At 39.3% G+C, this 144,179-nt stretch overlaps 2 protein-coding genes and 1 non-coding gene across 4 annotated transcripts; 1 reads left to right on the top strand and 2 right to left on the bottom strand.

Moving 5' to 3' along the window:
- Positions 1-36,699: 36,699 nt before the first annotated feature.
- Positions 36,700-107,468, top strand: LOC126416330 (transmembrane protein 87A). Its single transcript, XM_050083994.1, has 16 exons — positions 36,700-36,948; positions 43,458-43,524; positions 48,855-48,952; positions 49,044-49,136; positions 57,687-57,908; positions 58,185-58,346; positions 58,464-58,598; positions 67,417-67,565; positions 73,989-74,207; positions 76,222-76,342; positions 78,961-79,064; positions 88,313-88,389; positions 88,479-88,537; positions 102,638-102,690; positions 102,833-102,860; positions 106,043-107,468. Exons 1-16 carry the CDS (start codon positions 36,841-36,843, stop codon positions 106,082-106,084), a joined length of 1,737 nt encoding a protein of 578 aa, XP_049939951.1. The 5' UTR covers positions 36,700-36,840; the 3' UTR covers positions 106,085-107,468.
- LOC126416331 (uncharacterized) lies at positions 46,978-115,331 on the bottom strand. Of its 2 annotated transcripts, none has more exons than XM_050083996.1 (4): positions 115,296-115,331; positions 111,658-111,952; positions 98,670-98,806; positions 46,978-47,271 (listed from the first exon to the last, which is right to left on the bottom strand). In XM_050083996.1, the coding sequence occupies exons 2-4, from the start codon at positions 111,774-111,776 to the stop codon at positions 47,051-47,053; spliced, it is 477 nt and encodes a 158-aa protein (XP_049939953.1). In that variant the 5' UTR covers positions 111,777-111,952; positions 115,296-115,331; the 3' UTR covers positions 46,978-47,050. The 2 variants fall into 2 exon arrangements, with proteins under 2 accessions (XP_049939953.1, XP_049939952.1); XM_050083995.1 differs by lacking the exon at positions 115,296-115,331 and adding an exon at positions 115,000-115,104.
- On the bottom strand, positions 115,029-115,158 carry LOC126417690 (U11 spliceosomal RNA). Its single transcript, XR_007575761.1, has one exon. It is a non-coding gene; the product is annotated as a U11 spliceosomal RNA (small nuclear RNA).
- Positions 115,332-144,179: the final 28,848 nt, after the last annotated feature.

Raw genomic sequence — 144,179 nt, 5'->3', positions numbered from 1 at the left:
TGTATCACGGAAAACTTTCTTTGTAATTAAAAAATCTTTAAAAATAAATGTTTTAAGTACAAAATTTATCACTGAAATGCGTGTCCTGTAGCGCTAAATGTGCGTCTTGTTGTAAGATAATCTCTGTGGAAGTGTCGTAGTTATTTTCCTCCGAAAGCTAAGTTCTGCAGAAGCCAATGTACTTACCTCATGATAAACAAAAGTGAAATGCTTTGTGTAGAGATATCTTAGTTATTACGCTTATTGTTGTGATGATGAAAGTACTGTGCTGTAACGTATTGTTGTGCTATGGAAAAGGCTGTCTCCTTGTAGCTATACCACAAAAGTTACTACTAAAACATGTTTTACTTTCCAGAAGAATTCAGAAAAACTGTGCAGATATAAAACAGATACACCGCAAAAGCAACATTGTAAATTGTCACTCATTAGTAGCGTCGTGATAAAACCGTGTAGTTGTCACTTAAACTAACCACTGTGTCGTCTGGTATCTCACAGAAAGTACATTAAACCCAGAATGTATTTTCAAGTAAACCAAAATGTTGCATTAAAATTTCATTAGCAGTACCAGTATGTGTCCTAAGTATGTAAGCCTGATAGTCGTTACGTAATCGTGCAACTAACAAGCAAGAATGTACAAATACAACACTTTGTCGTCTGTTCACTATAACAATGCATTCGTAATTTCTGTTTAAAAATGTTCCTTAGGTTCTAGACTGGATATTTAACTTCAAACATTGTTGCATGTTAACAGTTTCTTAAGTCTGACAAAGCATACTAGAAGTGTGAAGTGAAAAGTTTTATGGCAATGACAAAGTTAAAAAGCAGATGAACTTTCAATAAACGGTTTTACATGTGAAATGTGGTGTAAACCTTTACTCTTTCTAGTACGCAGAGTTTCAACTGAAAAGCAATTGTCATGTTTTATATGTCGGTAAGGAATGTTAAATCTTTTCTCAAGGTTAGCGTCTGTGTTATTTTTCTCTGAGCCAGCCGGCGCAGGTGGCTGCCTGCGGTGCGAGTCATTGTCTGTTCCCTTGTTGGCGCGCGTCGTTATTGGGATTAGGAGACCTAACTTCTACAAATTCACCGTGACGAGAGGGCCCTGCTCTGTTTGAATCCCGCCAGTTCTGATGCAATTCAGGTCTGTCGTTACGATCATATCGTCTGTCGTCATGTCGGTAGATTCCATAGTTTCTTTCTTGTCGGTCACATGGTGGAGAATTTCTCCTTGAATCGTAACTGCGCGCTGGTCCGTTGCGTCTAAAGTTATTCTGTCTCCCTTGATAGTATTTATTTTGGTTCCCATATTGTCTGTTTCTCTTATTGTCTCTGTGATAGTCATTACCACGGAGAGGTGATCTTTCCCTGTAGTTATTACTACTCTGCCAACGGTTGTCATACGGGTGGTGTCTGTTTTGGTCACGATTTGTGTTGTGAGAATAGCCTTGTCGTGTCCAGTTATTACTTCTTTAATCGCGGATTTGCGACGGATGTGACCTGTAGTGATTGTTTCCCTGTTTTCGCATCCCGCGACTGTCTGAGTCAATTTCTAATTCTTGTAACAGTCCCTGAAAAGCTTCAATGTCGTCTTTGCAACGTCCTGCTAAAATAATATGTCGTAAATGTTCAGGTAATTTGAGTAAGCAAATGCGGATGAGTTCTGAGGGGCTGTATGGGTTTGAAAGATATTGATTCTTATGCAACATGTCTTCAAAATATTTGACAAGACTGGAAAATTCAGATTGTTCAAAGTGTTTCATCATCATGATGCTATGTTTTACACGGTCTTGTGTAGCTTGAGACCAATATGCTGAGAGGAAGGCATGGTAAAACTCTCCTTCACTGTGGCAATCGTGAATTACCGATCGCATTCTTACAGCTGGTTCATTCTCCAAGTAGCCACACATAAATTCTAATCTGTGTTCTAACGACCAGTTGGGAGGAAAACAATGCGATAATTGATGGAGCCATGCTTGTGGATGAATGTCGTTGCCAGAATTCTTAAATGTTTTGAATTTTCGTGTAGTAATGAACAGCTTATAGTCAAAATCATCATGTCGCCGAGTCGCACATCGGTCATTGTTAGGTCGTGTCGGCCGTTCCATCTCAAAATTCGGTGCACATTGCCAATTTCTTTCATAACTTCCGAAATGCCCTGTGTTATTATTTTGTGGCTGTTCCGTATTTCTGTGTCCCTCTTCCCGTATTGGGGCGCGAGTATCCTCTGAAATACGTAATTCTTGTATTACCTGTGTCAGCTGATCTTGTACCTCCCGGATTTCTCTTTTGTACTGTGTATTGATTTGATTTTGATTCTGTTTGAATTTTCTAATTTGTTCATACTCTTCTGTGTCAGTGAAGGCTACAGGTGTTGTGTCATTCAGATCATCATCTACCTTTGTAGATAAGTTAGTGAACTGATCTGAAAGTTCGGCTACTTTATCCGATAGTGTACTTATTTCCTCAGTGTGTTTTTCTGAACCAAGTTTCAGAGTATCTACTGTGTCCTTTAAGTTTTCCTGAGTTTTTGCAAGTTGCGTAACCGAATCGGTAGATGCAACTGAGTCAAATTTAGCTTGCAAGGTCTCATGATTTTCATGAACAATAGTTTGCAGTTCTTTTATGGCTGCTTCGTGATTCCGTAATGCATTTTCATGCCGCGAAAAAATAGGTTGAAAATGCTCACAAATTTGAGTTTTTGCGTCATTACAGACTTTTTGACATTTCGATTCAATGTTATGTAACTCAGTAGTTAAATCTTCACGTGTTTGTTCAAGAGTTTGTTCCAATGAGTCTAACTTTTTAAGATTTTGTTCCACTGTGTCTAACTTTTGCTGTGTTTGTCTCTGATTTTGTTCCATTGTGTCTAACTTTAGAAGATTTTGTCCCATTTGTTTCTGATTTTGTTCAAGTGTTGTGTCTAACTTTTGTAGCTTTTGTCCCATTTGTTGCATTAACTGTAATAACAATGCACTGGTGTCTGAAACATGTTCCTCAGTGCTTTTCGGCAGTGAATTTGCACCGGCATCATTCACATTTTGACAAGCGGAAAATGTGTCTTGACTCATTTGAGAAAACGGTGAGGACGCAAAACCTGAATCTACAGTATTTGCAAAATTGTGTCCTGTCATTTCGGATTCCTGAGGAGAGCTGTTGCCGACCGATCGATCGATAATGCTTCCCTGTTCACTATCTGTTTCAATGTCTACACCATTGTTTGCAGCCCGCCCCATTTCCCTATGCACAATTACCAAATTACTACTTTGAACATCAGTTAATTCATTACTCGGTGGCGCTAACACACTGCTTTCATTTTCACTGTCATTTCTCAGTTTACTTTGGAGCCTAGTATTACGTTTTTCACACGCCATTATTGTCACAGTATTTCACACGATAACACAGAAAAGCGCAATTTGAAGAGCAAAATAAAATAACATAGCAATGGAAATAATGTCTACTTAATTGCCAGCGCAGCTGCGAAATACTTGGTGCAAATCTACATGCATGCCACAACTGTTTTACTGTACAACAATGAAAAACTACAACTACAAAGGAAATTCTCTCTATAATTGCGCGCTAGCAATAAACAAAATCTACACTAATTACACAAACTACAAGAAAAAATCAGAAGATCCCAGTGAGGTATCCTCGGCTAAGGGTCGACACATGAAACGTTTCCTTTGAACAACTATACAGGACTGTGCTTAACCTGACACACAATATTTTGTTAGCGCAACACAATCTGACTTTCAAAATTCCCTACAAAAGAATGGCCCTGACTAACATTAAACTATACCTTTCACAAATCACTTACCTCACAAAAATCTTCGCTGCTCAAGCTACTGCAATACAGCGAGCGCCACTACTGCCAGCTAAATAAAAGATTCAAACTATGGAAGGCACTAACTACTGATAGGGATAGTTAGCAAATGAAAGATATTAATAGAGAACAAACAATGTATTTACCTTGATATCATCATATATAAATATAGCAGTTCATGACAAATTTCAAAACTCCGCCATCTCTCTCCCCACATCCACCCCTGCTGGCGGCTCACCTCCAACTGCGCAACGCTACACGCTGTTCACAGCCAGCTGCCTAACACTACAATGGCGAGTATTACAACAATGCAAAGCAGCCACAGACTGCACACAGCATAGCCAGTGATTTTCATACAGAGGTGGCGTTACCAATAAACAAACCTAAACAGCCTACTTACAAGAGTTTCAGGGAGAGCATAAGGGAACAATTGACAGGAATGGGGGAAAGAAGTACAGTAGAAGAAGAATGGGTAGCTCTGAAGGATGAAGTAGTGAAGGCAGCAGAGGATCTATTAAGTAAAAAGACGAGGGCTAGTAGAAATAACTGGGTAATAGAAGAAATACTGAACTTAATTGACGAAAGTAGAAAATATAAAAATGCACTAAATGAAGCAAGCAAAAAGGAATACAGACGTCTCAAAAATGAGACGGACAGGAAGTGCAAAATGGCTAAGCAGGGATGGCTAGAGGACAAATGTAAGGATGAAGAGGCTTATCTCACTAGGGGTAAGACAGATACTGCCTACAGGAAAATTAAAGAGACCTTTGGAGAAAAGAGATCCACTTATATGAATATCAAGAGCTCAGATGGAGACCCAGTTCTAAGCAAAGAAGGGAAAGCAGAATGGTGGAAGGAGTATATAGAGGGTCTACACAAGGGCGATGTACTCGAGGACAATATTATGGAAATGGAAGAGGATGTAGATGAAGATGAAATGGGAGATACGATACTGCGTGAAGAGTTTGACAGAGCATTGAAAGACCTGAGGCGAAACAAGGCCCCGGGAGTAGACTACATTCCATTAGAACTACTGATGGCCTTGGGAGAACCAGTCCTGACAAAACTCTACCATCTGGTGAGCAAGATGTATGAGACAGGCGAAATACCCTCAGACTTCAAGAAGAATATAATAATTCCAATCCCAAAGAAAGCAGGTGTTGACAGATGTGAAAATTACCGAACTATCAGTTTAATAAGTCACAGCTGCAAAATACTAACACGAATTCTTTACAGACGAATGGAGGAACTAGAAGAAGCCGACCTCGGAGAAGATCAGTTTGGATTCCGTAGTAATATTGCAACACGTGAGGCAATACTGACCTTACGACTTATCTTAGAAGAAAGATTAAGGAAAGGCAAACCTACGTTTCTAGCATTTGTAGACTTAGAGAAAACTTTTGACAATGTTGACTGGAATACTCTATTTCAAATTCTAAAGGTGGCAGGGGTAAAACACAGAGAGCGAAAGGCTATTTACAATTTGTACAGAAACCAGATGGCAGCTATAAGAGTCGAGGGGCATGAAAGAGAAGCAGTGGTTGGGAAGGGTGTGAAACAGGGCTGTAGCCTCTCCCCGATGTTATTCAATCTGTATACTGAGCAAGCAGTAAAGGAAACAAAAGAAAAATTTGGAGTAGGTATTAAAATGAACATCAACAAAAGCAAAACGAGGATAATGGAATGTAGTCGAATTAAGTTGGGTGATGCTGAGGGAATTAGATTAGGAAATGAGGCACTTAAAGTAGTAAAGGAGTTTTGCTATTTGGGGAGCAAAATAACTGATGATGGTCGAAGTAGAGAAGATATAAAATGTAGACTGGCAATGGCAAGGAAAGCGTTTCTGAAGAAAAAAATTGTTACCATCGAGTATAGATTTAAGTGTCAGGAAGTCGCTTCTGAAAGAATTTTTATGGAGTGTAGCCACGTATGGAAGTGAAACATGGATGATAAATAGTTTGGACAAGAAGAGAATAGAAACTTTCGAAATGTGGTGCTACAGAAGAATGCTAAAGATTAGATGGGAAGACCACATAACTAATGATGAAGTATTGAATAGAATTGGGGAGAAGAGGAGTATGTGGCACAACTTGAAAAAAAAGAAGGGACCGGTTAGTAGAACATGTTCTGAGGCATCAAGGGATCACAAATTTAGCATTGGAGGGCAGCGTGGAGGGTAAAAATCGTAGAGGGAGACCAAGAGATCAATACTCTAAGCAGATTCAGAAGAATGTGGGTTGCAGTAAGTACTGGGAGATGAAGAAGCTTGCACAGGATAGGGTAGCATGGAGAGCTGCATCAAACCAGTCTCAGGACTGAAGACCACAGCAACAACAAATTCATATTATTTGTATATTTAACTGTGACCTTCAGCTGAAATAATCAAGGTACACATACGTTTACATTGTAAAGGTTGTGCATAAAATTTTGATATGTAGTTTAGTGTCCTAGAATTTTCTGCCCATTTTTCTTTCTTATTAAACACATTGTCTGGTAATGACTTGGTAATCAGTCAGAACTAGTAATGATACCATTTGTGTGACATGAGGGTGAAATGTGCAGATGGTCAGAAACAGTCTGAATCACATGTCAGAATGTTGCAGGGTACGTTGTGTTGAACAATAACAGTTCAGAAAAAAATTCTATACATTGTGTCATTTTCAAGTTAAATATTGTTGAAGTTAGCCAATAAGGTCATTGCACACACAAATGCAAGTGGCCCACCAGATAAAATTAGTGTCAGTTGTTTCTAAGGTTTAGATGACAGAGCATGAGACTGTTCAGCCATGACTCGGCGTGGATCCTTATTAATGCTCCATGTTCAATTTTTGTGTGACTGTCTTGTTCAGTTTTAGGAAACCAAATGAAGAACATGTTTGGCCACTCGAATTTGCATGTGCAATTGCCTGATTGGCTAATTCTGAAACACCACAACATAACGAATTTTTTTCTTAGCAATTATTTCTCAACACAACTTACCATTCAACAATTTTACATGCTTTTCAGACTGTTTCTGACCACCCTGTGTAATAATTTTTTATGTGTAGAAAAGAGTTACCTTGCCCTCAAGCCATTGCCCAGAACCAGAAGCATAGAGAGGACCATGACCCTGTTCCTTGTGTAGTGGTACATGTTTCTATAAAACATAGCAACATGTCTCACTTTCCATTTACTACACTGATGGAAGGTGTTTGTGTGAAAAACGTGATTTTAGTTAGTAGTAGCGTGAAGACCATCTGTTGTGCCTGGGACTGTTGGAATTTATGTGCATGTATGAGAAAGAAACATATGGGCACAGTGCAGAAAGTGACCATGGGTTGTGATTTGGAGTTGCCAGTGAGAGGTCACTTGTACTTGCAGTTGTGCCTGGGTGCTTTGAACTCCAAAGGAAATAGCGACTAGATGACAATGGTTGAGCACTAAAGAAAAATTAATTTTTTCATGTAGGCTCTATGCCATGCTTTCTCGAGTTAAGTATGAACTTATGGTTTCTGTCAAGCACTGAAGCATCATGTATGAACATATTGTCTGAAAAGCTTCGTTAATTATCAGTTTTTGTGGGTTGAGAACTTATCTGAATACAGAATATTTACAGAAACCGAGTTTTGTGATTTCGTAGTGAGTTGTTTAAATGCTGAAGCCCTCTTATTGCCCTCGCCCCTCTGCAATCAGAAAAGAAGTCAGCAGTCAAACATGTGGCACTGCATAGCAGGACCACAACATCTGGACAAAACAAGACAACGACTGGGAAATTCGGAAAATAAGGTAACGTTTATTGCAGGGAACGAGTAAAAATATATCATCTTGAATATATCGATGACTTAAAATCAATCCACATCAATAAAAACACCTCACTTGATGGAAAACCTCATTGCCTGGCAACAAAATGTGATTAGGACCGAAAAGATATCCAAGTCCAACTACAGATATGTGTGGATGCGTGTAGCTAAAATCCACAAGAAATTTGAACTCACCAAAAACAAGAAAAATCCTTCTCTCATTGTAATAATCAGCGCTAGTGAGAGCAGGCATAGCCTGGAGGGGAAACAGCACCTGATGAAATTTAGTTTGTAGGACAGCCACAATTCGCAACCAGTACTTTTTTATTGACTAATTTAGCCCAGCTTAACAAAAGCACCGCCGAAAACTGTTTAATTTATAAAGTGTTACGATAGAAATTTTAAATTCACATAAAAGATCATATCCAGTCCAGTTTATAATATGATAATTTGTGATCAGAGAAGTTGGGTGATTATACTGCTGGTGTCTGAGGTTAAGCTGACTGTATAAAAACTTTATCTCTGAGACTGACAATAAAATCAGCCATCTACTTTGAATGTATATGATATTGCAATGCCTGTGTTATTACGATCCATTCATGCATGTATGAAGGCACAGGCAACTACAGCAGTTTGAAATCCATTAAATGTATTCGCATTTGCAAATATGGACAACAATCAGCTGTATTATTGAATGATGACCGTGAAAATTTGTGCTGGACCAGGACTCGGACCCGAATTTCCCTCTTTTTTGCAAACGATCTGTTTACCATTACACTATCCGAGCATGACTAGCAGCCAGACCAAAACTGCCAGTGTCATCAACCATGTGTTAACAATCTATACTCATATTTCTGTTATGTATATTCCTATACAGGAGAGACATATTACTGAAAGTCGTTTGCCCTGCATCGGCAGATGAATACGATATTGCCGTCCCTGTGTTGTTAAGGAATTAAAATTTAATGTTCCTTCAGACATGCGTGCATGTGTAACCTGAAGTTGTACCCAATGACTCACAACACGATGACCTTTAGGAGTAATAACACAGCGTGTCTCCAAAACTTGGAAAAATGGGACCTATCACCAAATCACCACCATACTCAACTGGGCGGAGAATACAGTCGCAGTGTGCCGAAAGACGTCTGCTTGTCTCTATGCTCTCGAAAAGTTTCGGAACATATTTCCACAGGACTTGAAACGCCAGCTCGTGCAAGCACTCGTTCTACCGAACCTCCACTATTGTGATGTGATTCAACAAGGCACGAGTAGTGTAAACAAAAGACGGCTAGAGCTAACCATGAATGCCTGTGTGCGTTACACGTGCAACATTCGCCGATATGATCATGTTAGTGCTTCATACTCCGAGCTAAAGTGGCTGCGGCCGGACAAATTGCGTGACTACCACACTCTATGTCTACTTCACAGACTCCTCGTCGCGCAAGCACCCCAGTACCTTGCTTCAGAGATTAAAAACCTGTCATGCCATCATAATAGAAACACGAGGTCACTCTTATTTGGTATCCTAACTGTGCCCACTCACAAAACAAAAACTTTTGCAAACTCCTTCTCAGTTGCCGCTGTCCGCCTCTGGAACAAACTGCCCCTTACCTTGCGCAAAATTCAATCTCCTGCTGCTTTTAAGAAGAAGTTGAAGCATTTCCTACTATCATCCTCATGAAGTTCTCCACAAAATTAATGTACCAGGCCAATCCTCTCATCTGTCAAATAGCAAAGCTAGCGTCTCCTATCTTGCTCCTGAGATACCTTCCCCTTCATCTACCTCTATTAGCCAGGGAATCTTCTTTTCCTTTATATTTCCTTAATTATGTTTCATCATGTCTATTCTTCTCCTCCCTTCACCATGAGTCTCCCTCATACTCCCTGCTGCCAGCACTCCTATCTAAAATTTGTCTCTTCAATAATGTCTAATTATAACAGTACTTATGGTCTACGAATATAAACTCTATATGTATGTATTTTTCCAGGTGTACCTTTCTAATTGTTTATTTCACTTTTTGTACTAGATGTAGTTTAACATGCCCACTAAAACGTATGAATGTAAAATAAGTAGAATGCCTGGTTAAATGTAAGAGAGGGCCTGATGGCCCTAATCTTGCCAGGTGAAATAAATAAATAAATAAATACTCACTGGTGATAGTCATGTAGGGTGGCGCACAACTGTGATTCATCGCTGAACACAATGCAACGCCATTTGTGTCCAGTTCGTGCTTTCCAGTAGTGGCACCACTCCAAACACAGTTGTTCTTGTTTGGGTGTTAATCACAGTCTACATGTGTAATGATAATTACTAGTCAGACTACTGCTAGTCTCGAACTAATGGCATGGGATAACACAGAATGTTGCATGGAGTCCATTACTTGTTCTCGGATGACAGATGCTAATGGGGAGGAGTTATAATGTGCTTGGTGCACAATATGGCGGTTACACTTGTTGTTGTTGTGGTCTTCTGTCCTGAGACTGGTTTGATGCAGCTCTTCATGCTACTCTATCCTGTGCAAGCTTCTTCACCTCCCAGTACCTACCGCAACCTACATTCTTCTGAATCTGCTTAGTGTATTCATCTCTTGGTCTCCCTCTACGATTTTTACCCTCAACGCTGCCCTCCAATACTAAATTGGTGATCCCTCGATGTCTCAAGACATGTCTACCAACCGATCCCTTCTTCCAGTCAAGTTGTGCCACAAGCTCCAATTCTCCCCAATTCTATTCAATACCTCCTCATTAGTTATGTGATCTACCCATCTAATCTTCAGCATTCTTCCGTAGCACCACATTTCAAAAGCTTCTATTCTCTTCTTGTCTAAGCTATTTATCGTCCACATTTCACTTCCATACATGGCTACACTCCATACAAATACTTTCAGAAACGACTTCCTGACATTTAAATCTATACTCGATGTTAACAAATTTTTCAAAAGCTTCTGTTCTCTTCTTGTCTAAGCTATTTATCGTCCACATTTCACTTCCATACATGGCTACACTCCATACAAATACTTTCAGAAACGACTTCCTGACATTTAAATCTATACTCGATGTTAACAAATTTTTCTTCTTCAGAAACGCTTTCCTTGCCATTGCCATTCTACATTTTATATCCTCTCTACTTCGAACATCGTTAGTTATTTGGCTCCCTAAATAGCAAAACTCCTTTACTACTTTAAGTGTCTCATTTCCTAATCTAATTCCCTCAGCATCACCCGACTTAATTCGATTACATTCCATTATCCTCGTTTGGCTTTTGTTGATGTTCATCTTATACCCTCCTTTCAAGACACTGTCCATTCCGTTCAGCTGCTCTTCCAAGTCCTTTGCTGTCTCTGATAGAATTACAATGTCATCGGCGAACCTCAAAATTTCTATTTCTTCTTCATGGATTTTAATACCTACTCTGAACTTTTCTTTTGTTTCCTTTATTGCTTGCTCAATATATAGATTGAATAACATCGGGGATAGGCTACAACCCTGCCTCACACCCTTCCCAACCACTGCTTCCCTTTCATGCCCCTCGACTCTTATAACTGCCACCTGCTTTCTGTACAAATTGTAAATAGCCTTTAGCTCTCTGTATTTTACCCCTGCCACCTTCAGAATTTGAAACAGTGTATTCCAATCAACATTGTCAAAAGCTTTCTCTAAGTCTACAAACGCTAGAAACGTAGGTTTGCCTTTCCTTAATCTTTCTTCTAAGATAAGTCGTAGAGTCAGTATTGCCTCACGTGTTCCAACATTTCTACGGAATCCAAACTGATTTTCCCTGAGGTCGGCTTCTATTAGTTTTTCCATTCGTCTGTAAAGAATTCGCATTAGTATTTTGCAGCTGTGACTTATTAAACTGTTAGTTTGGTAATTTTCACAATTATCAACACCTGTTTTCTTTGGGATTGGAATTATTATATTCTTCTTGAAGTCTGAGGGTATTTCGCCTGTCTCATACATCTTGCTCACCAGATGGTAGATTTTTGTCAGGACTGGCTCTCCCAAGGCCGTCAGTAGTTCTAATGGAATGTTGTTTACTCCGGGGGCTTTGTTTCGACTCAGGTCTTTTAGTGCTCTGTCAGACTCTTCACGCAGTATCTTATCTCCCATTTCATCTTCATCTACATCCTCTTCCATTTCCATAATATTGTCCTCAAGTACATCGCCCTTGTATAGGCCCTCTATATACTCCTTCCACCTTTCTGCTTTCCTTTCTTTGCTTAGAACTGGGTTTTCATCAGAGCTCTTGATATTCATGCACGTGGTTCTCCTTTCTCCAAAGGTCTCTTTAATTTTCCTGTAGGCTGTATCTATCTTCCCCCTAGTGAAGTAAGCCTCTACATCCTTACATTTGTCCTCTAGCCATCCCTGCTTAGCCTTTTGCACTTCCTGTCGATCTCATTTTTGAGACATTTGTATTCCTTTTTGCCTGCTTCATTTAGTGCATTTTTATATTTTCTCCTTTCATCAATTAAATTCAATATTTCTTCTGTTATCCAAGGGTTTCTACTAGCTCTCATCTTTTTACCTATTAGATCCTCTGCTGCCTTCACTACTTCATCCCTCAGAGCTACTCATTCTTCTTCTACTGTACTTCTTTCCCCCATTCCTGTCAATTGAGCCATTATGCTCTCCCTGAAACAGAGCACAACCTCTGGTTTAGTCAGTTTATCCAGGTCCCATCTCCTTAAATTCCCACCTTTTTACAGTTTCTTCAGTTTTATTCTTATGGTGATCAAACGTGGTCGACTCGAACCTTGCTGACTATTATCCCTGCTCTCAGGTTCCCATACAGTCCAACATCAAGCCACTGCCACATCTGAATGCCCCACAAATCTTGGTATTGCACCATTCGACCAACCGCCCAAATGTAGATAATAAGGCCCATTTGAAACTCTGATAAAAATGTCTGACACGAGTATGCAGCATCTCCATGTCCTTCAACAGCTGACACCGTTAACGTTTCTTATATGTCCTACCATGCATATCACTAATGCACTCCAGTGGCTGTTCTACCTGACACAGATACTTGCAGCTCTAATCATTTACATACCTGCCAGTGTTGTGTAGGTGTACAAAGTTGCCTTCAGATCCAACCATTTCTTCTACCTGCTTCACTTTTTACATCAAGTGTTACATGCTTACTTCCCTTCTGCTAGTCAGAATATCACATACAAGTTGTTGTATCCTGTCTCATTCAGTGTCATTAATTTTTTTCTAAGAACATGTTATGTTAGGACTATGGCATACCACGACCAAATATTCATTTCTAATTTTCAGTTTCTATTTTAGGAATGATTTTGCTAGTTTCATCAGCAGATGTATTTCCTGACAGATCCCTGTTATATTCTCGTTTTTGTTTTCGTTCTGGCCCTCTGAGGACCATGTTAACCCGTGCCAGCTTCGTTTCTTCTGGTCTTTCTAATTGTTCAGTTTTCTTTCATTCCCACACTTTGCAATCTTCTGCTCTCTTGGGTCCATCATGGCTTTTTTCTAGGTCTAGTTTTGTGCTCGAAATCTGTGAAAGCCTGAATTTGTGATTAAAAAATACTTTTTTTGTTATACAAGAAAATAATGAACCTGATAGACAAACATCTCGTAATCATATGGTACTCTATATACACAGAAGTACGTCAGTAGCCCTTAATAACGATTCAGTGGAAAGTGGCCAGTTAGGTGCCTAATACATGTTGCTGTTCAATAACTTGTCAAAGTTTGGCCAGAAAATGTCTGTTGCTTGCTTTCTATTTCAAACATCTAGACAATGTACATCTCCATGCAGAAATAGTAATTATGCGTTTTTTGTCACTTTTGCAACTAACTCAATCAGGTTCACAGCTCTGTCGCCACATATCCCTAACCATTATCTTCCTCATGCCGTCAAGAAATTACACAAACCAGTGATTCAGTTTCCACCATCGAACTAGTTAGCCTCAACACAACGTAAGACAGAAAATGATTTCTACACTACCAAAATCTTATGTGCCTTGTACAGTGATATGACCTCTTTTTTTCCTTTCTCTTCTGTCTTATTTGTTGTATGGATTGCTTTTCAGCTTGAGAGCACAAACTGTGGGCAGTGAAACTGAGATGACCAGCACTTGTTTTTGATGAGATTGTGCTCTCTTCCACATGCAATAATCTTCAAATACATCTGAAGTATGAGAGTGGTGTTGGTACTGATGCTATCAGCACAGTCTGATGAATACAGTCGCAACACTCTCTGGTGCAAAAGTTGTTACTGTAAGACAAATGGAGCGTTACTATCACTCCAAGTGGTGAGAAAGCGGATTGTTGCCTGTGTCGTAATGAAAACGTTTGTTCTTAATTATTTTTCTACTTAATTAAAGAAATAGTTGTTATGTTTCACATTCCATGCATTATTATAGTGAAGTAAAGGTAAAAGCAGTGAAATCTCATTCATTTAATGACATAAACCATAACTTATTCATGAGGAAATGCTTTCGAATATCTGTATAATTGCCGCTTATACTACTGAGTGCAAGAGGGTATAAACACATATTTCATGCTTGAGAAGCGTATATTTCTGTTGTTTTCTGTTCTTATTATGATGTGGACTTTCCTTGACATGTACAAACTTTTTATGGAGTCTAATGATTCGCCCATTTTTTCACTTTACTCGATTTCATAATTCATGAATATTCTTGTAAAAATAATTGCTTTTCCTTTGAAAGCGAATATGTTGAAGATTCTTGCCTATTGTGGTTCAGTTGTAGCAACTACTATGGAACTGGTTTTTTCGGTGTTGAGAAACAGTTTTATTTCCTTTGACTTGTTATTATCATGTCTGTGTGGCTTTTCTTTCAGCTACAGGTGTGGCGGCTTATTTTGTATGTTAAATAATGTAGGTATTACATTCCAGGCTGGTTTTCTATGTTTCACATTCACTGATTTGGTTGAAAGTGCTGCAAACAAAACTTCATGGTGTTGGGTGAATATACGATGCCTTTCTGCAGAAGGTCACGTTTTTTAGTATCGATCAGCAGCTTTTTGTTATTAAAAGGGTATGACATCCTTCAGTAAATATTTGTACGTTACAAGAGAATAAGAAATAAACTGTCATGTATAGTGCTGTTTCCAACATCCCAGGATCCTTAGGAAACTAAAGAATGAAAAATGTGCTGCCATTTTTAGGTATGTCGATTTTTATTGCACTACATAGGTCCCTATTGTATAAACTATGTTAAAAATCAATATGAATGACAGTATGCGCACTCGTACAATATTGCACTCTGAAGTGTCACTTGCTGGCCGCTTGGCGCTCTGCTATCCCTGTGGGTAAGAAGAAACAGATGGAGTGTAGCCACTATTATGTTAGACTGTGCTATCAGTTTCATTGCTCAGTTGGAAGCCACTATGGAAGTTAAATTCTCAATGGGACTGCAAAAAATTAAGTGTTAACCTAATTCATTTATTATAAGAAAACCAAAGAAAGCATCTCTTAGTTTTTGACGATTAATCATTTTCAACTCTTTCCTATGGGATAACGTAGAAATTACATGTGAGTCTGTATGCAGCTAACGTGTATACTTGGCTCTGCAGGCTAGAGAGTCTTTTCTCCTCCACACATGCAATTTGTGTTATGCTCAGGAGCTGTTGACAAGCTGCAGCCCAGTGAACTAACCCTGCAGAGTGAAGCCCAGGATGCTGCCAGCCCAGATAGAGCAGAACATGGAGACACCAAAACCAGAGTTAGCTTAGCACACTACGCAAGCTAACTTCACTGAGACGAGTTAGAAGAGGCTGTTAGCGTCTGATGCATGTCTCTGGGTGTGGGGTAGGTGTGTCCTAATTCGCCACCGCCACAGCAAGTGTCAGTGTTGACAGGACCTCAACCATCCTACAGAGAGCTACATACCTCATTCCAAAATGCAGCTGCTGTGAATGCACATATACCCTAGGCACTGCACACTGGATGAAAACAGGAAACTAAATTATGTCTAGTGCAGAGTTTCCCACTCTGCTATATCGTACAAATGTTCAAAACGACGTTAAAGAGGCGGAACATACTGACCACTAGCTGAAAGCGTTGACGTTCGCGCTTGGAAACTTTCTCCAATATCGAAGATGCGGCGTCTGAGAATGTTTCAAATTCGTCACACTATCACAAACATTAGGCCCAGCTACTACACAGTGCTAGGAACCTAACGATCTTTACACATCACAGTTATCCAAACCAGTAGAAACCATGGAGCGTAGTTACAGAGCAAAATAACTAACCTCCTACTCGTCAGTGCTGCTGGATGGCGACTTCTACATCTACACTGTGCAAGCTATTTTATGGTTAATAGAGGAGTTCTTTATATAACACTGCCATTTCTCCATCTCTCCTCCCCCTTATTCCCCAGTCCAATTCAAGCCGAGAATGTGTTGGTAAACCCCCATATGACCTCGATCTCCCTACACAAAGACAAAATGACTCCTATACAAAACAGGGACAACACAGCAGAGAAGGTGTAGCCCTTTTTATGACAGTTGAGGACTACACCAAAACGCTCGCTGATGGGAGTCCTCAATACATGACATGACCTTGTGGGCGACACTGCGACAAACAAACAAATGACTACTACACCACTTCCCGAAAACAAAGAAAATAAGCGGACTGCCACGTACGATATAAACTTTCATCACCTATGGGGGCAACACTCTACCTGATCTTGTGTCATTGAGTTCATGCTTAACAGATTATGTGACCAAGGTAGTGTTAGGTCATAGCATTACAAGCGACCAACTCCTCACCATATTGAAGGACAGCTACTGTCTATGCAAACTAAGTTGACACTCAGTGCACTGTCTGGTGGCAGCGATAGTAAATGGGAAATGCCTTTATGGTCGCTACAAACAGCCACCAGACCTAGTGTCAGTTTATTTTGTGCGAACAGTATTCGAGCTCCTTCACCAAATCAGACTCCCAGAACCATAAATCACTAGTCTGCAGCTGACTGGACGAAATATCAGACAATAATTGACAACAAATTCATTGCTCCCCTGACTACAGTTGACCATAAAGACATAAATCTCATAAATGACGTAACAGGAGAGATGCATAGAACCGCTACTGATGTAGACATATAATGATGATCCAACGTTATCATCACTGGTCACTGAGTGACAGAAAGCCACCTGGTGGTCTTCTGGGAGTGTGAGGCGGTAAGGAAAATACGTAAGCAAAGCAGAAAAGAATGGGGTATCATTCTGGAGACAAGAGAGCCTCGAAATGGAGAGATACATTGACATAACTGATTTTGACAGAAGGGCAGACTCTGGGAACGAGAGAACATAAACAGCAAAGTTTGGTGGTTACAGGCGATCATCACCAGTGTGCTGCAAACATGCTTCGTGAACTCAGATAGGGATACTTGAAGGGAATGGGCCGTTCTTTCTGCGGAATACTGTGAAAATTTAGAGAACCGGAATTTGAAGCTGATTCCAGACTGATTTTTCTGCTGCCAGTTACATGTTGAGTAAGGACCACAAAGATCAGATAAAAGAAACTCGGGGTGTATGAGGCATATAGACAGGCGTTTTGCCCTCTCTCTATTTGCGAGTGGAGCAGGAAAGGCAGACAATGATTAGTCATGCACAATGCGGTAGCTTGCAGATTATGTATGTAGATGTAGATGAAGATGTAAATGTTGGACATCCATGTGTCACCAAAGAATATGTTGATCAGAGGCTTACCCCCTCCGTAAAGCAGTTTAGGTGGCGATCTGCAGCAAGTCTAACGTCAGAGTAAAATCGAGGTACAGGCACAAGTGTTTCAGAGCGAACCATGCAGACCACATTTTTGAACTTGAGGCTCCACAGCGGTCAACCATCATCAGTTCACTTGTTCACTCAAAGACATCTTTACTTAGGCCTGCAGTGTGCACAAGGTCAACTAGGTCGCTGCACTGATCAGATGAAACGTGTCGCCCGGTCGGCTGATCCACGTTTCTTGTTAGACCAGATCAATGGTTGTATCCAGATACGCCATTACTCAGGTGAAAAAGCTGCTCTGGTATCCCTCGATGTTCAAACTTGATGTCTTTCCCGATGACGGTGACATCTTCCAACAGAATAAATATCCATATTGCAAGTTGAGAATCGTGCTACAGTGTAGTTTGAGGAGTATGACAGCGAACGCACCTTCATATCTTGGCCACCACATTCGAGAGATCTGAATCCAATTGAAGATATCTGGGACGCTATCGGGCGCCAGCCCCACGTCCACAAACGATCAGACCGTAATTTACGGGAATTTACTTGACCTATGCGTCGTCATCTGTTGTCACATATCTTCAGAAGCCTTCCAACGACTTCTCGATTGCATGTCATGTAGAATCCTTTGTATATAGCGTTCTAACAGGACCCAAAACCTCATTAAGCAAGTGATTATAATGATTTGGCTCCTCAAAGACCATTAAAAACTGGAAACTCTGTCTTCTTCCGTCCCCCTCCCCCCTCTGATGCACTGCTAGTTACAATCTAAACATGCCTCTTGTTGGTAATAAGTGAATGCTATGGTTGCATTGTCTGCACGATTCCACTTAGTTTGTCAAACACAGTTTGAACACAGTCTGTAAGGATATGTGCTATTGCTCACCAAGGGTTTAGACTTCAGAAGTATAGCTGCCATGAATGTTCCAAAAATATTCCAGTGAGGTAGGAAGGGAACCTCTATCTTAGAACAGGCAACAACTATTCCCTGTAATGGTATTTATTGGAATCACTTTTGCACATGTTGGGTCATTACAAAGCACAAGCCTAATCTCAGCTATCGCCTATTCAAACAAGGAGAACCTGGTATTAAATTCCTCAAATAACATAAAATATAAAAGATCAATGCCGGCGTCTGTGGCCGAGCGGTTCTAGGCGCTTCAGTCCAGAACCACGCTGCTGCTACATTCGCAGGTTCGAATCCTGGCTCGGGCAGGGATGTGTGTGATGTCCTTAGGTTAGTTAGGTTTAAGTAGTTCTACGTCTAGGGAACTGATGACCTCAGATGTTAAGTCCCATAGTGCTTAGAGCCATTTGAACCATTTAAAAGCTCAATAATATCACAAAATTCAGGACAGTTAATTATTTTTACTGAGAGAGAGGGACTCTCTGGCGGAAGACTATCCTAATGTCGAGCTGAATACTGTTACAGGCTCTAACAAATTTTATTCTTTCCCCACTAATGTTAACCAAACGTGGCCATCGAGCACATGAAGGAAACACGTTAATTTCAGGGAATAATACAAGGGGGACAAGTCTTCCTACTTTGAGCTTCGTATCACTGGAGCAAAAACTGGCTTCTGACATGACATTTACATTTCATGGCATGCAGCGATCTTTACCTTGTGTTGCACAGCATTGCTGGCTTAGCTGCTGCTGTGTGTCCTCGGATCTGTAAATCTCTCCTAGTCAGCTTTTGGTGGCTAAAGATACGCGCAAAGCTGGTGCGCCGTGTGTAACTCTGTCGTCGCTATTCTTGCAAGTATTTAATGTATTGACTCTCTTCGTTCTCCACTCAGGAGATTTACGAAAAGAATTCAGCCAGCTCTTGACTGAATTTTGAAACAGGGTGAACAAAGTGTTCACACCAATACATCTCCTTTCCCTGTCGTCACGTCAGAGAGGGAAGCCCTCCGACCACACTTGATGACATTTCAAGGGAAAGTGCCTGTCCTGCTGGGCAATTTTGTGTCTCCTCAGCCTAGCTTCCCTTCCTTCTACAGTGGGGTTGGACACTGGATGAAACAGCCAATGGCAGTCGCTCTTTCATTTCTAGTAGCCATGGCTGCCCAATTAGTAAATGGCTTAATAAGTACAGTGTTGTATAATTGGCTGGCTTTCAAGTGAACAGCCTGGTCTCTTAACCCATATTTAACACTCCAGCATCCACAAGAGAGGTTAGTTACGTCCTCACGTGCTGCTCACGTGATATAGTGCTCTTCCCCCAGTTCTCTGCCATGACCGTCACCTGTGCTTCACCTTGACTAGGCTGCGGGTCTGCAGGCCATTGTGTCGTGTCGTGGCTAACTCAAACTGGCTTCCCCTCCAGTGATGCTTCCACCCTGCTTTTACCTAACTTAAACATGCAAATTTACATAAGGGAGTTATTCTCATAACTCTCGATGTCACGTGTATTAAATCTCAAACAAGTGAAACATACACACACAAAAACCATCCTATGTTGCAAAACCAGTGCCTCGCAACACTATAAATGACATGTAAAACTGAGGCACTCGACATGTAAGGTGTCCAAAATCCCAATGTCTTACAACAAGAGAAACAAAAAGACTTCACACCAAAATTCAACACACTAACAACCGATACACCAACAAGCCTGTATGGAATAGACTGAACTTTAAGATAAGCGTGGAAGTCTCAAAGAATCGCCAAACCTGGAGGTTAGATGACTGAAGAAATATTAACTGCAGACAGGAATGCAACTTCTGGACCAAGTTGTGACAGAACATCATTCAAGAATATAAACTGTAAGCCATTTTCCAGTTACAAATGACACAGAAACAGCTGAAGCATTTCGACACATGCTAGTGTAGACCACTAGGTTCTAATAAGAGAGCATATTTGAAAACCAATTATGACAGTCCCTTGAAGAGCTCAGGTAAGTATGCTGAGACCCATGCAGCTCATTTTGTATGTTAATGACCTAGCAGTCAGTATTATAAGAGGCATTCAATAAACAATGTAACACATTTTTTCTGAAAGCAGGTTGGTTTTATTCAGAATTCCAGTACACCATATTGTTTTCCAATCTTTTGGCTACAAATCCCATTTTTCAATGTCTCTGTTCAGTGTGATGGCCTTACACCACCTCACTGGGAGGACATGTATGCCCACATGGCACCACTCTAATTGTCGACGTCAGAGGCAATGTCTTGCTGTGTCAGTAACCTCCCTATCACTCACATACTGGTTCCCATGGAGCGCAGCCTCCATTTGGTCAAATAGGTGGTCCTTGATTGCTGTCTATCGTCTTCTGTTAGTCGGCGAGGAAACCAGTGCGCACACACCTTTGAGCACATCAACCTGTGGACAAGTGTGTAAGTACTACCAATAGAGAGGTCCAGTTGTGCAGCCTTGTGTTTGAATGTGATCCATCAATCACTTTGAATGACAGTATGCACGCATTCCAACATTTTAGGGGTCACAGTTGTGTGAAGCCAGCCATCATGCTGAAGATCAAACAGGTTCACATGACCTTGTGATGGTGATAGACCACTCGCCCAACAACTCACTATGTTTTTGTTCACTGTCAGGTCTCTGTAGACATTTGCAAGAGCCTGTGAGTATCTGTAATGATCTTGTTTTCCGCCAGATGAAACTCAATAACAGTTCACTGCTAGAAACACAACTCCGTTACAGAAGCCATTTCGAAGGCTACATATAGCTCTGCCGCCTATTGGATCGTTATGAAACTATAGGGACTGAAGCGGGAAGTTTCCATAATGTCTTGCAACAAATTACACATTTTTTCAACCGAAATTGGCCGAGAAAAAATATATGTTGCATTACTTATTAAACACCCCTCGTAACAGCAAACTCGTACTTTCTGCGTATGATACTGTTACATATAATGAAGTACTGCCTGAAAAAAGCAACGCAACTGTCCTCTCTTGCAGAAGTGATAATCCTGCAAGGTATGCAGGAGAATTTCTGTGAAGTTTGTGGGGTAGAAGATAGGTGTTGGCGGAAAGCAGGAAGGGCGTGTCATCAGTCGTGCTTGTACAGCTTGGACACTTTCAACAGTCATAAATGTAAAATTGTGTGCTTCACAAAAGCTATGGTTATAATTTCAACAGGGCACTGTTGGAGTCAGACAACTCGTAGAAAGAGCGGAATGTAGAAGTTTATGGAGATATCAAATGAAATTATCACATAGGCTCAATTTTAGGTAAAGCATACTTTGGTTTGTTGGTAGGATGTTGGTAAATTGCAGTCAGTGTACAAAGAAAATTGCTTATAAAACACTTCTGTGACCAATCCCAGAATATTGGTCACTCAAACCAGATGTAACTAATACGGGATACTGAATGTACTGTAAATGACTGATGCATGAATACAATTCCCAAAGTTTGTGTCATGCCCACCAGCTGACATTACAAGTGCTGTGATTTGACAAAATGGCAATAGAACAAGAAAGAGGAGATTTCACCTCCAAGCTGATATTCAATGACTCAACAACCTTCCATTTATGTGCAAATGTTAATCGTCACAATATGAGGGAGTGAGGCACAGAAAATCCTCTTTGTCAGCGACTTACGCGTCTTTGTGATGGTGATGAGGAAATTATTGGGAGAAAACAAACATCTAGTGCTCAAGCGAAGAAAACATCTGACACAGCCAGGAATCGAACTTTTTTGTAACTAATACATATTTTATTTAGAATTAATAACGAGAATACATTTTATAAAGTTACAAACTATATGCTATTTTTCATTATTCTTTCAACATTTCCCTCACTTAATGTCTTTTGTTCTCTTTTCCACTTGTAAACCAGTGAAATAGATTATGTTTGAGTTCCGATTTTAATAGTCATTTTTCCATATATTGTAGACCCAGTCAAGACTTGACTGACAATCAGACAACCTGTGGACAAGCATTTAGTACGAATAGGTAGATAAATATATGTAGGTAACTAATGTTTCATGCTTTGCATTAAACTACATGATGGATTTATACTGTTCACTATAAGCTAAATTATACAAGTATTTTAATCGTCATATGCTATGCAGTTAAAGAAGAAGGTAGACACATAATACGTGAAATGCACATAATAAACAAAAACAGAAGAACAAAACAGAGGACTCAGTTGTATGCAGTATGGTGTGATAAGTATGAAGACATATTTGGTTTATAGGTAAGATCTAAACAAACAGATTTCAAATGCAGCAAGGAGACGCCTACAAATGAGAAACAAAAAAGCTAACACAATAGTTAGACTTTGTGTATGTTGCAGGCACAATAATGGTGTATGGATGCACAAGAGTAAATGGGAAATGATTTTATTGCAGCACTTTTCACTTTTCTTACACCAAAACAATCACTTTTACTGTGTATGTAACGAAAATGGTGGCGAGATAGAGAGAGCAGGTCATAAAGAGACAGGAAACACTTTCTCACTTAATCACTTGATTCACTGCACTTTTCTTTTCTTCTTGCCTTTGACAAGAAGATGTACATATACATGTGTGTGTAGATGGGGAGTGATATTACTGCTGGACGCATATGGCAGGGAGAGTTGTCTGCAGGTTGTAGAAGTTTTCTTGGTATGTTCTGTGGTGCCTGGCTTTCTTGTGTTCTTCCCAGAGGTCCATCAGGAAGTCCAGTAGGTCCATTTGTTTTTTTACTGTGATGGCTAGATTTGTCATTGTGAGGATGAATAATGTTGTCAATCGTTTTGGACATGGAAATGGTTTAGTACCTGGGACGGCAAGGGTGCAACTCTGTGTTCTGTTTATTTGCACTAGCAGTTGCTTACGTGTTCCCCATATTTTGCATCTATTTTTGCACATGAAGTGATGTTCCAAGGTGTCCTTGCTACTGCATGTTTCGTATTAGTCTGTTGCTATGAGGATCATTTGGCCAGCGTTTAGTTTGTTGGTCCATTCTGTTAATAATTTGGTATCAAGTCTGTTTGACGTCCTTTGGCAGAGCGGTTTTGGAAACGTGTGTCCTTTTACGACCAATTATAGATAGGAAATGTGGTTCCGGTTTCGTTCCTTGCTAGCGTCATGTTTACAGCCCTATATATTTGCTGTAATGTCCTTTGTTTGGGATTAGCCACGATGGTAAATGTGTAATTTTTGTCGAGGTAGTGGTGCCTGATGAGTCGCAGTCTGCATGGGATTTGTTTGGCTTAAATTGGCACTTTCTCCAACAGAGGTCTGAATTTTTTCAGCACTGTGGCCGTGAGGCTTCCTGTGTGTCGTCTTGAACGGCGAGAGGCCGTCATAACAGCAGTGATGCACATTTTGTTTTTATGTCAACGAGTCTACTCCCACTTCTCCCAGCAGTGAGGACGTTTCTTGCACTACCTTGACGATTTCCCTTCACTGTTTCCGCTGTGATGCTGAGGATTTGCGCCACTTACCAGGCTTCGTTTTTTTTATGAACTCTATTTCCTGGTAAAGATTTAATTTTCTTCGATAATAATAGAAGCTGAACGAATGTTGGCGTGTATCCTAGTGAGATCCCGTAGGGTGTGTAATACATCTCTCCAGATGTATGTAGCCAATTTTAGAGAACAATGCTGTATGAAAATGCCGACTATATTTGCGCAACCCATCAGCTGGTTCTAGGTTTATGTTCGTAATCTTCATTAGCACAGTTTTTGTATTATTTATTTTGTTGTTTTTGTGCCTGACGCTTCTTTGAACGTTTTCAGTATCGCTTCTGTCTTCTTTATGTCTTGTTGGTCTTCAATGAAAATTCCCATTTCAGAAGTGTATGCTGTACAGCCCCCCCCCCCCCTCATGAACCATGGACCTTGCCGTGGGTGGGGAGGCTTGCGTGCCTCAGCGATACAGATAGCCGTACCAGAGGTGCAGCCACAACGGAGGGGTATCTGTCAAGAGGCCGGACAAACGTGTGGTTCCTGAAGAGGGGCAGAAGCCTTTTCAGTAGTTGCAAGGGCAACAGTCTGGATGATTGACTGATCTGGCCCTGTAACACTACCCAAAATGGCCTTGCTGTGCTGGTACTGCGAACAGCTGAAAGCAAGGGAAAACTATGGCCGTAATTTTTCCTGAGGGCATGCAGCTTTACTGTGTGGTTAAATGATGATGGCGTCCTCTTGGGTAAAATATTCCGGAGGTAAAATAGTACCCCATTCGGATCTCCGGGCAGGGACTACTCAAGAGGATGTCGTTATCAGGAGAAAGAAAACTGGCGTTCTACGGATCGGAGTGTGGAATGTCAGATCCCTTAATCGAGCAGGTAGGTTAGAAAATTTAAAAAGGGAAATGGATAGGTTAAAGTTAGATATTGTGGAAATTAGTGAAGTTCGGTGGCAGGAGGAACAAGACTTCTGGTCAGGTGACTACAGGGTTATAAACACAAAATCAAATAGGGGTAATGCAGGAGTAGGTTTAATAATGAATAGGAAAATAGGAATGCGGGTAAGCTACTTCAAACAGCATAGTGAACGCATTATTGTGGCCAAGATAGATACGAAGCCCACGCCTACTACAGTAGTACAAGTTTATATGCCAACTAGCTCTGCAGATGACGAAGAAATTAAAGAAATGTATGATGAAATACAAGAAATTATTCAGATAGTGAAGGGTGACGAAAATTTAATAGTCATGGGTAACTGGAATTCGAGAGTAGGAAAAGGGCGAGAAGGAAACGTAGTAGGTGAATATGGATTGGGGCTAAGAAATGAAAGGGGAAGCTGCCTGGTACAATTTTGCACAGAGCACAACTTAATCATAGCTAACACTTGGTTCAAGAATCATAAAAGAGGGCTGTATACATGGAAGAAGCCTGGAGATACTGATTGGTTTCAGATAGATTATCTAATGGTAAGACAGAGATTAGAAACCAGGTTTTAAATTGTAAGACATTTCCAGGGGCAGATGTGGACTCTGACCACAATGTATTGGTTATGACCTGTAGATTAAAACTGAAGACACTGCAAAAAGGTGGGCATTTAAGGAGATGGGACCTGGATAAACTGAAAGAATCAGAGGTTGTACAGAGTTTCAGGGAGAGCATAAGGGAACAATTGACAGGAATAGGGGAAAGAAATACAGTAGAAGAAGAATGGGTAGCTTTGAGAGATGAAGTAGTGAAGGCAGCAGAGGATCAAGTAGGTAAAAAGACAAGGCCTAGCAGAAATCCTTGGATAACAGAAGATACATTGAATTTAACTGATGAAAGGAGAAAATATAAAAATGCAGTAAATGAAGCAGGCAAAAAGGAATACAAACGTCTCAAAAATGAGATCGACAGAAAGTGCAAAATGGCTAAGCAGGGATGGCTAGAGGACAAATGTAAGGACGTAGAGGCTTACCTCACTAGGGGGAAGATAGATACTGCGTACAGGAAAATTAAAGAGACCTTTGGAGACAAGAGAACCGCTTGCAAGAACATCAAGAGCACAGATGGAAACCCAGTTCTAAGCAAAGAAGGGAAAGCAGAACGGTGGATGGAGTATATAGAAGGTCTATACAAGGGCGATGTACTTGAGGACAATATTATGGAAATGGAAGAGGATGTAGATGAAGATGAAATGGGAGATAAGATACTGCGTGAAGAGTTTGACAGACCACTGAAAGACCTGAGTCGAAAGAAGGCCCACGGAGTAGACAACATTCCATTGGAACTACTGACGGCCTTGGGAGAGCCAGTCCTGACAAAACTCTACCATCTGGTGAGCAAGATGTATGAGACAGGCGAAATACCCTCAGACTTCAAGAAGAATATAATAATTCCAATCCCAAAGAAAGAAGGTGTTGACAGATGTGAAAATTACCGAACTGTCAGTTTAATAAGTCACAGCTGCAAAATACTAACACGAATTATTTACAGGCAAATGGAAAAACTGGTAGAAGCCGACCTCGGGGAAGATCAGTTTGGATTCTGTAGTAATGGTGGAACATGTGAGGCAATACTGACTCTATGACTTATGTTAGAAAATAGATTAACGAAAGGCAAACCTACGTTTCTAGTACTTGTAGACTTAGAGAAAGCTTTTGACAATGTTGACTGGACTACTCTCTTTCAAATTCTAAAGGTGGCAGGGGTAAAATACAGGGAGCGAAAGGCTATTTAAAATTTGTACAGAAACCAGATGGCAGTTATAAGAATCGAGGGGTATGAAAGGGAAGCAATGGTTGGGAAGGGAGTGAGACAGGGCTGTAGCCTATCCCCAATGTTATTCAATCTGTAGATTGAGCAAGCAGTAAAGGAAACAAAAGAAAAATTCGGTGTAGGTATTAAAATCCATGGAGAAGAAATAAAAACTTTGAGGTTCGTTGACGACATTGTAATTCTGTCAGAGACAGCAAAGGACTTGGAAGAGCAGTTGAACGGAATGGACAGTGTCTTGAAAGGAGGATATAAGATGAACATCAACAAAAGCGAAACGAGGCTAATGGAATGTAGCCGAATTAAGTCGGGTGATGCTGAGGGAATTAGATTAGGAAATGAGACACTTAAAGTAGTAAAGGAGTTTTGCTATTTGGGGAGCAAAATAACTGATGATGGTCGAAGTAGAGAGGATATAAAATGTAGACGGGCAATGGCAAGGAAAGCGTTTCTGAAGAAGAGAAATTTGTTAACATCGAATATAGATTTAAGTGTCAGGAAGTCATTTCTGAAAGTATTTGTATGGAGTGTAGCCATGTACGGAAGTGAAAAATGGACGATAAATAGTTTGGACAAGAAGAGATTTTGAAATGTGGTGCTACAGAAGAATGCTGAAGATTAGATGGGTAGATCACATAGCTAATGAGGAAGTATTGAATAGGATTGGGGAGAAGAGAAGTTTGTGGCACAACTTGACTAGAAGAAGGGATCGGTTGGTAGGACATGTTCTGAGGCATCAAGGGATCACCAATTTAGTATTGGAGGGCAGCGTGGAGGGTAAAAATCGTAGAGGGAGACCAAGAGATGAATACACTAAGCAGATTCAGAAGGATGTAGGTTGCGGTAGGTACTGGGAGATGAAGAGGCTTGCACAGGATAGAGTAGCATGGAGAGCTGCATCAAACCAGTCTCAGGACTGAAGACCACAACAACAACAACAACAACAACAAGCTGTATGTTCTACAGTCTTGTCTCCTGTGGGGAAATCTTTGATGCTGCTCTAGAGGTTTCGCAGCAGCAGGTCACTGCTACTGCGAATAGAGCCATTGATAGGCGACAGCTTTGCCTCAGTGATCAGTTTGACATCTTTCGATGTCTATCCTGTCAGCTGATGTTTTGGATTAGGTGTTGTTCAGTACTTTATCTACAACCCCATTGAATTTCTTTCCAAAGCTGAGTCTTGTGAAATTTTTCATCAGGTAGTGGTGGCCAATACCGTCTAAAGCGTTATGGAAATCCACAGATATTATGGCAGCGACGGTTCTGGTGATGGCTGCATGTGCTTTGGTATCTCTATAGGTGCAGGTGATGTCGAAAATGATTCTGCCTGGTACTGCACAAATCTACCACAGGCTAATTGCTTCCTACATCGCCGTTTTGATGTTAGTGCCGCCTAGTTTGCTATCGACTTGTAGTCATCAGTGAAGAGCACGATTGCTCACAACTCTTCGATGTTGGAGGCACCTTTCTTTTTAGGGATAACGATCATTGTCCCTTGCATAAATGCAGATGAAATTTCTACATCAGTGAATATCTCGTTGATTATTTCCTTGAGTTGTCCCCTAATATATCCCAGCAGGTTAGAAAAAGTTTGTGGGACTAACCATTAGATGATCTGTAGGGTGGAGGCTCTTCCCTCATCTTCAGTTGTCAAGAGTAAACAAATGATTATCAGGTTCCTGTGTATTTCTTTGTTCTTAGTATTTCACATTTTAAACTTTTTATTCGCCCTATGTCCACACTCTGCCTACTATTTAGTGAAAGTGGCTACCAACTGTGTCTTCAGCATTTATGTGACTCAGTTTGTGGATTCGTTCTGTGGAATCTACTGGCAGTGTTCATTGTTGATTTTATCTTTCAGTAATATAATATTCTTACCTCTAATGTGAGTGAATTTTGTTACTCATCGTTTTTTACTGCATCTAATGATGTTTTGTAATCTCATTGGTTACTGACGTGAAAACATGTATACACCAACTGCAGTGGATGTCAGTCAAATTTGCTGGTTTGATAAAACACTGCCAGATTTGAATCACTAAAAGCTATGAGGCTACACAATGGTCTGTGCATATCATGTCTGTAAGTGTTTTTCTGTGGGGTCATTGCATTGTGCCAGCACATGCAGATGATTGATCGTATTAGCTTTGTGTAAAACATGGAAACATATTCAGCTAGGACATTGATTTGAGTGTCATGGTGGAGGGCTTGCAGAACAGTACTAGGACCCAAAATGTGTCCATAAAAATATTTACAGCAATGTAGGCAAAAATCAGTATTGAATTGAAAATTACAAGATTAGCAAAGATCTCGTCTCACGTGAAATATAAATATGTTCTTAGTTATAGAAACGCAAGTAAGAGGAAAGTTTTGCTCAAAAGTAATCCAAAAAGCCTAAGAAGTCCAGTGCTGAGCAAATGCAATATTTATGGCAGCATCGAATAGGAAAGGAAAGAAAAAGGCGCAAAGCATTATGGAGCTGGATCATCTAGCATACAGCAGCCAGCAACATTTCGAATGTCCAAAGATCATATGCAGGCGTTATTGGAAAGTAATACAAGAAAAAGAAATAAAATAGAGATAGGTGGCAACATAACAGCAGCAGGTAAGTATGTTTTGCAACCACCAAATATTGTTATGTTGTCAACTGATGCAACATGCAATAAACTTGTGATTTATCTATTATGCACATGTTATATCACTCTGCATAAACATTATATTGAAAAGACTGACAATTAAGTTACAGATTTGTACAAATCACTTGTTATGATTTAACCCTGACATTTTAATGAAAAATTAACACTGCAGATCTAAACTGTGTTCACTTAAATTTTTTCTACATATTTCAGATTGAAACCTGCAATCTGACAAAATAATTTCAGTTTCTCCCAATACAAGTAATCAGTGAATTAATAAAATATTTAATGATAACTGTATAACTATACACACACACACACACACACACACACACACACACACAGATATATATATATATATATATATATATATATATATATATATATATATATATATATATATATACAGGGTGTTACAAAAAGGTACGGCCAAACTTTCAGGAAACATTCCTCACACACGAAGAAAGAAAATATGTTATGTGGACATGTGTCCGGAAACGCTTACTTTTGGTTCAAAAATGGTTCAAATGGCTCTGAGCACTATGCGACTTAACTTCTGAGGTCATCAGTCGCCTAGAACTTAGAATTAATTAAACCTAACTAACCTAAGGACATCACACACAGCCATGCCCGAGGCAGGATTCGAACCTGCGACCGCAACGGTTGCTCGGCTCCAGACTGTAGCACCCAGAACCGCACGGCCACTCCGGCCGGCCCTCTTTAATTACCATCCATCACGATCTCTCAACAAACCCTTTCATCCGGCTGAACGTTTGGCCGTACCTTTTTGTAACACCCTATATATATATATATATATATATATATATATATATATATATATATATATATATATATCTTTAAATACCAGAAAACTCCTGGTGCAAGATTATTTTGGTATAAACAAGGATAATGGAATGTAGTCTAATTAAGTCGGGTGATGTTGAGGAAATTAGATTAGGAAATGAGGCACTTAAAGTAGTAAAGGAGTTTTGCTATTTGGGGAGCAAAATAACTGATGATGGTCGAAGTAGAGAGGATATAAAATTTAGGCTGGCAATGGCAAGGAAAGCGTTTCTGAAGAAGAGAAATTTGTTAACATCCAGTATTGATTGAAGTGTCAGGAAGTCATTTCTGAAAGTATTCGTATGGAGCGTAGCCATGTATGGAAGTGATACATGGACGATAAATAGTTTGGACAAGAAGAGAATAGAAGCTTTCGAAATGTGGTGCTACAGAAGAATGCTGAAGATTAGATGGGTAGATCACATAGCTAATGAGGAAGTATTGAATAGGATTGGGGAGAAGAGAAGTTTGTGGCACAACTTGACCAGAAGAAGGGATCGGTTGGTAGGACATGTTCTGAGGCATCAAGGGATCACCAATTTAGTATTGGAGGGCAGCGTGGAGGGTAAAAATCGTAGGGGGAGACCAAGAGATGAATACACTAAGCAGATTCAGAAGGATGTAGGTTGCAGTAGGTACTGGGAGATGAAAAAGCTTGCACAGGATAGAGTAGCATGGAGAGCTGCATCAAACCAGTCTCAGGACTGAAGACCACAACAACAACAACATCTATATATATAGCCTATATATATATATATATATACCAAAATAATCTTGCACCAGGAGTTTTCTGATATTTAAAGTTCAATGTGGTATGTGGACTAGAGCAAAGTTTCTCAAGTTCTTCATCACTCGCTTGGGCATTGCTATCTTCTCATAATCAACTGACACTGCTTCTTCCTGCCTGGATAAGTTGTTAACCACCGTATGTTCTTTTCAAGAAATGAATCTGATATCTGTTGTAAATTGTGATTTGAATTATAGGTGAGACAATTGCATAGGATTTGCCTTAACATTTTGTTCATTAAAAGCATGTGTGCAAGAAGCACGATCAGTATATACTGCAAATTAACACTGTTCAATGAGGTATTTAAACTACCTAATTGCCACATATACACCGGAAATTCCCTACCATATGTAGAATACTTCTTCTGGGATGGTGAAAACTCATAGAGTTAGAAGGAAGTTGGTTTCTGTATTCCTTCTTCTTTCTGTTGCACCACGCAATGGATGCATAACCTGAAGCATTACAAATAATGCAAGTACACTGTTTTTATACAGGAATGATAAAAGGACTGCAGTTGTAAAGTCCATTATGCACTTCTCGAACTGTATTATTGCATCTTCTGTTCACTGACTGCTCCTTTTGTCGTTTTTCTTGGTATTCTTCAAGCAATCATTTAGATTAGCTTGATGTTCTGTGGCATGTTCAAATGCCTTCAGTAAAAATTCGGTATGCTATTGAAATGACAGAATTTTGACACAGTTCCTAAGTGTCAAATTAGTTATCACTTGTACTCATTTTTGGTCTGATCTAATACCTTTTGGAATCACATGACCTAATTTCTTGAACTCAAAACACAGTTTTATCCAACATTAATCCTTAAACTGCAATTGCCGAATCGTTCAGACAGGATAATTAAATGTTGAGTGGTTTTTTTATGACATGCTTTGATGAGACAGACTTCAGAGAATATTTTTTTGGTTGTAAGGATGGAATTCAGATCATTTGTGTGAGGAACTGGATAGTGGTCAGGAAGGGTCTGGTCATTAAAATGTCAGTCGTCTCCACAGATGCACTACTGACCATTTGGCCTTTGTACCATATGTGGAGGACTTGTCCTGGAGGATTTAGAGAGGAGAATTATATTATGATTCGTTAGGAACTGGAATTCATGTTTAGACATATTTACTCTAGGCTTTTGAGTACACTTGTAGGCTATAGCTCATTGCAATATAATGTTTAATATTACATTTAATTTTTCCCAGTGTAAGTTCAGTCAGGTTCCTCAGGTCACAAAGATCTTTAAGTAGTCCAGAGCATTTACATTAGCATGGCATAAACTAATGGAAGTGCAGCCACTTGTAACTGTGTATTACTGACAAAATAATTTTCTTTTTTGAGTTGTTAATAAGCCAAACTGATGAACAAAGTCTGCAGTCATTATTACCTTTTGTTTTGTTGGCTACAATGAAAAGCCACTCAAAACTACATTTTAAATCAAATTCAAGATTCAGTAACATAACCTTACAGGTATCATCCCTGACAGAAAAAAAACAAGAGTATGGTATCGAAATTAAAGAATTAACAATGATAAAGTTTACTAATAGCCAAAACAAACTTCATAATGGATGTTCTTGATTAGTTGTGTATGGTAAACTGCTGATAAGTGAAATAACATTTCAAAACACCAACATTGTTAGCAAAAATATATACATAGAAACACATCAAACGGTACGATATTGCAGTACCTGTGTTATGTTGAATTACAATGCAATGTTCCTTTGGATGTGTATACGTAGGAAGGAACAGGCACTGTGGCGATTACAGTCGTTATGAAATACATTAGATGCATTTTCAGTTGTGAATGCAGACAATCATTGGCTGTATAATGGAATAATAAATAATATTTATGAGGGAATACATAGAGCCTAATCCATTACTTCTTTATCATAAATAACAAATGAAGTCACAAACAATTGCATTTTTCTCATATAGAGCTGGCCTTATCACTTACAAGGAGACCACATGGCTTTCAGATTTTTTTTATCTTTTTGTATTTATGATATATGAAGTTCAGAACCAACATATCTGTCTTCCAAAGCTGTTCAAAGCAACTCTCAAAGATTCTCGAGAAAGTCGACTTTGAAGTATTCTGAGCGACTTTAATATTTCAAAGTTAATTAAGTTTCTTGACAGCCAGCTTGGTTCTGAGGTAGACTGTTTACTTGCTGTGTGGATGGCCCGAGTTCAAATCCTGGTTGATTCAAATTCTTATGCAAAAGTACGTATTCTACAAGCATTTTTGAGAAGTGTAGAACACAGATAGAAGGGGCAAAATCGGTAACACTGGAGTTTGGTAATTTCTGGTTTGTGTCTAGTTTTGGTCATCATTTTTTTCATTTTTTCCATTCAGTTATTTAAATATAAAATTCATCAAATATACGCTAACTAACACATACATAATTAGCATTTTTATGAAAAATGCACATCTTCTTATTTCTGACTGCATGTTGCTCAAAAAAATCCAGATTTTATTGCAAATGAAAATTCTTAATTACAAATTCACGGTTCTTTTATAAAACGTTATTAATAAAGACTCTTTAAATTTTAAAAAAAGCATTACAAATATTTTATTCGTCTTTATGTATTTTACTCTTCACAGAAATTCTCAAAGTACATGCACCTTTGTTAAAAAGTTTACCACAGCCATGAATCAGACCTAGACCACCTCCAATTAAAGACGACCAGAAAACTTGAAAGTCGAGATTCTCGAGAACTTTTGAGAGTTTAGCTAACTAATGTGTGTGATTGATGTTTGAGTTATGTACTTCATGTAAAATCTGTATTTAAAAATATGTGTATATATATAATCCGACTGTTGTGTGGGCTCCTTGTTAATAAAAGGTTGTTTAATGAAAACTGCATCATTAACTTATGTTTTTATATATAGTGTATGCATCAGCCTTAGGTCGTTAGTTAGTTAAATGTGCCATAGATCATTTAATCGATTCTTTCATCGAAATGCTGTGGAACGCGTTAGTTTACGGGATATTTATACATGATTATTGCTAATATTAATGAACACTTTATTATTTTTAGTCCTGCTCATGCAGTTACATTTCTTTTTTTCTTTTTCTATTGGCTATAAGTTTTTAAGAAGAAATATGTTAGTGGAACAGATGGAGATGTTCAGGAGAAACGATTTTAATTTAGATTTAAATCTAGCTCTGCTATCTGTCAGACATTTTATGTTATTGGGCGTATGATCAAACATTTTTGTTGCTTCATATTGAACTCTTTTTCTGAGCCACTAACAACTTTAACAATAGATAATAAAGGTCATTTTCCCTCTAGTGTGGATATAAACATCACTGTTCTTCTGAAATTATGATCGATTATTTATGAGAAATTTCATTAGCAAATATATGTACTGTGCCTCGTTTCTTGAAGTGATACCTGCATGATGTCCATAAGTGAACATCAAGTATTATTCTTACTGTACGTTTTTGTGTAATCAATGTTTTCTTTCTACAGTGGATGTAGACAAAATATGCCAGGAGATTAATACTTTTGTTTCCAAGATTAGCAATTATACGAAGAGCAAAAGTAGCTTGTTTGAGGAGCTCAGTAACATGCTTCCTCCATTAGAGTTTTCATCAGTATGTACACCCAAAAATTTGGAGTGTACTACCATATTCACTGACTCATGTTCATGTAATACATGAGTTATTGGTATGAATCTGTTTGTTGTACAGAACTGAATTTTCTGGGGAGTCGTTTTTCATAGAAACATTTAATAATTGTTTGGAAAATATTATTCACCAACTCTTCTGTTCAGTTACTGTAGAACCTAAAACATTTTTCGCTTTCAGATCTCTGACCTCTCGTATGGAAGAATAATCAGTATAAAAAGTTCTAAATCTTTTTGAAACATTTGCAGCGTGTCACGAAGTCCCTATAATTTCGCTAAGAAGACTCAGAAGCAATAAATCCATTACGATAACATTAGAGATCCAATCCCAAAGAATACAGGTCAAAATTACCGAACTATCAGTTTAATAAGTCACAGCTGCAAAATACTAAAGCGAATTCTTTACAGACGAATGGAAAAACTGGTAGAAGCCGACCTCAGGGAAGATCAGTTTGGATTCCGTAGAAATACTGGAACACGTGAGGCAATACTGATACTACGACTTATCTTAGAAGATAGATTAAGGAAAGGCAAACCTACGTTCCTAGCATTTGTAGACTTAGAGAAAGCTTTTGACAGTGTTGACTGGAACACTCTCTTTCAAATTCTGAAGGTGATAGGGTAAAACACAGGGAGCGAAAGGCTATTTAAAATTTGTACAGAAACCAGATGGCAGTTATAAGAGTCGATGCGCGTGAAAGGGAAGCAGTGGTTGGGAAGGGAGTGAGACAGGGTTGTAGCCTCTCCCTGATGTTATTCAATCTGTATATTGAGCAAGCAGTAAAGGAAACAAAAGAAAAATTCGGAGTAGGTATTAAAATCCATGGAGAAGAAATAAAAACTTTGAGGTTCGCCGATGACATTGTCATTCTGTCAGAGACAGCAAAGGACTTGGAAGAGCAGTTGAATGAATGGATAGTGTCTTGAAAGGAGGATATAAGATGAACATAAACAAAAGCAAAACGTGGATAATGGAATGTAGTCGAATTAAGTCGGGTGATGCTGAGGGAATTAGATTAGGAAATGAGACACTTAAAGTAGTAAAGGAGTTTTGCTATTCGGGGAGCAAAATAACTGATGGTGGTCGAAGCAGAGAGGATATAAAATGTAGACTGGCAATGGCAAGGAAAGCGTTTCTGAAGAAGAAAAATTTGTTAACATCGAGTATAGATTTAAATGTCAGGAAGTCGTTTCTGAAAGTATTTGTATGGAGTGTAGCCATTTATGGAAGTGAAAAATGGACGATAAATAGTTTGGACAAAAAGAGAATAGAAGCTTTCGAAATGTGGTGCTACAGAAGAATGCTGAAGATTAGATTGGTAGATCACATAACTAATGAGGAGGTATTGAATAGAATTGGGGAGAAGAGGAGCTTGTGGCACAACTTGACTGGAAGAAGGGACCGGTTGGTAGGACATGTTCTGAGACATCGAGGGATCACCAATTTAGTATTGGAGGGCAGTGTGGAGGGTAAAAAACGTAGAGGGAGACCAAGAGATGAGTACGCGAAGCAGATTCAGAAGGATGTAAGCTGCAGCAGGTACTGGGATATGAAGAAGCTTGCACAGGATAGAGTAGCATGAAGAGCTGCATCAAACCAGTCTCAGGACTGGATACCACAAGAATAACAACAACATTAGAGAGTGCGGGGAAAATAACTTCCGATGTTAGCAGACGACTATAAAATTCCACTCCCTCCTCCACGCCTTCCAGTGTCAATGTGAAAACTTTCTTTCCTAGGAACGGTGACGGCGACGACCTGTTCCATTGCGTCCTGTTCCACGCCGTTGGCGGCCTGCTTGAATGCTACGATTTGAAATGCATTGTGGATTGTTTTGACGGAAAATTCCTTTCCCTTCCTTCAAGTGTGAATTGGTCCTTAGGATTTCCTCCTGTAGGACGAGTAAACATAATTTTTTACTGACATTTTCACCTCTGTCATCGGTTTGTATCACGATGTAGAGCAAGGAACAGAATCTGCTTCCATGATCGTGAGGTAGCGTTATTGAATATCTGTTTCTGAATTGGGGTAGTGTAAGATTTTTATTTTATCTTCTTTACCTTAGCTTATATGAAGATTGAATTTATCTGAGTGATACCATGACTAACTGTACGGAGTGAACTTCATGTTTACTACAGTAAAGAATAATTGAAATAAAATGAAATTCCTTCCGTGGGTCAAAAATAGAGTCAGATGATAAAGTTGTTTATCTCTAAAATGAATACGGTACTGTTGGCGTTCGGCAAAAGTCGTCGATTTGGCTGTGGTGACAGACTAATCTGTAGTATTACTTGCGGTCGAGTTCTGTCTGAAAGATAATTTGGTAGTAAGTTGGCAAAGCCAACGAATGTGAATACTAAATGACAAGAGGGTGGAATATCTTTGGTGTGCAGTGTCAGGTTTGTTGTGGTGGGAGGTTTTCGTGGAAGCGGCGTGTCGGAGGGGAAAGAGTGAAATTGTGGTTGCGTTTGAAATATTTAAAGTGGACATAATTGTTACAGAAAGTGAAGTTTTTAAGAGAAATATGAGTTTTTCTTCGTTGTTCGCACTTTTTGTTGCCTGCGTTGTGTTTAATGCGCAAGTTATTGACGGTTTTCCAGAACAAGGAAAATGGGTTTTGAACTTGTATGATGTGAGTAATTTTCTGTTGAATTCACGACTTATTTAATGCAACAATAGTCACAGATGTTTGGCATATGTAGAGACTTGAAGTTGAAATTTGCAAATAAGTTACAGGTTTATAGGTTGCCTTGTATACGTGTGTTATTCGGTCCGCAGTGATTTGCATCATATCTAATCTTCGTGACTCAGGTGCATGATGTATCCGCGAGATCCATCTCCGGAGAAAAAATTACCGACAGCGCAATATTTTCAGGATCATCGAACCACTGTTCATGTTTGCCATCACTTGCGCAACTGTTGCCACCGTAATCTCCCAGCTTACATTATGTCCTGAAATATGTCACGTTTCGGCCGATGTCAACAATTAAGCGCTAATTTTATAGTAGCGAATTGTGTGTATTGATCCTAGTATCGAAAGCATGACACGCATCCAGCTTTTCCATGTCACGGTGAATCACTGTCACAGTGAAGTTATTTTTGCAACGAATATTTATGACAGATTGCAAAGCCAGATATCCTGTCGTGCTATATGTGCTGCATTTAATCGTGTTCCTTGAGACAAAGAAGACAGTGAAGTTTTAATGCTCTTAAAAGAAAACTGCTCTATCAGACCTTCCTCTTCCAGTATTACCAGTCTTTAATGTTGATGTCAATATTTCAACACTTTAAAAATCGAATGTTTTCAGTTTTATGAGTAGCTTGGTAGGACCTAATAATTTCTGTGGTGATGTATTCCCTCTGGAATCATATTATTCACTTCTCATTTGTAGGGAAAATGTGGGCTACAGTAAAATGGAACTAACAGTTGTAGGTAAAGTAAATTTTCACATGTGGCTGTGGGTGCAGACACAAATAGGAGCCAACAAGATCTTTCCTGAAGACAGATTTCTTCAACTGCCAAAATAATGTTATAGATGAGACAAATTAACACATCTACTGATTTGTAACAAAGGTTTTAATGTCACATGAAGCACAGCAGGACAGAGTGAACGGGAAATAAACAATACTTCATTAATAGTGAGTTATTTTCAATTTTCTGTTGCTGGATATTCTTTGACCTGCCGCTCTTGGTGCCGGTGAAAGTGAATATACTGTTACTTTTGTTTTTTTTGTGTTTGTGTCACATTGACTGTGTTAGTTAAATAGTTGATAACTCAACAACAGTTAATTTTTGCAGTGATATTCGATGTGTCAGTTTAAACTCTAGAAGAAACATGTGTTAATTAATTCTTGTTAACAGGCATTTGAAGTCCATTGCTGGGGATAGACACCCTCCATTTCATTTTCATTAGTCACAAATAACTCTTCGAAGGTAATTTCTATGGATCAGTGAGTGCTCTGCTGTTGGGTGATGACACCCAAGTATCCATATCTCTACCTTCAAAAGTAAGCTGTGAAAATGAGTCCTTAGAAGAGCTACCTTGGCACTGTGCAGTGAACTTGCTGTATTTGAATATAATGATAGCATCCAGGGAACAGCAAATCATGTTACTAGGAGTATTCCTTAGAGACTGTGGAAGCATCCATTCCAAGGTCAGCAGAAGTCATAAGTGGTGCACAGTGATTGTGTTTAGGCAGATGTTCCAATTTACATTGCAACATAGTCCAAGACAAGAAATTTTCCATCTTTCACAAAACAAATAATCCCTCAACCATTTCATACTAGCTGCATGAGTAAGAGAGTCAGCGAGGAGAATTAGTGTTAAAAGGAATTTAAATCCAGCAGTGACTGTAATGAAGGTTGACCGTCTCATAAACAAGCCAACGTAATTCTCAGATAGTTAAGTCACATAGATCAACATTTAATGTGAGCCTCTAGACTACGTACAGTCATCATCAGACGACTTGTGTGTGATGGCCTTTGAAATTCAGGTTGGAAGGTTTGCTGTTGTACAACCACCTCTTTGCTATGTTGCAGTCGTAACATCTTACCTTTGGCTCCCTATAAACGCCAGTGATTAATGACATACTGTATGTGTTTAATTAAATTGTGTGAAGGAGAGAACTCAAACTCGTGTATGGAGATAGTCATATCCCCTTTGTTGAGGCCGAAGTAGTAATGCACAACATTGCTGAACCATATATGGCTCTCATCAGCTGCATTGGAAGACATTCCATTCACTGTCAGCTACAGCTTGATACAAGTCCTTTAATCCAGTGAGCTTATAAGCCTTTTCCAGTTTGGACAGTTTGCCATCCATCCCCCCACCCCTTGGAGACAACAGTGCAGGAGGCCTTACACAAACTATAGCTAGCATGAGTATTTTTTGATATTGGAAAGGCATTATGATGCTATATGATTATATAGTATACTGTAACAAACAAGCAAATGGATTTTGTGACCACCTCGTGATTATTTTGTAATGCTTCCTAGTCAAAGGACACTTTTTGTAGTGAAATGGTGATGTGTTCCTTGGCCAGTACTCCCAAGAGAATAGGGTAATGGTGTTACTCAAGGAGTGTGCAATATGGAAGTGACAGCTTGCTACCCGTCACATAGAGGAGACTTCGAATTGCAGAAGAAAATGGATACTAGAAATAAGTTTTCAGATCGAAGTCCTTCCTCAGAAGTAGAACTCACACAACAACAACAACAACAAAACTGTCTCGTGCATAGCTACTGCCTCTGGACACTAAGGCCCAACTGCTAAACATCTTTCGTGGTTTTGATGATTTCTTAAGTTTGGGAAGCACTTAAAGTTTCTCATCGAATAAGTAGCCTACAAATCTGACTAATTATTAGAAATGGCAATGTTGATCTACCCCAAGTTACAAAAAAAGCACTATAGTGTTGACACCTCGTGTCATTAACAGAAGCTTTGTGTTATGGGGATGTGTTATATTTAGACGTTATGTCAAAATGATTTCTCCATGCATAAGTAGCAGGGAGGATGAGCACCATTGTCTTAGAGTTTCTTTTATTGACACAATTTTACATTCATCACCTCCTGCTACTCATGATCATATTGGTACAAAACATAATCTCAGCGACAACATTAGTGCGTGCAGTTGCATAGCATATTGAGTGTCATTGTGTAACCTACTTGCCTACGTCGGTGAAAACCCACTGCTTGTTTCCACAGATTCTCTCATTCCCTATTACGCAGCAGAATGCCATCATATTTGTTTGTGTTTGGAACTGGGAAGTGTTGTCCCGGACTTTCTGAATAGTTTTATTTGTTGGACATAGTTGTTGGATTGCCTGCAGAGGACTCAGAGAATCCAAACAGATAGACAAATGTTAAGTTGCAAGGAAGGCCAGTGACTGTGGCAACAACCAAAGCTTATATACCTAGTTAGCTGCAAGGAGCCTTGACAGTGTACTTTGTCACCACTTTTATGCCTGAACCCAATTGTTATTATGTGTAGCAGAGGAGTCACCACTTTAAAAGCTCATATTTCCACATCCCTTAGTTTAGGCAATGAAACAAATTATTCTTTTAATGAATTACCAAGGAACCTCACAGAATTTTGATGCTTAAAATGACGCACTGCACTTTCAAACCGAGGATAAGTAAAAACAGAACAATTGCAATTAAGTCAACATATAGTTTTATGTAGAGAAATTTAAAACATTTTCTTTTGTTGCCCATTCTTACAACCTCTCTAAAATATTGCTCAACACAGAAGGACCCCAAGGGAAAAGATTCTACCAACTAATATCCATTCATGCATTTGGTAGATAATTTCTGCAGGTTGAATCATTCACATTTTTAATGCCTCCTGTATGTCACCTCCAATAGCTCTAGATTATCAAGAGTAGAATGACATCCCCTGAAGGCAACCTATTGATTCTAAAACCTAGATAAGGTGGACAACCCAATCTAGTGCTGCCTCTAAACATTTGGCAAGGGGGATACTACATTAGCTGCTGCTGGGATGTTAAGTGATCTATCCTTGGGTTAATGAACTGAACATTTATCAATTCCTTGCTTAGCTCAGGATATTGGCCTTATTTTTCTTTTCTTTCTTCTTAAACAAGGATTTGTTTTTGGATTTTAAGATGTCACAGCATGCTGTAATGGATCATGTACATCCCAAGAGTATCATCACACGCCACAGGAAGTATGGAATTCATCACACGCCACAGGAAGTATGGAGTTGAGTTCCCACACTGGTGAGGGTTTGTAGAGTTCTTCATTTACAAAATGGAAAGTAATTCTACTCTTCTTCATAGCTACTCAGCAGGCCTAGTACCAGAAGATATAGTGCTGCGAAAGTGCTCAGACGTGACCTATGCTATATCTACTTTGGCTTGACTAAGAACTCTGCTATTCCACATGGCAGCCAATGAATGTGATGTATATTTGCCTCAAATCCCGCTCACTGGTTATAATACTACGTAGGAGCACATCTGACCAATTGAGAGATTTCAGAAATGTAAGCCATGATACCTTCTTGTTTCCTTCAATTGTTTTTCAGTCTTTTGTGCTCGCTGTTCGATACTTTGTAACATTCTGTGCAGATGGACTTGTCTTCAGTCTTTGTGATACAGCTCCCTTGTGGCTTATAGCAGAGAGAAACTGTATTTTACTAAAGGACTGGCTGTCTTCTTTGGTGACATGAAGATTTGTAAACAGATTTATCAGGAGTAGTAATGTGATCCATACAATACTGAACATAGCCTTAGTACTCTACTACACCCATATGGCTATACAGTGTCCAGTTTGTGCTGCTGAGCACTCATTTTGGTATTTTTCTTTCTGGCCCTGTTCTCTGTATAAGATGGAGAGGAATTAAGAAGTGGCCATTGAAATGGTCATCTACCATTCTTCTCTGACAAGAGTGTGCATGGGCAAGAGACTAAACTAAGAGATAAATTGAGGAGAACATTTCTCTTCCCTTGCTAAAGTGTGTCATTCATCCTGTGATAAGGAGGCACATAATCTTTTGAGTATACAGTGTACTCAACAACTCATTGCCTTAGGCAAGTCGAATTATAGCCCCATAGAGTACTACAAGCACTGTAGTCATCCAAAAGAAGAAACAGTCAAGGGAGATTGTTGATGAGCTCTTTGGCTGCCTCACTGCCTAATATCTTTTGTGGTATCAGATAAATGGAGCACGCTTTTACTGACAGCTCTAGTGGCCTGTGTGCTGGGACAGCAACTGCTTCTAGTGTGGTAGTTAAGGTGACAGGTGGAGAATGGTGTGAATTATTGTTTGACACTGCCCATCCTCTTTCAGTCTTTCAAAAATAAGAGAACAAGTTTGGGGTTTAACATCCCAGCAGTGATGAGGTCATTAGATAAAAAATTTTGGATTGAGGATGGATGGGGAATGAAATCAGCCATGTCTTTTCAAAGAAAACATCCTCCGTTTTGCTTCAACGATTTACAGAAACTGTGGAAAACAAAAGATGATTTGGACCACCACCCTCCTGAATATGGGTCCAGTGCACCATCTCTCTTGGTATGTTCCTTTCACTACTGAGGCTGAAGGCACTCAACCTACACCCTAGTATTTCCTCTATTACTGACGTTATTTTTCTTCCCTTTGTATTTTTGCCTTTGCAGTGTTTCTAAGGCCTCAGCTATTGGTGGTGGGCCATAGAAACTTATTTCATGCTACCAACTTTCAGTTCCAAGTCTTCAGTATTAGAGTTGGGTGGAGTTTTTCTCCCTGTTGCTTAAACCATTTTATTGCCCTTTGCTTGCCTTAGATTGTGACCGGACACTAGTTGTACAACATATACACTGGCACAGTCTCGTTATCTGAGAATGGTAGATACCAGTCTCTGTAGCCTTGCAACAAGCACTCACAGGAATGTGCACCTTAGGTATTATGAATATACCAAAACCAGTGAGATGCACTTTCTGTTGATAGAAATTCATTACATTACGACATGGTGATAAGGCCAAGTTGTTCCCACAGTCACCAGATTTTACTTACTGCTTGAACAGTGTCTGAACTTAAGTTCATAAGCTATAGAATAGGGACAAGATATTTTGTGATCAGAGCAGCAAGGAATAGCTAGCATTTCTAATGGGGCGTGCAGTAATGCCATAAATCCGGGACTGGAATTCACCTTTGCTGTTAATTGGGTCTAGTATCTTTTACTTTTTATTTGTTTGATGGAGTAAAAATATTTTACACTCCCAAGATTCTCTCTATCAATCTGGAGTCCAGGCAAGCAGAGGCAATCAGCTGATTGGCTGCTTTTGCTTATAGTACCCTTCGATTCCCTTCCCAAAGGAATTTCCAATTAAACTTCCTGGCAGATTAAAACTGAGTCAGGCTGGAATGCTAATCCAAAACATTACCTTTTTGTTTTCAGTTGCTACAAGCACACGCTCATTGAGTTATTAATAACATATCGACAGTATCATTTTGAAACTGGATTAATAATTCAAAGTGGAGACATCAAGCATTAAGTCATCCCATTAGCCAAAATACTAATGTCTGTACTCAGACTTGTGCCAGGAGGATTGTGTGTGTCCTCTGTTGTTTTTCATGCATTTTTTGTTTGTTTATTGCCATTTGGAGGCAATATTCTACTCAATTTTTCTTACTTTTTAGATGATTGAAGAATATCATGAGTCTATTCCCAAGAGTTTGTTCAATGGATCAGTGGCAACTGTAAGAGGTAAGAACAAATTTATTTGTGTGCGTGTGTGTGTGTGTGTGTGTGTGGGGGCGCGCTTGCGCGCGCGTGCCCTTTCAGTTTGTCAACATATACTCATTGTAGCTGCTTAGTGTACCAGAAGAGCAGAAGTTGGGCAGAATGTCATAATCACAGGAGAACTGGGAACAGTATCCTGATTAAGATGGTCATTCCCTGCCCCATATTGTCACAGGGGATAACATGTGGTGTGATCATTTAGAGCTGGAGAGCAATCGCCAGAGCCAATACATGTGGATTCACCCACACAGAAAAAATCCAAACTCATGCATACCAGCACTGGGAAAGTCATAGTGACCTTTTTCTTTCACTGCAAGGGCCTGCTGATCATTGACTTTCTGGAGCACTGTGCCACAATTAACGCACAGTGGTATGTGGACACACTGCAAAAACTGAAGGGCTCCTAATGCGTGTTGACAGGCACCCTCTATACATCCTCCAAACAGTTCTGATCCCCCCCAACGCAATTACAATATGTGTGGAGACATAAAGAAAGAGATTAACGGCCATCGATTTGCTTCTGACAAAGAGGTGCATTGCCTGGGTACAATCATGGTTCTCTATATAACCACAAACCTTTTTCCATGCAGGCTTTGACTGTATTGTCTCATAGTGGGATAAATGTATTAACAGTTATGGCGATTGGGTTTTAAATAATAAACAGTTTACTTACTTTTTTCCATGTGCCTCATTTTAATTTGACTGCCCGTTATCGAATAATAGTTGTCAGCGGACAACCAGAGTTTTCCAAATTCTCAGAGGTTTCTGTAAATTGCTTCAGGTAAATGCCAGATTGTTCTTGAAGAGTCATTGCCAGTTTCCTAAGCTTGTCTTTCCTGTCTGACATAATACTCCTCTCACCATGAATTTGTTGTTCTTTTTTTGTTGCCTAACAAAGGTATGTGAAAGAGTTATATTAATAAAAACACATATCATGACAGTGCTTTGAGATGTTGACATAGTTCCACCAATCACATTCATGCGTAGACTTCTAATACTTTATTTGCCCATGATTAAATATATTAAATCTATGTCGACACATTCCTCTAATGCAGACAACCTTGTAGGTGGGGCAACCACAGCTATGATTATTCATCTAGGGTATTACTAACCACTTCAGCTCTATTTGAAAATCTCAGAATCTTTTTTCCCAGGATTTATTTTCCATCAAAACAAAACACCGAATGAAGAACAGTATGTCATGGATTAAAAACTGCCAGATTCCAGTGTAGTGGGTGGGTTCAAAACAAATAATATCATATAGTGATGGCTTCTCCGACCTGTTTGGAACCATGTATTGGGGATGCAGCCATGTGCTCTGTCATGACAGTGTTGTGCACATGCATTGTAGAAATGGGGATGACAACATGCTGCTAGCAAGCTTTACTATTTTGAAAGACGCAGCCAAGGTGACGAACTCCAGTGCTTCATTTGTCATCCTGTAAGACAGTGGATTTTATGAATTTCAAGTGAACCCGACAAAGGTTTGCAATTGCTAAATATGTATGGGAATTGGACGTATGTCTTAATTCCTTCCTTACCCTCTCTATATCTATCTCCTTGCCCTACGCCTTTCTCTGTCCATCACTCCCTCTCCCTCTTGTTCTCATTCTCCTTCCTCTCTTTGTCCATCTCCTCCTTCCCCCTATCTACGTTCATTTCCTCCTCCTTCTTTGCCCCTCTCCTCTTTTGTCAGACTTTGAGTTTTGTTTATTGGTGTTGCTAAGGAAACCTTGATTGCGAATTGAAGTCTCTTAAAGTTAATGGATAAATCAATTGGGTCATTGGCACGGAGGCCATGAGAGAGACTTTTTCAGGTGCTGAATCTATCAATATAGTAATTCAGCAATAGTATTTTGCATGGTTTTAATCTTCAAATGGATAGGAATACAAAGTTTCAAACAATTCAGATGTAACAGTAGTATTCTAATCATAAATCAATAAGCTGTATGTATAAGTCTCCTGTTTTCTGTTAAAACCAACTATGAGGAATAAATTTAAACAGTACATTGTTGTGTATACAAATTTTGTTTAAAATTATATATAAGAAGAAAGAATATATACAGGAGAAACAGCTTGTCTAATGGTTTAAATGCCCCGATATCGTAGTTAAAATCGCTTGTGAGAAAGAATGAGAAATAAAACTAAACCACGTGTTTTTGCAACACAGCACTTTTTTTCTCACAATCAGTTTTAATAGAAAAACTGCAGTGGTTTTTTATATAACAATATATGGCTCATATCTGTCTGGATGTTTATCAGAGTATTGTGCAAGAATTTGAAGTAAATAGATCAAGAAATTTTCGAGATTTTTGCTAACAACATTTGCATATTATGTACTAATATATTTATATATTATATATCTTTCAAAAAAATAGCATTTAGCCATGCAAATTTTATTAGAGTATTGTGTGAAAATTTGAAGTAAATTGGTAAAGTTTTTTCTTAACTACCTCAGAAACCTGGCTCCCTGGGCATCGGCATGGCTCCACCCCACCCTAGAGCTGGCCCTGGGATGAACTGGTGTTACAACAAATGAATCTTCCTATAAAATCCACTGTGCAACCAAAGCTGTAATGTTGATTATAACTAAAAATAAAAATGTTGAACAGAAGAAAGCAACCTGGGGCAACAGAAATTGAAAAACCAGGCATTAAAAGAACATGCAGTTAAAAAGTACTGGTTGGACATGAGAAAAACTGAAGAAGCATTGAACTTATGAAGTGTCAAATAACAACAGTTGCCAGGAAAGATGTAAGATACAAATCAAAGATCATCCAGAACAGGAGAAAGCAAACAATGTCAATCCTACTAGAGGCTGTTTGATCAGAGCTGATGTGACAAGTTGACGCAAACATTGAAAAACCAGAAAAAAAGTGACAGCATCATCAGGTGGAGTTGGTGAGGGGAGGAGGAGGCAAAAAGTAATAAACTTGGAAGGAAATTCAAACAGTATGGAATAACAACAATATTGTGAAAATGGTATATTGCTACTCACCATATAGAGGAGCCATTGAGTCTCAGACAGGCACAACAAAAAGACTGCTATGCATTTAAGCTTTTGCTCAGAAGACATCCTTCAGAAGTAGAAAACACACACATGAAATCACTGCCCGTGGCCACAGCTACAGCCAACCACAGTGGCCAGAAACAATGATCACCTGTGTGTGTGCGTTGTCTTCTGAAGGAGGTGGTTTTTTGGCCAAAAGCTTAAATGTATAGCAGTGTTGTTTGTATGAATGTGTGTGTCTTTTCTACATCGTAACGTCTTTTGGCCAAAAGCGGAGCAGTCTTTTTGTTGTGACTATCTGCAACTCAACATCTCCTCTATATGGTCAAAAGGAAAATCATCTTTTTTTTACCAGTTTTATTAACTTTCTTCTATTTTAACATTTCAGGTGGAAGGCAAAACCAAATTTCTGAAATTACACAAGAAACTTAAGTTTTATTTTGCAAAGAAATTAGTGATCTTCTGCTACCTCAGTAAACTCTAGCATTCCTGGTGAAACACCACATTCTCTGTTGCAAGCAATGTTAAAACTACACCATTGTCTACCTCCGTTGTAAGGATGTACTTGTGCAATGTTTCCAGTGAGACTTTGCCGCTTTCAAAGTCACAATGTAATTGTTTTCTCTCTTCTTCTTCTTCTTCTTCATCTTCATCCCAATTTTCATATTCTTCTGATTCATTATTGTCTTCATTCTTGTCATCTGGAACAGTCAGAATTTTTCAGTGTCAGGTCCTATAGACTTCCATGTGATATCAAAATGTAAGAAACAGCCAAATGTCATATTTTCTCCTGAGTCAGAAAGAAGACCCAATGTATTGTGGAAACCTAAGCCCATTTCTCCAGTCTCCTACTGTTGGTTGTGTGGCTTCTTGATGAATCCACATTTCTTGAAACAGTACAAAATCATGGCCAGGATAATATTTTTCAATGCTGTATAGCCAAGCTCGTCACTGGCCTCTGACCATCTTTATTAAATCTCTCCATCACTATTGACACAATATATTTGTGGTGAAATGTATGATGGAGTAATTAATTCATAAAAAATAATTCTTTGCTCTTTCTACCGTTTCAGGGCAGATCTTAACAGCCAAATTTTTAAGAGTCTTGTTCTGACACAGTATGTAAATATTGTCCATTTTCACATACATGAGTTAGCAATTGTTAGACATTACTGATATTGCAACCATGTGATATTGTTTTTCTTGTGAACTCTGCATTTTGCGAGAACAAGTTAACAAAAGTTCTCGTGTCAACACAGAAGTGTAGTACAGTGCAATGAAATTAAATTAACTGACTTCCCCCACTAAAACAAATCCAACATCATGTCTTGGTCAACTGTTCCACCAATCATTAAAAGTTTTCCTGGCCATCCGATGGAATACAGGACGCCATACCTTTGTCTTACTTTTAACATACAACACTGTCCAATAATCAGGGTGCACTCGTGACACTCAGAACACATAGGTACCCAATGTTATACTCTAATGTGTTGACAGAGGCATGATATTGGATATATTTTAATGAGAGGAAAATATTTTTGCCATGAACCTGAAAGTGGGAGCTTCTTTTCACAAAATGTGTAGTTCAACAAGAACAACAGTAATCAGGGCTTGAATACAGCTATTTGAGATACAGTTCTGAAACATGTTTTTTAATGCCACATGTGTGACTGTTTTCCTTTAGTGTGTGTGTGTGTGTGTGTGTGTGTGTGTGTGTGTGTGAGAGAGAGAGAGAGAGAGAGAGAGAGAGAGAGAGAGAGATACTGACACACAGTCTTAACATACAATGCTCAGACTACTGTGGTAGTGTGTTGTCCACGGAAGATATTCCAACTATGAAACATGCTTTTCACTTGTAAAACTTCATCACAAATTTACGTGCCTGACCTTTAGTGATCATTTGTGTCAGAATGTAGTTAGATGAAGTTAGGTGCCACTTCTTCCTGACATTAACTGCCGACTTCATGCATTCCTTTTTAGTCAGAATCGCTGTATGGAAAGAGATGTATCTGTAGTACTGTGGAATAATTATATATTGTGAGGGGTCTCCAATAGTTTGAAAATTGATTGTAACTACTGTTTATTTATATTCTTACTTGAGCCTTGTAGTTAATCAGTAAGTAAATGAACAAGCACATCTGCTAAAAGTTATTATGCACAATCTAAAATTCTATTTTTAAATGAAATAAAACAATGAAATACATAACTGTTTTTCTTCCCTTTGAATATTTAGAATTGTTTTCAGATAAAACCATTCAATTCTGATTTGTTTTATTGTTTGCAGTTGATTGCTCTTCTGACTCATCAGAAACTGATTTGGTGCTAAAAGCAACAATGTATGAACTGCATTGCTGGAGTGAGATTTTTCAGCGAGGGAGCCCTGTAAGTCAGTTCAATAATCTTGTTTCTCTGCAGATACTTATCTTTCACTGTTTCTGCAAAGCTCACTAATTTTTTTTCTTTTTTTCCATAGGAATACGACGATGAAATCATTGAAGCTCAGGTCCCAGCTGACAACAAAACTTCAGAGACCAGGAAGATATTTAGATGCATGAATTCGAGACAGGTGTGTACCTTAAAAGACGTTGCATTTGTTGTGCAATAATGTTTCACTTGCTTGAACTGTAGAAGAAAGTTCTGCTTTCCTGACAAATTTTGCTTCCAAAGTAAGGAACTTTTTATGCTCTCTTTCAGAAGTTTGTCCCTCCTGCGGGCCTGGGGGTCAGAATAGGCCCGAGGTATTCCTGCCTGTCGTAAGAGGCGACTAAAAGGATTCTTACACCTTTCAGTCTTTATGTGATGGTCCCCTGTAGGGCTTGACCTCCATTTTTCAAAATGCGCTTTACATGGTGCATCGTGCATTGAGATCTTTAGCTCACTTTCTCGTCATGGCAGTGCAGTCCCACTCATCCTCCATCTCTTGAATGAGGACACCTTCCTGGGTGCTTTTCCTCCACCAATTATGCAGTGTAGTTTTCTGCGCCAGCGAGGACCATGGAATTCTTTGCACCTCATATCCAGTACAGTAGCCAGTTCATTGTGGTGGGGCCGCCATGTACCCTGTTGGTTGTAGCCCCCGACTACACAGGGATTGCTCTGCTGACGCCTGAACCGTTGACTCCCCACGTATGCCAAGGAGTAGATGCCTGTCACCCTGGGGCATCGGGACTCCCGGCAATGGCTATCCTGCCAGGTGGCCTTTGCTGCAGCTGGGTGGTGCCCTTGGGGAGGGCCCCTGGTCGGAGTGGGTGGCATCAGGGTGGATGATGCGCGATGAAGCATACCACGTCGTTACTTGCTGGTGTTCAAACACCAGCTGTCTCTAAGTGTTCCAAGTCTCAGTACAATGCAAGGCAATATGATGCTAAATCGTTCCTCTCCCTGGCCACACCGTGCGAGGAACACCAAGCTAAGGATGCCAGCGAACCTTATTCACCCTGGTACCTCATATGTATGAGAGCTGATGGGGACTCCTTTCTCTTGATGAGGCCTCAGTTTTTTGCAGAGCTTTTAGAGGACAAGTTTGGGGAGGTGGAGGGCTTGTCCAAAATGCGGTCAGGGTCAGTCTTGATAAAAACAGCATCCTCTGCCCAATCCCAGGTATTATTCTCTTGTGACAAGCTGGGGAATTTTTCCATTACCATCATGCCTCATAAGAGCTTAAATATGGTTCAGGGTATTATATTCCACAGGGACCTTCTTTTGCAGTTTGACGACGAGCTGCATGCCAACTTAGAGCGATGAGGAGGTCATTTTGTCCAGCGTATCCACTGGGGTCCAAGGGATAATCAGGTTATCACCGGTGCCTTCATCTTGGCCTTCGAGGGTGACACATTACCCAAGAAGGTCAAGGTGATGGTCTACCACTGTGATATCCCTCCCCCAATGCGATGCTTTAATTTCTGGAAGTTCGGCCATAAGTCTTTCCGCTGTACTTCCAGCATCACATGTTGATATTGTGGACGTCCATCCCATCGCAATACCCCATTTCTCAACTGTGTCAACTGTGGAGAGCTTCATTTTTCTTGCTCACCAGACTGCAAGATTTTACAGCGAGGAAGGAAAATCATGGAATACAAGACCCTGGACTGACTGACCTACACTGAGGCCAAGAGGAAATCCTGTGGCTATGACGTCCTCTTATGCCGCCACTAGGAGAACAGTTGTAGCCCCATCAGTTCAGCGAGTTCCAGTCGGCCCTCAGAACCGGAAGACTACACCTACCCCCTTGATGGTGTGGGGCACTTTCCTGTTGCTCCCGCACCACCTACCTCGGGAGCACTGTCCCCCCCCCCTCCCCCCCCCCCCCCCCCCCAGCCATCGGGGACACCAGTCCCCATTTCTCAGCCAGAGAAGTGTAAGTCTTCTTCGGCTCCTCTTGCTAGGAAGGGGTCCCTTGGGTCACTCCCAAGGTTTCTGCTAGTGGGAAAGATGTCACCCGCCAGTGGCTGAAGTGCCCAAAAGGAGCTGGTCGTAGGGCTTCACGATCCTCCTCAGTCCTGGAGACTGAACCAGTGAAGCTCTCCCAACCAGAGAAACCCAAGGATCAGTGAGAGAAATCCAGAAAGAAGCCCCCCTAAGACCAAGGGAATTGCGGTATCCTGCACATCTGTTGGTGTCGTACCGTTCGTCTGGAACCTGAATGACAATCCACTCACTATAGTGGAGACGTGTCGATTCTTAGGACTGGTTTTTGACACCCGATTGACTTGGCTACCTCACCTTCATCAGCTTCTCAATGCTCTCCGCTGCCCGAGCAACATCAACTGGGGTGCAGATCACTCTACGCTGCTGCAGCTCTAGAGAACCCTTGTTCAATCCTGCCTTGACTATGGGAGTCTGGTTTACAGTTCGGTGGCGCCCTCAGCATTGCATTTCCTCGATCCATTGCACCACTGTGGTGTTCGCCTAGCGATGGGAGCTTTTAGAACGAGTCGGGTGACCAGAGTCCTGGTGGAGGCCGGAGTCCCTCCATTGCGGATCTGGCATTCACAATTGCTCGCCAGTTATGTTGCACACATTCATAGTTCTCCTGAGCATCCGAATTACCGTCTCCTTTTCCCAACCATGGCAGTTCATCTGCTGCATCAGTAACCCAGGTCAGGCCTCACGATTGTGGTTCGTGTGTGATCCATTCTCTCCGAACTGGAGTCCTTCCATTTACCACCTCTACTTGAGGTCCATTCACGTACATCTCCATGGTGTACACCTCTGCTGAAGCTTTGTGTGGACCTTTTGCATGGCCCTAAGGACTCCGTTAACCTTGCCGCTCTCCACTGTCACTTCCTCTCGATTCTTGACGTGTTCTGGGGCTCTGAAGTTGTTTACCTCGATGGCTGATGGTAATGTTGGCTTCACCTATATCCACAGAGGCCATATTGAACAGCATTCCTTGCCTGTTGGCTGTAGTGTATTCACTGCAGAGCTTGTGACCATATATCGTGCACTTCAGTACATCCATTCCTGTTCTGGTGAGTCGTTTCTTCTCAGTTCTGTCTCCCTGAGCAGCTTACATGCTATCGGCCAGTGCTACCCTTCCCATCCTTTAGTAGCAAACATCCAGGAGTCCATCTCTGCCCTGGAATGGTCCAGTTGTTCATTGGTGTTGGTGTGGACTCCAGGACACCTTGGTATCCCAGGCAACGAACTTGCTGACAAGTTGGCCAAATGGGCTACGTGGAAAGCGCTCCTGGAGATGGGCATCTCTGAAACTGACCTGCATTCTGTCCAACGCCTCAAGGTTTTTCGGCTTTGGGAGACGGAGTGGCATAACAGTATGCACAACAAACTGTGTGTCATTGAGGGGACTGCGAATGTGTGGAAGTCTTCCCTGCGGGCTTCTCACAGGGAATCAGTTGCCCTTTATAGACTCCGCATTGGCCATACGTGGCTCACACATGGTTACCTCCTCCATCGCGAGGACCCACCTCAGTATCGCTGTGGCTCCCAAATGACAGTTGTCGACCTCTTGCTGGACTGCCCACTTTTAGCCGTTCTGTGGTGGACTTTTAACTTTCCCAGCACCCTACCTTTGGTGTTGGGCGATATTGCCTCAACAGCAGTTTTAGTTTTTACGTTTTATCCATGAGGGTGGGTTTTATCATTTGATCTGAGTTTTAGCGCATGTCCTTTGTCCCTCTGTGTCCTCCACCCTAGGGCTTTTAGGGTAGAGGTTTTAACGTGTTGCAGAGTGGCTGGCTTCTCCTTTTTTATTCTCATGGTCAGCCAGCCATGGTAATCTGCTTTCTTGTTTTTAATCTCCTCTCCCTGTTTCTTGCGTCTCTGTTTGGTTTTCTTGCCGTGTTTTGTCCATTGTAGTGTTTGTTGTACTTCTGCTCCAAATATCATTGATAAATTCCTGATGCAAACAGAATTCCAAAGGGCAAGTGATTAAATTGGTAAACCCCTAAGGGGGTGTGTAGCACCAAGAAATTGTGAGAAGCGGCATCAAATATCAAATGCAGGTATGCATTGTGTAAGTCAATGCACGGAAAATATTGTTTTCCAGACAACTTTTCCAGCAGGTCCTCCGGCCATGAAATTGTATATGGCTCCGTGAAACATTGTGCATTGGCTGTCTCAGTGCAAAGGCACACGGTGCTGTCTGGTTTCTGAATCACCACCAAAGGGATCCCACTGACTCAACAAAACAGGAGGAATGATGCTGAGATCCTGCCAACTGTGCAACTCAGTTTTGACAGGGTTGATAAAAGTTAGGTATTGCTTGCCAGCTAAGGGAGACATATGCCCTGAAATTTCCTGCCAGTCCCAAGGTACACTCAAACAGCTGATCGTATGGCAGTAGTAAGGAGCCCAATTCTTGAGAGGGGACTGACTGGGACACAAAATGTATTTTGTTCAAACCAAAAATGGAAAATGCATCTAACTGAAAATATTTTGCGCCCACAGTGAATTAACTACTAACGACGTAAGTTGTTGAAACTTCCTGGCAGATTAAAACTTTGTGCCAGACCAAGACTCGATCTTGGGATATTTGCCTTTCACGGGCAAGTGCTCTACCATCTGAGCTACCCAAGTACGACTCACGACTCGTCCTCATAGCTTTATTTCTGTCAGTACCTCGTCTCATACCTTCCTTGCGTAGCTCAGATGGTAGAGCACTTGGCCATGAAAGACAAACGTCCTGTGTTTGAGTCTCGGTCCGGCACACAGATTTAATCTGCCAGGAAGTTTCATATTGACGCATACTCCACTGCAGAGTGAAAATTTCATTCTGGAAACATCCTCCAGGCTATGGTTAAGCCATGACTTCGCAATATCCTTTCTTCCAGGAGTGCTAGTTCTGCAAGGTCTGCAGGAGAGCTTCTGTGAGGTTTGGAAGGTAGGAGACAAGGTACTGGCGAAATTAAAGCTTTGAGGACAAGTTGTGAGTCGTCCTTGGATAGCTCAGATGGTAGAGCACTTGCCCGTGAAAGGCAAAGGTTCTGAGTTCGAGTCTCGGTCCAGCACCCAGTTTTAACTTGCCAGGAAATTTAATATCAGTGCACACTCCCCTGCTTAGTGAAAATTTCATTCTGGAGACATAAGTCGCTGTTCCACTTTCTCATAACATGCTGAGATGGAGAACTGCCCCGTCAAATCAATGCACTGTTTACTACAGGACAGTCCGCAGCTCGTGGTCGTGCGGTAGCGTTCTCGCTTCCCACACCCGGGTTCGATTCCCGGCAGGGTCAGGGATTTCCTCTGCCTCGTGATGACTGGGTGTTGTGTGCTGTCCTTAGGTTAGTTAGGTTTAAGTAGTTCTAAGTTCTAGGGGACTGATGACCACAGATGTTAAGTCCCATAGTGCTCAGAACCATTTGAACCATGCTACAGGACACTATTAGGTGTAGTGACCCTTGCAACACAGGGCAGCCTAAGAGCTTATTGTGAGGTGACCAGAGGGATTAGCTGATAGTAGTACTTTTAATACTGGCAAGCTGTTGGATACCCTCTAGGTGTTGAGAAATGCTAAGCAGTTAAACAGTGAAGACTCACTGGGGATTGACTGACTACTCTGTAGACACCCAGGTAGCCGACATTTTGTAAATCGTTAGTTTTGCTCTATTGTACAATGATCTCTTGTCCCAGGACAGATATATAAAATTTATTTACACCAGTGTGATAAACATGTCTACTTTGTTTAGGCACTGCTATCAGACCATTGTTTGAACTGTTCTAATGAACCAAGTTCGATTGGTATGGCTAATTTTAAAAGTAGCACATGCAAAATGAAACTAGTTTCTACCACCTTACATACATGTAATTTAATTCTAACTAGTAATCCTTTGTCTATTCTTTCTAGAACATCACTAAGGCATGTGTTCAGTAAATAACCAATATAGTTCCCAAGAGATGTCTGTACTCTCTCTTTACTCCAAAAGCTCCACTTTGACACTTAACATAAGTAATGACTCCCTACAGGTACTCATTCCCAATAAATTGCATCTACCTTAGGTTGTTGTTATCTAGTGAATCCTACTGCCTTCTTTTATGCACTAGGTCACTTCGTACAATTACTGAGTGCTGTATTCAGTAAGTATTCATCCATGGTGTGGCTACTGATATTACAACACATGATCCACTGATTTTATTACCAAATAAAAATAAGTTTACTCTTGAGAGATTCCTTCTTGTCCAGTTATGTCTCATCTAACAGCAAAATTAAACACAAAAAAGGATAATCTCCTTGACATTACTCCAAGTACATTTTAAATTGTACCACCATAGTATTACATTGCCTTCAAGACACAGATAGAGGATATTGCTGACAGGACGAAGAAAAATAACTGACCATTATACTCTCATGCATCGTGATACACAATATCCTCATCAGCCAAATGAATTGTTTCTCATACGAATTTGGCATATTTGTATCCAAGTAAAATATTATTTCCTATCTGTGTTGATCAAATGTGAAGTTATTTAGCAACTCAGTCTAACAAAAATTCTGTGCAATTAGTGTCGGCAATATAACCATTAATAACATCATTGGTGTTTCATATTAAACTGTTGCTTTATTTATTATTTTTCTTTCTTTTGCTTTCAGTTATGAGCCATTCTTTTCAGTTTCTTTTACTTATCAAACATTGATGACTTTAATATAAGCTGTTCAGAACCAGTAAACTGAACAAAAGACTAGTGTCATCATCTCTTTTAACAGCATTCATATTGTTCATGTGCACCTTCATGAAACTCGATAATGGGTGCATACTCATTGCCATGTATTACACTGCTTTGCTCAGGTGTAAGCATCAATTGCCAGACAGCCACCTCCTCACACACATCATCTATAACAAACAGTTACATACAGAAAATTAACAACACACAAAAATATTACATTCCTCAGTCCAGGTGGACACTGATCACATGCTGATGCATGATAAGTTTAGGAAAATAGAAATCCCATCATGTACCACCAAATTGTGGTGTCTAAGTTAATGAGGCTGACTGTTGTTCCCCTTGCTAACTGAAACTCAGGGACTGGGTGTTTGTGTCATCTTTATCATCATCATTTCATCCTCATCGACGCGTCACCTCAAAAGACTTGCACCAGCTGACAGTAAGCAAGAGCAAAACTGTAGCAATGATTATGAACAGGATATCTGCCCAGGGCAACCTGATGCTTGTTGGAGAGAAAACTGAATGTGTGGAAGCTTTCAGTTACCTAGGACGTACTAAATCAAGGAATGAAACTGCCAAACTAGCAGTACAGCACAGAGTAAGAAAGAGATCTAAGTTTTTTCATCAAATGCAGAATCTTGTGTAGGACAAGGGAGTTCCTGTGAGACCATGTTTAAAACACATTTCCTGCCTATTACGACAGACAGCTTGGAGTGCTGTGTAGTTAATGAGGCAGATGGCAGCAAGTTACAGGCATGTGAAAAGAAGTTTCAGCAATCAGTGTTGTAGAAGACTAGAAGAGATAAAAATTAGGAATGAAGATATCAGAGGAGAGATACAGGTGGATCTGTTAGTGTCTGAGAGACAGAGTACCGCATGGTTCAAGTGGTTTAGATATGTGAAGAAGATGAAGGATAGCCGCCTGTAAAAACAATACTTGGATAGAAATTTGCAGGAGAAAGAAACCAAAATGATGACACAGCAGATAATGGCTATATCTGAAGACCAGAGGAGAAAACTGTGAAACAATATCAAGATAAGAAATCTATCAAGACAGAGCAAAATGGAGGCAAATTAATCATAAACAACTACCAGGTATGCTGGAATGATACGAAGATGAAGATGGTGATGAAGATGGAAATGATGTAAATTGTTGAGAGCAGAAAATCCAGGGTCATCTCTGAATACCCAAAATAAGACCAATTTGTTAAATGGGAATTTTATTGATTCAGCCACCACTAACATGTGAAACAGACACAGCCAGGATACCACCACTAACATGTGGAACTGTTTTGCCCCCTTTTTCATTTAGTGTTGGAAAACAGACTACCCCTCTTGCCAGCTCTGCTGTTCCAGAGTCCACCTTTTCTGCCTTCACTACAATTGAGGTCTTCACCATTACCCTGGCAAGTGACTGATATGTGGTACTATCAGCTGGGCCAGCTGAGCCTAGTTGTATATGTGTTTTAAGATTTGTTACTCATCTGTGACTTCCTTTATCCTGGCATGGAGCCTTTAGGACCCCTGTTGCCAAAGTTTAATTATTATTAACATTAGTTATTTTTTGAAGGCTGAGAGCATGATATCCATGCTACATTTCCATGATTTCTAAATGGCAAGCTACAATTCAGTGTCTCTTACCCAAAGTTGCCAATAGGTTTATGTCATCTAGTATGTGTTATGTAACTTAAATGCTGCGCATAATGCGATAAGGAACTTGTAAAGTGGTCAGTACTTCTGGTGTTTAAGAGAATAGAACAGAAGTGATTTTGTTTGAGAGAATAGAACAGAAGTGATTTTTACCTAGTTCCTTTTTAAACTGGTAGTATGCAACCCTTTCAGCTGTGTGTGTTTTAGTTCTTGGCCAGTGTTGCAGGGCTTGATTTCATTGCTTGGTGGAGCAGTAATTACATTGTAATTTTTCCTTTAGTCACTACTGCTACTACTGTACACAGCCATCTCACTGGAAAACCAACTTTCTTTTATTTTGCAGTCCTTTGTGTCTGAAGGAGCAGTATCGAAAGCTTTGCAGCAAGGCAATACAAAGGAGAAAACTCAAGGAGATGGTAATGGCTCTGCAAGTAAAACCAGGAAAAAGAGGAGTCCTGACAGTGAAGGTGGAACTATAGCAGAAAAACAAGACAATGTAGATAAGAAGCCCCCACAGAAGACACAGCCCAAAGCAACATCACTGAAGCTTGACAACCAGGACAATGTAAGACCATCTACTCTATCTTTAATTGATATGTATAAAAGTACAGTGATCACTTTGTGAATAGTCTTGTGTTCAAACTCAAAGCCCTGCTCAAACTTCATGTTAATACTGTTTGCTGGAAAGGATACAGATTTGCTCATCAAATCCTAAAACATAATCGATCAGTCTTTTATGGGCACTGTTGAGTCTTAATTTTATCATTTACTGTTATTATGGACTTTTTTTATAGCTGCAATTATAATTTTATAATGCTTTTGCATTGGTTAATCTCTGCAGGTTGAACACGACCACAAAATTATAATAGCAATTCCAAGGGATGGTATGTATCTCCTCAATGTCGTTGTAGAAAAACCAGATAAACCTTGCAATGTTTCTATTCAGATAGATATGAAAGGTCCACATGGTTATCTTTCTGCTGCTGATTGGCCACTTCTTGCAGTAAGTCATTGTTTCACACATGAATGTTTATTCTTATTGTCATACTGTTTATGTTATGTAATGTGATATTGATGCCTTATTGTGATAATTTATTTCTATCTTTTTTTCTGTTCACAGTTTTATGGAGCCATGTGTGTGGTGTATGTTCTTTACGGAATTGCTTGGCTTATTGTTTCTTTCTGTCAGTGGCGAGATCTTCTAAGAATTCAGTTTTGGATTGGCGGAGTAATACTTCTGGGTATGCTCGAAAAGGTAAAATATTGTGAAGATTTAGAGGTGTTCTGTGGACCACATTAGTAAATTTGCAGATAACAGCACTATACAGTATTAAGATAATCTATGCAAGGATATGGCTGCAACAGAAATGCTGAAGGAAGTCTAGAATGAATCTGTCACCCTGCAGCAGAGTCTGTGCTGTGGTAAAAATTTTCTGGCAGATTAAAACTATGTGATGGACAAATCTTCAACCTAGACTCTTGCCTTCCACTGAAATATTTCCTCAGTATTACATTTGACTTGTAATCGAGGTCTGATTCGGAGTTGCCCAAGCCATGTTCAACACCATGAATACCTGGCAATGTACTGTACAGTAATGAAAAAAGATTCAGAAACACCTCTCTTGCAATATGTCACACCTATTTCACTGTGATGACAATACTGGTTCATTGTGGTCCAGAATCCATGGGATCTGAGGAGGGGGCAGTTCAGAACCATTATCACTCGGCAATGACCCAGAACTCAGGATCCAAGGTGTGAACATCCCTCTCAACAATAGCATCTGAGACAAGCTCTGTAGCACTATGGTCAGATTTCCTCAAGGTTCTGATTCAGTAGTGATAGGGTTGTCCCTCATTTTGGTGAATTTATGGGGGGAGGGGAGGGGGGGGGGGAGCTGAAGGTGTACATGAATTGATAGAAGTGTGACATGCTGTTTATCTGTGAGGGCAGTGACAACTGTACCAAAGGTGCTTTCATTGGGATAGTATTGGGGAGGATTGGGGCAGATCCTCTGCCAGCCCACACAAGTTGTTTTCCAGACTTCCCTGAATCACATCATATAATGTGAGGGATAGTTATTTCAGAACTGCCTCATCTAATATTCAGTTTTATTTTTGTTTGGACTGCAGTATTGTAGAGATAGATCTATGAAAGGTAATTTCCTTGTTCTTTTTAACTGCAAAAATACTCAGAAGTTTGCCCTCAAAATATAGCTCTTCGGATTCACGACTTCTTCTACAAGCCAAATATACAAGGTTTGATAAGTATTGGGAATTCTTGTTTTTCTTAAAGAATCTTTATTTATTCATCAACATCAACTTTGTCCCCTTCAGAATAATCCCCCTCAGATATTATACACTAGTGGAACTCGCTTTTCAATATGATGTTCAGTGCCTTCAGCAATTCTGTTTTTATCTCATCAGTGATGGTAAAACTATGTCCTTCCAGAGTTCTCTTCAGCATTGGGAATAGAAAGATGTCACAAGGCACCATGTGCAGTGAATACTGTGGCTGATGCAACAGAATGGTTTTGTTTTTTGCCAAAAAATCATGAATGAGCATTGAGGCATGAGCATGGAGCATTATCGTGATACAATTTCCACAATTCTGGACATTTCCTTTGGATTGTTTCATGCAAACGGCTCGTAACTTCCTGGTAGTATTCCTTATTGATTGTACTACCATAAGGCAGGAACTAATGATGCACTATCCCATTATAATTGAAGAAAAAGTTGGGAAGAATCTTCACACAGGACCGAATCTTTTGAATTTTTTTCAGTTTTGGCTCTTCTGGTAGTTTCCATTGGGATGGTTGGGCCATGGTTTCAATGTAATACCCGAGTACCTTCTGGATTGATGTTGACTTCATTCAGCAATACCTGAGCATGTTTACGTGACGTCATTTTTCATCGCAATTCAACAATTCTGAAACTAACTTTGTTGCTGCACATTTCATGCCCAAAACATATGAAAAAAGCTGCTAACCAAAGGATATGCCAGCAATACCAACCTCACTGATGGTATTTAGGCAATTTTCCAGAACCATTTTCTTACTTCCTCCACATTGTCATCAGTAATTCGTGTGCTAGGGCATGCAGGGCAGTCGTCGTCTTCAACTTTTTATTGACTCCCTTTGAAACATTCATACCATTCATAAACTCTGCAAAATTTAATACAAATTCTTTGATACATCTTTTTCAAAAGTAAAAATTTGCCGAGCACTTGAAAATGCATATAACCTTTTTGACTGTCAGCAATAGACTACATATTCGAAACAGCTGCAAATGCAAACATACATCAGGAACAACGTACCAACAACATAAAAAAATTGAAAATAGGATGTATAAAGCCCACAAAATTAAAAAATTCCTGTTTCTTTTTGCTCATACATGGTGTTACTGCCTGTATCAGTGATAGGCAAGTGTCTAGATTGGAGATTTGTCCATCACACAGTTTTAATCTGTCAGATTATGCATAGTTATCATGGGGGTGATCAAACTGTGACCATAAAGCTTTGTGATGTTGTTCATTCCTCTCTACATATTCAGCCTTCAATGTGACACAGTTTACTCAACACTGGATAATGCAGTTAATTAGAAGAAGATCATAAAATGTACGTAGTTGTTTGAAGTGTCTCGTTGCCTGACCTGGCAAGTTTATAATGTTTGTTGACATTGACAATATCAGAGATGAGCTATCAGTCATTATTTTTTTGTGTTAAGGATAAAAAATCCTTGAAGTCAAGATCGCAAACAAATTTTATTGTGATTACTAGTTTCAGCTACACGCAAGCCATCTTCAGATCATAAAAAAACAGTCTTTTACGACAATGTGTTAAGCTGTTATGGCAATTACACTGGTCAAGACTGTTTTTTTTCTGGTCAGAAGGTGGTGTGTTTTGTTGTTGAAACTAGTATTGACAATAAAATTTGTTTACAGTCTTGACTTTGAGGATTTTTAATCCGTAACATAAAAAAATTAGAACAGATGATTTTGACAGTGTCAACAAACATGAACGAGTAAGTAGTCATCGGGTTCCATATCAGTATAATACAGGACAAGACAGAATTTGAACGTCCAAAGAAACAGTATGTGTGGTTGTCTACTATGCAGAATGAGCTGCGGTGTTGCCATTGAGTCGAGACATCCACTTGGACAGTTTCCTGTGATGGTTCATGTTCTTAGCCTCCCATAACCTCATGGAGAGATTCAGTGGTATGCTCCTGTGATGATTTGTCTTTATGAGTATTGTATTTCAGTATATTGCCATGGCAGTCAAAAAAACACTCATCTTCACAATGCCTGATGGCAGTTGGGTGTTCACCTTTTTCAACTTTAAGGAATCCACGGTTCCACTGCTTGCTTTATTACTACATCGATGTCTAGAAAAGAACAGAACACCTGGAACGACTAGAGATAGGATGTTGATATTCACAGAACATGTATATTAGTATGTCCTGCAGAAATGATTAGCATTTGAACCATGTTGGCCTGTGGGTTCAAGATCAACATCGATATTGCAGCGCAACACCACCTACTGGTAAAATGTGACTCTGGCTGTCGAAGGTAATGGATCATTGTCACTTGAGCAGATGCGCAGAATTCCTCACAGAGATATGAGCTAACTGTACCTTCAAATCAGTGATTTGAAGAGGGCGCATTATTGGCATGAGAGAATGTGGTGCATCCATTCGGGAAATTGCTGGTCATATGGAAGGAACTGTTTCGGCAGTGCAACATGTGTGTGGAGAATGTTTCATCCTCCCCCCTTGAGAAGATTGACACCTCATCTGAGTGGTATTGCAGGACAGATCTGTGTCCTCCTCTGCTCTGTCACAACAATGGAACAGTGTAATATACACTATTAGGAGTGACAGTCCATTGCCATTTATTAGGGTGTGAGCTACAAGCATGTCGTCCATTTTTCTACCTACATTGACGAATGTGCTGAAACATGCTAGATGGCAATGGCGTATGGACTACATCACTGAGGACAAGAATGGGATCAGATAGTGTTTTCCGACAGGTCCAGGTTCTGTTTGTTTGAAAATGATGACCTCATTTTGGTTTGCTGCAGATGGGAGAAACGGCATCACAGTGATTGCATACACACAAGACTTATATCACCAGCTTAAGGCCTTGTGGTGTGGGATGCTATTGGGTTCAACCACAAATCACAGTTGTTGCATGTCGAGGGCACTGTGACCAATGTAACTACGTGATTGACATCATGCGACCTGTAGCTGTACCCTTTCTGCACAACACCCCAGACCCCATTTGTGAGCAAGACAATGCATGACTGCATGTTGCAATTTCCCGCAAGTTGTATTTTTCAGAATTCAGGTACCAATATTTCCTAAAGTTTATAAAGCATTTCTCTAATTTTTTCTGTAACTTGCAATAGTCCATATTTACGCAGTAGACCTAAGCTTTATTGCAGAATCAACTAAATTATAGAAAAAATAACATGTTTATTAGGAAAAAATTATAAAAATTAAAATGTAAGATGTGATATATTTTATCCTAGTAATATACATAATAGGTGGAATTAAATAAGTCTAGTACCTCAGCCATCATTTCATGCATATCTAGTAAAAATTTGGACACCTTCAATGTTTAACATTGGATTAAATGGGGCCTCAATTTGAGGAAGCATTTGGGGAAAAAATTGTGTCAGTTTCTTTGTACTTTTTTTAATAACCCAAAGCAGGTTCATAAATATTCAAAATACTTCCAATTTGTTTAGAAAGTGTGGTGCATTACCTGATGTCAAAAAAAAAAAAAAAAAAAATTCTGTAAAACCTATACATTAGAAACAGTGCCTGAAAGAAATGGGTGTTGATTTTTACATAATATTGAGTGAGAAAGTACCCTGTATCCTTAATGAACTGAAGTGCCAGTGGTTATTATTACTAATAGTGACTATTGACACTTTAGTCCACCACCGTAAGTTGTTAATAGAAGCATGAAAATTTGACAGATTTAGTAAGATTACTTACCTATAGAATCTCAAATGTGTGACCATTGGATGGCGTTAGCTATGGGCTGTATAGCGTCTGTGATAAACCTACCAATAATTTTTTTGACTCTCGTTGTGAGTATTCAGGGAGGTACATGAAGTATTTTTGTATCCATAACAGTGGTAATAGCCATAGTAATGCTTTTGTTCAAGGAACTAGCCATAGGTGCTCTCACTTCTTCTTTAAGGTTTTGATTTATGTTGGTTAGTGTGTTGTGGAATCCTGGTGGCCCAGGAAAATGCCAAGAGTTGATTAGATGCCATAAGAGGGAAGTGTTCATTGCTGTTGACAAAAATATTGTCACTATTGACGTCGAAGTTGAATGTGACAGTGAGGTTACCTGGTCGTGTATAACACCAAAAAATAATGAATGTGTAGTAATGAAACATTGGGAATACATTTGTCTAGGTAACATATCTAAGTGATTAACATTGCAAGGTCACAGGTTAATGTAAGTGCGAGATAAGCCATTGCAGGTGTGAAATGCTGGTACATTAATAACCAGTGTAACTGCCAGAATGTCAAGTGCAGCTGTGCAAACGTGCATGTGTTGTGCAGTACAGGTGCCTGTTGCACTTGTTTGGTCAGTACAGGGATGGTCAATGCTGTTTGTGGATGACGCCAGAGTTGTCAGACGATGATGTCCCATATGTGCTCGATTAGATGCAGATCTGGTGATCAAGCAGGCCAAGACATGCTGACACTCTGTAGAGCAAGTTGGGTTACAACAATGGTATTTAGGTGAGTGTTATCCTGTTGGAAAACTCCCCTGAGATGCTGTTCACAACTGGTAACACAACAGGTTGAATCAGCAGATTGATGTACAATTTTGCAGTCAGGGTGCGTGTGACAACTACGAGAGAACTCTTGCTGTAAAACGAAGTTGCACCCCAGACCGTATCTGCAGGTGCTGATCCAGTGTGTCTAGCCCTCAAATGGCTGCCTGCTGACCAAAACACAACAGACCTCCACCCTGCCCTCCAGTGAGTTCTCACTTGACACTACTGAAGCTGCAGATGGCGGTGGTTTGGAGTCACTGGAATGCACGCTACAGGGTGTCTGGCTCAGAGCTGTCCTTAAAGTAACTGACTTGTAACAGTTTATTGTGTCACAGTGGTGCCAGCTGCTGCACAAATTGCTGCTGCAGATGCAGTGTGATGCATGAGAGCCATGCGCTGAACACAAGGGTCTTTCCTTTCAGTAGTGTTACATGATCATCCAGAGCGTGGTCTTCTCAAGACTGTACAATCTCTAGACCACCACTGCCAGCAATCATGTACTGTGGCTATGTTCCTGTCACATCTTTCTGCAATATCGCAGAAGGAACATCCAGCTTCTTATAGCCCTATTACATGACCTTGTTGAAACTCACTTGGTGAAGTACTGATTATGCCGTCTCTGTCACCTTAAAGGCATTCTTGACTAACATCAACTCACCATGTCCAACCTCAAAGGTAACTAATGCTCACAACCATTAGAGCATGCATTTAGAGCAAACCTGATTTGCATCCTCATAATGGCACAACTAGTGCCACTCTTATGTGACTGGCGTGAGATTCGAATAGACACCATCTTTCAGATGTAGACCGAGCGAGATGGCGCAGTGGTTAGCACACTGGACGCACATTCAGGACTACAATGTTTCAAACCCACATCTGGCCATCATGGTGTAGATTTTCTGTGATTTTCGTTAATTGCTTCTGGCGAATGCCAGGACAGCTACTTAGACAGGGCACAGCTGATTTCCTTTCCTAATCTGAACTTGTGCTCCATCTTTAGTGACCTAAAGACCTCGTTGTTAGCAGGACATTAAACACTAATCTCCTCTTCCTTAAGATGCAGAAGGATGTCTACCAACTTTCATTTATGTTGCTCAATTCCTCTTTAGTGTTGGATCCTCCCCCACCTTCTCCCACCCCCCTCCCCCACTCCTGTCATTGTAGTTGGAGGCAACTTCAATCTACTGAATATAGACAAGGGTGTCTATGGATTCATTGCAGCGATACAGTCAGTCTTGTGAAGTTCTTTTGAGCACATTTTCTGAAAATACTCTTTAGCAGATAGTTTGGCAGACCATAGGCAATGCAAATATCTTAGACCTTGTAGCTACAAACAAACTGGACCTTATCCACAGTGCCAGTATAGAGGCAGGGATTAGTGATCATGATGTCATTATAGCAACTATTGTTACGAAAGTTAATAAATCAGTCAAGAAGGCTAGGAGAGTGTTTCTGCTAGAAAGAGCGGATAAGCAGTTGTTAGCATCTCACTTAGACAAGGAATTGACACCACTTATTTCAAGTAAGATGGTCACAGGGGAATTATAGGCAAAGTTTTAACAGGTTGTAAATCATTGTGCGGAGAACTATGTGCCTAGTAAGTGAATTAAGGATAAAGAAAACTCCCCATGGTTTAACAATTAAATTGGGAAAATGCTAAGGAAGCAAAGGCTGTTGCAATCTTGGTTTAAAAGAAAACATGACAATGATGACAGGCTGAGCTTAGTAGAGTTGTGAGTGTCTATGAAATGCTGTATGCCTCAAACATACAACTACTGCCATTGTCATACCTCAGTAAAAGATTTGGCCAAAAACCCAAGCAAATCCTGACCCTATGTCAAATCACTAAGTGGGTCTAAGATTTTCATCTAGTCACTTGTTGACCAGTCTGGTGTTGCAGTTGAAGATAGTAAAATGAAAGCCGAAAAGCATTTTTGTGGTGTCCCAATGCAGGCTGGTAACGAAGTTATGAACATATGGAATAGGTTCCCAAATATGTGAATGGCTCGAAAATTACTTAAGTAATAGAACCCAGTATGTTGTTCTCAACGACGAATGTTTGTCAGAGACAAGGGTATCATCAGATATCCCTCAGGGATGTGTAATAGGACCACTGTTATTTTCTATATAAGTAAATGATGTGGCGTACAGGGTGGCAACAATCTGCGGTTGTTTGCTGATATGCTGTGGTATATGGGAAGGTAGCAAAGTAGAGTGACTGTAGAAGGATACAAGACAAGTTAGAAAAAATTACTAGTTGGTATGATAAATCAAGCAGCTAGCACTAAATGTAGAAAAATGCAAGTTAATGCAGATGAGTAGGAAAACATACCTCGACGTTTAAATACTGCTTAGTAGTGCACTATTGACAAAGTCACATTGTTTAAATATCTGAGTGGAATATTGCAAAGTGATACCAAATGGAACAAGCATGTGAGGTTTGTGGTAGGGAAGGTGAATGGTTAACATTGGTTTATTGGGAGAATTTTGGGAAACTTGGTTCATCTGCAAAGGAAACTGCGTATAGGACACTAGTCCAACCTATTCTTGAGTACTGCTTGAGTGTTTGGTATAAGTATCAGGTCAGATCAAAAGAAGACTTCAAAGCAATTCAGAGGCGAGCTGTAGATTTGTTATCAGTAGGTCCAAACAACACGCAGGTATTATGGAGATGCTTCGGGAAATCAAAGGGGAATCCATGGGGGACAATGTTCTTTTCGAGGAACACTGTTAAGAAAATTTAGATAACTGCCATATGAAGCTGACTGCAGAACAATTCTGCTGCCACCAACATACATTTTGCATAAGGATCATGAAGATAAGGTATGTGAAATTAGGTACAGAGGCATATAGGAAGTCGTTTTTCCCTCAGTCTGTTTGCAAGTGGAACAGGAAAGGAAATGACTAGTAGTGGTGTAAAGTACCCCTCTGTCATGCACCGTACTGTAGCTTGTGGAATTTGTATGTAGATGTAGATTCCTCAGTAATCAAAAAAGGCAGATGACTTGATGCTTTTTATCTGATTGCATGTGTTGTGGTTTTTTCTTTATTAGTAAATTTTAATTGGCATCATGCTGTACTCACCCTAATTTTGTTTGAATTTCCACAGTTATTTTATACATAAAGCATGAAATTAAGCTATAAATGTTTCTAACAAATCTGAAGTTTTTTTTAGGAGTCGTGATAAGTTTGAATGTTTCTTTAGAATAGTTCTTTGTTTTTGTACACTGTTGTGGATTATTGACTGATTGACATGTCTTTTTATTTCTGCAGGCCACATTCTATGCAGAATATCAAAGCATAAATTCAACGGGGCAGTCTGTAAAGGGTGCTGTTTTGATGGCTGAGCTGGTTTCTTGTGCAAAACGAATGTTGGCACGCATGTTGGTCATCATTGTCAGTTTAGGTTTTGGCATTGTCAAGTAAGTCTTGGATGATTCTATGTTGTTATTATGACACTAATGCATAACAACTCATCTTGATATTGTTGAGATACACTATTACAAAGAGAGAAGAATATTCCCAGATTTCAAGTTTTTGGAATGATTATTTCCTCCTTAAAGAAGGAACAAACAATTCCAAAAGCTAGGAATACTTTTTATTTCTTCTGGTAAGTATGTTCAGTGGTAGTACAGAACATTCACCATGTGAAAGTAAGTACATGCCAGTTGTCTTCTTGCAGTTTTATAGTTTTCGCAGGTGGCTTCTCCTTTTGATGCAGGTAACTACTTGTGTGGTTACTGCTTAACAATTTACATGTGTATTGATTGAAAACACCTTAGAAAATAGTTATATATTAAAAACAAAGATTCCATGACTTACCAAATGGGAAAGCGCTGGTAGATAGGCACAAAAAAAAAAAAATTAAAAAAAATATATACCAAACACACACACACACACACACACACACACACACACACACACACACACACACAAAATTTCAAGCTTTCGCAACCAACGGTTGCTTCGTCAGGAAAGAGGGAAGGAGAGGGAAAGATGAAAGGATGTGGGTTTTAAGGGAGAGGATAAGGAGTCATTCCAATCCCGGGAGCGGAAAGACTTACCTTGGGGTAAAAAAGGACAGGTATACACTCACACACATACACACACATATCCATCCACACATATACAGACACAAGCAGACATATCAAAGGCAAAGAGTTTGGGCAGAGATGTCGGTCGAGGTGGAAGTGCAGAGGCAAAGATGTTGTTGAATGACAGGTGAGGTATGAGTGGCGGCAACTTGAAATTAGCGGAGATTGAGGCCTGGTGGATAACGGGAAGAGAGGATATATTGAAGGGCAAGTTCCCATCTCCAGAGTTCGGATAGGTTGGTGTTAGTGGGAAGTATCCAGATAACCCGGACGGTGTAACACTGTGCCAAGATGTGCTGGCCGTGCACCAAGGCATGTTTAGCCACAGGGTGATCCTCATTACCAACAAACACTGTCTGCCTGTGTCCATTCATGCGAATGGACAGTTTGTTGCTGGTCATTCCCACATAGAAAGCGTCATTTGTAGGCAGGTCAGTTGGTAAATCACGTGGGTGCTTTCACACATGGCTCTGCCTTTGATCGTGTACACCTTCCGGGTTACAGGACTGGAGTAGGTGGTGGTGGGAGGGTGCATGGGACAGGTTTTACACCGGGGGCGGTTACAAGGGTAGGAGCCAGAGGGTAGGGAAGGTGGTTTGGGGAATGGATGCGTGTGTGTGCCAGTGTATACCTGTCCTTTTTTCCCCCAAGGTAAGTCTTTCTGCTCCCGGGATTGGAATGACTCCTTACCCTCTCCCTTGGAAATGGAAATGTCGTGTGGCTAGGGCCTCCCGTCGGGTAGACCGTTCGCCTGGTGCAGGTCTTTCGATTTGACGCCACTTCGGCGACCTGCGCGTCGATGGGGATGAAATGATGATGATTAGGACAACACAACACCCAGTCCCTGAGCGGAGAAAATTTCCGACCCAGCCGGGAATCGAACCCGGGCCCTTAGGATTGACAGTCTGTCACGCTGACCACTCAGCTACCGGGGCGGACTCCCTCTCCCTTAAAACCCACATCCTTTCATCTTTCCCTCTCCTTCCCTCTTTCCTGACGAAGCAACCGTTGGTTGCGAAAGCTTGAAATTTTGTGTGTGTGTGTTTGTGTGTTTTTTTTTTTTTATTGTGCCTATCTACCAGCGCTTTCCCGTTTGGTAAGTCATGGAATCTTTGTTTTTAATATATTTTTCCCATGTGGAATGTTTCTTTCTATTTTATTTATATCATTAGAAAATAGTTACATATAAGAAGAGGAAAGTCAGCTATAAACTCTTTCCTCGAGTGAAGCACAAGAGTATGAAGTGGATAACCATTATAAAATTTAATATAACAAATGATATTGTGAAAACTCAAGTTCGTCACAAATGACAAAAGCCACAAATGATATTTAAATTGAGTCAAAATCACCAAGTATTTCCTTCACAAAGTGCTATGTTCTGTATTACTGAACAGTCATAGTAAACAGTCATTTGCAAGGGCCGGGATTGTCAAGAATATATGCAGAAACCTTTTGGTGACTGAGCCATTAGGTCAATTCATCATCGCCCAAAATGCTGTTGTGATTGCATCTATGGCTTACTCTTCACTGTATACATGTCTATGATGTCCACTTTTAGCAGACTAAGTTGGATTGGGGGGCAAATGACAAGCAGAATGTTCAAAGTTAGCATGGGGTATGCAGATAAATATAACTGATGACTTGAGTGTGTATGTGATGGAAATCAGCCAGGAAACCTATTTCAATATTATCTTAGCAGACAATATAATAAAAATGTAAAACAATGGCACAGTTAGGGACACACAAGAATTAGAAGTATCTGGTAGTATAACCAAAGGATCGTTTTTTTATAGCATGTATAGGTTTTGTTAAAAAATATTTTATTTTCCATAACTTGAATACTTGTTCTCAGTTTATTCTGGAGTGATATTCTGCTGTCTCTTCTGTGCCTATCACAAAAGGCAAGATTATCTCGAATTTCAGGAAAGGGAAGCTGATATTTTCTACAATCAATTGCAAGTTACACACACAACTGCTTAAATGTTTCAGTGTTCAGTGCAGTTCTATTTACATGCACTCATGTTAGTAAACTAAATAATAAAAAATGTAAATCTGAGTGGTCAGGTCGTTTTGGATTGCATGAGAGGTACTACTTTTGTGTGGGTAAGTGCATATTTTGTATGACAGCATGCCATCACCTCAGCGTGTATTCTTGTGGCTTCTTAATAGACTAGTTATTTCAAATAGTGAAAACAATTGATTTGTACGTAGTAAATTTGTGTGGACTGCAGCCAATTTGAACTTCATCTACAGTTTCCATGTAATAGTGTTTACTGTGGTCAAGTGTTTACCAACTTCGGCTACAAATGCGTGAATCACAACTTCAATCTAATTGCAAATTATCGAATGATTTTACATGGCATGTCCTGTGGAATGTCGGCTCCATAGCTGAGCAGGCAGTGCACATGGCTGCCATGCAGAGAACCCAAGTGCAGTTCCCATTATTGACAGAGATTTTTTTCTGGTGGGAGGACTGAAAAGGGGTACACTCAGCATCATGCAGTCAATTCCGGAGCTACTTGAATGAAGTGTAGTGGCTCCAGTGTCTGTACAACTGAGAGCAGTTTGCTGACACCATGCCCCTCCATACTGCATCCAAATGATGCCAGATGGCAGACATTGACACTGCGGCTAGTCGATGTCACATGATCCTCTAGGTGCGATCACAATGCTACTTTTACATATCTTGTGGACAGGCCACTTTAGCATCTCCAGAGTCCAGGTAAAGTTGAACTCAATATGGCGAGACTCTCGGGTCCGTTGGATGACTGGCTGTCTGACAACTCATTTTCTTACAACTAGTTTTAAGTGGTTATTTCATTTCAAGCACTCCAGATGCATATTCCTAAATATTTTATTGTTGTGTCTAGTGATTCACAACTAATTATGTAACTGAACAATAATGGATCTTTCAACCTGTTTATACAGCCATAAGATTTTCACCATAAGGTATTTGGCAGTCTTCTGGAAATTGTCTTAATGATTAATTATGTCGTTTTGTTCTCCTGACTTTTTTTTCCGTTTGAGTGCCAGTATTCTTTTATAAAAATGAAATTGAAATTCAAAAAAGTTGCAACCCCACTAAAACACTCCATTCGAGTCATGTGACATCACTGGCTTGCTGACTGCTCCTACTGTCATAACACTAATTCACAGTTATGTCTTCTTCTGGAATTTACATTTCAGGAAATGGGTTACAAATGATGTGTAGTACCATATTGTACAAATACATCTATAAAAACTCCTGAAAAGTTGTTTTTGAGTGTTCCAGAGAATGAGAAGATGCATGAAATGTGGTTGAAATTGGACCGACAAATTGCCACGATGTTGACATACAAGTTCACGAACTTAATTAAAAATGTGTTCCCTTTGAAGTTAATATTAACTTACCATAGTTTCATCATCTTACATGAAGATGAAGTTAGGTCTGCTTCAGATGGTAACGCTAGTGTACACTCACAAACATTACTGCCCTTACGTTTGTGTCACGCGACTGTTGTACACACCTTATATCTCTCTGTATAAGCTCATCATCCTACTCCTTGTTTTACTGTAGGCATATCAAAGGTAATGGGTTTGTCCTCTGTTGTCCATTTCTCAGACTAAGACTAATGTGAAGCTATATATAACATGTCCCACAGTCGAAACAACTGCTACAATTGGTTCTTGCTAATGCTATTTTTGTATTTCATGTAAAACTTTTAAAATACATGACCCTTCCGGGATTTGAACATATGACATCTTCATCTGCAGTCCAGTGCTGTATCTGCTGTGCCATGTAACAGCAAATGGATGTAGAATCACTGTATTCCATGTAGGAAATCGGCACTAAGCTTTGCCAAGAATAATTTTATTGAGCTTTAGGTCATAGCTCATGACTGACAGTCAACAATTTAATATGTGGACTCATTTGCAAAAGTTCCACAATTCCTTAGTTTTGAGCAAGTTTAATGATGTTGCAGGGAGTAGGGAAAAGATTGTCCTTCGTGGCATATGTCACTGCTCTAAATGGGTGGAGCACAACCACATAAACTTTCCCAAGGCTTCCCCTATCAGTATTCACAAAATCCCTTTCTATTGTTACTTGAAAGTTGTAATTGCATTTTCCATCACTAAACAGCTAAACTGTTTGCAGAAAAAGTACTAAACACCTCGTAACTTCGGCTAACGCTCCTATAACACACATATAGCTTCATCATACTCCTAGTCTGTGACGTCACCAGAGCATCACCCAATAACAGAGCATTTCAATCATGCGACCAGATCTTGATATTTAATGATTTTCAAGCTTTAATTATTGATAAATGACAGATATTTTGTGAGAAAATTGGCTGTAAATGCTATTGAAATGTTATAATCAATCAGAATAACAACAATCTGAATCATATTTTTAACATAGGAAAATAGTCTGTTAACCAAGGTCCACATGTCACTTACAGATATGAAGGAATGTTTCATCATTCACAGCCTTTCCTCCTCTTTGTTTTTGTAAGAGTCTTCAGCCATGCACCACAACTATTTTAACATGGAAGGTAATATTTTCTATAATTGAGCCAGGTTCATGATCATTAGGTATCCATGAAAATTAGTGTTAAATTCAGTTCTGATATTGCTTGCTACCTTCTGGGATGGGAAACAAAAAATTCAGCCAAAATTCCTCTCAAGATATTTGCCTTGTTCTAAAAATACGTATGTGGATGGTTTGAACAATGGAAAGTTCAGGACGGAGTAACAACAGTAGGAAAAGGATAGAACATAGAAAACTCGCAGAAGCACAACTCATGCCTCAACTCATGGCCACGTGTGTGTGTGTGTGTGTGTGTGTGTGTGTGTGTGTGTGTGTGTGTTTCTGAATTTTCATTATGCCTGTCAGTGACCCAGTTGCTCCTCCATGTGGCAAGTAGCAATCTATCCTTTCCATTTTGTTGTTGTACCTGGATAATTTTTTTATTTGATTGGATAGATAAAAAATCTACTCACCAAGCGACGGCAGAATGTACACGTGAAACACTGTTGCGATAGGCAAGCTTTTGGAGCCAGTGGTTCCTTCTTCAGGCAGAAGGGTTGAAGGGGAAGGAAGAAAGGTAAAGGAAAAGGACTGGAGAGGTCTAGGAAAAGGTGTAGATTTTGGGAAAGTCACCCAGAACTGCGGGTCAGGGGAGGCTTAAACACGGGATGAAAAGGAAAGACTGATTGTTGGGGACTGCATGTGATGAGATTTAAAATCATGATAGCTGCTTAAAGGTGGAACACAGGGTAATGTGCAAGACAGAGATTACTACTAAAACATCATGCACAAGTTAATAAGAGTGAGAAGTGAAGTGCGTTGTATGTAAAAGAGGTGGGAGGGGGGGGGGGGGGGGGGAGGGTGGCGGTGAAAAATAGATGGGAAAGACAATGAAAGATGTAGAAAACTAAAACAGAGTGTGAAGCCAAAGAGTAGTTATAGCGAAGAAAAGCTGAGATGGAAGAAATTAACGTAAATTAAGGCCAGGTGGGCAGCGAGATATTTTAATCAGCTGCTGTATCTTTCCTACGCAATTTGTTTTCTCCTATTGTGCCTTCATTTCTTAGCTTACGATCCTAGGTTTAACAAGTCCAAGAGTAATCCTTCAGATCCTTTTTGGTCTGCTCTTCCATAGCTGCTTGTCACAGTTGATAGGAGGGCTGGTACTTATGAGTTCATATATCTTTGCTTGATATGTTGTTTCAAAGTGTACATTTACTTTCAATATCTCTTTGTGTTTTCAGGCCACGGCTTGGTCCAATGCTGCATCGTGTTGTGGGGACTGGACTTCTATATTTTGTATTAGCATCAATAGAAAGCTATCTCCGTGTTATGCACCAGAAGAATGACCGCAGCAATCAAGTTCTTATATCTGGCATTCCACTTGCTGTTCTCGACTCTATCATTTGTTGGTGGATATTTACTAGTCTTGTTCAAACAACTAGAACTTTGAGACTTCGTAGGTAAGCTGATTTTCTGCTTTATGATTTAGTGACATTGTTGAATTATGAGATTACTTATACAAAACTGATTATAAAACTGTTACACACTGCAGTTTTTATTGATGCTTCAGTCATACTTTGTGTTGTGTAATATATGAAAAGGTTTGTCCTGATAACCTAAATAAGAAAGTCAGTTTCCTAATAATCAGATGCTTCATGTTTTAAGTATAATGAAGGAAAATTAAAAGAGAATAGTGTGTCATCATTGTTCTGTTATTAGTGAAGCTACTACTTAACTGTCCTTCACAGGGCACTGTTGGATCCAACATGTCTTGTTTGTTTTCTGTTCCACAAAGTAGATTAGATTAGCTCCAGTTTTCCCTCTACAGACTCAAAAATGAGATGATTCTCGTGGGTGGGGAGCATGTCAGAAAGTATAATGTAAAAAATATATAGAATATAACATAAAAAACACTTGCATTTTATACTCACTTCCCTGATCATTTGTTATGAGAGTGTCACCATATGTGAATACATTACAGTAAAATGGAACTACTAATATTTACAGAATTAAAACACTGTCAGAATAAAACATAGTTATGCACTTTCAAGAAGTTTATCACACTCAAAATACCTACTCTTGACTGTTGTGATCAAGTGTTGTCAAAACTGGAATCTAACAGACATTTTTACATAAGCTGGTCTAACACTCCCTGTTACGATATTAATCTGTATAGTATAAGGAGTTGTCTACCAAAAAGTCTTTCAAACTATCTTTGAAATGTGCTATACGTGAAACCAAATTGTTAATGGTTGCTGGCAATGTAGTGAAAATGTGTGTTCTTGGGTATTGGGCCTCTTTTAGACTAAGGTAAGTGATTTTAGGTCTATATGTAGATTGTTCTTATTCCTAGAATTGACACTATGTATTGAAATATTGGTTGGAAATACACACACTTTATTTGCAACAAATTTCATTAAGGAATAAATACTGAGAGTCAGTGGTTAGAATACCAATTCCAGAAAACAGCACTAGTGTGTGTTATGTATGAAAACCAAATGAACCTGATTCATAAGGAGAAAAGCAATTTTTTTTTTAGCTAAGTGTCGTGTATGAGATGGCTTTGTGACATATCCTGATATTCCATGTTGTAGCAGGAAGGTTAATATTCTACCCCAAATTATATATGTCACTGCATTGTCTGTATGACTTGATGTTTTTGCTCATAAATAGTAGACCCAGGAAGACGGACTGCAATTAGAATACTGAAGGTTAATATTTTTGTTTCTTTTAATTCCACTGTTTCAATAAACAGGAGTAAAAAAGTGTGTAAATCATGCCACAACAAAAGATGATTTAACAGTATGCAATTGGTACTATGAAGACGTGTAAGACATTAGAAATTTACAAGTGTTACCCACCACAGAAAATGAATCATGTTTATTTGACACAGCAAAAGGGGGAAAAATCAGAGGTGTGGACTCTGGAGGAGGAGGCATAACTTCTTTTTAAGGCTCACTACACTGTCTTTTTTATGTAGTGGAAGCATCTTGCATGGAAACTAGGTGATACATAATAGTCCACTGCAGCATAAGACCGTTATTTCCTGTTGAACTATCATGAAAAATTGTGCCAAGTTACCTCCCATGTGTCAATGTTTTATAAAAGGCCTACACACCACCATTGTACAAAACTAGCTTCTGTTTTTCAACTTTGATTGTTACTCATTGTAATATGTTCAGGTACTGTGTTTTGTGGTGAATTTCCTTTTGAAGTAGCTTTTACTTTTCTTCTCTTGTTTATTTTTAGGTATACATCATTAAAACAAAGAAAATGATGTACTAACTTTAGACTGTGGCCAAGAACCTTAAATTGTAGTGCAAACTAGTCAAAAAGTGAAATAATGTGTCCTTGATAAATTGTGAAGGATGTAAGAATATTTTCCTTGAAGTGATGAATAATGACTGACCTAAAATGTGTTTTGATTTGTCGCAGTCGCTACTTACATCTAATTTTCATTTTTGCTCTTCACAGGAATTTGGTGAAGCTTTCGTTATACCACCATTTCACCAACACACTTATATTTGCTGTGGGTGCTTCTGTAATATTCATGCTGTATTCAATAAAATACCACAGATTCACAAACTGCTTAACGGTAAGTAGTTAGGTTTTTGAGCTGTTTTGTGATATTGGTGACTTATGATGCAGAAATAACTGTATGTTATATAATGAATAACTTTGGCCCTCGATAACTTAGAAACCTAATGCATCACCAAAGATACTTATATGTGGGTGTTTTCTTTTGGATGTGTACCACAGACATCAGATTCCTTACATCCTTTTTTAAATCCTGTTAATTCTTGATACTGGCCCAGACATATGAGATATTATTAATTACTTTGGCTTTTGATAGCAACTTTAATGTTGAAATACCCATTGATGAACCAAAACATAGTGACCACTGGTTAATAGCTTGTTTGTCTTTCTGTGGAACGAAATGCATCACTGATTCTGCATATAAGGGATCCGACAATTCGTTGGTAGGTTAGTGCAGATGTAGCATTAGGTATCTACGCATGGATCATGTAATTCGCGAAAATAATGGGCTGCTGATTTGCGTATGCGGTGACAATATTCGATAGCATCCCAGGTGGATTCCATAGGATTTACATCAGACTAATTTGGTTGCTGAGACATCAACTTGAGTTTACTGTAATGCTCCTCAAACCACTGTAGCATGGTTCTGGCTCTGAGACACAGACAGTGATATTGCTGAAAGATGACATCACCATCAAGCATGAGGGGATGCAGGTGGTTCGCAGCTGTCAGCGTGTCTAGGATTACTACCACTGGTCTCATGCAAACACAGGATAATGTCTCCCATAGCATAATACTGCTCCCACTAGCCTGCGACCATAGAGTGGAACATGTTTTGAGCTGCTGTTCACCTCAGTGATGGTGTTTGTGGAGACAACCGTCGACCTAGTGTAGCAAAAATGTGATTCACCCGAAGAGCCGACCTGTTTCCACTGAGCGACGATCAAATCCCAATGGTCCCGTGACTGCTGCAATTGTAATTGACTATGTTGTTGGGTCAACGTGTGAACCCACGTGGTCTACTGTGGAGTTCAAAGTTCAACAGTGTGCTCTGAAACACTTGTGCCTGTAACAGGGTTGGACTCCTTTGACAGAGATGCCACAGATCACCATCTATCCTACTGTACAGGGCAGACAAGCCTCTGAACCCTACGTCCGCTGAAGAGTCGTGGACATCCAGACATTTAGCAGTTAGTTGTAGTTTCACAGTCATATCTCTTTCCATAGATGCTCACAACAGTAGTATGTGAACATTTGATCAGCTTTGCTGTTTTCGAGAACTCGTTCACAGGATCTGCGTAATAATACTCTGCCCTTAGTCAGAGTCACTTATTTCATTGGATTTCCCCATTTGCAGCCCATGTCTTTGCTAGGGTGATCCCCCATCTGTGTCTGCTCCACTGGCAGCTGAGAATCAGTAATATTGGCAAGGAAGAGGAGGCAGGCGTGGGGAGATGTGTGGAGGAATATTAGAGGGAAAGACAGGTGGAAGTAGAAAATAAGGAGTGAAAAGGTGTCGTTCACAGAACTGAGAGCTAGAAGAGAATGATGGGAGGTAGGTGGCATTTTGACAGGATGATGTGCAAAGTGGTAGAAGAGAAAGTGATATTTATGAAATGGAATTAAGGAGGAGACTTAAGCAGAGGTTTATGCAAAGGGAATTAAGAGAACTTCTGATGTATTGGATTGATAGTTCCCACTTATATAGGTAAGAGCTGCATTGTGGTTCAGGATTATGGTAATGTGGCCATTTTATGCATGCAGAATGAAATTGAAAGGCTTATTTATAAAACCATGATACTGAACTAGAGTCATTGGAGCCAGTAAGGAAGTAAGGCGTTCGTGGAAGGTTTTCATGGGGAGGCTAGGTGGAAGAGTTAGAGAGAGATTGTATTTGTTTGAAATAAGTTGTGTAGGTGCGTGCTTATCAATTACTGTGAACAGTAAGGTGTATGGTAATGTTTCCATTGAAGTGTACTATAGTCATTAAAGCGTCTCACAGAACTGATTTTCTCTTTGTGTTTCTCAATAAAACAAACAAAAAAGAACATAGAGAGAGAGAGAGACTGAGTAGTGCACTAGTGAAAACGTGTTATTGAACAGCTTCTTACTATACATTCTAGAGGAGATTGACTATATTTTAGTATTTGCATTGGTACAGCGGGATAGCCAATTTAGAAATTATTTGTGTGTGTACAAACAACATTTGGGGTTGCAGCACCCACACACACGTGCTTGGAACAGCTACAGGTGGGAACAACAAGAAGTGAGATAGCCAAATATAGAAACAACACAGCTTAATTCTTTTAATAAAGTAAACATGCCAACCAGCCACTGTTTTTACTTTATTGTGAGAATTAAACTGTATTTTCATGCAGCCATGGCCCCACCATGTCAGTTTTCAACAAAATAAAACAAACAGTAATGTGAAGTAGGGATAGATGACAGTACACAACCTCAACAAAGACACTGGATGGTTTGGAAATGTAGACATTAAGCTTTTAGTTTTGATGCTAAGATACTGCTATACAACCAAATGGTGGGATAATTTTTAACCACAGTTCAGTTTTATATTTGTTATGAACAATTAGGAATTGGTGGATGAAATTTTGATATTCTTCATCATTAATGAAGGACAAGCAAGTTCTTTAGTAATAGTCTTCTGTTTTCTTTCAGGACTGGAAAGAACTATGGGTTGATGATGCTTACTGGCATCTTTTATTTTCTATTATCCTGTTAGTCATAATGGTGCTGTGGAGACCAACAAACAACAACCAAAGGTAAGTTATATCATCAATTGCACCTGCACTCAGTATTTTGGTTTGGTTATGTGCATAGATAAATGGGTGCCTCATGAAAGAGCATCATCGGAGGCTTTCAGTTTTTGTTAGCAACTAACAACAGTAAATGACATAAAATTTATTCAAAATTAGTAACTGTGCTGCTTGAACAATATGTATCTATTAATGCGGTAAAGCAGCACAATCACTGGCTTGCTACCAACTTGGGAGCACTTTCGACTGCTCGCTGCCTGGAGCCTGTGTTGGAGAGAAGTGTAGTTCTATTCTCCGCTCGCAAGGCTTTGAAACAGATATAACATTTGCTTTGATCAGTTTGTTCTGATTCTGACAATAGGTTTAACTAGTGGAGTGCCATGCCTCTATTATTTGAGAAGACAGATCTATTTATCTGGATTATTGGATTAGTTTGTTTGAGCATATCAAATTCTACCAGGAAGTATAACGTGCACAGCACTACACTTCTTCACAGTGGATCAGGAACAGGTAGAAGTTGAAACTTGTGGAAAGCTAGTAGCCACACTTAAAGGCAATGCCTCGGGAAATACTATGTCTAAAAAATTCTTGCTATAGAATTGCAGCAGCAGTTCATAGATATTTTATTAGCTCTGGAGGAAACACTTGAAGTTTGTGGTTTTTCTGCTGTGTTTGACAAAAGCACAGGTGTACAGGGTTCAACAAAAAGGCATGGCAAACTTTCAGGAAACATTCCTCACACATAAAGGAATAAAATGTTATATGGACATGGGTCAAGAAATAATTTATTTTTGGGTCAAGAAATAATTTAGTTTAATGTTGGAGCTCATTTTATACTTCTCTTCATAATCACATTAATCAAAAAACACAGAAACAGAACGTACCGGCATTACATGAAATGATTTCTTAAATGAAATTTTCAAAATAACATCTTGGTTGCGTTTAGTTAGAATGTACAGTAAGTTGTAATTCTTAGGTTCACCACCAGTGATTGTTGTTCCAATTAAACAAAGATAATGTTGATATCAGATTCACTTCATTGCTTGTGTTGACATGCAGCTGACTTCATTCCTCTACTAGCATCATGCACATAGCATCAGCTCTTCCGAATTTGTCCCAGACATGGTTTCCGGTAAAATGTAGTGGAAGAGTACTCCAATTTGCTGTATGGATTGGCAAATAGTAATGACCATGGTACTGTGGAGGAGATTTCCAGAATGGCAGTGCCCCAACAGAGCACATGTGAAGCAGTTGATTATAGTCTTTGGGAACGTGGGACATTTAAGCCTACTAAACATGGCTGGGGGAGATGTAGGATGAGAACATCTTCACTGTAGGAGGAATTTCTTTGTGCAGTTGACTACAACCTTGGTGTCAGCATATGACAGCTGCAACAAGTAATGTTGACCACATGTCTGTCTGAAAGTGCTACATGAGAATCTACTGTATCTGTTCCATGTGCAGTGTGTGCAGGCACTAACAGTAGCTGGTTTTCATTCAACAGTGTGTCAACCCTGTACTTTTTTGCAACAATGTGACAACCCCACATGTGCTATCCACGGATCAGGCATCATTTTGAAGATTGTGTTGTTGACTTTTAGAAACTGAGCTCTAATATGGAAATAAAACATTTCCTGACCCACATCCATGTAACATATTTTCGTCCTGTACATGTGAGAATTGTTTCCTGAAAGTTTGGCTATAGCTTTGTGTTACACCCTGTATTTTGCTGTGATGTTTCTAATACTTGTACCTAGTGTCAAGATGGAGATGTGTGGAAGTGAGAAACTTACAGATGTGGTGCCTCTAAATTACAAGACAACTGGACAAGCTATATTTATAGCTTCATAAGATTGTGTGTCAAACGTAAACTTGAATTGGAATAAACTTCTTGATGTATTACTAATCACCAAATTTCAGCTTGATTTAGCCTGTGATTTGGTGAAAAATACATGTAATCAACTTGGGAAGAGTGTTTAGAGTATTTCATTCCAGACTTTGAATTTTGATTTAGACTGTTTTTCTGAAGTTTGAGGTTTTTGTAGAATCTTAACCTGGCGAGGATGTGATAAAAGAAAGACAGTATGTCAAGGATGTGGCGAGTCATAAGTATTTATTGGTGCCGTTTTAAGAAAAGATGGGAAATTAGTCACATAATCAGTAATAAATCAGTCTGGCAGTCAATTCCTGCGAAGATTCTCTGCTGAACTCTCAGATTCTCGCATGCAAAGTCCTCTGGAATCCAGGTATTTCTTTTCGGGCTGTCAGATATTCATTGACAAGCATATGGCCATGTGTTTTGATAAAACTAGAATGTTTTTGGGTCTTATTATTATATTTTATTGATGAACAATATCAGTGCTTATGCCAACCCTATTCAATTTTGCATAGAACACTGAGGCAATTTTCTTGAATTGGGTCTTACATCAGACAACTTGTTTACAATGCCTACTCCACCTTTCATTCTATTATAAAGCATTTTTATCTCTGATTTCTTCTTCTCTCCAGTCCATTCATCAATCTGAGCATTGTGGGGAAGACTAGATATGAGCAATACAGGTTTGTTTTTCTTTGGTATACAAGACACAAACCCAACTGGAAATCGTGAATAAAATGTTCTTGGTTTTCAAGCCGCGTCAATTCAAATAAAATCCTCAAGCTTTTGATGACTATTTCCACCATCGTCGTCAGGAGTTCACTGACTGCCGGGGCTACTGTGGTTTCTCGCTTATATAGGCATGATGACATCATCAGCAGCCAACCAGATAGACCCAGTGTGGCGCGTGCGTAAGTCGACCCGGGCAGCTAGCGGAGCTTTTGCCCATGGCAGCACCGGTGACGTCAGGTGGTGCAAGGGCAGGCGCCACGTTTGAAACTGCCACTCCCACGCTGTGCATCTGTCTTTGCTTTCTTTCGATGTCCAACTCCCGCCCCCATGCCCTCCTGACTGTGTACCCCTGATCTCTGTTGAAATTGTTATTGTTTAAACGAGTCTCGGCTGCTTCCTTTATAACGGAGTCCCAATATGTAGAAGCATGAGTCAACACTTTTGTATTTTCGAACTTTATTTTATGTCCATTTTCTAGGCAATGCTCCGCTATGGCCGACTTGTCAAGCTCCTAACTCACTGCTAGTTGCTCCGCGGTGTGGCAGGAATGCAGTCCTTTTGGCCTCTTCTACTGATTCACCACGTGTCTTTTGTCGGCGGCCCTTGAAAGCGTTTGCGATGTCACTTTTGCTGTATCCAGTTTCCCTGAAATCATGTTTTAAGTTCTGCAATTCAGACTGTAGGTGGTCGTCGTCAGAGATAATCTTGGCTCTATGAACCAATGTGTTCAGGACCCCTTTCTTGTGTGCAGGGTGGTGGAAACTATTGGCTTTCAAGTACTGATCAGTGTGTGTTGGTTTGCGGTACACTGAATGAGCAAGCTGGCCTCCTGCCTTCCGCTCAACCAAAACATCCAAGAGCGGTAGCTTGCCGTACTTCTCCATCTCGACAGTAAATTTAATGTTGGGATGGACACCATTCATGTGATTGACGAGCTGCTGTAGTGTATCTTCACCATGAGGCCATATCAAGAAGGTGTCATCAGTATATTGTTGGGAAAGCAAGACGGCCGTAATTTTGCAGTTTGCAGAGCCTGCTCTTCAAAGTGCTCCATGAAGAAATTTGCGATTGCTGGAGATACAGTGGTGATCCCATGGCTGTGCCGTCCGTCTTCTCATAATATTCATCGCAGTACAAAAAGTACGTTTCCAGAATGAGATGTTCACTCTACAGCGGAGTGTGTGCTGATATGAAACTTCCTGGTGGATTAAAACTGTGTGCCGGAGCGAGACTCGAACTTGGGACCTTTACCTTTCGCAGGCAAGTGCTCTACCATCTGAGCGACCCAAGCATGACCCACGCCCCGTCCTCACAGCTTTACTTCCACCAGTACCTCGTCTCCTACTTTCCAAACTTCACAGAAGCTCTCCTGCGAACCTTGCAGAACTAGCACTCCTGGAAGAGAGGATATTGCAGAGACGTGGCTTAGCCACAGCCTGGGGGATGTTTCCAGAATGAGGTTCGCAGGAGAGCTGTGAAGTTTGGAAAGTGGGAGACAAGGTACTGGTGGAAGTAAAGCGGTGAGGACGGGGCGTGAGTCGTGCTTGGTTATCTCAGATGGTAGAGCACTTGCCCAAAAAAGGCAAAGGTCCCAAGTTAAAGTCTTGGTCCAGCACACAGTTTTAACCTGCCAGGAAGTTTCAAAAGGTATGTTGTCATCAGGACGTGACAGAACAACTTAATGATTCCAGATGGAAAATGTTGGGCCAAAAGATCCAGCGTATCATGTATTAGCACCCACGTAAAAAGTGACACGACGTCCAGGCTAACCATTAGGTTGTTTGGGCCTATCTTCATTCTCTTGAGTGTCTCAACAAACTTCTGAGAGTTGGCAACATGGTGTTCAATGTCCCAATTTTGATGCTAATAATCCTGCCAGATGTTTAGCTAGTCTGCAGGTGGGCGAACTGATTGCACTAACAATGGACCTCAGTGGACTTTCTTTGTGAATCTTTGATAATCCATAAATCCTGGGAGGTCTGGCCACAAGACGTTAATTTCAATTTCTTTACCACTTCATCTGGCAAACCAGAATTCTATAATAACTTCCCTATCTTTCTGACAATGGCCTGTGTGGGGTCACGACTAAGCTTGTGGTACGTAGTGTTTTCTAATAAATATAGCATCTTCAGGTGGCAGTCTGCAGAGTTCAGAACAATAGTGGCATTCCCTTTGTCTGCTGGCAAGACAACCAAGTCTTCATTCTCACTTAACCCTTTTAGTGCCAAATACGATCTGATCGTGATCCAGATTTTCGGCGAAAAATGCCAGTAACGATCTGATCGTGATGCCTTTCTCATTCGCTAGGAAATACTAACAACTTTGCCTTCAAGCACGGAAAAAATGAATGAGAAAGGCATCACGATCAGATCGTTACTGGCATTTTTCGCCGAAAATCTGGATCACGATCAGATCGTATTTGGCACTAAAAGGGTTAATAACCGTAAGCAATATCGTTCCTCCTGGCTAATATTAGATTTTGGTGACTTAGCTTTCGCCAGGATATGGCTGGTAGTTTGCCTGACGTCCTCAGCTGCATCGTGTGAAAGATTCCTAATGCACTGCTCTATTCCACTAATTATATCCAATATTGGCAGACGTCGTGGAGCTGGAGAAAAGTTGAGGCCTTTACTTAGTGCTGATATAGAACCGTCATCCAGTTAGCTCCGCGCTAGCTGCCCGGGTCAACATACGCGTGTGCGTCACATTGGGTCTATCTGGTTGGCTGCTGCTGATGTCATCATGCCTATATAAGCGAAAAACCGTAGCAGCCCTGGCAATCAGTGAACTCCTGACGACGATGGCGGAGATGGTCATCAAAAGCTCAAGGATTTTATGCAAACTGACACGGCTTGAAAACTGAGAATGTTTTATTCATGTATGCCGTTGCGAAAGACTCCGAGTACACCCAACTGGAAATCAACTTCGAATGAATAAACTTCTTTACCATGTTTCAAAAAATTCCAGAGAGACTTGTCTCTTGTTCTTATGCACTGTTTCCACGGAATTCAGCTTATTTTCTTTGAGAAAATGTGACACTAGTTCACAGCTCATAAACCAATTATGGAACATGAGTGAAAATGGTCCATCTGCCACTTCCTGGCATATATTTCAAGGTTGAAGGTATAAAAGTTCTTTGTATCAACCAAAGCTAATATCTTTATGTCATATTCGGCCAGTTTTGGTGGTATGTATTATGTAAATTTTCATCTGCCTCTGAATGCAAGCAGCATTTCATCTATGCTTGTGTATCCTCCAAGGACATGGGCTGTTTTGCCATTTCATTGAACGTTTCACATATCTGACACATTGATGTCAAGTTGTCCAACAGTTTTCTTTCTTCACATGTAGATTATCATCAAAACGAAGACAGATTGAAATAAAATGAAAATGCTGCTAAGTCATTGCTAATCGAAATACTTCAACGCCTGTACTGTCTGAAGCCCAAAGGCAGCTGTTTTCTGCCTCCCAGATTGGTAAAGTCTGCAGAGATACAAGAAGCCTATGTTAATGTTCAGTTCACTCATGCCCTTTTCCATAACGAAATAGTGATTTTCAACCACTTCACTTCACAAGCTGCTATCCTTCCTGTAAATAATATTTTAATTTATTTCTCTCCTTTTTCTCTAACCCCCCCCCCCCCCTACCCCACTTGTTCGCTGCCCTCCGCCTAAATTGCAGCACTTCACCGTCCATCATCTCCACCATACTATCCCTCCCCCGCGCTTTAAGTGTGAAAGTCTTTTTATTGTGACTATCTGCGACTCAGTATCTCTGCTATATGGTGAGTAGCAACTTTCCTTCTCATAATATTAATACTAAGTATATTTTCATTGCAAAACAGACTCCAGCATTCAACAACTGATTGTGCCGATCTTGCTACCAAGCTCACTCCAGGTTCCTGCTCATGATATTTTTCAGAATGTGTCAAAACTTGTTGTTGAGGTGTTTTTGCACTACTTAGTTCCATCTTTACCAGTATTCTTCATTTTCACTACCATCTGTGATAAAAGTTGTCTTCACCGTCTGATGGCTCCACCATCCAACAGCATAATGCTCAGCGTACCGTTCTTCGTCATCCATTTTGACCAAATATGTCTAAAACACAAAATAAACACTAAAAATATTAGATTGAGAAATGTAACAATATTATGAAAAGGAAAGTTGAACTCACTAGTGTGTGTGCGTGTGTGTGTGTGTGTGTGTGTGTGTGTGTGTGTGTTTTTGTCTATTTTCGACAAAGGCCTTGCTGGCTGACAAAGCTTGTATTGTGACAGTCTTTTTGTTGTGCCTATCTGCGACTCAGCATCGCTGCTATATGATGAGTAGCAACTTTCCTTTTCATAATATTGTTATATTCCATCCTGGATTTTCCATTGTTAGATTTAAATTGAGAAATGTCATAAAGTACTACATTGTGGTTGTGGAAGAGTCATAATTACCCTTTGCACACATCTGTCTCCGTGCGCTGGTGGCGACCGACTGAGTGGTCTCATGCTGATGGGATGGGATTTAAATAGCTTCATGTACTGAGACCTTCGATAGCATACAACTGTGGAACAAAAAACTGAACACACTAAACTGTTACCTCTATTAAAGAGTTTGAAGATTGCTTCATTATTGAGAGAAAGAGGAATTCTTTTGATGGTGAAACCAGCAAGCTTTAGAGAAATGTGAGAGGGATAATATTTCAGGCAGAGTCGAAGGGAACACTGAACTTCACTCGGTTGCACCTCCATACTACACTGATGCCTGTTACGGTCACAGGGCCATGTAAATTTGTGTTCACAGCCCTAGGTTCATGTTTCAACCATAGGATGGTAATTAACTCTATCTATGCTGTAGTATGTACTTGATATGAGATAAGACAAAAATAACTTACATATGGTGCTTAAAAAGAGGGCCGTCAGAAAGTAACACGGCAAATGGCTAAAAAGTAATATCTAAATTGGCCATAAAATAAAACAACTTGCTGAAAATGTGGCATCTGCTATAACTCAAATAAAACTCCTGGAAGAAATAGCCAGCGGAACTGGCTTAAGAAGTTCTATGGAAAAAACAAAACTTTTAACAAATGCTGAGGATGCTCCAAAATTCCTGAAAACAGATATTTGCCAAATAGAGGATAAAAAAATTTCAAATATCTAGTGGGGAGATAATCCAAGAAAATGACTTGGAAAAATCTTCAATAGAGGAAAGGTTGCATAAAATGAGGAGAGCATATGGCATTGCTGAAAACAACTGCAATAAAAAAGGCCCATCCAGAAATGCAAAAATAAGGTGTTGGGACACAGTAGGGGAACCGGAACACCTATATGTAAATGAATGCCTGGCTTTAAACTGTAATGTAGATAAATTAGAAGTACTAAAAAGGCAAATTATAAGGAAAATATTAGGACCACAAAACACAGCAAAAGGTTGAAAATTATGAAGTCATGCTGAAATATAACAAAATATAGAAAATATTTAAAATGTAATGAGAAAAAGAAAAATCATGTTTGTTGGGAATTTATTTCAAATGCAAGACAGTAAATTAACTGATAAAATTTTCAAATATTTGTGTGGGAAGAAATCCACAAGAAGCTGGTTCAACGAAGTAAAGGATGATTTAGAAAGAAATAATATAAAAATAGAAGATATAAATAACAGAGAATACTTTCAGGAAAAGTATTGAAAATGGAAAGATTCCAAGGCAGTGTAGCTAAAAAGGCTGGTTCAAAATGGTCTGAAAGCAGAAAGAAGAAATATAGTGAACAGATGACAGCATACTGGAAGAAAACAAAAGAACAAAGAATGAAGAATTATAATTGGAATTAGGTCCTCAGATGTCTATTTGCAGGGGAGAGGAAGGTAACTTTTTGCTATCCATATTAGTAGCCCTGAATATTTCTTGGGCGATTGCTGTATCAAAATGTGCTAGGAATGAATGTTTCCATGAAGTTCCTATCATGCTTTGATGCAGCCATTGACCAAGCAATATTTACGCGCTATTGATAATATCTAGTCAGTTGAAACTAAAACAGCATTTGAACAATGTACATACCAATTGACTGAAACAAACTGTAAGAACTGTACAGTGCCGGATGGAGAGTATTTTGTACCAATGTAGTTGCTTTCTGTCTAATTCTATTGACTTATGAAGTGAGTATTCATTTTTAACAAAAAATATCATTATTAACGTGATAAATGTGAAGAACAGGCAATCAAAGTGCTGTGATACTCCATTATTACATCAAGAATACTTGTCCAGATGCCTTCAGTTCAGTTTTGCAGTTTATGGAAACATTTACATTTGTGTTGTTTCATGTTATAACCAGTTACTGCATGTTCAGGCTGTTCCTAAGAATTCCTATCTGTGTATTGGGAGCAGCAAAGTTGCAGATACAATGCACTAAAATACCCTGGCTTTGGTCGTCATCCTTTATTATTAAAATGTCAGACATAAGTTTGATGAATTTCTGTGATATGTCCAAAATTTTCGTTATTTACATCATGATCAGTACGATGTCAATTAAGAAAAATATAATTTTATGATTAGAAGTTTGTCTCCCTGTTTAGTTTTTTTTGTATTTCGTTATAATGTGTGATGTGGATTACATGGTTATGTTCTGCTTTCTCATGTTTTTCTTCTCTGTGGTTGCTTCAGGTATGCTTTCACACCACTCTTAGATGCACCAGAAGATGACGACGAGGAGGATGAACAATTTGTCAATGATGCTTTTGGTTTGTAAAACAAATATCATTGCTGGAGACCTTTTGTTTTGTATTTATGTTTTGTTCTACATTAACACTTTTTTTTTATTTTATTTTAGGGGTGAAAATGCGAGGCAACAGGAGTAATTCTCCTAAGCCAAAGTCTTCTAATTCTGTTGTAAGTATCATGCATTTTGTTCCTCTACTTATAATAATTTTGTCATAAGCTCTAAATAGAATTGTTTGTTAAAAAAACTTCATAAGAAGCTAAGGATTTAATTTGATAGAAGATACTAAAATTTAAACTCATGCTTGATAAATTAGTGCAGTGGAGGATGGCAAAATTAACCCATAAGAGAAAAAACTTCTTGTGCTGAATGAGAAGTGGAATTTTCTGTTAAGCATGTCAAGGCTTATGTTAAAGAGTGAAGTATCAGACTTGAATACTGAATGTGGTGCAGTGGAACTGCCCTCAGACAGCTGAACCAGTGTGGCCGAGCGGTTCTAGGCGCTTCAGTCTGGAACCACTACAGTCGCAGGTTCGAATCCTGCCTTGGGTGTGGATGTATGTGATGTCCTTAGGTTAGTTAGATTTAAATAGTTCTAATTTCTAGGGGACTGATGATTCAGATGTTAAGTCCCCTAGTGCCCAGAGCCATTTGAACAGCAAAACTTTTCCCAACCTTGTTAACATTTGACTGTTGCTCGTGGTGTTGATCATCATGTGGGGAGAAGATTACGAGAACAGTAAGGCTCATGCTGGAGCGAAAGGCAGTATGAGCAATTTCTGGTATATATAAAAATCACAGAATACTACATCCAGTTCATTTATAGATGAAAATAATTTTGTCTACAGTACAAAAGAGAATGTAAGTTACACACCATATCTTACCACTGGTAGATACATCTTAAGGCAGTACTGCATTCCCTCCTCTTACCTCTCTTCTATGCCTCTTCAGTAACCTGCTGGTAATTTCATCCACACTTAGTTTCATCTGTCTTTCCAGTGCCATTGTTTCTCTTTCCCTGTCTTTCCAACAATCTTTACTTAGATGACCGTTCATTGCATGCAGTTTCTTTGGAATACATGTCTCAGCATAGATGCTTGTCAGTCTTTTCATTTCAATTAGTTTTCTTTCCTTTTCTATTATTATGGTTATTAATCAGTGTCAGTCCGTTCTGTTTTAAACAATTTTCTCCAAAACTAAATTTCAGAACTATCCAAATATTTTCTTTTTTCCTTTTGACTATCAAAGATTCACTGCCACACTGTGTACAGCAAACATGATAATAATGATGATGATGACGTGTCACTGCCACACTGTGTACGGCGAACATGATAATAACGATGATGATGACGTGTCAGTGTATGCTGATTTTTGTGGGTGCAGGGCATTCATAAATAATTAGGTTCAGCAACTTGTACTTAATGTGTGGAAAGTGATATTGCAATAATTCAGTGGTTTTCATGACAAACTGAAGCTTATTGTAAAAGAATGGTCCATCTCAGTGAGTTTTTACTGTTGATGAGCTGACACTCTAGAAGTCCTTCTTGCGATCAGATAACCACAATTATATATCTCTCTTTAAGTTAATTTCCTTGAAGTATCACATATTTCTACTCTGTAACAGAGTATGCACTGTGATGAACATTTGTGACAAAACTGTGTCATGTAAATAAAGAAGTCGGTTACTGGACTAAGACTGGAACCCAAATCTTTTGTGGGCAGCACATAGCCATTATCATGGCTGAGTATATCTCATGAACTGAATCTTAAGTTTCAGCTTACCACTACTTCCATTTATATTCTCCAACCTCCATAGCTGTTCTACTATGCATTTGTACAAGTATCCCTAAGAGAGAGGATGTAGTAGAGAAGACACACACCTAAAAAAGAAAAGAAAAGAAATTCACAGTTTAATTTTTGAGCTTCTGGGGAAATTCTTAATTTTTCATCATACAAACTTGTGAGGCAATTTTTAAAGGCCAATGGCATAATCATCCTCAAATACTTTGATCTATGTTTATAACACAACACCATCCAGCCATCTCAACATCTTAAATCTCAATTTGGAGGAGGGGAAAATGCTGTTGTGAAGGACCAGTGTTTCTCGGAATCCAGCAGCATTTGTGTAGAATAATGACTTGTTTTATAATAAAATACCAATCACAAATTCCAAGAATTAACTTTCTCATGAATATTCGTTACTAAGGTAGAAATGGCGAACATGATAGTACAGTCGGCAAGTGATTTGACTGAAGGCCCTCAAGGATTAGTATAAAGCTCTTTATTTTACACACAAATAAAGCTACAGAGAAATTGCTTATTATGTAGAGAACATTGGTGCATGTAAAATTAGTTGTGCTGTAACTCTGTAGCCAGGAGCATATATCCTGAATTTAAATACTAACATGCAAACTTTCGTAATACATTCAACATTATTCATATCAGTTATTTTCAGATTTATCCTAGCACAGTAACATCAGGTTGGACATAGCCCAGCATTGCTGCTTTGGAAAACGAATCCCAGCATTGCTACCTTGGAATACGAGGACTGTTCAAAAAATTCTGGAACTTTGTCCACAAAATTTATCTGTGCTTACCTTTTAGTTATTGTGCATTGTCTCCTTCACAATTGGTACTACACACCCAACACCGTTTTCACTTCTGGAAGCAGTTTTGGTATGCCTCTTGTTGGATCATGCAAAGCGCCGACTGCGAATTTTCTTTGATCTCGTATGTCATCGCAAATCTTTGTCTTTTCAACAAGGTTTTCAGCTTTGGAAATAAAAAAATTGTCTGCATGGGCCAGGTGTGGAGAGTACAGAGGATGAGGCAGCACAGTGATTTCGTTTTTTTGTGCAATAGTCACGCACCAACAGGGATGAAAGTGCAGGTGCATTATCATGATGCTAGAGCCATGAATTGTCCCCCACATTTCAAACCGTTTCCTTCTCTCATTCTCTCACAGGCATTGCAATATGTCCCAATAGTACCATTAACAGTTTGTCCCTGTGGCACCTGACTTGATGAGCTTCTTTAGGCCTTGTAGAAACTTCCTTTGGTCTCAACATTGTAATTATAGAACCATGTCTCATCACCAGTTATGGTTCTCTTAAGGAACATCTTGTTCTTCGTGTGATCCAAAAGCTCTTCACAGATTGTGAGGCGAAGGTCTTCCTGATCTTTACTCATGCGGATCTACATCTACATCTACATTGATACTCCGCAAGCCACCCAACGGTGTGTGGCGGAGGGCACTTTACGTGCCACTGTCATTACCTCCCTTTCCTGTTCCAGTCGCGTATGGTTCGCGGGAAGAACGACTGTCTGAAAGCCTCCGTGCGCGCTCTAATCTCTCTAATTTTACATTCGTGATCTCCTCGGGAGGTATAAGTAGGGGGAAGCAATATATTCGATACCTCATCCAGAAACGCACCCTCTCGAAACCTGGACAGCAAGCTACACCGCGATGCAGAGCGCCTCTCTTGCAGAGTCTGCCACTTGAGTTTATTAAACATCTCCGTAATGCTATCACGGTTACCAAATAACCCGGTGACGAAACGCGCCGCTCTTCTTTGGATCTTTTCTATCTCCCCCGTCAACCCGACCTGGTACGGATCCCACACTGATGAGCAATACTCAAGTATAGGCCGAACGAGTGTTTTGTAAGCCACCTCCTTTGTTGATGGACTACATTTTCTAAGCACTCTCCCAATGAATCTCAACCTGGTACCCGCCTTACCAACAATTAATTTTATATGATCATTCCACTTCAAATCGTTCCGTACGCATACTCCCAGATATTTTACAGAAGTAACTGCTACCAGTGTTTGTTCCGCTATCATATAATCATACAATAAAGGATCCTTCTTTCTATGTATTCGCAATACATTACATTTGTCTATGTTAAGGGTCAGTTGCCACTCCCTGCACCAAGTGCCTATCCACTGCAGATCATCCTGTATTTCGCTACAATTTTCTAATGCAGCAACTTCTCTGTATACTACAGCATCATCCGCGAAAAGCCGCATGGAACTTCCGACACTATCTACTAAGTCATTTATATATATTGTGAAAAGCAATGGTCCCATAACACTCCCCTGTGGCACGCCAGAGGTTACTTTAACGTCTGTAGACGTCTCTCCATTGATAACAACATGCTGTGTTCTGTTTGCTAAAAACTCTTCAATCCAGCCACACAGCTGGTCTGATATTCCGTAGGCTCTTACTTTGTTTATCAGGCGACAGTGCGGAACTGTATTGAACGCCTTCCGGAAGTCAAGAAAAATAGCATCTACCTGGGAGCCTGTATCTAATATTTTCTGGGTCTCATGAACAAATAAGGCGAGTTGGGTCTCACACGATCGCTGTTTCCGGAATCCATGTTGATTCCTACATAGTAGATTCTGGGTTTCCAGAAATGACATGATACGCGAGCAAAAAACATGTTCTAAAATTCTACAAGAGATCGACATAAGAGATATAGGTCTATAGTTTTGCGCATCTGCTCGACGACCCTTCTTGAAGACTGGGACTATCTGTGCTCTTTTCCAATCATTTGGAACCCTCCGTTCCTCTAGAGACTTGCGGTACACGGCTGTTAGAAGGGGGGCAAGTTCTTTCGCGTACTCTGTGTAGAATCGAATTGGTATCCCGTCAGGTCCAGTGGACTTTCCTCTATTGAGTGATTCCAGTTGCTTTTCTATTCCTTGGACACTTATGTGGGACAAACTTGGCGGCAACACGATGCATTCCAAGATGCTTTGTCAGAATTTTATGACATAATCCAACTGAAATGTTACATCCTTCTGCAACCTCATGGACAGTCATTCTTCAGTTGGCATGCACAATTTCGTTGATGTTCCTGACATGATTGTTGTTGGTGGACATCGAAAGGCATTTTGAACCTGGGTCATCTTTAACTCTGTCCAGCTCATTTTTAAATTGAGTGATCCATTTATAACACTGAGTATGGCTTAAGCACTCATCACCGTAGGCTTTCTGCATCATTGGTGTGTCTCTGTAAAGGTTGTCTTGAGTTTAACACAAAATTTAATACAGACACAGTGCTGCTCCTCTAACTCTGCCATCTCGAAATTCACAAACTGTACAACACAACATTCTACTCAATACAGCACTGAATAATAACTAACAGAGATACAATGATGAAACTTCTGGCAGTTACACATTAATCCTTTTGGTGCCGTGTTTCAAGGAATCAGCTGAAAAGTGCCAGGCAATTTTGTAGTGAATTGTAGAAGTTTGTTAAACTTACCATAAAATCTGAACCATTTATCATAGGACCTCAATTTTTTCTTTTATAGTTAGTACCTTCAGCTACAGGAATATGAGCAGAGAACACTATTAGGCCTCATACTTCTAAAGAAAACAATATTTGAATTAGTGTTTTTGTACGGAAACAATTAAAACTTTGGTTTTAAATCATATTTAGCCACATGTAATATAATTGAACTTAAAATTTGGCTTCATATTATCAATATACATGGTATTCTGAATGATATAATTTTTGGTGGTGTGTTTCTGTCACGTTTTAGAAAATAATGCACCCTGAGAAAACTGATGTGAAAAATGGGCAAAACATCTATAATTTTGTCACTGGTTTCAACAGAAAATAACATAATACCAATTAAGTTTTAGGGCCATGTATTCACACATACATGTTGACCAACACATTTGGGATGTAATCCCTTCTTACAGAGTACACACATTGTTCTTGATTGTTGTGTCGTATCTTTTGTAGATCTTAACCACTCCTGGGACAATGTGCAGATGATTTTCCCGTTGAATTTCAGACGTGTGAGTGGTGTCTCGGCCGAAGATAGATTTTCTTTATAAAGAATGTAAGCATTCAGAAACATTCTGCCAGTTATTGCTGAAAATCACTTTTCTTCCATAATTTCACAGTCTTCCTCTCATCCAGATAACAGTACGTCGTCGTATCTGAGGAATCAATCCCTCCCATGTATTTATTATATTGAAATATGACATCAGGTTTCTTCATTGGTTGTCATTTGCAAATACTTCTCTCTGACACTGTTTCAGTAGAGGAGGAACTGATCAACAGAACTGGATTTTTCTGCAGAGAAGCACAAAGGCCTTTCTAAAGAATTTGACGTGTCCAATATCAAATTTGGAAAGAAGATTAGGTGGGAGGAATTTTCTGTTCCTCTGTATTGTGCCAGTGAGGAATGTTCCCATGGAATACAGTTTTTCCACTACTGGAATTGAGATGAAAAAATTGTCACAGGAAATGTGGTACCCCTTGTTCATGTAATTACTAAGAGCAAGTAATTTTGTAATAACGACATAACCTAATCCGTGCTCTTTTACCTCCACTCTGTCAGCTTCACATCTTGCTCCACGGTACACATAAAATCCAAGGCAGTAGTTCACCACAGAACCACATAGCATCCAGAACTTAACACCCCATCTGTGGTGATGTTTATTAGGGAGACACTGGATGAGTTGAGAATGAGTTGTAGAGCCAACAAGACCTTCGTCAACACTCAGCTGTTGATGAGGCGTATAATGATGATAAAACACATTATTTGCAATGTTCAGCATAATGTCAAAATTTGCATTGGGGTCATACACTAAATGCCCAGGAGGGTGCAATTTTGTATTATCTATCAAGTGGAAAAATTTTAGGAGCTACTGAAATCTATTTCGCGAAAACATTCGGGTAAACCATGGAGTTGCCAGATTTTCGTCTGTGGACCAGTAACTAAAAATTGTCTGTTTCTTTACAAGTCCCATATTTAGTATTACTGCCACAAAAGCCCTCATTTCTGGCACTGAGGAAGGATACTACTTTCTCACAAGAGTTCACTGATAAGTTTACGTTTGCCTCGAGAAATAGCCGCGCACATCTGTTTGTTTCCATTGCCATTATTGTCAACAGTTGCACTGGGGCTGGGGAAACAAGTTAAAAAAATCAATTGATGTAGCATTTATTGGTACATGTTTGGGGCCTGGCAATTCCGAAAATGTGAAGCAGTGCCCCATATTGCCTTCGAAATGAATGTAAAACAACCTTGTGTTTGAAACTCGAAAATATCAATTATTGGCATCGACAATCGAATGAAGTACTTGACGACTATCTTTTGACCTTCGTTTGTCTTCCCGATATCGATATACCACGATCTGTGCCTTAGTTTGAAAGTAAAGTGTGTGAAAATGGCAGTACGATTAGATCATACCTGGCACTTTTCGTGCGTACCCGCGCGATCCGATTAGATTGTATTTGGCACTGAAAGGGTTAAATACAGGCCTGCATTTTGCTCCATCATCCATCTACTTACCAGGCGGCAGCAGCAGATCACACATATATTGGTTTTGAAATATACGAGTTTTTGAAGCCAGTGGCTCCTTCTTCTGGAACACGAGTTGACGAAGTAGGAAGAGGGACGAAGGAAAAGGATTGGTGAGATGTAAGAAATGAGGAGAGTTCAGGAAAGTCCCCCAGGACCCCAGTCCAGAGGAGACTTACTATTTTCTACACCTCACTAGTCCTTTTCCTTCACCCCTTTTCCTACCCCTTCAACTCTTCTGGCAGATGAAGGGACCACTGGTTCCAAAAACTTGAAAATTTTGATACCTTTTGTGTGTTCTCCTGCCACCACTTGGTGAGTAGATTTTTTTTTATCTATCCAATAACATTGTATTTTCAAAAATTGTTTTCGCTGAAATGTTGTTTGTATAAGATACTGATTTTTTACTCCCCCCCCCCCCCCCCCCCCCCTCCTTCCAGAACTTTTCTGCGGGCTGCCTGCATTTGATTAGGAGATCTTGAGACTAGCTCAATTTCCTAATTGTACCATACTTAATAGGTGTGGCACTCTTTACAAATCCTGATGCAACTCTGGTATGCTTGCCTTCTTTTTACTTCTGACTTGTTAGTCATTGTGTTGTAATATCTTGCATATTATTCCCTAAGCAGTATTTTATATGGCAAAGAACTAATGGTGTGAGTTATATCCTCTACAAGACAAACTATTGTTGAGAGCTACACCAAACCAGTCTTTGGCCTGATAACAATATCATCAACTGGCTGTGTGAATACTGACAGTTTGTTGATAACTGTGTAAGAAATAAAACAGAAGAGCTCTGCAGAAAGCTCAATAACATAGGGAAAAGTGAGATTAGCTTCTCTTGTCTGAGTACTAGATGATTGAGTAATAAGGTAGATGATTGAGTAATAAGGTAGAAGTGTTTCTTGTCTAGTTGGTAAATTTATAGAGGAGTCTGAAAAGGTAGACATACCGTGCCTACGTGAGCATAATATACCTGCATGGTTAGTGTTGTTAAAAGCACAAGATTACATGTTAGCATCGTACTCATGTAGAACTAATACAGGAAAAGGAGTTGTCTCTTATACAAACAGAAAAAACAAGTTCAGAAACATTTACAGAAGCAGATTCTGTAGTGATCAGCACATAGAAGTGTGTGCTTCTAAATGAATACCAAAAAACAGTTTATTTTAATTGTAACTGTTTAGATTTCCACTGGGAAATTTTGAACTGTTTGACATGTAGATTCCTTACTGTGCTATCTGTCATGCGGCAACAAGTAGTCAATTGCGGTGTTTCAATGTAGATTTTCTAAAGGATTAATGGGAAAAACGATCTGGAAACATTATTTGGATCCTACAATTTCATCTCATTAACCTTCCAGTATAGGTCAATTAAGATAGCAGGACTGTAATTGATAATGTTTCCTTTGACAAAGCTCAAAGCAAGAAAATAACTCTATACCTTTTAACAAATGAACTCCCTTACCATCCCATAATTGGGATAAATAAGATAGTGCCGTACAGTACACATTCCCCTCATTGGAAATCAATTAGAATAACTGAGCAGTCGGCTGGGGTGGCCGAGTGGTTCTAGGCGCTACAGTCTGGAACCGCGCGACCGCTACAGTCGCAGGTTTAAATCCTGCCTCGGACATGGATGTGTGTGATGTCCTTAGGTTAGTTAGGTTTAAGTAGTTCTTTTTAAGTTCTAGGGGACTGATGACCTCAGAAGTTAAGTCCCATAGTGCTCAGGGCCATTTTAATAACTGAGCACTCCAGGACAAATATTTTTAAGGATAGTTTACAAGAGTTGGCATGGGATGAAGTTTGTAGTAAACCAAACCAAATGCTATTGTAAAGTTTAATCTATTCCATGATAAGTTCGTATCATTATTTGAAAACAGGTTTCCTCTTAAGTTAGTCAGAAAGGAAATTTATCAGCCATCTAAAAAACCATAGATCACAAGAGGGATTGAAGCAGTTGGTGAAAGGAAAAGGGAAATTACCTGTTTGCAAGAACAAGTAAAGATTCTCCAATATTGCACACTAAAAAAAGTACTCAAAATTACTAAGAAAAATTGTTAAAAGTCAAGGAACATCACATTAGAAATTAATAATTATGATAGACAGGACAACAGGCTACAGAACTGGACAACATCACTATTGATGTAAGTAGAAGGGCTGCAAATGCTCAGTCATAGGTAGAAAGTATGTTTAAAACTCATTTTTTCCAATGTAGTAGAAAACACAGGGCAAGCAGTTGAAGAGAAAAATCAAAGCAGTATGTTGGAAAAGCAATTCTCATAAAATTCGATTAAACAAATGTTTTACCATCTCCTAGTGAAATTGAGAAAATTGTGCATTCTCTCAAAAGTAAATTTTATCTGTCTGGTGGTATTTCCAATGGGGTACTAAACACTTGTTCTCACGTGATAAGCTTTGTCCCTTCTGAAATCTGTAATTCAGCATTAACTCAGAGCATTTTTCCAAAGATATTGTAATATGTTATTGTTAAGTCTGTCTGTAAAAATGGTAATAGGATAGATGTTAATAACTGCTTGACTCAGTTCACTAATAAACATTTTCCGAAATGGTGATGTATTCCAGAATGGCATCCCACCTGAGCAACAATATCACTCTCATTAAATCACAACTTGGACTTCATAAGAGATGCTCAGCGGGAGTGTCATTTACAAGTTCACTTTCAAAATTTTGCAACCATTAAATAATGCCACTGTTTGGTATTTTCTGTGACTTAGGGCATTTAACTGCATGTATCATAACATTCTCCTAAATAAACTCATGTTTTATGGAATTGGTCGTACAGTTAACCAATGGATGGTGATGTATCTAATCGAAAGAATGCAGAAAGCTGTACTCAGTAATTCAGCCAATATAAATGGGTGAGAAATCACGATGGGGTTCCCCAAGTCTTGGTCTTAACACCCACTATTGTTTCTCAAATGCTGTAACTATAATTTTTGATTGCTTACCCAGTGATGTAAAATCTCTGCTGGACAATAATGTTAAATTTGAAAACAAGTTGAAGCTTCTCCTTGATAACTCCTTCCATTCTGAAGAAGAATTTCTGTTCATGTAAAAGATGGTGCTAGCAGTTAATAATCCCCATCTGAAATGTAAAAACTAAATAAATAAAAATACATAAAAAAAACACTTTTAAATAGTCAACAGTAGCCAGATTTACATATGAACGTGTAATGTTGAATGAATGTAAAATGACTCATTCTACATTATGACTAGTCGTATAAATGGTCTATGGAACATGAAACCAATCAACCACCATATGTAGTGAAATTAAAAATGTCTCACCATTGAATGAAATTAATGATTTGCTAAGTTTTTACATGTTGTACATGCATGGCAATACATTTTCTAATGGAACCAAATTATCGACTTTCTGTGGAACTTAATCCTTTTCCATTTTCATTGCTTCTTTCATCACTATGTATTATAATATTTTCATAGTTTGATTGGAGATTTAAAAAACTGTGAATGTTCTGCTGTTTGTGAGTTATACAATTGTCTCTTTGGCTCACATAGCCATTCTCAACTAACCACTGCAAATAGTATTGTAAATTAGAAACCATGTTTAACAGAGGATTCACAATCTTGCATTTTAGTTTTGATACAGTTTGCATTTTGTTAGCTTTTGTAAGTGCTGTACTTTATGTGTGTTAAAAGTATCTTAGCTATGTAACAATGCATTTGCTTTTATTCTACTATTCATTTCTTGGGACTCTCATTTTACATCTTTCTAACTAAAAGTCTTGAGTTGGATTCAGAGACGAAATTTGATACACAGCACCATTATTTATGTATCATACCCATGTCTTCAACAACACAGTTTAGTGTATTTGTTAGAGTAAGGACAAATCCCCCCCCACGAACCATGGATCTTGCCGTTGGTGCGTAGGCTTGTGTGCCTTAGCCATACAGGTAGCCATACCGTAGATGCAACCACAATGGAGGGGGCCACACAAATGTGTGGTTCGTGAAGAGGGACAGCAGGCCTTTTCAGTAGCTGCAGGGGTAAGAGTCTGGATGATTGACTGATCTCGCCTTGTAACATTAACCAAAATGGCCCTGCTGTGCTGGTACTTCAAATGGCTGGAAGCAAGGGGAAACTACAGGTGTGATTTTTCCCAAGGGCATGCAGCTTTACTGTATGGTTAAATGATGATGGCGTCCTCTTGGGTAAAGTATTCCAGAGGTAAAATAGTCTTCCATTCAGATCTCCGGGCGGGGACTGCTCAGGATGACATTACCAGGAAGACTGGTGTTTTACGGGTTGGAGCATGGAATATCAGCTCCCTTAATTGGGTAGGAAGATTAGCAAATTTAAAAAGGAAAATGAAAAGGTTAAAGTTAGATATAGTGGGAATTAGTGAAGTTCGGTGGCCGGAGGAACAAGATTTCTGGTCAGGTGAATACAGGGTTATAAATACAAAATCAAATTAGGGTAACGCAGTAGTAGTTTTAATAATAAATAAAAAAATAGGAGTGCAAGTAAATTACTATGAACAGCATAGTGAACGCATTATTGTAGCCGAGATAGACATGAAGTCCACACTTACCAAGGGACCGATGACCGCAGCTGTCTGGTCCCTTTAATCCCCCCAAACCAATCCACACTTACCACAGTAGTACAAGTTTATAAGCTAACTAGCTCTCCGCAGATGAAGATTTTGAAGAAATACATGATGAAATAGAAGAAATTATTCAGTTAATGAAGGGAGATGGTCATGGGAGACTGGAATTCGATAGGAGAAAAAGGAAAAGTAGTAGGTGAATATGGGATATGGGTAAGGGATGAAAGAGGAAGCTGCCTGGTAGAATTTTGTACAGAGAAAACTTAATCATCGCTAACACTTGGTTTAAGAATCATGAAGTAAGGTTTTATATGAAGAAGAGGCTTGGAAACATGGAAAGGTTTCAGATAGATTATATAATGGTAAGACAGAGATTTAGGAGCCAGGTCTTAAATTGGGGGGAGATGTGGACCACAATCTATTGGTTATGAACTGTAGATTAAAACCCAAGAAACTGCAAAAAGGTGGGAATTTAAGGAGATGGGACCTGGATAAACTGAAAGAACCAGAGCTTGTAGAGTGTTTCAGAGAGAGCATTGGGGAATGATTAAGAAGAATGGAGGAAAAAAATATAGTAGAAGAATGGGTAGCTTTGAGAGATGAAAGAGTGAAGGCATCAGAGGATCAAGTAGGTAAAAAGGCGAGGTCTAGTAGAAGTCCTTAGATGTCAGATGAGATATTGAATTTAATTGATGAAATGAGAAAGTATAAAAATGCAGTAAATGAAGCTGGCAAAAAGGAATACAAATGTCTCAAAAATGAGATGATCATCAGGAAGTGCAAAATGGCGAAGCAGGGATGGCTAGAGGACAAATGTAAGGATGTAGAAGCGTGTATCACTAGGGGTAAGATAGATACTGCCTACAGGAAAATTAAAGAGACCTTTGGAGAAAAGAAAACCACTTATATGAATATCAGGAGCTCAGATAGTCGAAACAAGGCACCGGGAGTAAACAACATTCCATTAAAACTACTGATAGCCTTGGGAGAGCCAGCCCAGACAGATCTCTTACCATTTTCAATCCCAAAGTAAGCAGGTGTCGACAGGTGTGAAAATTACCAAACTATCAGTTTAATGAGTCACAACGGCAAAATACTAACTCGAATTCTTTACAAAACTGATAGAAGCCCATCTCAGGGAAGATCAGTTTGTAGAAATGTTGAAACACTGACCCTATGAATTATCTTAGAAGATAGATAAAGGAAAGGCAAACCTACATTTATAGCATTTGTAGACTTGGGGAAGGCTTTTGACATTGTTGACTGGAATACTCTCTTTCAAATTCTGAAGGTGACAGGGCTAAAGTACAGGGAGCGAAAGGCTAAATAAAAACTTTGAGGTTTGCCGATGACATTGTAATTCTGTCAGAGACAGCAAAGTACCTGGGAGAGCAGTTGAACGGAATGGACAGTGTCTTGAAAAGAGGATATAAGATGAACATCAACAAAAGCAGAATGAGTATAATGAAATGTAGTCAAATTAAATCAGGTGATGCTGAGGGAATTAGATTAGGAAATGAGACACTTAAAAGTAGTAGATGAGTTTTGTTATTTTGGGAGCAAAATAACTGATGATGATCGAAGTAGAGAGGATATAAAATGTAGACTGGCAATGGCAAGGAAAGCATTTCTTAAGAAGAGAAATTTGTTAACATCAAGTATAGATTTAAGTGTCAGGAAGTCTTTTCTGAAAGTCTTTGTATGGAGTGTAGCCACGAATGGAAGTGAAAGATGGATGATAAATAGTTTAGGCAAGAAGAGAATAGAAGCTTTCGAAATGTGGTGCCACAGACGAATGCTGAAGATTAGATTGGTAGATCACATAACTAATGAGGAGGTACTGAGTAGAATTGGGGAGAAGAGGAATTTGTGGTACAACTTGACCAGAAGAAGGGACTGGATGGTAGGACATATTCTGAGGCATCAAGGGATCACCAATTTAGTATTGGAGGGGCAGTGTGGTGGGTAAAAATCATAGAAGGAAACCAAGAGATTACACTAAGCAGATTCAGAAGGATGTAGGTTGCAGTACTTAGTTACTTGGAGATCAAGAAACTTGCTCAGTATAGAGTATCTGAACCAGTCTCTGGACTGAAGACCACAACAACAACAACAACAACAACAACAACAAAGGCAAATCAGCTCAAAGATTATTACAGTTACAAAGCTGAAGTATTGAGCATCAGCAATGCATGTCTAACACAAAGTTGTATGTTGTGACTGTTCTTTGATCGTTTGTGCAAGGACTATCACATTTTAGAATTTAGTGGTGGCTTTGCAACCTTATACTTGACTCACATACTATATTTTTCTCCAATTTTTTAAAGTCATGTTTTATATTTTTCTTGCAGGAAGATGACCTGAAATGGGTTGAAGAAAACATCCCATCATCTGTGCCTGACACGTATGTGTTACTTATCATGAGGATAAAGTTTATTTTTTGTACCTATAGCATAATTTTTCAATAGTGAATAAGCCATATTAAATACTCTATGTTAATTATGTTTGTATATTGGAGCTAAAATGATTCTTTCTCTTCTTTACAGTGCATTACCTATCTTGGATTCAGATGAGGTAAGTTATGTCTTCTTCTGTCTTTCTAATTTCAAGAGGATGGAGGTTAATAGTGTAACTGCTCACTGATGCATTTTGAGGTGGATCAGTCCCTGAGTGAGAAAATGAGGTGAAGTGATTTACAGACAGCATAGAAAAAATAAATCAACATACTTGGACAGAGATTTGAGGAGTGCAGTTTATATATCCGTATGGCATCTGTGATTTCCTCAAATCAGATCATTGCAGAGAAGGCTCCCTAGTGCTGATTCCATATTTAAAATGAAAGAGAGCAGTAATAACAATGATTTTCATCGCAGTACATATAGTCAGTTATCATAGAGTAATTGCATACCATTATGTATTGCTGTAATCAATTTCTATTATATGCTAATCAGCAGTTGGATCCAGTTCTCACACCTCTCAGATACATAGCTTCATCTCACATCGTTTGAGACATTGTAAAAGACTGTACTCCCATTTCTGTGGTGGCGATGTATATGAGCATAAGTTTTTGTCGCCACAGTACCTTTCAGTAATATTCTTTTGAATATGCAACACCCATCATAATATGATAAAACTACAAATTTTTAGGCTACTATTGCACACCACAGTCATCAGTTGCACATATAGAATAATCGTGTTGAAGAGATGGTCGTTGTGTTCATTTCATAGCTGGAATACACCTCACCTTCTCCAAAACTCTGACAATCACACACAGTTCACGACCATAGGTGCTGAATTTGTTCAGTATATGGATCTACAAGATACAGTTAGGGGATAATGGGATTATCTCTCTGCTTAGACTGCTCAGTGTATTATTCTCAGTTGTCGCTTTGGGGCCTGGGAGACCATATGCATTTGTTATGTTTCGCCACCAATCATTTCTGTTCCTGGCTTTCGTGGTCCACTCTCCTTTTCTCAGGCCCATTGCATCCATATTCCAGTTGTCATCCTTCCACCTCATCTGTGGCCTTCCTTTTGCCCTCCATGGGGGGGGGGGGGGGGGAGGGGGGGGGCAAGCTTCAAGCCAGTGCAATCAAAAGATATGATTATTTATGTCACATACTTTGAACTTACTCGTCAAAACCTATAGATGAACTTCCCTATACACATGTTGGACCTGGTGTTCTAGCGGTAAAGCACATGCCTGGAAATCGAGATGTCTCTGGATCATATCTTGGTCTGACCACAGATTTTTCAGTCTTCGTTTTATCCTAGCCTTCACCCCTCAGTGATGCGAGGAGGCACCAGAAACAATACATGGTTTGGATTCCACATTAAACTGTGGGTCCCCTTCCTCCAGTTGGATAATGGGGATAGGTTAGGGACACCCAACTCACCAAAGTGGTGACTAATAGAAAGCAGTCAGAAACAGGCTGGAAAGGTTTTAAGGGTGTTGCAGGGTAGTTTGTGCTGAGAAATAACTGTTAAGAAAAACATTCAGTACACTGCACTGTTTCAGAGTTAATTAGCACTGAAGTTAGCCAGTCAGGTTGTTATGTGTGTAAATTCAGGTGGCCTGCCAGAGGCTACCTTCTTTTGGTTTCCTAAAACTCAACAAGTGAGCGATACAAAATAGGATATGCTGCAGTAGTAAGGATCGAACCCAAGCCCGAAGGCTGAGCAGTCTCGTGTACTATCATCTTCGCTATGAGAGGACACTAATTGTATGTAACAGGTGGCTTGAATTTGTGCACACAATGACCTAATTGGCTATCTTTATTGCATTAGCTCGGAAATGGCACAATGTATCGAATTTTTTCCTTAAGAATTATTTTTCAGCACAACCTACCCTGCAACATTGTTACACGCTTTTCAGATGTTTCTGGCCACCCTTTATACATAAATAGGTTTGTATGGAACCCTCAAAGCATGAGTCCTACTCACACCTCTCATAAACTATTAGGCAGAAGGAGATGCATTGCTGGTACCCAAACAGTTCTGCAGATTTGTTTGTAGGTTTCTCTTTGAAAGAAGAAACACTGCAGATCAGGTATGTTTGCTGTGAGGACTACACTGGGGAAGGTAGTATTGTATGGGGAAGTGGGGAATGTTTATGTTCGGGAATGTTGCATTCATAGTGAGAAGGAAAGTGTCTAATGACAATGGGACAAAACCTATATAAAGTTGCTAAGGAAAGTGATTACTGTCTTGGATTGAATTTAGAAAAAAAGACAGCATCAGTCAGTTGGAGATGGTAGTAAGCAAAAGGAGAAGAGCTTGTTGTGGAAACATTGTAACCAGCTGTGAGAGGATGATGTGTTAAATGACTGTGAAAATGGAAATGCAGACTCGTGGGACATGTTTCAGGATGGATCAGTATAACCAGTATGAAATTAAACCACTAGAAAATAAAACTGTGGAGAATTTCACAAGGAATATGGAAAGGTTGGATATTACAGGTAGGCAGGTATAGTCAGTTCAGGAATAGACTACTGTGGCTTTTATATAAACTTGAGTACGGATACCTGAGAGCTTTGGGTATGGCAGGTAGGCAAGAAAAAAGAAATACAGGACTGGTTTTAAGTAGCCAAAAGTGGAAACTTGTGTGAAAAGGAAAGAAAAATTATGACAGACCCACTAGTCACTAGTGCCTTGTTAATGTGAAGTTCATAACTTCTAAAGTCACATATCATTAATGACCATGCATTGTAACATACAACACAAATTACTGCTAATGGTGATAAAATATAACAATATAAGGAAAAGATAGATTGCTACTTACTGTAAAGATGACACGTTGCAGACAGCCAAAACTAAAAGACACTTACATATTAGCTTTTGGCCTGACCTTCATAAAAGTAAAAACACACACACACACACACACACACACACACACACACACACACACACAACACACACACACACAAAATCAGAATTCATTCACACAAGCAAGCAACACCTCATGCTTACATGATCACCATCTGCATTCTGGTCCAAGCTGCCACAGATAGCAGTTTTTTTCCTTATATCGATGTTATTCCAACCTGGAGTTTCCAATGTTTGCTGATAAAATATACTTACTTTCGATTTATTTGTCACTTTATAGTGTGATAAAACCGTTATTATTTCAGTGTTTGTGTTCAAAATCTCAAAACAGATTTCATTATTATATTCTTAAATAATTGTTTATTTAGCTTCTTAAACAGATATAATTCAGAAAAGTAACTTAATAACATTTACTTTTTTCGTCCCTCCAGGAAATCATGACAACAAAGTTCGAGGTTTCGAAAATGCAGTGAAAACAGCAGTATACGTACTTGGAAGTATAATGTGTAAGAGCTTCCTGTGCAGTTGTCGAGTGTTATGTGATTGGGAAGAGGGACAGCGGATGTTCAGACCTCAGTGTGCAAGTTATCTGTGGTCATGCGAGTCACTGCCCGAGACTGTGTACAGAAGATGCCAGTGGCTGTGTTGAGAGAGTACTACTTTCATCACATTGTTAAAGTAGCACAAATAATAGTGCATTAACATAAAATTTGTCTTCAAATAAATATTTTTACACAACTATATTAGTTTAAAAGCAGAGTTATGTACAAATCACATTTCTGCAAAGTTAATTATTTATTAATACAGATTAGTGCTGTCCAGATTCCACTCCTTTTTAACAGAATAGTAGTATTGCTTCCAGGACGTAGCATACTGTTAATGTTGTGCTTTTTTGAAGTCATTTGCTGGTGTTTATTACTGGAACATGAGCTGGGACAGCTGGATACCAGTTTTTATGTGGATGTTAAAATCGGATACCAGTGCCTTTTAAGTAAAATATGCAAACAGTTTATTATCAGTGTTTGTTTGTGATTAAGCTCCAAGTTCCTTTGTAATGAAGAGAAAAAAATCAGAATTCAGACTGAATTAGTTTTGCTAGGTAGGATTTTTTACTTAGGTGGCTGTGGATCTGATCTCTTGATCATTTGTGAATAAATTAATCCTTTAAAGAGTTTGTGTAAATATAAACAGTTGGTAGCTTGAAATTTTATATCTACATGACAGTTAAGAGAAATGTCAAAAATGGAGCCACCTATTTTTTTCTGATCTGTGATCACAGATGTTTCACGGTTGCATTAATATGGAGAACTATGTTCCTGTGACATAAAGTTGACTTATTCTCAGGCTGGTTCTTTTGTTGCATATTAGCTACATCAAACATTTTTGTTTAAGAAAGATTATACTAATATGTAACATGCAATGTATTGTAATAGAAAATATGTATTCCTTTATTGTTATTTGACTTAAGCCTAAAAATCTTGTTAGTATTATTAACTTGTGATCCACAGTGGTTGTTTTCCACAGGAAGAAACTGGGAAAAGTTTATTTTAGTTCGTTTGTAGCCACCGGCATTTTCTACATCCCTATTTTTGTGACATTGCTTTTTAAAACTGATTATTTTACTTGGCACTGTGCACCTTATTTTTGACATTATTTGTGATATTTGTTAACTGTACAACATACTATGTACCATAAAATAATTTTATAAGCTACATGAAGGGAGGTTTATTTAACACAGATCTTCTAGTCACCTTTGGTTTAAGCTGTCTGCTGAGTGGAAAAAAAAAAATTCTGTTTCACTCTCCATAGTATTATATGTTTGTGGCAATAAAATTAATGAAAGTTGTATACCATGAAGTGTGTGAATAACAAAAAACATATGAATTATGTGCCTCACCTTTAAAAAGATTCTTAAAATAAAATCTGTTTATAAAATAACACATACCATTTATAAAACCTTTATAACTGCTCTCTCTATCTATCTATCTATCTATCCCCTACCTCTATACACATATAAAGCAAATTGCTATTACTTGCAGACTGAATGACTCTGAACTGTTTGTCCGACTGAGACTCGAACCCAGAACCTTGCCTTTTGTGTAAAATACTCTTCTGACTTGACATATCAAGACATGACTTAAGACCCTCCTAACAGTATCACTTCTACCAGTACCTTTATTTCAGGAGTGTTAGTCCACCAGGTGTGCAGCAGAACTTGTGCAAAGTTTTTATTCTCATGCTTTAATGCATTGCTTTAGCCTGTCTGATGACATTCTTTAGCACTTTCCAGTATTATCAGCTGTGAAATTTTGTAACCGGGCTATTCTTTCCTTCATATTATGATACAGCCTCCACTCCATCTTACGTGATATTCTAATGACATTAGTTATCCAAATTGGTTTCTTATTATTACTGCATACATACCTGCAATTTTTAGTTATTAAAGCAACTGATAAATATTTGATGAAATGTATATTTACTGATCAAGTCATTTGTATTGTAGACTTCTTGCTAAGTTTGCCTTTGAGATTAGATTCAAATGTCTGTATTGTAGGTGCACTCAGCTCTTAAATCTTTTGTTTAGTGCTTAACGATATGGCTCTGCCTTGATTCAGTTCAAGTATTACTATCAATGCACCATGATCTGAAAGACCATTGCTAATTTTAGTTACATTGTGCCCATCAACTTGAGAACAACCTCACAAAGTACTGTCCATGATTGTGCTTGAAGTAAATTCATTAACATTCTATTCCCTGAAGAATAAGAAAGAAAGTTCATACTGAAATTTCGACATAAATTCAACTTTATGCATTTCGTAAGAACTGAACCTAGCACAGTGTCAAGTCTGAGAGTAAAACCCTGTAGTCTGAACAGGGTCATCTCTAACGGTGTATGACACAAAGGTTTTCCTTGAAAACTCACTCTCCGACACAGTCTTCAAATAATTGGTCTTTACAATATTTGGAATTCCGATTATTTTGAATGAATCATTGCATTTGGGAATAATGGGCACACTTCTCCTCAGCAGTGAAGTCTTCGCATAGAAATTAAATAAGAGGTACTTTTGAGACATAAAAATGTCTGAGTCAAGATCTATTAGCAATTCATCGACTTAATTCCTCTGTTTTGACGAAATAAGCTTACTGCTCCTTCTGATCTTCATTTCCCATTTATTAAAAACTTTCCTCCTACATGATTTCACCCTAGAAAAAGTCTACTCCTTCTGCAAATTTATCATTGGAATTTGGCCTTGAGTGAGTCCAGATCCACTTGGTATACTAGCACTTTTTAGCTTAACCAACTATTCCTTCCCAATCCTAGGCAGGTGTAGGCTTTGTCTAGTATAGATACTCTCAAATGGCAGCAACAAAATGCATGCCTTGCCAGCAGTCACCAGTGCCCTCTCAAGACTCATATTAACTCGCCTAACAGCACTGTCGACACTGGTCAGTAAACACATCGTTGATCATAACGCCGGAACAACTGTACAAAGTTAACATTATGGTCTGAGTCACAACCTATATCATAGGCCCAGTCACAACCAAGACTGGCACTGTGGTTCAGAACATCACTATGTTTCAGAAAAAAAGAATATTGCAACTTAAGGCAGCTGATATTCTACAGGGTGGGCAGAAAGTAACTCTATTTTTATTTTTCCTCTCCTACAACATTGTAGGTATAAACACAGATTTCTACTAATTTATAATTTATTATATACCATTGTCTTTCCAAAAGTTACAACTCCTTGTCTGCTCCAGTATTTTCTAGTTGTTGTTGTTGTTGTGGTCTTCAGTCCTGAGACTGGTTTGATGCAGCTCTCCATGCTACTCTATCCTGTGCAAGCTTCTTCATCTCCCAGTACCTACTGCAACCTACATCCTTCTGAATCTGCTTAGTGTGTTCATCTCTTGGTCTCCCTCTATGATTTTTACCCTCCACGCTGCCCTCCAGTACTAAATTGGTGATCCCTTGATGCCTCAGAACATGTCCTACAAACCGATCCCTTCTTCTGGTCAAGTTGTGCCATAAACTTCTCTTCTCCCCAATCGTATTCAATACTTCCTCATTACTTATGTGATCTACCCATCTAATCTTCAGCATTCTTCTGTAGCACCACATTTCGAAAGCTTCTATTCTCTTCTTGTCCAAACTATTTATCGTCCATGTATCACTTCCATACATGGCTACACTCCATACAAATACTTTCAGAAATGACTTCCTGACACTTAAATCTATACTCGATGTTAACAAATTTATCTTCTTCAGAAACGCTCTCCTTGCCATTGCCAGTCTACATTTTATATCCTCTCTACTTCGACCATCATCAGTTATTTTGCTCCCCAAATAGCAAAACTCCTTTACTACTTTAAGTGTCTCATTTCTTAATCTAATTCCCTCAGCATCACCCGACTTAATTCGACTTCATTCCATTATCCTCGTTTTGCTTTTGTTGATGTTCATCTTATATCCTCTTTTCAAGACACTGTCCATTCCGTTCAGCTGCTCTTCCAAGTCCTTTGCTGTCTCTGACAGAATTACAATGTCATCGGCGAACCTCAAAGTTTTTATTTCTTCTCCATGGATTTTAATACCTACTCCGAATTTTCCTCTTTTTTTCCTTTACTGCTTGCTCAATATACAGATTGAATAACATCGGGGAGAGGCTACAATCCTGTCTTACTCCCTTCCCAACCACTGCTTCCCTTTCATGTCCCTCGACTCTTATAACTGCCATCTGGTTTCTGTACAAATTGTAAATAGCCTTTCGCTCCCTGTATTTTACCCCTGCCACCTTTAGAATTTGAAAGAGAGTATTCCAGTCAACATTGTCAAAAGCTTTCTCTAAGTCTACAAATGATAGAAACGTAGGTTTGCCTTTCCTTAATCTTTCTTCTAAGATAAGTCGTAAGGTCAGTACTGCCTCACGTGTTCCAGTATTTCTACGGAATCCAAACTGATCTTCACCGAGGTGGGCTGCTACTAGTTTTTCCATTCGTCTGTAAAGAATTCGTGTTAGTATTTTGCAGCTGTGGCTTATTAAACTGATTGTTCGGTAATTTTCACATCTGTCAACACCTGCTTTCTTTGGGATTGGAATGATATTCTTCTTGAAGTCTGAGGGTATTTCGCCTGTTTCATACATCTTGCTCACCAGATGGTAGAGTTTTGTTAGGACTGGCTCTCCCAAGGCCGTCAGTAGTTCCAATGGAATGTTGTCTACTCCGGGGGCCTTGTTTCGACTCAGGTCTTTCAGTGCTCTGGTATTTTCTAGATGCTGTCTTAAATGAACAGGTATGTTTGCTGTGACCTTCCTCAAGAACTCAGCAGGAATACTACTTATGACCGCACAAACATTTATCAAGTTAGCCAAGAGTTTATTGTAGGCCTATGCTGTGATATACATCTCCCTTAGCCCCCCCCCCTCCATAAGCCCCCCCCCTCTCCATAAACAGAAATTGCATTGGGTGAGGTTGGGGTTTATGCTGGTCGTTCTGTTGAGGCTTCCGCGATCTATCCATTGTCCTGTGAAGCTACTGTCATACAGACAAAGCGTATTGTGGGGAACTCCATCTTGCATAAACAACAGTTCATGTGGCATGTCTCATTCAGAAATTGTAGGCAATACAAAATTTTCTAACATTTCTAGATATCTTTCAGTGTCAGTAGTGTTTCTCAACAGGCAAGGTCCAATAATGCACGAAGAAATCAATCCACACCACACTGTTACTTTCAGCTTTCCCTAATTTTTTTAAATGGTGCCTTTGCAATTACCCACTGCCCCATAATGACTACCATGATGATTAATGGATCCTTCTCCCCCCCCCCCCCCCCCACATGAAACAGTATTATCACTCCACTGAATTTTTTCATACAGGTGTAGACGATCATGGCATGCGAAAATCATTTCACAAAATTCTACAAGCGTATCTCACTCATTTGGATACAATATTTGAATATAATGAAGCTTCCACGGTTTGTAATGTGACTTTGTGAACAACTGTACATACAGAACAGTATGTGACACCGCTCTCTCTTGCAGCCCACCTTGTTGATTTTGAAGGGTTTGACTTGAACATCTCCCTCAGTGTGGCCACCTTTTTCTCTGAGACTGAAGTTGAGGGCCTTCCTGGTCTCTTTGTGTCCATGACACCTCCAGTAGGCATTAATTTTCTGTGGCAATTTTTAATTGTTTTTGCATCCAGAACAGCTTGCTTCCCGTATTGACCCCTTCACCACATTTGGACCTGAGTCACAGATTGACACACCTCATCTCTTGTTGCAAACTGTGGCTCTCTTCTCAATGCTTAATTGTCCTGGCATCTCCGTGGCTTCACAGGATCTGGAAAAAAAATATGAAAAAATAGCATACTTTAGTGTATAAAACAAGATAACTTCCACTGCAGCAATATAGGAAATCTTAAAATACGAAATAGGGAGTTCTTTCTGCCCAAATGCAGTATACCTTGATTTATCACAGTTCATGATATATGACAATGTATGAAATTAAGAAAAGGTATACCTCTATTCCAAAGATTGGTTTGAACACTGCAATGCCTTAATCTACATGGTCATATTAGAGTTGATAGGCCTTTTGCATTTCTCTGATCTTTGAACTGAACTGACTTACACAGTCTGTCAGAGGGGAACTAAACAGTTTAACATGTACCCTGAGCTACACTGCAACTTGGCATTTCTCATCAGAGTAAACCATTTCTAGAGATGACAGAAGTGATATGAGACAGAGAAAAATCCCTAGAGCCAACAGAGGTTCAAACCATGGAGGTTTTCATTGATTGGTTGACTGATTGACTCATCATACTCCGTAGACAACATTACAAAAGAGAACCATCAGGGAAGGATAGCAAGTCGAGGAATACATTAACGAAAGACAAGGAAATCAATCGATGCAGAGTATTAACAATAAAGTAACACTATAGTGCTTAATGTTATTCATGTTTCTCGGCTAAATTTAACCAAGTAAATTAGAAAGACAGCTGCTGCCTCAGGTATACTAAATATCTACTGTTCATGTACCATTGTTAGCTTAATTCTTACACTTACACCCACTTTCTGCAGTTGACTATGAAGTACAAGGCAGAGGGTACTTCGCATTGTACACTGAATTAAGATTTCTTCTCATTCCGTTCACAATGCACGGGAAGAATGACTGCTTAAATGCCCCTGTGCATACTGTAATTAGTCAAATCTTGCTACGGAAGCCATACATAGGGAGCAGTAGTATACTCCTAGATTCCTGTCTTTAAAAGTGGTTCTTGGAACTTCATAAATAAGTGTTGTGTGATAGTTGGTTTCTTCCATGTTAAGGTATATGTTTCAGATATTCATGATACACAGTCATTTGACCATTCATATTGCCCTTCTTCGTTGATCACACTGGCATTTTTCAATGCAAATAGTACCTACATTTTGTAAACCCTGAGTCTTGTTTAGATACATTAATACTTGTCATGGAATTGTGCAAATAACACTGCTTCATGCCATTTTAGTAACAGAGCTTTTCAGTCCTTGAATCTTAGTATTCAGATTATGACTACTGATGTGTTTTTCATTTGAATTGGTTGTGATTCTGAATTTTGAGGTGAGTGAAGATGCAAGGAGGAAGGAGAATATACTAATGAGTTATCTGAGGTAGGGAGCACTAAACAAACAAGTAACAAACTGAGATTACTGACAGAAGAGCATCTGTTAAAGTTAGTGTGCAGGTAGCAGTGGAGGTCAATGAGAGATGCACAGTATATTTTAAAAAGCTATTTCAAGTTAGCTGTAGAACACAATAAGAGGACCATGCAAACACCTAAAAATAAACAGCCACTGCAGTAATCACAAATCTTACGTCATACTGACAAGTTTTCAGAAGACAGCATAGTAGCTTGAAATGAACTTGCAGAAATTACTGAGTACTGCAGCCAATAATGGCAGTGCACTGATGTCATCACCAAATGAAATGACTAAAATCTGGAGTATGGGACCATCCAATTTAGGACAGACTTTTGCATGACAACTAATTCTACATACATCGAATCTATGAAACACTGCCTCCTGAAAGACTGGCTGGCATTTTCCCTACCCACACTGCCTGAGAAAACATCTAATTTTCCACCAAAGGGAGTTTAAAGCCCATGATATGCCACATGTGAATAAGAGGGTGATAATCTAGGCAGCAACTTGAATAGTTAACCTGACTTGTGAAGTATTCAGTATAGGTATATGTTGAACTTCCCATGAGTTCTATGAGTAGCACTCAGTCGTGGTTGTGGTTTAGTCAATAGTTTATTTGTGTTGTATGGCCAACTGCCTCACATTTACAAAAATTATATGTTGGGTATGTTTTGGTAAGCAAACCTCGTGAGGCAATATGGTTCTCATTTTAGCCAAACAGTAAAACGCCTTGTGATACTGGAGCACACCCAGACTCAATTAGATGGTTATAATCTTGGAAAAAATTAACAGCATTGTACTCTCTTCATTAAGGACTATCTATCAAAGGAAGTGTGGAGGTGCTTAAATTTCTGCAGGTCTTAGACTCAATTCATTTAGTAATTACACACTTACAGAGCAGTATTCATGAAGGTCCTACACCTGTCCATTACTATTTCAATCTTAGTGAAATGAGAACTGGGCATACATATGTACACTTGATTCATATTTTAATTAATTCTGCACACAGTCTTCCAGGAAAATGAACACAAAACTTTACTGATGATGTGCCTAGGACATTTAATGGGTATTCATGCATGAAAGACACTCACAATGTGTTTGTACGTGTTTAATGAAATAAAAACTGTGATGTAGATTTGGTTATTGCATACAGACACTTCTAGGAACAGTAGTGAATTTCAAAAACGAACGAATTTTATCACTTTTTTAACAGTACTGTAATATGCTTAACTCGGGTGAGTATAGTTTTTCTGAGTTTTACGCAGTTTCCTATCAGACTCACAATATTCAGATACATCTAAATACATTCTATGTTCACATTTATAGTAGTTTTTAACACTGGTTGCTAACAACTGTAAAAAACTTTGCAAAGTGAATGTACAGTGTTGCTGGGAGCTTTTGAAACGCAGTGTACCTGATATTTTAAATTGCAAGTGGAATAATTAATGGTCTGGGCGTTATATTTGGGATCCAGTTGCGAATGACTCCATGGCTATACGCTTTGACATAAAGCAAGGAAAATTTGTTTCCCGATTCGGCGCGGATGAGCCAGTTCGGTGAGTCCATAATGACAATGTATCAGAAACTATGATTTATTCACAAATTACAAATAGTGTGAGAGTGCCTCTGATGGAGAGAGAGCTTTTAACACAAAGTACAAACTGATCGGCCTCATTGTTCGCTGTATGTATGTAAGTTGTAGATAACCAATCACCATATGTTTCGTTCCATATTGCGGGGGCGTCAGTGCTTATTGACAGCCAACTGCCCCACAAATACAAAAATTACGTGTTGTGTATGTCTTGATAGCCATACCCCACGAGCCGTTAAGGCCCATGCACCATGAAAGTGGCGAACACCCTTTTTAAACCCAAACGTGCTTCAGGTACGCTTAAGTAAACGTTAAGTTCGTGCTTCTATTCGAGCACATATACCATCTACTATAAAATGAAAGGTTTAACACAACGAAGAATCGATATTATATTAAAAAATGCTTTTGTTACTTATGAAATGCAGCATTGTGTCTTAGTTACTCTCCTAGGTAGTCTTTTACCGTTTTTTTTTTACGCGAATCCAGTATGCACTACGCTCAACGCCATCTACCGTTCAGTCTGTGCACTAACGAGCAGTAGCGCGACCTTGGCGCGATCTACGGTGATAGCTGTCGACTGTAGAAGCGTGGTTTTAGCCGACAGATTGACTTACAAGATTGTTGTGATTAAGGTACTTGATCAATAGTAATCGTCTCTAGGCACCCTATGTTTATTGTTTTTGCTTTATGCGCCGCACTTCGGGGCTAAAATCCACCTTAAAATGCTAAATTAAACTGTTGAACATTACATCTGATTCCGCTTTCATCTCTGTGTAGATCTTGAAAATAGAACCGCATCAGACAACGTGAATAACAACATGTAGGCTTATAGTTCCTGCAGCAAGTTTACTATTATAAATACGTCACCGTAACGTATACATATGATTGCAGTGATCAACTAAAGGTACTTTGTAGCTGTAGGTGGCATGAACGCTTTTTGTTGCTACGTGGTGATCACGTTACGGGAAATATTTAACACACAAGGCACTTCCGTTGGCTTTAAAAAGCGAAGTTTACATGACGACATTTACGTTTCAAGCCTCTGCACTATCTGCCACTGCGAATGCGCGGTGCGCGTTTGCGCAAGTTCGTGGCAATGTTGGTAGCCAAACATACGTTATTTCTGCTACAAGCACACCCAAATTCTGCTACAATACCAAATATAATTTACGATATAGCCTACAAATAAATACAGGCTGGAAAAGGACTTAAACTATAAACGAATATATTCCATACCGTAACAGCCAACGATACCAAGGACGACTGTGAATGAGCCTCGAGATCGGTCCTGTTATATTGACATAAATAATATTAATGTGTTGTGTATTCCTATCGAAATTCTTATTTTGTAATTCCTTAAACAGTCTGTAACGGCGTTACAAACAGCTTGCGGCTGTTGGCATCCTTAAGAGCTTTCCAGCCTTGGCATAGTAAATTCTCATTAGATTGAGATGAGTCTTCATGTTAGAACCGTTATCATAGCCCTGGCCCCTCACGTCCTCCAAAGGTATTTTCACTTCCGCTATTAAGACTACCCCTGTACGCCCCCAACTAGACGGCCGGCCGGAGTGGCCGTGCGGTTCTAGGCGCTACAGTCTGGAGCCGAGCGACCACAACGGTCGCAGGTTCGAATCCTGCCTCGGGCATGGATGTATGTGATGTCCTTAGGTTAGTTAGGTTTAATTAGTTCTAAGTTCTAGGCGACTGATGACCTCATAAGTTAAGTCGCATAGTGCTCAGGGCCAGAGCCAACCAGACGTATCTCTTCCAGGTACAAATCCAAGAATATGTTCACTAATATTTACATCGCTCATGCCAAGATCAGTAGAAGTCACATTCACAAAAAGCACTATCATTGTCATTTGCACAAAATCAGAAATATATGGTGTACAGCCCAAAATTAAACTACAATATTTAGCAGATGTCAATAAAGACAACATTTTATTCTTAATTTTTTGGTGGAGAATGCGAATTATTTCATTTTGTATGTTTGTATCCAGATAATGACGAGACTTACTTTCACAAAGCGTTGCTCTCCTTCTATTTTCGCCGAGAACTGACTCAAATTTAGCAAATAATTCGACCAATTTTAAAAAATTTCCTTTGTTGTGTGTGAACGGTTTGTCAGAAGTTCCTCTTAAGGGAAACCACTGTCTAACCAAAAACTGGATAACTGCTATAAGGCGTTCGATTACACCTTCCCAATGCCGAGTTTCTGCATTTAATATCTGCAGGGTTCCTGTATCGACAGTACTGACAGATTTTAATCTTTTAGCAGGCTCTACGCACTTGGTGAGATTGTAATTGGCGAGCTCTATCCAGTTTTGGTGCAATTCTAAGTGCACTTGGGACCTACCGTGGCAAGCTAATGTCTCAGAAATGTGCCACCAGTTGTTACAACCACCTGAAGACGATAATTTTGTAATGTTCGAAAAGAGTTTATAGCTGAAACAAAAAACAGCATTTGCACTTTTTGAATAAACTACCATTTCTTCTGAACAATTTCCGTTATCTGTTCTGGAGGCTCTAACAAAATCATGTATTTTGTCGGGCCATTTTGCGGGTTCTGAATTAATTACATCACTGACAGTTTAAGTATCAGATGACGACTTGCTAGAATCAGCTGGAACAGTTTCACATTCATCAGAGAGCTTGCATACAATATCATGTTTACCCAGCGACGTTCATCTAAGGCCTGATTTACGTCTGCGTCTGGATTTGTGCCTGGATCATTCTGATGAAAGTCTTCTTTAGGTTGGAATAATTTATCTAAAGAATATTTCATTTTTTTGTCTACATTTTCTCTTTCTGCTCGTCTTTTCCTGTACTGGCAGCCTGAAAGGTGTTTCTTGCCGTCAGACATTGCAACAGTTTATACAATTTGCAATAATTTACGGCCTAATGAAAACACGTCGCGTCACAGTGAGAAAACGTTTTCACACAAAACTGATAATACGTTGGCACTGCCGGATGAATGTACAATTATCAGCTTTTAACACAATCGTTATTGTCTTTACTGAACAGCCTCCAAAAGGAATGATACGGACGGTGATATAACTGTCTTTACCTATATCATTATTGTTCGAAGTGAAGAGATGAAAGTAAACTGTGTCTGGCAAATAAAATGTTTCCAATAAGTGCACCACATACAGACCTATATTGGTGCCACAATCCACAGTTCGACCACTCCATCAAACACTTAACTCGCCACTTGGCTATTTACTATAATGCAAGCCACCATTGCAGCTATACTATAATGAAAATGCCAACTGAGAGCGTGCACGGCTGCCAACTCCCAAAAATATTTGCCCCGTAAACGCAAGTCGAAACATCCCCAAGACTCAATATTCATTATCTAAAACCTCTAAAAGAAAGTATCCAGATTTTTGTGTTAATTTTACTTTTTTATTTGAATATTATTCAACGTTTCAAACATAATTTCAACTTTTTATGAAACATTCTCTAAGTTTTAATGCTAATGCCAAGCAAACATAGCATTTTGAATGGATTATGTGTAATACAAGATCTGCATTTTGTTGCAGAGAAATACGAGCGATCAAAGCAGTCTTCGGCATTTCAATGCACAGCCTGCTCCATAGCTTTTTTTTTAATTTTTTACAATAATGTAAATAGAAAACGTGCTTCAAATACCAGCATTTGAAATTGTTATGCATAAACCTAGTACAAATTAAAGAGAAAGAGAGGCCATATTTTTAAACATCTTTGTTATCGTACTGTTGAAAATGAAGGACTCAACAGTGAACGTATTATGATGTTTAAAATTGCTCCATGTCATAAACAGACTTGGGGAAGTCTGTGGAAGATTCGTTCAGATACTGTTAAGTAACTAAACAGTAGCCAAATAGCCTACTTAAAACTTCAAGTCCGTTTTTTTTAATTCGCGAACATCGGCGCTATCCGACTGTCACCTGCTTCACGACACCGTTATGGGAACGAGATAACAACCAGTGATGTTCTACGTGTGACAAATGAAACGTATTTTTGAGCAAGAGTAGTTGAATATTATATAATTATAATCGCATTTTTATTGTACATACGCACAAAACTATTATCTATATCAATTTGTTCAATAATAAATATTTCCAATTTTTTGTGGGAGTCGACGTTTCTTTCGTAAATCTGAGCACACTGTTTCTGTACGGTAGATAACTCTCAGTAAGACCCTTGATTTTTATGAATAATTTGTATTTCCAACCTATTCTCACATTTCTTTATTTATGCAAGACGTATTTGCCGCCCCCAAAAATCTGCCGCCCTGGGCTATGGCACAGTTCGCCCTCCCCCCTAGAGCTGGCCCATGGCAAATCTAAAGTCAAATAAAACCATTACAATAAAAGTAAACAGTGCAACAATAATTCATATGTGCAAAAGAAAATATTGCTTGAATTGCCCCATTTACGAATGAAATTTTATTCAAAAAATGGTTCAAATGGCTCTGAGCACTATGGGACTTAACATCTGAGGTCATCAGACGCCTAGAACTTAGAGCTACTTAAACCTAACCAACGTAAGGACAGCACCAGCACACACATCCATGCCCGAGGAAGGATTCGAACCTCCCATCGTAGCGGTCGCGCGGTTCCAGACTGAAGCGCCTAGAACCGCTCGGTCACACAGGCCGGCTGAAATTTTATTCCTTTCAACTTTAGACTACAACTGGATCAATTAGTACACCAGTAAACAACGTAAGCTGGTATTTTTGATGAATCAACCACGCCTCCACATAATTTAAGCACCCAACATTGTCGGAAGCAGGCTCTGGAAAGTGAAGTTACGTGTAAGTATTCCCGCGGCGAACCTAATGTTTCGGACTTTTTAAGGTAGCGGACATCGGCTTCAAGTCGGTGACGTAATGACACCTCCCTTCTTTTTACCTCCATGGTTGACAGAGATTTCTGTGACAAAAGCGAATTAAGATTCGACACACAGGTCCCATACACCAAGCTCGATGGAAGGCGAGAGCTATTTATTCCGTAAAAATATCATTAGTTTGTGATCAATACTAAATTACGAGCAAGGATAAGGCAGCAGCGCTGTTAGACGTTTGCCTGCTCATCGTGACACCCTACATCAAACCATTGATTCAATCTATTTTGGCATTAAAAGTATCCTACCAAGGCTTGTGCTTTTTGAAGTCGATGGTAGGCTTACTTAAAAATTGATAAAAACATCTCAAAAACGACTTTAGAGACGAAAGGCCAGTATTTATAGTATTTGGCTGACAAAGTTTCTGCCTTGTCACTGTTTGACAATGATGAAGTAAAAAATTTTGAAAATTTAACGAAAGAGAATTTACCAGCCCATGGTAAACATTATATCCCGTCGAATGAAGTTCCATTCTATTGTAAGTTAAATTAGTAAATATACAAGTTGTGTATCTTTAGTTTTCTGTTTAGATCACTATTTTGTTAATTGACATTCTCTTTTTTATTTTAGAAAAATACATCTACGAATTCATTCGAGGCGGAAGCAAGTCATTGTTCGATCGTCTTAAAACTGATGACTTTTTTCCACTAATGCTCTAGTGTGTGGCCAGATAATGCTTTATTCGAGAAGCCAGAAAGGAGATTTCAACGTTGGGGGCAGTGAACGATAAAGCTAAAGAGCACAAAAGTTGACGCAAGTCCAGTGCTTAATTTGAAAATTTTAGGTGCCGGAAGCCACGAACGCACCTCTTCAATCATACAATCCCCTCCCCCTCCGCTCCCCCCCCCCCCCCCCCACACAAAAATCACAGGTTCCAATTTTTGAAAAAACGTAGAATGAGAATTTTTTTTTCCAGAGGACTGTTACGAATTTCAGGTTTCTGAACATAATTGCTTATAATCAAAACAAAAAAAACCTCCAAGATTTTAACATAAACAAGAAGTGCTACCGTCTGTCCCCATATAAGTCTCGCTTTGCTCCCAATTTCTGCTCGATATATACTTGTTATTTCGAGATCATGTTTTTAACTGCCGCCAGTCGCAACGTTCAACCAGTTGCATTGCAGCTGAAACTTCCTGGCAGATTAAAACAGTGCGTCGGGCCGAGACTCGAACTCACTGTGAGGACGGGGCGTCTGTGAGTCGTGATTGGGTAGCTCAATTGGAAGTGCCCGCGAAAGGTATAGGTCCAGAGTTCGAGTCTCGGTCCGGCACACAGTTTTAATCTGCCAGGAAGTTTCATACACTCCGCTGCAGAGTGAAAATTTTACTCAGCATTGTAACTACTCGCTGAACTTTTGTCCCGTACTAATTTTAACACTTAGCGATGAATGGTGATGAAGATATTTCATCACATCACGTTAGTCGCCCATTATCACATTCACTGGCGCAGGCGCAGCGGCAAATTATAGTTACATTGCGATTTAATACACGTGCACTATTTTAAATCTCCGGTGTGGACTTGCTCCATCGCGTTCAAAATAAATTACCTGTGAGGTGCCAACCGAAATTAAACCCCGTGCAAAACTTCCATCGTTTAAAGCAGTTTTTGTTACGTTGCGTACAGTAACATTGGATTATTTATACCGAACGCAGAAACACAACTATGAAAATTAAAAAATGTTCATTTCCTGTTACACAGTAAAAAATGGGTATACAGGTGTTTCACTTAAATTCTAGAATCCTTCTACTCAGTACAAATTTTCGTGTCTCAAGTTTGGCATCGAGTCAGCACGTGTTACCACAATTAAATTGAAACAGTACTTTTTATGTGAGTCATTAGTCAACCATCAAAAAATTAGAGGCTATTTGCGTTTAATTTCGCGAAAATAGTGCCATGTAAGTCTTGGGACAACATGGAAACACCAAGCAAGCAAAAAGGGGCCTCAGACGACAATACAGAAAGACAAAGATCACACTAAAGAGATTTATGTGTATTTTCGGTCGATCCATGGTGTGTGGTTTGGTCCGCTGGTCAGCATCGTCTGGTCCTATTGTCTACAGGCGCTTTAGGGAGCGAATCAGATTATTCCGCCAAAATGAAAATTAGCCCATAACGCCAGCAATCCAGTTTCTATTAAAACGTAGTTACTTCTTATTTTAATGGCATACAAAACACGAAAACCTACAGAGCCAACCCAGTATAAATAAAAACACAAGCCAGTCCTCAACCTTTCATATTTCAACGCTCTATCAAGTATTCACTGATCTCACTCAATACGCACTATCGGAATGGTACGATATCGTTCAGCTGATTTCGTCATAGCTGCATTTATTCTAAAAATAAAGTGCAAACCGCTTGTTTGTAGCTTTTTAGGCCAGATTGAAACTCTAGTTTGCGTCAAGTGAAGTACTTAGAAACCGTAGTAAATCAGAAACTTACCAGAAAATTGTGGTTCGGATTCCCATGCAGGCCGATATCTTCGCATCGTAAATGGGTAATGGATATCTACTTCCTCTCTTCCAGTTAATATACCCTAAAAATGACAGCATCACCGAACACAACAACAAACAAAACATCGGAAAAACAGCTACAACGTACACCTAAATCCGCAATTTTCAGCAGCTTTGTTCGGAATAAGAGACTTCTTGGGTGAATGCACAAAAGAGCCAGACATGGACGCAATGTGCTACAATGAAGACTCTGCATTGTTGTCATAAGTTTGAAGAAATAACAACCATTTGTCAAAATGTCGGTCGAAATCATTGCTTGCTATCTTTCACAACTCAAAACTGTAAATCACAATTATAAAGCTCTCTTTAGTTCCTTAAGGCAGAAATAAAAATTTGTATGGGCTAGTAGCTACGGCTAGCAATGTTTGGACACGCTATGACATCGATATGGCTACACTTGTTATCTATATCTTGCAGCCATCGATATGAAGCTAACACCAAACACCAGAGACGAAAAATGGAAAGGTGAGTCGATTGATTTGGAGAAGAATACAGAATTTTTGTGCTGCCAAGGCACGGTGGAGAGAGTGGCAGTGTCAAAGAAAGACAAAAAGAGACAATCTATGTAAGAGAGGAGACAATGGCAGTGGTAAGGCAGAAAACTGATACGACTTAGAAACTTAGTTTTATAAATTAGTTTAATTCATTTTAATTTCACTTTAAAACAAAAGGCTAAGTATTACACTGAACTGTACACTGACGAGAGGTCTGGTGCCATTAACGCTGCGATATTGGAGGGTTCCATAGCGTGCCAGTAAATAGACATCAGCGCACTCGCATATAAACCGCCATGAGTTGTGCTACGGGGAGCATATTATAGCATACTTGCCTACAGCACTGTCAATGCCGCTTTGCGAGCTTTTCGTCCAGGAAATGTTTGGATGGTAGCATCAAAGTTTAGTTGCATTGCCAAATCATGAGGTAATGTACCGCGTTTTTTTCTCAGCCGAAAACAATTCTATCAATGTGAAACATTACATATGTACTATTTGAAGCCTCCTAAGTGGGTGCGCCAAGTTTCTGTCACTCCCGACATATAGTGTAGGGACAGTTTCAAAATGGCGTTTGTAAGTGATACGTTACAACCAACGTGCCGTCATTGAATTTCTCACTGCAGAGATAGAAACTGTGGGGAATATTCACAGGCGCTTGTGCAAAGTCTATGGAGAATCCGCAGTTGACAGAAACACAGTTAGTCGCTGAGCGCGGAGGGTGAGGTCATCAGAAGATAATTCGGTGGAGCTCCGCGATTTGTAGTGGTCGGGGAGACAACCTACGGTTGTCACACCTGACATGTTGCAGCGAGCTGATGTTGCCATTCGCGAGGACAGACGCATTACGAATCGGCAGTTGGCGCTGCAACTGTCAATAAGCAAAGGAAGTGTGGATGCAATTACCCGCACTCTTGGATATTCAAAACTGTGTGCAAGATGTGTCCCGCAGTGTCTAACGGTGGATCAAAAATCGCACAGAAAAAACATTTGTCTTCATTTGTTGCAACGTTTTGAAGCTGAGGGGGCGGCCTTCTTGTCCCGGATTGTGACAGGTGATGAGCCCGAAACAAAACGACAGCCGATGGAATGGTGCCATTTCGACTCCCCACGGAAGAAAAAATTCACAGCAATTGCTTCCGACAGTACGGCCGCGATCACCATGTTCTGGGTCTGTGAAGGCGTGATTCTCATTGAAGTGATGCTAAGAGGCGGTACCATTAATTCAGAAGCAAATGTCAATACATCAACAAAACTCAAGACGCGCTTCCGGCGACTTAGGCGTCACAGCAACCAGAAGAGGTTTTGCTGCAACACGATAACGCTCGGTCCCACACAAGTCTGAGGACTGCTGAACACACCACGAAACAGGATTGGACAGTGTTACCCCATCCATGCTACAGTCCTGACTTAGCCCCCTCGGACTTCAACTTGTTTGGGCCATTAAGGGATGCCATTCGAGGAAGACATTTTGAGGATGATGAGGTGATACACACAGTGAAACACTGGCTCCGCCACTAGGACAATTATGGGTACCGACAGGGCATACACATCCTTGTTTCGCGCTGGAGGAAGGCCATAGAACAGGATGGAGACTACGTGGAAAAATAGGGTGTGTAGATAAAACACCATTCTTTCGAATGTGTAATTCTCATTACATTCAATAAAGAACTGTTGAAGAAAAAAAATGCGGTGCATTACTTTCTGGGAGATCCTTGTACATTCAGTTTCCCAGGTTCCCAAATCTGTTTAGATGTTGTAAACGCATAGTTGATCTGAGGCAACTTTTAACACGACTCAGAGTGCTGAAAGACCTTCCTGCTTCCGTTACAGTCGCTGGAAGAATGTAAAAAATGTGCATACATACACTTACTTTCGGTAACAAGCTTAAAATTTTAAGCTTGTGCATTTGATTCGACAGTTCTAATAGCTCCAAGGTAATGTATTTAGAGTCTGAAGTATGAGTTGTTATCAGATATTTAATTTCTTCTTCTAAATCTCTTGTGACATCATATAGGTATTCACTGATAAATGACTTACATGCCTCAGCGACCTGTTCGTTTGTCACCTTTAAGTATTTTCATAAAACCCGGAAGTTTCATCTAAAATCTTCGCTGTTTCTAATCGGGTTCTCAAGTTAGACATTAGAGTGTCAATAGTGGCATACATGCACTTATCTTGAATAAGACTTCTGCCACTTCATTCCTGGGTTCAGTATGAAATGACTTCTTCTTCTTACTGCGCACCCTCAGAAATTCAGGATCGATATTAATTGCATTGGCAGCAACTTTAGACCTGGGAGAACAGCGTCCCAATTTTCGCGAAGATATTTTAAGCCATTTAATAAGCTCTCAAAGTGTCTACCTCAGTATCAATGGTAGTATTTGGATCTTATAGTAATATGCTTCTGTAGTCAGTTTGTACCAACAACTTTAGCTAAATGAATCCATGATCCACACAATCCGAAATACCCCATACCACAGAATGTGTTTGATCTGACGAATTTAACTTACTGAGAGTTTCAGCAGCAATGCCAATCTTATCCAAATGGGGTGCAATTGGTATTTCGCCGTTGACCAGATCACTCCCGAAGGTATCAGACATGGAATATAAAGAACTTTCAACACTGTTTCAGAACAGATAGACTGCAACTAAACAGGTTGTAAAGAAGTTGAATCACTCCGAAAAACGTATCTGCTTCATGGTAGCTCTCGGCTGCAAGTACTCCACATAACGCTATAAAAAGCTCACAGAGAAAATATGTGTGACGAACTCACTGCAGAAAATGTGTCTGAACTCCTTTATAAGACCGTCTAATATTATTTGGCTATAAATTGTCCGCGGCATTCACTGATTAGAACTGAGTATTTCACAAGTGTTGATCGAACTAAATGTGCAATACTGACTGCCGTTTTCCGATTTCAATCTACGAATTCCAAAAACCGTTCAAATATTTAATATTTATCAGTTTAACTCCAGAAGTAAATCCTTACAAACTTCCGAAAGTGATTGCAACATGCGGCAAGAAGCACAAAGGCAAAATTGCATCTGGAGAAAGAGGTCCACTGATAACAGTTGCATATTGTATGAGAGCTGGGTGGTGGTGATGGTGGTGGTGGTGGTGGGTGGTTACTTTCCTCCAGAAATACTATTTCCTTAGAAAAGGATGAAGGAGAGTTAGAAGAGTGGCGCCCCTCCTGGATCACTAATGATGTGTTCGGACAATGGGTATATCAACTCACATCTGTATCTCACATGGCTACAACATTTTAGAAACATATATAGCCAACAGAAAAAAATCCAGTCTTGTTTATTTTGGACAATCACTCGTCACATTTGAGTCTGAATGCCGTCGTTTATTACAAGGACTGTAATAGTCATGGGCTTACCATTCCTCCACACAGCAGCCACAAACTGCGGCCATTGGATTGCTGCTTTTTCAAGCTGCTGAAGGACTTTTGTTTGCAAGAATGCGACCAGTGGCTCATAAACCACTCTGGATACGTAATAGCGCAAGAATTTATTGGTGAATTGTTTGGGAACGTTATAAAAGGAGGAAGGCAACAAAGACGTTCGAGATAATGCAACATGTATCCAGTCGATAGTCACATATTCACCGAGGAAGATTTTGTGGGGCGGCGGGTGGAAGTTATTGTTGTATAAATGTTTTGTGATGTAGAAAAGATGCATTTCCCGGCCGATGCACCATATGTGGGGCGGTGGGTGGAATTTATTGTTGTTAAATGTTCCTATAATTTAGAATGTTATTTATGCTGTCTTTCGCCGTTCTCAATGGCTCTCTAACTACAATATTGGCAACCAGAAAGTGATTAGCAAAACGTGAAGCCTGTAATTAGAATTCCTAGTGCCCACTTCATCTGAGAAACACACTTATAGCTGCAGCTTATAGCTCTGAGAAATTAGGAGATTGTCTGGGATTTTTAATCAAAAACGATTTTCTAAAATAATTGAGTATATTCTGAAAGTCACAGATGAAAACAAAAGAAGAAAAAAAATCCACACAATCTAACTAACAGAGCAGTTCAGAGTCTAATGCGCTGATGCAGCTATAAATGTCCATATTAAATGTTTAAATGAATGCTCGCCATAATTTGATGATTTGGTTCATCAAACGCCACGCTAAATAATGGTAGAATGTTTGTCCCGCGACGGCACGTGAAAATACGACAATACGCAAACTGAAAATCGATAATTAAAGTCAACCCAGAATTAACACTTTACTCGCAAATGATTTCATGATTACGCGTATCTCGAGTAACTTAATACGGCATCTGAGGCTGTTTGTAGCAATGATACCGACGCGACGCGACTCCCGACACAGATGACGTGCTATTCATCGTCTGGAGAGAACTGGGGCCTTTTTTCCTCGCGCAGCGTTCTTATATATAAAGCCGCGGTGCGGACGGCTAAGGGAACGCCTGATCAAATCGGCTCTCCCGACTAGCCGCTGGGCTAGTAATGCACCACTTTAAGTTACCTAATAAGTCATAGCTTCTCTTGCTGATGGCCGATGAAGCTCTTAATTTAAATGTGCATTCAACACACAGGTAAGTATTGATAATAAAATTTTGACGTGGCTAAGTTAAATATTTTGGGCGAGAGAATTAATTTAATTACACTGCACGCAGTAGACGAGCTCTGAACTGGCCCTTTGGAGATACGCTATCGCTATAGTTTTATAGCTATTCAAATGAAACTTTTCACATCTTTATAGTTATAGCGGATGTCCAACCTACTTAAATATAAACATCCTAGCCTCATTTGTTAGCCTACTTAATCTATCTTGCTTCCTTAAGTTTTGAGACAAAAACCAGAAAATCATGAATTTCCACTAAAATTTTAATTTGTAAAATCCAAAGTACTGTTTTTATTAAATTATTATGAAAGATGAATCTACATATAGGTTTTTAACACTAGCTCTTTTATGTTGCGCCAATGATTTTTACAGAAAAACGTCCAAATTTCGAAAATGGCTAAAGTTATCGAACTGATATTCAACACATATTAATTTAGTATTATTCCTGACATGCTAGAACCGTTTCAGGTTATTTGCTTGATTTTTAAAGTGTTGCGCAACATTTATGACGTCAGAGCTAGTTACAGCGGACTAGGCTGGCACACAATGGAAAGACCGATGTGAATTTACTACAGCGTGAGTAGGCTGCTTCCCTACAATTTCATGCCTTCGACTGTTACAGACCAGAGTGAGAATTTAAATGATGCATCCACAGTTGAAACTGGATATCTCCAGAGCCAAACTTCACAGACATCTGCAAATGAATCAAACCAGGACCAAGTACCTACGTTTCTCCAAAAGAAATAATTCCTTTGCCAAGAAGAAAAGATTCGCAAAAAAGACAGAAGAAAGGGAAAAAGTCAGAAATAGTATCCGGCACCCATTCGAGAACCCGCTGGAATACGAGTCAACAGAACAAGAACGAAAGAAACCAAAGAGGAAATTGATTGATTCAGATGAAGCAAACAAAATGAAAGCAAAGCAAAACTTAAATACGCCGACGAAAAATCCACAAACTTTCCACTGTCCAGACAGTACTATTGAAAAGTACAATAATCCTCCAACAGAAGACTGTATTCAATGTCTCTAGTGCGATGAGTAGTGGCATGAACCCTGCTTTGGTTATGAAGGTTCTGGAAACTTTATTTGTGATCTCTGTTAAAAGATTTACCTCCGATTGGTATATTTTTGCAGGTTTTTGTTCACATGCCCCAGGATTGTTCATTACATCAAATCTTGTATCAACACTAATCGTTACATGCTGAGAAACAAGACACACAGGGTATTCATAAAGTCCCTTTACAATTTCAAAATTTTATTACAACGGCAGGATAGAAGGAACTGAATCTCTATAAAATGGCAACTCCTCAAGAGAAGGCACAATGTATGTTCTGGTTTATTGTGACGAAATCGGATGTTCAGACTCAACGAAACTTCAGAACTAAGTATGGAAAAGATCCACCATCGCGCCCTTCAACCGTGCATGGCACAAAAATTTGTGGAGACAGGGCCAGTGTTGGATAAAGGAAGCAGCGGGCGCCCAAGAACATCCGAGGAACACATCGATCGAGTTTTAAACTTCACTCGTTCACCTACGAAGTCCATTCACACCAGACAGTTGCAACTACCACGTTCAACTGTGCATAAGGTCCTCCACAAGTACTTACGGTTGTACACTTACAGAATGCAACTGTTACAGACACTTGAGCCAAATGACAAGCCAAAAAGGACAGAGTTTGCATTCAGCATGCTGGAACGCCTTTCGGAGGATAAAGCATTCCTCAAGTGAGTTTGTTTCAGTGACAAGGCAACTATTCATGTTTCTGGGACATTAAACAGACAGAATGTGAGAATATGGGGATCTGAACACCCCCATGTGACTAAGGAGCTTCACTGGGATAGTCCAAAAGTGAATTGTGGTGTGGAATCACGTGCAACCGAATAAATGGTCCATTTTTCTTCAATGAGTCAACAATTACTGCAGATGTTTACCTCGAACTTGTGCCAGAATATGTAGCACCACAACTGATTGGGTTACAATCAACTATTATTTTCTAGCAAGATGGTGCACCACTACATTGGGGACTGTGTGTTCGTCGGTTCCTCAATGAAACATTTACAGGCAGATGGATTGGGAGGGATGGGCCAATTCCTTAGCCACCACGTTCTCCAGATATCACTCCCTTTGACTTCTTGTTATGGCGGTATGTAAAAGATATCGTGTATCAGACACAGATACGGGACATTGCTGACTTGAAGAAAAGGATTCGTCATGCCATGGCCACCATTGACGACGCTATGCTACAGCGAACATGGCAAGACATCGAGTACTATCTTGATATGCTTCGTGCAACTAAAGGCGCCCTTATAGAGGTCTATTAAACATTACCAAGAAAACTTTTATAAACACTGATTACAATAAAAGATATGTTGTTAAAATATTTCAACAACTGCCATTGTAATAAAATTTTGAAGTTGTAAAGGGACTTTATGGACACCCTGTATTATCGTTGGATGTGAGGTCTGCCAGTTACGCAAAACACCGTTTTTTCTCAGTACAAAACATGTTTCGGCACCACTGTGCCATCATCAGTGGGTTTTCGTTTTTATTTATTCTGTGATGTAACCATTTTTGTTAAATAATTATAGAATTATGTGGATGTTTAGTTCAAACAAATAATCGTTTCTTTTTGTAAATACCTTTACATTTGGTGTGCATGAATTTTCCGGATCACTTGTGTGTTAAGTACTACAGGTAGCTTGTCGTCTGCAACCAACCAATGCTGATGAGAAAGTTTTTTTGCTGGGAGTTTACCTATCTTCCCGAATGTAATTTAGTTTGTCGCGATGTTTTCGCGCCTGTATTCGTTTTTACTTACGTTTTTCTGTGGCAAGCACTTTCATTCTCCGCATCGTGGTGAGGTGTTGTGATGCAAATGTAACTATAAGAAGTATTTTCCACAAATAACGTAGTAAAACACTTTTCACTTCATCAAAGCACAGTGCGTGTCCCAGCCCCGTCAGTGTTCATTTGTTCACCAGAGAGTTCGTTGCCAAATTTGAATTTTGTTTGCATTTTATCTTTGTGTGTGCGTGTTTGTGTGTGTGTGTGTGTGTGTGTGTGTGTGTGTGTTTGTGTATTTTCTGTACGCTTCTTAGCTGTGTGTGTTGTCTTTTATATGGTATTCCTTTTGTGTGTAGATGGTGCGTCTTTGTACATAAGACAAACATGCAGAAACTTCAAAACCAGATATTCAGAACATCTCAGAGCTTTAAAAAGCGACAGCTCCCATAACACATTTGCTGACCACCTTGTAGCCCACAATCACCACCCAACCACAGTAGACACAGACTTAAGAATACCCAGCCACAGCCCATACAGCAAATTGATCATTTAGGAAAACTTCCATATACAGAAGACAACAGCAGAAGGAAGACAGGTCTTACATGAATACTCTACACTCTGCAAGGGCACACTATTTAACACATTAAAGGAACTTAACAAATCAAAACAGCACAAACAGATTAAGTCTGCACACACACACACACACACACACACACACACACACACACACACACACACACACACTCATGCACGCACACAAACTCACACAAACATGCACACACAAAGATAAAATACAAAAAAAAAAAAAAAAACTCAACTTTGGCGACGAACTCTCTGGTGAACAAATGAACACAACGTGTACAACAGGTTCAAGAAAATACATCTGAGACTACATAAGACGATATAGCACATAAAATTCAACAAAACATGCAAAAAAAACAATTTAATTCCAAGTTACATTAATGTAAAGGTTCTACAGTGGCACAAAAGTCGAAATCATTTGCAGAACGATATTGGTTACTACATCAAATTAAGATGCTCTATTCGAAAAAACAGCACCTAAACATGATGCTCTATGAGACACACAATAAGAACAACCAAACAGAAGCAGCAACTATGGAAAGGTTAAAAGAAAAGTTAAGAAAAAATAACATATTAATAACAAGAGCAGACAAGGGAAATGTAACAGTACTCATGGTTAAAGAGCAATACATCACAAAAACCAATGCCATACAAAAACTGAAGTCAGATCCAACTACACGATTCCTGGCAAATGTGAAACGAACACTGAAAAACATTGAACACACACTCACAGACAAACAGAAATACCACATAACACAGAAAAACCCACAAGCACAAATGCTCTGCAGCCAAACAAAAGTACATATAGATGGAATGCCAATGAGAGCTGTTATCAACTTCAAAAAAGCCCCAACATACCACATAGCCAAACACCTCCAAAAGTTAGTTACAAAACACTATAAAGTAGAAAACAACAGAACAGTGATAAACACAGGAAACCTAGTAGAAAACATACAGAACATACAGGTACCACACACAGCATCACTGATTTCATTCGATATAGAAAATATGTATACCTCCATCCCTATCACAGAAACAATAGAAATCATAGAACAAAATCTCTCACCCCACAGCAACCTCACCACAGACGCAATAAAAGAAATAACAGATATGCACAGACTGACAACTGAACAAAACTACTTTCAGTTTGAGAAAGAATATTATCTACAAAGTGATGGACTGCCCATGGGATCCCCAATATCAGGAACATTAGCAAACATTTTCATCAGTCACCTAGAAAATCAGATATTTGAAAAGATAACCACTAATGAAAGTTTCAACATCATATATTGGTACAGATATGTGGATGATATTATTTGTCTGGTAGATGAGGCAAGTGAAAAAATAGATGAACTCCATTCAGAAATAAACGAAGCTCATCAGAACATAAAATTCACACTTGAAAAAGAAAATCAAATAAATTGTCTTGACATTACAATAAAAAAAGAAAATGGCCAACATACATTTAACATCTTTAGAAAACCAACAGCCACAGACACAATAATACATTCCACATTCAACCACCCCCACAGCCAGCAACTTGCAGCACTAAAACATATGTTACATAGATTAAACAGAATCCCACTCAGCAAGAGAAACTATGATCAAGAAATGAGTACAGTCATACAAATAGCTAGGAACAACGGATATGACACACATGTGGTACACAGGCTCAATCAAAAAATAAAAACACAAATACAAAACAAACACAGTTCCAGAATACAAAAGAACTCACAAGCTGAAAACTTACAAACACACTCAACAAACACACACAATAACAACACCACACAGAAAAGAACCAGATGGTACACCATGACCTACACACATAAACTAACACACAGAGTTGCAAACATCCTAAAGAGACAGGGTTTCAAAATAGCATATAAGCCTGGGCCAACACCTAAGCCAGCCAGCTACCAAGAGGGACAAATTCCAACAATCAGGAATATATAAACTTGAATGTCAAACTTGTGATGCAGTATACATAGGCATGACATGCAGGAATTTTGAAACAAGATACAAAGAACATATCAGATGTTGGAAGTATGAAACAAACCATTCCACATTTGCAGAGCATTTAAAGCACCATAACCATCATCCTACAAACATGGAACAAGAAATGAAAATAATGAGAATAAGCAACCATGACAAACATCTTATACAAACGCAAGAAAACTTCCACATCCAGAAAGCCATAGCAGAAAACAGACATGTGATAAATGAACAAACACACATCAGCAGAGGCTCCCTACTACACTTAATAAAGGAAATGATAATATAAAACAAAAAAACTCTTCCCCACACCATCTACACACACACACACACACACACACACACACACACACACACACACACAGCACAAAAAATTATATCACACCAACCCACACACACACACACACACACACACACATGCATACACGAACATATCACAGATACTTCAATAATTACACTCCAAAGATTGGATATAACATTCGATCTTTGGCAAAAACATTAGACAGTTGGCAACAGAAACCAAAACATTGCATTGAAACAAGCGTTCAGTTCATAGTGCTGTGGCATGTGCGGAAAAAAACCGCAAATTGGCATTCATAAGAAGAGGAACAACGCCAAAAATGCAACAGGAGCGTAATATGTAAAAAATTGTCCACACAACCTGTAAGTACAGTTAGAAACATTACTACTTAATAGGAAATACCAGCCACCAGAACTTTATAACCTATATGCACAGGACAAAAATATAAATTAAATAGCTAACATATGTACATAGTCCAGGCCACTGATGATGCCTTGCAGAAAATAAAGGCGAAAAGCGTATGGCACTAAAATCGTGTTTTATTCAGTTGCTGTCAGATGGTCCATAAGTAAAAATTATAATTTTTACAGCTCTACAAAATAAAATTTTTTTTTCGTTGCCAGGGAAGTTTGTACGAAAATGGGATATTGTTATGATACTCATTCCGAGTATATTTGTACTTTTTCCAAATTGGCTCTGGTTTTTGAGATATAGGTTATTTGTGGAAATGGGAGTTTCATGTGGATAATATCGACTGCAGGGTCCATATATGGTGTAATGTATTTGCTACCTGTTTTTTAATTAGTGATATTGTACTATCTTTATTAAACAATTGTGCCCAGGGAGTGCATCTGTGTGGTTGAGGATTACATCATGCAAACATCACACTGTCAGCATGTGTTCAGTCCTGTTGTGTGGTGCGTGTGTTGAAGATATTGAGGGTTGTGCAGATTTGATTTCGGCGGTACTCGACATTCATTTGTTGGCCGAGGTAATCCCCACAACAGCCGATAGGTAGCGTTCAGTGTAAACAAGAAAAATGGCAATGGTCGAAAGTCACACACATGTGCAGTGCAGCTTCAAGGAGATAGAACCTTTTCATCGTGACGTAGCAAATAAGAGGTGAGTATTCATTTCACACAAAACAATTAATGATGTTTGTTGGATGTGATTGACATGCAAATACAAGAAAGTTCTGCATAATATGTAGTATTTGTGCAATTTTGTTTTAGGAAAACATGAGTTCTTCACGCTGTCTTTGCGTGAACCATCCAGATGAGTTCTGCTACATTTGTGGTGAATACGTTCTTCAAAAGAACAGGAAGAATATCACTCCTTTTGTGAAGGAAGCGTATCTGGCATATTTTGGAATTAAACTTGGAGATCAAGACAAGGCGTGGGCACCCCATAAAGTTTGTAAATGCTGTGTGGAGTGCTTACGGCAGTGGACAAAACGAAAAAGGAAAAGCTTAAACTTCGGAGTGCCTATGGTATGGCGAGAGCAGAAGAACCATACAGATGATTGCTATTTTTGCATTGTTAATGTGAAAGGTTTTAATAGGTTCAAAAAACGAAAATGGGAATATCCCGATTTGGAGTCAGCAAGAAGACCGGTGGTGCACAGCAACGATGTTCCTGTACCAACCTTCACAACATTACCCACGCTAACATCATCAGATGACGATGTGCACGGCGAGGAATGTACAAGTAGTGGTTCGGAATACGAAGGACGTGAGACACAACCCCAGCAGTTCGACCAGAAGGAGCTCAGTGACTTGATACGAGAACTCAATCTTTCAAAGCAAGCATCAGAACTCTTAGCATCCAGGCTTAAGGAAAAGAACTGTCTTCATCCAAGTGTTAAAATAACAGCTTACCGGACGAGAGAAGAAAACCTTCTTCCATACTTCAACCAAGAAGAGGTTATAGTGTATTGCAGCAATATACCTGGACTTTTACTTGAATTGGGGCTGCCGGAATATAGACCAGAGGACTGGCGTCTCTTCATAGACAGTTCCACTAGAAGTTTAAAATGTGTTCTCCTACACAATGGCAATCGTTACGCATCTATTCCAATTGCCGACTCAACAAAACTTTGTGAAGCATATGCTAACATCAAGGTGGTTCTGCAGAAAATTCAGTATATGCAGCACCAGTGGTTGATTTGTGTTGATTTGAAAATGGTGAACTTCTTGCTTGGACAACAAAGTGGATACACAAAGCACCCATGTTTTATCTGCATGTGGGATAGTAGGGCAAAGCATGAACATTGGAAGCAGAAAACATGGCCTCCAAGGGAAGCAAACATCATTAATGAACCTCTGGTTAGTAGGGACAAGATTGTTCTTCCACCATTACATATTAAGTTAGGACTAATGAAGCAATTCACCAAAGCTTTAGACAGAAATGGTAATTGCTTCACATACATCTGCAATACGTTCCCTGGACTCAGTAGTGAAAAACTTAAGGCAGGAATATTTGATGGTCCTCAAATTCGCAGGCTCATCAACGATACCAATTTTACGAGTGTCATGACTGTCACTGAAGCATCGGCCTGGAACAGTTTTGTCGCTGTTGTAAAATGTTTTTTGGGCAATCATAAAGCTCCCAATTACGAGGAACTGGTCAAAAACATGTTCACTAACTTTCAAAACTTAGGAGCTAACATGAGCATAAAATTTCACTTCCTTCACAGCCACTTGGATCGATTTCCTCGTAATCTAGGTAATTTCAGTGAGGAACAAGGAGAGCGGTTCCATCAAGATATGAAAGGAATAGAGGAAAGATATAAAGGAACATGGGACAGGCATATGATGGCAGATTATTGCTGGAATCTGCAACGTGACTGTTCTGAAGAGACCTATAAAAGGAAAGCGTGCAGGAAGCGGTTCGTCATGGACGGAAAATGATATACTTATAGAGAAACTTTTCAATTACGTTTTATACGTGGACAAATGCCTATCAGGTTTTCATAGAAGCTATTTATAAAAATTATTTTCTTTTTTCATTGTAGTTTGTAGCGCTCGAGTTCAGTATTAGCAATTTTTTCTAATTTTTTGAATAAATCATGCATTATCTCAAAAACTAGAGCCAAACTGCATAAATGGTTGCTATATTCGTCCTCAGCACCACTAACCCATCCTAAAGCCACTCAAATATCCTTGGCAAGAAAATGAGTGTTGACCAGTGAATTATCAATATACCGTAATATTACACACAACTGAGGAAGACAGGACTACAAAAGTTGAAGATGTGTACACTGACTGGGCTGGGACACGCAACAAACTACAATCACACTGTGTTTTGGTGAAGTGAAAAGTGTTTTACTGCGTTATTTGTGGAAAATATTTGTTATAGTTACGTGTACATCACAACACCTCACCACGATGCGGAGAATGAAAGTACTTGCCACACGAAAACGTAAGTAAAAACTAATATAGGCGAGAAAACATCGCGACAAACTATAATACATTCTAGAAGACAGGTAACTCCCAGCAAAAAACTTTCTCATCAACATCGGTTGGTAACAGATGACAAGCTACTTGTAGTAATTAACACACAAGTGATCTGGAAAATTCATGCACACCAAATGTAAAGGTATTTACAAAAAGAAAGGATTTATTGTTTGAACTAAACATCCACATAATTCTATAATCATTTAACAAAACAACACATCCAACAATTTTAACTGCAAAGATGGCCAACACAAGAAGCTGCAAATCAAAATGATGAACCCTGTATTATGTTTATGTGCACTATAAATTAGACAATGAAGAAGAACTGAATGGCACATATGTTTTTCTAATTTAATAACAATGCTCAAAGTTACCCCACCAGAAACACACTCTTATCCAATACTGCGTATTTGGATTACTTTTTTTCTAAGTGCAAATTACAGTTTAAATTATACATATGACTTTCGGACTATGTTACATAATAGGCAAAATTTAGATGAAATGCCAATTAAAATATAGTTGGAATTGGTGTTGTTTCCTTCAGTACTTGGCTAACTAAACCTTAAGTGTGCAATGTTGCCCAACTTACTGTATAGTATATTCTCCACATTGCTAAGCACTGTAAGAGTAAGAAAAGTGACATACAAACATTAATAAAATCAACAATTGTTTCCCTGGGCTGGTATTTGAATACAGACGCACCAAACTATATAATACGAGAAGTGTTCAATAAGTAATGCAACACAATTTTTTGTCGGCCAGTTTCGTTTGAAAAACTGCGAAATTTGTTGTGAGACAACACGGAATATTTCCACCTCAGCCCCCGTAGTTTTATGAAGTTTCGATCGATGGCGCCGCTATATGTAGCCTTCAAAATAGCGTCTGTGATGGAGGTTTGTTCCAAGCAGAGACCTATCATAGAGTTTCTTTTGGACGAAAACCAGAGTATCGCAGATATTCTAGGAGCTTCCAGAATGTCTGCAGAGACCTGGCATTGAATAAAAGCATGGTGAGTCGTTGGGTGAGGTGTCTGTCATCATCGCAACAAGGTCGCGCAAACCTAGCCGACGTCTCACGTGCTGGCCGGCCACACACAACTGTGACTCCTGCAATGTTGGAATGTGTGGACACTCTCACTCAGGTGATCGACGGATCACAATCAAACATGTTACTGCCCAACCAGAAGTTTCTGTTGGTAGTGCTGACACACTCACCCATTAGTTGGGATACTCAAAGGGATGTGTCTACAGAGTTCCTCGCCAAAGAGCAATGAAGGACCGTCTTCAATTTCTCCTCCTCCATGACAACGCAATGACTCACACAAGTCTGCACGCACGAAAGGAGCACACAAAACTTCACTGGACTATTCTTCCTCGTCCACTCTACAGCCCGGATCTCGCACCTTGTGACTTCCATCTGTTTGGCCCCATGAAGGATGCATTCTGCAGGAAGCAGTACGTTGATGATGGGGAGGTTACGTATGCAGCAAGACGTTGGCTCAGACGTCGACTATTAGGGTGGTACCATGACGGCATACAGGCATTCCCAATGAGGTGGAGTAAGGCCGTCACACTAAATGGAGATTATGTTTAAAAATAGGCTTTTGAGACCAAAAGAGTGGGAAATAATATGGTGTGATGGAACCCTGAATAAAACCAACCTGCTTTCAGAAAAAAAGTGTTGTGTTACTTATTGAAGACCCCTCGTATTTAAGACGGTACATGACGCCTTACCACTTTGTCCTTTTGAGCCTTGTTACCTTTTTAAGTACCTAGTAACACCTAAAAGTCCTCCAACAGTGCTGAATTTTTCATTGTTAAAATAATTTTAGTTCAAAAACTGTTTCCTTCTATTTGCATTTTATTTGTGTGCAGTGCAGGCTTGTTGTGTGTCTAAGTATTGTAAAACCGAAACGAATTTAGCTTTCAGTTATTTGGACTCTCATTTAGGAGAACACTCGTAGAACAAATATCAAGTTCTCTCGCGATCTGTTACGAAAACAAGGAAAGATGAAGAAGACACAAAAGCACGAAATCAATTACTATAACGTGAGTGAGTGCGGCGTGAATTGATCAACTTCTGGTTTTATATAGCATATGTTGCCACTGAATTGCAGGGCACGCTCTGTGGTAAGAGACTTCTCTGTGCCTGTGCGGTACACTTATGGAATGTTTTCTGATGAGGAATGCTGCTTTTTGTTTTATTACTGAAAGGAAAACACAGACAGCACCGACATCAACGAAAATACTGAATTATCCCATGTCAAGTACTTAAGTGAAATATGGAAATTTCTTTTCAGTTTGTAAGGAATTGGGGTCAAATGATGAGGTGGGCTGATAAGATAAGGAATGAGGAGGTTCTCTGCAGAATCGGCGAGGAAAGGAGGAATATTTGGAAACACTGACAAGAAGAAAGAGAGGATATCTGTTAAGACATCAAGGAATAACTCTTTTGTGATACTAGAGGATTAAAACTGTAGAGGAAGACAAAGATAGGCATACATCAAGGAAATAATTGGGGACCTAAGTTGCAAGTGCCAGTCGAGATGAATTCGTTGCGGATAGCATAAAATCAGTCACAAGACTGATGATATATATACTGATGACTAACATATATATTGAAACACGTATGTAACATAGCAGCGATGGCGAGGCATTGTAGCATCTGTGACCAGAGAGTTTGCGCTTGACCGCGCGAGTGTTGCGAGCGGTTCTCACTCTGTCAGTAGTAGTCGTTGCGAGTCTGTCAGTTCAGTCGTTGCGAGTCTGTAGCTCGGTTTAGTCGTCATGCAGAGCGGTCGGTCAGTAGTAGCAGCCCAGTGCGGTTGTGTGATGTAGGCGGTCGGCAACACTGGTCAAGATGAGGAATAAGGTATACTGTTAATTAATATAATCATTAGATAATGAAAAATTTTATTTATTGTAATTATTCTCCAACAAGTCTCCCAATAATAATTTTTTATTTCAAAAGCATTTTCTCAAAAATTTAATTTTTTATTGAACTCAAGATTTCGTTGCACTTCCCATTTCATTCCACTTCTTTTGAAGAAAAATTCCACTAAAAAAAAAAAAAAAAGAGAATATTATTATTTGCAATGCAGTTCCTCCAAGCGGTGCGCAACAACAAGAGCAGATATGTGACATCCATTTATTCTGAGGTAAGACTTTAATTCTGATTGTTTTACACAGGGCCAAAGACCGATATTTCGGTTTAATTGAATTTTCTTGTCACTGAATGGACTTTAATGTTTTGAAGGATTTATATTTGAGTCAGATTGCGTATTTCACATTTTTGTTGCCATTGTCAGTACATTTGATTGTGGGCAGGTTACGCCTAGAGCAATGTCCATCAGCATTTCTAATTAGTATTTTCTTTTTCTTTTAAAATTTTTGTGGGGAGGTTACACTTGGCGACCCTCCGCGCGAGTGTTGCGAGCGGTTCTCACTCTGTCAGTAGTAGTCGTTGCGAGTCCGTCAGTAGTCGTTGCGAGTCTGTAGCTCTGTCTAGTTGAGAGCAGTATTCAGTCTGTAGTCGTCATGCAGAGCGGTCGGTCAGTAGTAGCAGCCCAGTGCGGTTGTGTGATGTAGGCGGTCGGCAATACTGGTCAAGATGTGGAATAAGGTATACTGTTAATTAATATAATCATTAGATAATGAAAAATTTTATTTATTGTAATTATTCTCCAACAAGTCTCCCAATAATAATTTTTTATTTCAAAAGCATTTTCTCAAAAATTTAATTTTTTATTGAACTCAAGATTTCGTTGCACTTCCCATTTCATTCCACTTCTTTTGAAGAAAAATTTCACTAGAATCAAAAAAAAAAAAGAGAATATTATTATTTGCAATGCAGTTCCTCCAAGCGGTGCGCAACAACAAGAGCAGATATGTGACATCCATTTATTCTGAGGTAAGACTTTAATTCTGATTGTTTTACACAGGGCCAAAGAACGATATTTCGGTTTAATTGTATTTTCTTGTCACTGAACGGACTTTAAATTTTGTGAAGAATTTATATTTGAGTCAGATTGCGAATTTCACATTTTTGTTCCCATTGTCAGTACATTTCATTGTGGGCAGGTTACGCATAGAGCCATGTCCATCAGCATTTCTAATTAGTATCGTCCTTTTCTTTTAAAATTTTTGTAGGGAGGTTACACTTGGCTCCCATTTCTATTAAGTATTGCTCTATTTTCTTTAAAAAATTACGGTGGGGAGGTTACACTTGGCGACCCTGCCAGGATCGTATTTCGTTGAGAGTCTTTTGAACAACAGTCAGATATCTGCTCTTATTTGCTTAGATATAATTAGGATTTGGCGCAACGCTTTTATTAATCTTGTGACTTTCTCTCTACAGGTTAACGGCAATTTGTTGCTTTGTTGTATTTGTGTGTTGCTTTTGCATATGTGCTTAATTGTTTTGTGAATAATTTTGACTATTGTTAAAATGCCGCGAAAGACTGTGAATAGTGTATCGCGAGGTATTATGAATGAAATTACCGACGCAAACAACTTTACCGATAGGACATGTGATACGCAACGTAATGATGACAATCCTGCGTTCACTAACAATCAGTGCATTCCAACCACTAATGATGACTTTCACCTTAATGATGAACAAACGAACTCAATTGTCTCGTCTGTTAACTTGACGACAAATGATGACGCGGGACACACTATTGTAATGAGCGCTGCCCAGCCTAACACACCCGGTGTGAAAAATTCTCGTGACGAACAGACAAATTTGTCTAATGAAAGTGGTCAGTGTACCGAAAATACGACGGACTCGAGTGAGAAACGTTTTTGTAAATTACAGAATGACCAAATGGTCATACAAAGCGCAACAATTCCATGTACACGAGCAAACAGCACAAATAATAGAGTAGGGAAAGTTACATTGGATCAAATTGCGGCATTTGTACAACTAATGTCTGAAATACTGAGAAACGAGCGCAAACAACGTGAATTAATTGATGAAAGAAATAAACAATCGAATGAAGATCAAGACGACATTAATAAAAAAATCAAACAACTTAGTGAACGGAATGAACAGATTAATGAACAGCTTGATGCCATTGCCGCGCATTATTATGATAATAGAGGACAATTACGTGTGGATACTAAGACTTGTGCTAATAACAGTAATGAAGAAGTTGGCACTGTTGCACAAGAATTAAGTAGCACACGTGTAGACACAACAGAATCACATAAAGACGAGATTATTGCAGTCACTGAACAATGTTCAGCAAACGAAACATTGATACACGAAATTAATGCAGTCACTGAAGAATGTCCTAAAAACGAAGTACAGATTCGCGACGACATTAATTTAGAGTCAGTGGAAGTTTCACACACTCCGAATACGGAAGTTGACGAGAAAAGTGAACGACACAACAACCAGATTGACGAAAGTATTAAAGTAACAGAATTAACAATTATTCCAGTCACCAATACGTCACAGAATCCGCCACCTTGCGAGCATTTATCAGAGTCACGCAGCGCGTATCATGTAAGCAATTTACAGCAACTACGCGACTTAAAATCCGAAAAGCCACGCGAATTAAAATCTGAAAAGCTACACAACTTAAAGTACGAAATGACACAGACGAGCGGATTCACACACAAGCCTGAGCATGTTATCAAATTCAATGACGAGAATGTAGATTACGAGCAAATTTTATCCGCCAGAAAATGTAAAGAATTTAATAATGACAGCGTACAGGTACACGCTTTGCACTGTATACGACAATTTATCTTTGTACATTCACCGCTATTGCGTGTAATGCAGAAACTAGCTTTGAACCAGAGGCGACAATTTGCTATTGTATTTTCATCAGCATTACGTATTATGCAGAAACTGGAAATAGCAAGAATACAGCAATTTGCTTTTGGAATTTTACCGCTATTGCCTGTAACACAAAAGCTAAAATTTATTTGCAGTGCGTAATAGACCTCAGGGGATTCATTACGCTTTAATGAATATGTGCCGTAGCGAGCATAGGGCCCCGAGCTGTAGTAGTGCTGTTTCATCTTTAGTTTTCTGCACTGCTGCCTTTTCTTCTACTATCCTTTACATCTATCAAAACTGCTCTTCAACTATTGCTCTATTTAGGATTAAGAATATGTAATGAAAACCGGATATGACAAACCTTTACCGAATGTGACAATTTTATTAAGCACTCCCGTAATGACAACTACCGCCGTAATTTTAATAACAGATAAAATCGTAATCATCAGTATGTGTAAATTTATTAGTAACAGCAAACGCATTTTTTGGTAACAATAGACCTTTTCACCACAATAGCATGAAAGTCAGCCGCTTAGCATACGTAACCAACAATGCAGTCTACAAGGTCAACCAAACTTTAATGTTTCGCCGCGTGCACGTATAGTCCCAGCTCCAACAAATAGTAACGCATGGCAGCAAAGAAATAACTACGTACAGATAACACACTATTTCAACTCGTATCGCAATACACCGTATAGAAATTACTATCTTGACAGACGTAAAAAAAATGATGAGCACAATTTTCAGCGTACATTTTAATAACAGTCGATCTTATGAGCAGCAACAACATCAGCAACAACAAATAATCATGAATGAAACAGACAATAGGTGTCATCCATAGCGTAACACGTCAGTAAGAAATAACAGAACAGTTCAAATAGTCGAAATGCCACAGAATCCACCTAATAATAATAACACGTCAGATAGAATCTGACTAGATACTGTACAGATCGCATCTTCCAATAATAAAAGCACTACTTCAGACACGCAAAATGTTGTTCACGAAAACGTAATTACTTTTGACGATATCAGAGACACTCTCTTGCAGGAAAGACCATTTGTTCAGAAATCTATTTCACATCCTGTTATCGAAATTAAAATTGGTTCATCGAAATTCTCAGCAGTAATTGATTCCGGCTCACCTATATCAGTAATAAATGAGGAGACTTTTAATGAGTGCAACAAAGAGAATACCTATCCGACATTACCTTTAGGCAAAACAAAAGTGAAAGGAGCAGTATCGAGTAAAGGTGTAGACGTTAAATTACAGACGCATTTATCATTTTGTATTGGAGGTCATACTTTTCACTCTAATTTTTGGATTGTGCCTTTATTGACAACAGACATTATTTTAGGTACGAATTTTCTGGTACAACACGACGCAGTTATTGATTTTCAGAATTCTTATTTAATGTTAAAGGATGAAAATATACAATTGGCCTTAGAATTTCAGCACTCTTTATCTGCGGAAGAACAAACAATTAACCGCACAGAGGTCATTTCCGCAACACGTAACATAGACTGTAATCCCACATTGTTCACGGATACGTACGTACATAACTATAATACTCCAGACGAAGCTGACTACGACGTTATGCAGTTAATTTCTGATAAGGTTAAAGAGAGCAGTGCAACTACAGACGACGAACGAACGCAATTACACAAAATTCTTTTACAGCAAGCGCTAGTTTTTGACAACATTCCTGGTACTATGTCCGGCTTTATGTATGAATTTCAAGTCAAACCGCACGACACATTTAAAGCAAAGCATTATCCCATTCCATATATTCACAGAGAACAGGTTTAAAAAGAGCTGCAAGATATGCTTGATCAGGGAATTATTGAACCAGCAGTTAGTCCGTACATAAACCCGCTACATATTGTTAAGAAAAAAGATGGCTCACTT

The sequence above is a fragment of the Schistocerca serialis genome, chromosome 8, assembly GCF_023864345.2.
Source record: "Schistocerca serialis cubense isolate TAMUIC-IGC-003099 chromosome 8, iqSchSeri2.2, whole genome shotgun sequence".
NCBI classification, from domain to species: Eukaryota; Metazoa; Arthropoda; class Insecta; order Orthoptera; family Acrididae; genus Schistocerca; species Schistocerca serialis.
This window is presented reverse-complemented; position numbering and strand designations above follow the sequence as displayed.

Excerpts from the sequence above, each read along its gene's own strand:
- LOC126416330 (XM_050083994.1), top strand. The coding sequence starts at position 36,841 with ATGAGTTTTTCTTCGTTGTTCGCACTTTTTGTTGCCTGCGTTGTGTTT. Across the intron at positions 48,953-49,043 it reads TTTTTCAGCGAGGGAGCCCT|GAATACGACGATGAAATCAT; the intron begins GTAAGTCAGTTC and ends TTTTTTCCATAG. Across the intron at positions 67,566-73,988 it reads TTAGGTTTTGGCATTGTCAA|GCCACGGCTTGGTCCAATGC; the intron begins GTAAGTCTTGGA and ends TTGTGTTTTCAG.
- LOC126416331 (XM_050083996.1), bottom strand. The coding sequence starts at position 111,776 with ATGCCTACTGGAGGTGTCATGGACACAAAGAGACCAGGAAGGCCCTCA. Across the intron at positions 98,807-111,657 it reads AACCCTTCAAAATCAACAAG|ATGGGGATTATTAACTGCTA; the intron begins GTGGGCTGCAAG and ends TTTACATTTCAG. Across the intron at positions 47,272-98,669 it reads CAGAGATTTTACATCACTGG|ATGACAAGAATGAAGACAAT; the intron begins GTAAGCAATCAA and ends TGACTGTTCCAG.